Consider the following 130,767-nt stretch of genomic DNA (forward strand, 5'->3'; position numbering starts at 1 on the left):
TGTGCTCCGCAACGGGAGAGGCCACAGCAGTGAGAGGCCCGCGTACCGCAAAAAAAAGAAGAGTTACCATCCATCCTTCTCAAACTATTCCAGAAAACTGCAGAGGAAGAAACACTTCTGAACCCATTTTATAAGGCCAGTATCACCCTGATACCAAATCCAGATAAAGATATCACAAAAATAAAAATTATAGGCCAATATCACAGATGAACCGAGATGCAGAAATCCTCAAAAACTATTAGCAAATGGAATTCAACAATACATTAAAAGGATTGTACACCATGATCAAGTGGGATTTATCCCAGGGATGCAAGGATGGATCAATGTCCATAAATCAGTCAATGTGATACACCACATTAATAAACTGAGGAATAAAAATCATATGGTCATCTCAACAGATGTAGGAAAAGCTTGTGATAAATTCAACATTCATTTATGATTAAAACTCTCCAGAAAGTGGGCACAGAGGGAGCATACCTCAACATAATAAAGGCCATATATAACAAGCCCACAGCTAACATCATACTCAATGGTGAAAAACTGAAACATTTCCTCTAAGATCAGGAAGAATACAAGGATGCCCACTTTCATTCAACATAGTATCGGAAGTCCTAGCCACAATAATCAGACAAAAAAAAAGAAATAAGAGGAATTCAGATTGGAAAGGAAGAAGTAAAACTGTCAGTTTGAAGATGACATGATACTATACATAGAAAATTCTAAAGATGCCACAAAGAAACTACTAGAACTCACCAATGAATCTAGTAAAGTTGGAGTATACAAAATTAACATATAGAAATCTGTTGCATTTCTACACACTATCAATGAATTATCAGGAAAAAAATTAAGAAAACAATCCCATTTACAATCACATCAAAAAGAATGAAATACCTAGGAATAAATCTAACTAAGAAATGTAAGATCTGAAACCATAAAATTTCTAAAAGAAAACATATGGAGTATGCTCTGTGACACCAATCTTAGCAATATTTTTTTGAATATGTCTCCTCAGACAAGGGAAACAAAAGCAAAAATCAACAAATGGGACTATATCAAACTAAAAAGCTTTTGCATAGCAAAGGAAACTATCAGCAAAATGAAAAGGCTGCCTACAGAATAGGATAAGATACTTGCAAATAATATATCTGATAAGGGGTTAATATCCAAAATACACAAAGAACTCATACAATAAAAATAAAAAGATTAAAAAATGGGCAGAGAAGAAAAAAAAAAAAGGGGACTTCCCTGGTGACGCAGTGGTTAAGAATCTGCCTGCCAATGCAGGGGACATGGGTTCGAGCCCTGGTCTGGGAAGATCCCACATGCCGCAGAGCAACTAAGCCCATGCACCACAACTACTGAGCCTGCGCTTTTGAGCCCGTGAGCCACAACTACTGAGCCTGTTTGCCACAACTACTGAAGCCCCCAAGCCTAGAGCCCGTGCTCTGCAACAAGAGAAGCCACCGCAATGAGAAGCCTGTGCACCTCAATGAAGAGTAGCTCCCCACTCGCCGAAACTAGAGAAAGCCCGCGTGCAGCAACAAAGACCCAGCACAGCCAAAAAATAAACAAATTTATAAAAAAACAAAACTTACAGAGAAAGAGATCAGATTTGTGGTGGGGGGTAAGGGATGGATAAAGGCAGTCAAAAAGTGCCAACTTCCTTGGGCTTCCCTGGTGGTGCAGTGGTTGAGAGTCCGCCTGCCGATGTAGGGGACATGGGTTCGTGCCCCGGTCCGGGATTCCGCGGAGCGGCTGGGTCCGTGAGCCATGGCCGCTGAGCTTGCGCGTCCGGAGCCTGTGCTCCGCAGCGGGAGAGGCCACGACAGTGAGAGGCCCGCGTACCGCAAAAAAAAAAGTACCAACTTCCAGTTATAAGATAAATAAACACTAGGGATGTAGCGTATAGCATGATAAATATAATTAAAACTGATGAAAGTTGTTAAGAGTAAATTCTCAGAGTTCTCTTCACAAGGAAAAAAATACATTTTTTCTATTTCTTTAAGTCTGTAAACTATGAGATGATGGATGTCCACTAAACATTGTGGTAATCATTTCATGATGTTGGTAAGTCAAATCATTATGCTGTACCCCTTGTTTATATAGCGCTGTGTGTCAATCATATCTCAATAAAACTGGAACAAAAAACCAACGTATCACTATTGGCTCATCAATTGTAACAAATGCGCCACGCCAGTGCACGAAGTTAATAATAGGGAAAACTGAGGCAGGGGAAGGAATATACGAGCATTCTCTGTACTTTCTGCTCAATTATCCCGTAAACTTAAAACCGCTCTAATAAAAATCTATTTTATACATTTTTAATGGTTAAAAAAACATAGCTGTTGAATTATTTGCTGAACGGGTAGTAGGAGCAGAGTAATAGAGTAATAGGAGACAAAGGAGGGAAATGGTACTGCATTTCGTAGAATTAAACTCGTTGTGAAGCGAATGCAAACTGCTAATAATATCAGATATACAAATATATTCATGAAAATTGTAGATTATAAAATTAAATGCCCGTCTTAGTCATTGGTTACCACTATTTTGATGAACAGGTTATTCGTAGCCTATCTTTGTTCAAATGATTTGCATATATTATGCAAATAAGTAGAACTACCCACAGAAGGCATATGCTGTGTGATGCTCGCCCCTGGCCCCTTGGATTGGCCCGTCAATCCACCTTATTTGCATGACGTGATTTAATAAATGAAGGCCCGCCCCCCCGGTGCTTTCACCTCTCGCGAAGAGAAGCGTGAGTTGGGACTCTTCCCTGGTTACGTAAGCTCCGCCCTCCGGCAAAAAAAAACCCTTCCGCCCCGTCTTCCAGCTCCGTCTCCTTCGCCGAAAGCGCCACGAGCCTAGGATCGTTTCCTTCCACTTTCGGCGTCCCTACGTGTCTCCGTTCCCATCTCTCCACAAACGCACGACGCACGCTCCGCCTCTTTCTCCCCCTATTTGTCGTGCAAATTCTGCGCCCAGGCCGACCGGCGCCGCATTCCCGCCCCCTCTACACGTCTCAACGGCCGACGCCGGGGGCCTGCCACTTCAGCCAACCGGCGTCCTAGCGCCTGTAAGTCCCTCCTCTTTATGCAAATAGCCTATATCAGCTTCGCACGCTCTGCTTTTTTTAATAAGGATAGCCCTGGAAGTAAAGAGGGATAGGGTAGAAAGCTCCCCGCCCTTTATGCAAATTAAGGGGCGTGTTTATGCGCGGTGGGAGGCGGCGGGGGGGCGCTCCCGGGGGTGGCGGTTGCCCGGATGGGCCGTTAGTCGGGGCCCAGCCGCGGAGTGAGCGAGGGAGACGGGAGGAGCCGAACCCGGCGCCATCCGCCGCCATCCGCCCCCGCCCCACCGCCATCCCACCCCGGGGAGCCCCTAGGCCCCGGTCCCGGACCCCCGCGCACCCGGCCAGGTGAGTCTGGGCGAGCCGAATGCTAACGCCCTTTTCCGGCGCGGGAGCAGCGGTGGCAGCGGCAGCAGCGGCGGTGGCGGGCCGGGGGGAGGAGAAGCTGCCATTAGCCGCCGCCATTTTGTCCTCCTGCTGCCGGGCCCTGCCTGCCCCTCCCCCTCCGATACTCCCACCCTGGGACCCGCACTTCCAGCCTTTCTCTGAGTCTATGGCCTGCCCTTACCCACTCACCTTATGGCTTCATGGGGCGACCCCCCACTCCTGGGCCGTAACCCCCCCCGCCCCCCGTTGCGCTCCTGGCCTTTCACCCGTATTTGTGGTCCCCTTCCCTGCCGCCGCTCTAGGGTGGGCCGCGCCTGACTGTCCTCTTCTCCAAGAGTCTCCCTTCCTTCAGTGGACCCCTCCCATCATCCAGCGCTAAGGTTCCCCCTTCTTGACGCCCCACTTCGCGTCGAGTCACTCCCACTCTGGAGCCCTGCTTTTATCCCGCATCTGTGCTTTCTACGTTCCTCAATTTCTTTTCTGCTTTTTTCATGTTTCCTTTCTTATCTCCTTTCTATCCCAACCCCGCCCTTTCTCCTGGGTCTCTTGACGTTGCTCCCTTACTTTGGTCTACATCCTTTTCCTACCATTCCCGCTTACGTGTATTATTTCCCACCTGCTTTCGTATTAATTCTCTTTTATTTTAGTTTCTTCACTATTTTTCTGTCCCTTTTTCCTTCATAAATTTATTTTCAAAGACTGGCCTCCTTAAACACCTTAAAAGCAATCCTTATCTAACCTGTCTTAAAGTTCTTGATTTGGGTTATCATCCTGGTCCTGTCTGGATGTCTCACCAACTCCCATCTCTTTCCTTTACACCATTCTCTATAAACGAATGCCTTGTCACCCAGGAACTGACCGATGTTGGAGAGTTTGGCCGGCTTGGGGAGCAAGGGGTATTAGGGAAAGAAATGACTGCCGATGTGTGTTTTTACTGGGGGTAGGAAAATGAAGTTGGTTCCGGCCTCGGCCCCATGGTTACATGGTATGCTTGAGGTGGGTCCATAATGCTTTGTTTCTCTCACATCTACATAGGGTAAACCAGAGCCCACCAGTATTTCATCTGCAGACAAAAATTTTTCCAGGAGCTGGGATGGGGGCAAGTGTAGGAAAAGACAGGCTATCCCAAATACTTGGTTCTATAGCTTGGGAGTATGTAGAGCCCCATTTGTTCCCTCAGGAGTTCTCTTGCACCAGCCCCCAGTCTGGCTGAGCAAGCTCATAAAATCCTTAAACTCTGGCATACCTTCCTGCAAACCTCCTCGGATGGGAGTGAGGCGGCTGGGAATAGAACCTGGCACACAGGAAGCTGGTATCTAATAAGTAGGGGATCTAAAGCTCTGTTCCTTACATGATGGAGCTGTATGCGTCTTTCTGGTTTTCTCTGGAGCTTGGACTTGCCCTTTTTTATTGTAGGTCTCTGAAATGATTTTGGTGGAGAGAGATTATCACTTGTGGGCATAACGAAGAGGCTGCTACACTTTATATAGGCTGGTACAAAGGGAAGAGTGTTTGTATTAGGAAGATACTGGATTTTTATTTGGGTTTCCTTAGCAAGAGATGTCTAGGGGAAAGAGGGAACATGGCATTTGGGCTCTGTGGGGAGCTAAGTAGATAATGGTTGCTTAAAGCGACTGGGGTGTTTGAATAGGCTGGAGGAAGAGACACTAGAGGGCCACATATCTGGGCCCCTGATGAGAATAAAAGGGAGCCTACGAGTCTAAGCTTCTGGTGGAGTCTCTAAATGGAGCAGAGACTGAAACACTTGGTATCTGGCCCACAGGCTCCGGCACGTTTTGGGGGAGGTGCCTGCAGGACCCAACGTACTCAATGAGCTTCCAGCGCAATGTCCGATCGCTCGGGGCCGACTGCCAAGGGGAAGGATGGAAAAAAGTATTCCTCGCTCAACCTGTTTGATACATATAAGGGCAAGTCCTTAGAGATCCAGAAACCCGCTGGTGAGGGTCCTGCAATGATGTTCCTAATTATAGGAGGCTGGGCATGAATGGGGCACATATTTCAGAGCTCTTCGAAGGGAAACAACTATGGTACATACATCCAAAGGTTAGAGAAACACTAGAGACTTTCTAATTTTATCTTGGGTCCCATGGGGATGTTGCGCTTTGGGTGAACACCAGTACCCTCCTACAAAGGCGTGTCTGTGGTTTCCCGTCTTTGGACACGTAAGAATTGGAGGCAGAGAAATGTGGACTTGGAGAAGTCTGGGGCCAGCTTGCTCCCTGCAGGCTCAAGATCAACCATCCCACATAGAAGTATTGAATGTAAAGCATCTCAGCCTTCTTTCCTGATAGAATTTCAGAGGTTGCCTAGGGCAAAGGGAGGGAAGGTTTCTAGGAGAAGTTTGGTTTCTAAGAGAAGATATTGAGGATGTCTAAATGGGACCTAGGGTAGGATGCTGTCAGATCTCTTATATAAAGCATTTTTCACTCTCTTTCCACCTTTTCTCCAGTTGCCCCTCGCCATGGCCTGCAGAGTCTCGGGAAAGTTGCCATTGCTCGGCGTATGCCACCCCCAGCCAACCTTCCAAGCCTGAAAGCCGAGAACAAAGGCAATGACCCCAACGTCTCACTAGTGCCGAAAGACGGAACAGGATGGGCAAGCAAACAGGAGCAGTCCGACCCCAAGAGGTAGACAGAGACCTGGGGGACTTAGAGTTATGAATATTTTAACTTTGAACTTCAGGATGAATGGGGGCTTGGTCTAGCCTGGCCACATGAGAGTCAGAGACAAACAGGGAAGACCCTGTCCTGCCTATTGTAGGACTCCTGTTAGATGACTGATGAATGGTACCTTTAGCTTTCTGTCAGATGTAAAGAAAGCTTGAAGAACAAAGGACAGCCTATGCAGGGTGACGAGCTTATGGTATTTTGCCCTAATACTTTTTAAAAGTAGGGAGTAGATCTGGGTTCAGTTCCTGTCCTCCACCAGTTGGAGAAGCAGTGGAGCTGGAGCCATCTCAGACTCTAACCTTCTCATCCTACCATCCCCTCAGTTCCGATGCCTCAACCGCTCAGCCGCCGGAATCGCAGCCACTGCCGGCTTCACAGACGCCTGCCTCCAACCAACCGAAACGACCCCCAGCAGCCCCCGAGGTATCTGAAGAACTGGATGTTATTTAAGGGGCAGGGGCAAGAATGGCTTGAAGCTTCTCATCCACGTCACCATTTATTATCTCTGCTTCCCCAGAACGCTCCTTCGGTTCCAAGCGGGGTAAAGTCCTGGGCACAAGCCAGTGTCACCCATGGAGCACATGGAGATGGTGAGTGCAGGGCTGTTTGGGGAGGTCTCTTTGGGCACCATAGTAGGCAGGAGTCCTGCACTGTACCTCCACTGTACCTCCTCATTCCTCTTTGGCTAAATTTTGGATCCCATATTCAAGTTTCATGGGACACACATGAGCAAGTTTGTCTCAGAATTAACTGAAGGTGAGGAGGATGTCCCAAAACTGACCTTTTTTCTTGGGGAATGAACATGTAGTACGTAGCGGGTGAGTTTGGAGGCAGAACTGGATCTGCTACCTATCAGACCCTTCCACTCTCATGGTGCGTCCTCAGTAAATGTACTTGTGTCTCCTACTTTTGCACCTCAACACCAACAGGTGGAAGGGCATCAAGCCTACTGTCACGATTCTCTCGAGAGGAATTTCCGACCCTGCAGGCGGCTGGCGACCAGGACAAGGCTGCCAAGGAAAGGGAGTCTGCCGAACAGTCGTCTGGGCCCGGACCAAGCCTCCGCCCCCAAAGTGAGTGGCCGCCATTAGTGAGTGAATGAGTGGTTACCTTTTAGCCAGGACATTACCTTATTCCATCTCAGAGTTAGGTGCTAGCTTATTCATCTTTCTCCCCATCATTTTCAGCTATGTTCTCTCTGCCTTTTCCAAAATACAGATTCTACAACTTGGAGGGACGGAGGTGGGCGTGGCCCTGATGAGCTGGAGGGCCCGGACTCCAAACTTCATCACGGCCATGATCCCCGGGGTGGGCTGCAGCCTGCAGGCCCACCCCAGTTCCCTCCCTACCGCGGAATGATGCCGCCTTTCGTGAGTTTGGGTATCTTGTTTTGGATTGGTTGTGCTGGAAGTTAGAGAGTTAGGAATTAGGGCTTAGTCTTTGGAGGGGACACATGGAAAGCAGGGGCCTGTGACATATAGTGAGGGTGGGAGAATAATAGGTTTAGGGAGCTGGTAGGCTATTTGACTGTCCCTCTGAGCAGCTACTATTGGGCCCTTTTGCAGATGTATCCCCCATATCTCCCGTTCCCTCCGCCCTATGGACCCCAGGGGCCTTACCGATACCCCACTCCTGATGGGCCCGGGTGAGTAATCTAGGTCTGGGTTTGTGGTTGGGGACAGGGGAAGCCTATTGGGGAGGAGATGGTTTTCTAGCCAGGAGGCTCAGTCTCGTATGTGATTATACAACATGCTGTCTTTTAACCTCTTCTCCCCTTTGCTTTTTCATACATAGCCGTTTCCCCCGTGTGGCAGGCCCCCGAGGTTCAGGGCCACCAATGCGCCTCGTAGAACCTGTGGGTCGGCCTTCCATTCTTAAAGAAGATAATCTCAAAGAGTTTGATCAGTTGGACCAGGAGAATGATGATGGTTGGGCAGGTGAGTGGATACTAAGGACCAAGTATTTTTGTTTTGTTTTGGTTTTGGTTTGGGGTTTTTTTGTTTGTTTTGGTTTTTGGTTTTGTTTGGTTTTTGGCTGCACTACACAAGTTATGAGATCTTAATTCCCCTACCAGGGATTGAACCCAGGCCCTCGGCAGTGAAAGTGTGGAGTCCTAACCACTGGACCGCCAGGGAATTCCCAAGTGTTTTAGTTTTAAAAAGCAAAATCTGATGAGGAAAAAACGGGTCATACAGGACTTCTCTGGTAGTCCAGTGATTAAGACTTCACCTTCCAGTGCAGGGGGTGCAGGTTCGATCCCTGGTCGGGGAGCTAAGATCCCACATGCCTCGCGGCCAACAACCAAAACATAAAACAGAAGCAATACTGTAACAAATTCAACAAAGACTTTAAAAATGGTCCACATCAAAAAAAAAAAAAATCTTAAAAAATGGGTTGTGTGGGAGAAAAGCAGACACTGAAAGGTAGGGGAGATACGTGGAAGAAAGCCAAGTCCTGGTAGAGAACTAAGAGGAGTGAGAATGAGAGTTATGGTGGGGATCTGGATGTCAGTGGGAGGAGGGCAGTTGGCATTAGTAGTACATCCTATCACGTAGTTCCTGTGTTCCAGAAAATATGAGATTGGAGAGCAGAATGCTTGGGTTACCACTCTTCACTGTTCTCCTCAGGGGCCCACGAGGAGGTCGACTACACTGAGAAACTCAAGTTCAGCGATGAGGAAGACGGGCGAGACTCCGATGAGGAGGGAGCTGAGGGCCAGTGAGTTCGGGCCCTCTGGGGAGAGGAGGGGGCTCCGTTTCTCTCATGGTAATATACTCTTAAAGGAGTTGGGTTGCAGCTGATTTTAATTCCACTGTTGGTCTGCTCACAGCAAGGAGTCCCAGTCAGCTGCTGGTGAGGAACGGCCCCCTGAAGCAGATGGCAAAAAGGGCAACTCCCCCGGCAGCGAACCACCCCCTCCCAAGACGGCCTGGGCAGAGACCTCTCGGCCTCCAGAGACAGAGCCGGGGCCTCCTGCCCCAAAGCCTCCCCCACCCCCACCTCACCGGGGCCCCACCGGGAACTGGGGCCCCCCTGGGGACTACCCAGTGAGTGTCTACAATGAGGGGTTGAGAGGGTCAGTTGTGGGAGATTAGTTTCAGCTGAGTAATTGAAGCAGTAGTAATAAGAGGAAGCTGGAGGGAGGACCGAAAATGGGCTGCAGGAAATGCAGAGCTGTGGAGCATCTCTGGAAAGGTTTGGAAAATCGTCGGTGTTAGGCGAGTCTGGGTGAGAAGAGAAACTGGGATGCCAGTTAGGAAAAACAAGGAGACCTGGATGTTTGGGTCTCTGAAAGAGAGGAAACAAGACTAGGATCATGAGTTTGTCCCTACCCTGAGAGGCCATCAGCCCCTAGGCCTGGTCTTTGCACCTGCAGCTAGAGACAGTTGATCAGTCTGTGAAAGCGATCATAAGAAACATAATGACTGATACCTCTGGCCCTGCTGGGTCTGCCCACTGACAGGATCGCGGGGGCCCTCCCTGCAAGCCCCCAGCACCCGAAGATGAGGATGAGGCTTGGCGGCAGCGGCGAAAGCAGTCTTCATCTGAAATCTCCCTGGCTGTGGAGCGAGCCCGGCGACGGCGAGAGGAGGAGGAACGGCGCATGCAGGAGGAACGCAGGGCAGCCTGTGCCGAGAAACTCAAGCGACTCGATGAGAAGTTTGGGGCACCTGACAAGCGGCTCAAATCGGAACCTGCTGTACCACCTGCTGCCCCTCCTGCCCCCGCTCCACCACCCGCGGCCCCCAAAGAACTCCCCGCACCTCCAGCTCCTCCACCGGCACCAGTCCCGACACCTGAAAAAGAACCAGAAGAGCCGGCACAGGCCCCTCCTGCCCAGTCCACCCCCACTCCAGGTGTGGCTCCAGCTCCCACCGTGGTGAGTGGTGGTGGCAGCACCAGTAGCACCAGCAGTGGCAGCTTCGAAGCCAGCCCAGGTATGGAGATGGTGATGGATACTACCAGGTGCCAGATCTCTTATCTGCTTGGGGTTGAGGGTGCAGGTGGTAAGGATGTGAGTAAAGGAAATAGAAGGCAGTTGTTTTGGTTTATTGGACCATCGGTGGTAGGATCGAGAAGGGTCTTTTCACTTGTATGGACATCCTAGGGAGAAAGGTTTTGTTACTTGAATTCCTGAATAAGTAGTGACCTGAAACCACTTCCCGTAGGCCTAGAGTGGAGCAAGGCTGAAGAAAGTGTCTGTTACTTTTGATGGTCTCATGGGAAGTTAATGCCACCACCGTTGGCTTTTGGGAGACCATGAAGTGTTTTCATGGGTATTAAATGGGATGGTCTTAACCTTTAGTGGGGGAGCTAGAGGTGAGAGCTGAAATTATGAGGGTGTTCATGGAACCTTTAGTGGGGGAGCTAGAGGTGAGAGCTGAAATTATGGGGGTGTTCATGGAACCTTCAGTGGGGGAGCTAGAGGTGAGAGCTGAAATTATGGGGGTGTTCATGGAATATCTGTCAGGGGACTAGACCACTTTGATGAGTATCTTTTCTTTCATGCAGTGGAACCCCAACTACCCTCAAAAGAGGGTCCTGAACCACCAGAAGAGGTTCCTTCTCCTGCCACGCCCCCAGCCCCAAAGGTGGAGCCCAAGGGTGATGGTGTTGGTCCTACCCGGCAGCCCCCCAGCCAAGGCTTGGGCTACCCCAAGTATCAGAAATCATTGCCTCCTCGTTTCCAGCGGCAGCAGCAGGTGAAACGAAGTTACTTCCCCTCTTAAAGGCTGCTTTTCGTGGATTTATCCTATCCATGAGTTACTTTCTGGGACTCTCTACCATTTCTCTTTCCTTTGTGTCCCCCTAGTTTCCATCTAGTCGAGGTGTTTGTCGCACTTGCCGGTTTTTGGTTTTTGTTTTGTTCGTTTTTTTTGTTTGGGGCCTTTGATGCCTCTCTCATCCCCTTTTGTCTTTCCCCAGGAGCAGCTCTTGAAGCAGCAACAGCAGCAGTGGCAGCAGCATCAACAGGGCTCCGCCCCACCTGCCCCAGTGCCCCCATCACCACCACAGCCTGTGACCATGGGGGCTGTGCCAGCTCCGCAGGCTCCTCCACCACCCCCCAAGGCCCTGTACCCAGGTGCTCTGGGCCGGCCCCCACCCATGCCCCCTATGAACTTTGATCCCCGCTGGATGATGATTCCTCCGTATGTGGACCCCCGGCTCCTTCAGGGCCGGCCCCCTCTGGATTTCTATCCTCCTGGTGTGCATCCCTCTGGTAAGGGGCCATAGAAGAGGGAGGGGATGGTGGACCCCTTAGTCCTGGGAAGTGGGTATCAGCATCTTGCTACGGGGATGAAGGGCCACCAATTAAGAGGGGAGCCTAGCACTGCTGAGATACCTCTTTGTTGCAGAAATGAAACAGTGGTCCTTCTTTAACTGGGATTTACCTGGGTGGGGGGATTAATTGGATTCATCTCTAGGGAAGCTTAGTGGGTAACTGTGTTTCAGGAGCGTGGGCAAGGCCCAGGAGATGGAGGTGCCGACATTGACTGGGCTGACATGGAGGATTAACTGGGGAGATGCTTTTTGGGCTGGAGGGTTTGTAACATAAAAAAGGGGGGTCTTTCTCATACTATTTTGTTTCCTCAGGCCTGGTTCCCCGGGAGCGCTCAGACAGTGGAGGCTCAAGCTCAGAGCCATTTGAGCGCCACGCACCCCCACTCTTGCGGGATCGCGGCACCCCACCAGTGGATCCAAAGTTGGCCTGGGTAGGAGATGTCTTCACCACCACACCTGCTGACCCCCGCCCACTTACCTCACCACTGCGCCAGGCTGCTGACGAGGATGAGAAGGGGATGAGGTGAGTCTGAGTAGAGAAATGGGTGGGTTTCCAGTGACAATATCTAGGCTAGGAGAAAAGGTACTTTGGGTTATCAGTGAAGTGATAGGGTTAACGTGAAAGGAGTGTCTGGGTTATAATAAAGTGTTCTCTTTCCCCATCTAGTTGGTTTTCCTCGTCTTAAGATACTTAATTTCCATTCTTTTCTGTCTCCCTCTTCAGGAGCGAGACCCCTCCAGTACCTCCCCCACCACCCTATCTGGCCAGTTATCCGGGCTTTCCTGAGAATGGAGCCCCTGGGCCCCCAATCCCTCGCTTCCCTCTGGAGGAGCCAGCTCCCCCAGGGCCCCGTCCACTCCCCTGGCCCCCAGGCAATGATGAGGCAGCCAAGATACAAGCTCCACCACCCAAAAAGGAAACCTCCAAGGAGGAGACTCCACAGCTGACCGGGCCAGAAGCAGGTCGAAAGCCTGCCCGTGGAATTGGAGGCCAAGGTCCCCCGCCACCTCGCAGAGAGAGCCGCACTGAGACCCGCTGGGGCCCTCGTCCAGGCAGCAGTCGTCGTGGAATCCCTCCAGAGGAGCCAGGGGCCCCTCCCCGCCGCGCTGGGCCTATCAAGAAACCCCCCCTGCCTGCAAAAGTCGAAGATCTGCCCCCCAAGCCCCTCGAACAGGGGGATGAAACCCCCAAGCTTCCAAAGCCAGACCCGTTGAAGACGGCAAAGGGGAAGATAGGTGGCCCCAAGGAGACCCCACCCAGTGGGACTCTCTCCCCTGCCCCAAGGCTTCGGAGGGACTATTCCTATGAGAGAGTGGGTCCTACCTCTTGCCGGGGTCGGGGCCGAGGGGAGTATTTTGCCAGAGGGAGGGGTTTTCGGGGCACCTATGGGGGACGGGGGCGGGGAGCCCGAAGCCGAGAGTTCCGTAGTTACCGGGAATTCCGAGGAGATGATGGGCGTGGAGGTGGGGCAGGGGGACCAAACCATCCTCCTGCTCCCCGAGGCCGCACTGCCAGCGAGACACGGAGTGAGGGTTCAGAGTATGAAGAAATCCCCAAGCGGCGCCGGCAGCGGGGTTCAGAGACAGGCAGCGAGACCCATGAGAGTGATCTGGCCCCCTCAGACAAGGAGGCCCCGACACCCAAGGAAGGAGTACTTACGCAGGTCCCTCTTGCTCCCCCACCATCAGGAGCACCCCCTTCACCAGCCCCAGCCCGCTTTTCCACTGCCCGAGGTGGACGAGTCTTCACTCCCAGAGGGGTGCCATCACGCCGGGGTCGAGGGGGAGGGCGGCCCCCTCCCCCCATTTGCCCAGGCTGGAGCCCCCCAACCAAGTCTCTGGCTCCAAAGAAGCCTCCAACAGGTCCTTTGCCTCCAAGTAAGGAACCTTTGAAAGAGAAGCTGATCCCAGGGCCCCTGTCCCCCATGGCCCGAGGAGGCAGCAGTGGAGGCAGCAACATAGGCATGGGTGTGGAAGACGGAGAGCGGCCCAGAAGGAGGCGACATGGGAGGGCTCAGCAGCAGGACAAACCGCCTCGTTTCCGGAGATTGAAACAGGAACGGGAGAACGCTGCCAGGGGGGCTGAGGGCAAGACCTCTTCCCTTGCCCTTCCAGTCTCCACTCCTGGACCGGAGGAGGCCCTCACAACGGTAGCAGTGCCCCCGCCACCTCGCCGGGCAGCTGCTAAGTCTCCCGATCTGTCAAACCAGAACTCAGACCAAGCCAATGAGGAATGGGAGACTGCCTCAGAGAGCAGTGACTTTGCCAGTGAGCGCCGGGGTGACAAGGAGGCTCCGCCAGCAGCACTGCTAACCCCCAAAGCTGTGGGGACTCCCGGAGGCAGTGGAGGTGGAGCTGGACCAGGCATTTCAGCCATGTCCCGTGGAGAGCTGAGCCAGAGAGCAAAGGATTTGAGCAAGCGGAGCTTCTCGAGTCAGCGGCCAGGCATGGAAAGGCAGAACCGGCGCCCAGGCCCAAGCAGCAAGTCTGGCAGTGGTGGCGGTAGCAGTGGAGGTGGCGGGGGTCCTGGAGGGAGGACCGGCCCAGGGCGAGGGGACAAGAGGAGCTGGCCCTCTCCCAAGAACCGAAGGTGGGTACAGACAGGTGACTAAGTTTATTCTTAGGGTTAAAAAGTTGGGGGAGGGGAGAAAACCTGGGGGAAAGGTGTGGTTGGGTGCTGTGGACTGGAGTGTGAGATCTGAGGGCGCAGGGTAAGCTTTTAGGCACACTAGGTTATCCATGTCTAGGTAAAGTAGCTGGAAAGCAGTTGACAGCGTTGGGAACACCCATATTCCTTGCTTTCTCCTTGATCTTTACAAGTAGAATTCCTTGGAAGTGCTCAGAAATGGGGAATTCCCTGGCTGTCCAGTGGTTAGGACTCGGTGCTTTCACTGCTGGAGCCTGGGTTCGATCCCTGGCTGGGGAGCCGAGAATCCCATAAGCCGCACGGTGTGGGGGGGGTGGGGGAAAGTGCCTAGAAACACCTGGATTTTAGCGCAGAGGACTGGTTGGTTGAAGGTGGAGAGATAGAAGAGATTGGACTTGTAGGGAAGATATAACAATTCTGTGCATACTGGAACAGATGCTCTGTTTTCTTCAGCCGTCCTCCAGAGGAGCGTTCCCCAGGGCTCCCTCTGCCTCCCCCACCCCCCAGCAGTTCTGCTGTCTTCCGCCTGGACCAGGTTATCCACAGCAACCCTGCTGGCATCCAACAGGCTCTGGCCCAGCTCAGCAGCCGCCAAGGAAGTGCAGCTGCACCAGGGGGCCACCCAAGGCCCAAGCCTGGGCCTCCCCAAACCCCCCAAGGCCCTTCCCCTCGGCCCCCAACCCGGTATGACCCTCAGAGGGCCAACAACAATGACGTCAATTCGGGTAAGCTGGAGGGGCTGAGGGTGCAAATGTCTCCATCCCCAGAGAAGGCCAGGTGCTGAAGGGGGAGGAATCTGGCCTGGGAGCCCTGATGCTGGGTGTCTGCACTGAGGGTGGAAGGGTTGGGAGGTGGAGTACAGAGGGAAAAACTCGGTTCAGTGATAGAGCAAGACATGCTGACGGATTTCCCCTTTTCCCCAGACCCCCACTTGGAGGAGCCAGGGCCGATGGTCAGGGGGGTGGGCGGGACTCCCCGGGACTCTGCCGGGGTTAATCCCTTCCCCCCCAAACGGCAAGAGCGGCCTCCCAGAAAACCGGAGCTGCTGCAGGAGGTGAGGGATGGGGCTTGAGGTGATGTTTCACTGCTCTCACTTTCAAAGGTTTTCACTTACGTTTTCTTCACTCTTTTTCTTATTTCTGTCATTGTGTTTTTACCCCAAATTCTCAGCGTTAGTCGCTGTTTATCTCCCACGTCTCCCTTTTTCCCCACAACTGGGGCACTCTGTCTCAGGTGCTTACATTCCCCAGTTCCCACCTCATTCATGTTTTGCTTCTGGTCTCTCACCTTTAGGAATCTTTGCCACCTTCTCATAGCTCTGGATTCTTGGGCCCCAAACCCGAGGGCCCAGGCCCTCAGGGAGAGTCCAGAGATGCAGGAACAGAGGCCCTGACCCCTCACCTCTGGAATCGTATACATACTGGTGAGTTAAGCTGAGCAGAAGGAAAGGACTGTGTTAGAGGGCTTAGAGAGCGAGGCGCGCCGCAGAGCCATCTTCTCTCACTCCTGTTGTGTTGGTGCTCCTCCCAGCCACTAGCCGGAAGAGTTACCAGCCTGGCTCCATGGAGCCTTGGATGGAACCCCTGAGTCCTTTTGAGGATGTGGCTGGCACAGAGGTAAGTGAGGGTGGGAAGGAGTGTCTGAGCTGGGATTTTATTGAACACTGGTCATACTTCCCCACCTATGCTGGGATGAGTATGGGGCTGTTGCATCACGTAGCTGCCTACTTTGTGTAGTTTGTCTATGTGTGTACCACAGTCAGGTATTGGGGTGGTTTCTACTCTGACCTAACTCCTTCTCCACTCCTCTCAGATGAGTCAGTCTGACAGTGGGGTGGACCTGAGTGGGGATTCTCAGGTGTCATCAGGTCCCTGCAGCCAGCGAAGTTCCCCTGATGGAGGACTCAAGGGGGCAGCAGAGGGGCCCCCCAAGCGGTCTGGAGGCCCCTCCCCCCTGAATGCTGTTCCTGGTGAGGGTCCACCTGGCTCTGAACCCTCTGAACCTCCTAGGAGACGGCCACCTGCCCCCCACGATGGAGACAGAAAGGTAAACGACCAAGAAAGGATCAGAAGAATGTTTCTGGGACTTTGACTTTGGCCTTACCTTTGCCTCCCCTTTCCTCTGCCTGTGTGTGCTGATTGGGGCTTCCTTTTCCTTTCCCCAATCCTACTTCACTGTGTTGCCCTACCCAGGAGCTGCCCCGGGAGCAGCCTCTGCCCCCTGGGCCCATTGGCACAGAACGATTGCAGCGTACAGACCGAGGCCCAGAGCCTGGCTCCCTCCGGCCATCCCATCGACCTGGTCCTCCAGTCCAGTTTGGTACCAGTGACAAGGTCTGTGTAGGCTAGATCTGGGTGTCTTGGGTTGGGTGGACTAGAAGTGGGATGTGGAGGACACATGTCTGAATCATGGGACAATCTCTCCTGCCTCATGATCACAGGACTCGGACTTGTGCCTAGTGGTGGGAGACAGTTTAAAAGCAGAGAAGGAGCTAACGGTATCAGTCACTGAGGTAAGTGGGAGAGTGAGGTTTTGGGGAAAGACCTTAGACTTCTGGAGAAGGCGTCTGAGAGTGACTTGGGCATCCAGGTTGCCCAGATAGCCCCCTTGACAAGGCTTGTCCTTCCCAGGCCATTCCCATAGCCCGAGACTGGGAGCTGCTCCCCAGTGCTTCTGCCTCAGCTGAGCCACAATCCAAGAACCTGGGTTCTGGGCACTGTGGCCCAGAGACCAGCTCCTCAGGCCAACGCTTGTACCCTGAGGTCTTCTATGGCAGCCCTGGGCCTCCCAGTTCTCAGGTAGGTCCTACTTCCTATCCCAAGACCCCTTTCTGCCCCTTTCTGTAGTCTCCTAATATCAAACCTTTCCAATTTGTAGTTTTTAACACTTTTTTTTTTTTGTCATTTCATTTTTCTCCCTGCTTTTGCTGTAGTGGGTGGGGTGAGTGAGCTTTTCTTGACCAGGAAAACTGGAGCTATTCCATACTTGCTCTCCTGCAGGTTTCAGGGGGAGCCATAGACTCTCAGCTACATCCCAACAATGGAGGTTTCCGCCCTGGGACACCCTCATTGCACCCTTACAGGTAAGACTAGATCTCTGTGGATCTCAGAAGGAAATGGAACTGTGTTTCAGGGGAAGAAGGAAGGGGAATACATTTCTAGGGTACCTGGCGGCTAGTGAACTTAACAGTACTGCTCAGACTAAAGGAGTAAATGACTTTGGCTTCCTGATGCCTTTCCTCCCCCTTGCCCCAATTTCTTTTCAGATCACAGCCCCTGTACCTCCCCCCAGGCCCAGCCCCACCCTCGGCACTGCTCTCTGGGGTAGCTGTCAAGGGCCAGTTTCTGGATTTCTCCCCACTGCAAGCAGCAGAGCTGGGGAAGTTGCCAGCTGGAGGAGTTCTCTACCCTCCACCTTCCTTCCTCTACTCTCCAGCTTTCTGCCCTAGCCCTTTGCCAGACCCACCCTTGCTTCAGGTAAGAAGAGGTGGGGGTGTGCTGGGCTTAGGGAGTTAGGGGTGGGGTGAAGAATGCTTTTGGGGGAGTTGACTTATTCCTCCCTGTTCCCCAACAGGTGCGACAGGATCTGCCATCCCCTTCAGATTTTTATTCTCCTCCTCTGCAACCTGGTGGCCAAAGTGGCTTCCTCCCCTCAGGGGCCCCTGCCCAGCAGGTACCTTTTATCTTCCCAGTTCCCTTTTGTTCTGTTCTCCTCCAACTTCTAGCTTTTTTTGTTACCTGTTTGGACTCTCTCCATGGTTTTCTGACATTCCTCCCTGCCCCAACACACACTCCCATGTTTCTCGTTACAGGTGCTTCTACCCATGGTGGACTCTCAGCTGCCTGTGGTGAACTTCGGCTCCCTGCCACCAGCGCCGCCTCCTGCCCCACCCCCCCTTTCTCTGTTACCTGTGGGCCCTGCTCTGCAGCCCCCCAGCCTGGCTGTGCGGCCCCCACCTGCTCCTGCTACTCGGGTGCTGCCTTCACCTGCCAGGCCCTTCGGCCCTAGCTTGGGGCGAGCAGAGGTAAGGTACAGGAACTGAAGTGCTAGGGAACCCCAAGAGTTAGGGGTAAGGATTTAGCATCTCGAGATAAAAGCGTTGAGAAGCAGGATGCTCATGAATTTTTTGTCCTTCAGCTGCACCCAGTAGAACTAAAGCCGTTCCATGATTATCGAAAACTGAACAGCAACCTTGGGGGACCTGGGTCATCACGTACTCCTCCAGCTGGAAGGCAAGAGAAGGGAATGGGGATGCAGACTGCCTATCCATCCCCAAGGACTTACTTTCTTTGGGGACCAGGGGCAGGTCTTAAGGTTGCCTCAAATGCCATTCCTCCTTCAGGTCTTTCTCTGGCCTCAACTCCCGTCTCAAGGCCCCACCTTCCACCTACAGTGGAGTCTTCCGCACCCAGCGCATCGACCTCTACCAACAGGTGAAGGAGAAACCCCTGTGGTCTCAAGTCTTAATTTAAAAGTCACCACCTGAGTTCCTGTCCTTTCATCCCTGACCTCCCTGTTTGACTTAACTCTTCCACATGTACCTGTCCCCCAGGCCTCCCCACCAGATGCCCTGTGCTGGACGCCGAAGCCTTGGGAGCGGACGGGGGCACCTTCTCGAGAAGGGCCATCCCGAAGGGCAGAGGAGCCTGGGCCCCGAGGGGACAAGGAGCCTGGATTGCCCCCACCCCGCTGAGGGAGTGCCCTTTGCCCCCCCCCCCGGGGCTTGTATATAGATTATAAATATATAAGGGGGAAAGGGGCGGGTGGGGAGGGGTTGTGGGGCTGGGGCCTCGCTTCCCCTCCTCCCCCCTCCCCTGGTCCCCTATCCCTGGGGCCGTTTGTTAAAAAAGAATAATAAAAGGATTAAAAAAATATTTCCAAAATGATTTTGGGGATGGGTCAGTTGTTTGCAATCTCCTGTGTCATGGTTCAGTGCCACGTGATCTGTAGAGTGGTTTCAGTCAGGGAACCATTTCCCATTTACCTCAGTGATGTAACAGAACTACCTCAGAACAAACTTTTGTTGTATCTTTAAAGTTCTGTGGGCCAGGAATTAGAGCTGGGCTCCCTTGGGCAAATCTTGTGCCAGTGAGTGAGGTTGGTTGGTAACCAGTCAGTCAGCACCTGAGCTCCTTGGTCCTATAGGGCTTTTGCTCACATGTCTGGGGCCATGGTGGGACATCTGGAAGGCAGAACTCCATTGGGTTGTCAACCACTGTCTCTGCATGGCTTCTCTGGCAAGATATCCTGAGTCATAAGGCCTTTTAATGTCCCTCCCTGAGTCAGTGTTCCAAGAGGTCTGGGCAGAAGCTGCAAAGCTTACAACCTGGCCTTAGGTTTCTGCCACGTTCTATTTGCCCAGCACAAACTAGCTAAAAAGGAGAAGGGACAGCAGAGAATTTGCAGCCACATGTCCCTTTGGTCGTGTCTACAAAGAAAGGAAGTGCCTTTATAGCTGTCACGTGTGTTCAAGCACAGAGCTTGAACTTGATTGGGCTCCTTGAACTGGGTAGAACAGTTCTACCATAGTCAAACTTGGTTGAGTTACGCTGGTACCACTGCATGCTAGTCAAGACTACAGGTCTGCAGCTGCTTGGCAATTAAATGGTTTGAGAGCCCTATCCTAGCATGTACTAGGATATAGGTTTCTTTAAACCATGTAGGTTTCTTTCATCTCATTTACAGTTTTCCTTGAAAATGGCTGACCTCAAAACAAGCAGGCTTGTACACTTATTGTGCTGCACGAACAGTAAAACATCGTACTGCACATCTGCTCGTGGTGAAATGTTAAAAGCTGTCTAGTATAGGTGGGTTCCTGGGAATTAATTTATAAAACCAACTTCATAGAAGATTAAGGGGCTTAGACTACTTAACGAAGACAATTTAGAGACCAAAAGAAAGAGCCAGGAAAATCTGACTTTATTTCTTAAATACTGTGAAGGAAGAGGGGAGAAACGGTCCCCTGATGATGGAGGGCCATGGAGCAAAGAACTAGGGATCCTCAGCAAAAGCCCTGTGGGCATTAGGGAAGCGCTGGGGGCTGTAGTTAGGGTCTTCCTGCAGTCGCTTTTGTATATCAGCCCGGAGCTAGAGAGAGAGAGCAAAGCAAGTTGTAGTGGTACTGGCCCAGCCCCTAGGATCCCAGCAAGCACACAGAAGTCATCCCTCAGGAGCTAACATTTCCCCACCAGCCATGTACTGTTCAGTAGCCCAATATGGCATCACTGAGCCTTCCCAGATGCCCCTAGGGGAAAACATTTTAAAACCAAGTAGTAGCCCCAGACTGACCAGTTCATCTCTGAAGGGATCCAGGGAAGAGGGACCCTAGCCCAATCCCTCCCACTAGACCATCCCTATGCTGCTTCAAGGTGGGGGCACCTGCTGCCTGTAGCTCTCCTGAACCTCTGGTGCCTCCAGGTCCCGGCTCAGGCTCTCGGGGCTTGTCAGGGGCCGAGCTCCGGCTGCCTTAGCTGCCCGGCTCACGGCCTCTGAGAGAAGCAGCTGGGGGCCCTCACCCTGCATCGTCTGGGGGATGGGGTTGAAAGGGAAAAGAGGATCAACATCAGATCCAATGTCACCACCCAGCTCACCCTTTCCATGAGTCAACCACTGAGTCTCCATGCTAGCGGAGAGAAGGGAAACAGTCCATGTGTCATTTTGACAGCAGAAATGCCTTCCTAATTGTGTTTGGCTCTGGCCAAAAACACCATTGAATGTGCTGGACTTGGTCTTCAAAACAAGAGGGGCAGGACGGGTCAAGCCACCCAGTATTCACAGCTAGCTAGTCCACAAGAGGAAGCCCACCTTAACGACGATGGGCCCTGGTCACATGGGGATTGGGCAGCTGAGGGATGACAAGGACTGCTGACAAACAGACTAATATAAGAGTGTGGGGCAACAACCGTGAGCAAGTCTGAGCCAGAAAGTTTTCCTCATCAATTAAATCAGGGGACTAAACTAGGAAGAATTCTTTCCAGCTCTAATTAGTTTGACTCTAAGCATAGTTTGACTCTAAGCACAACAGGGGAATTCGGAGAAAGAGCGATCCTCAGGGAAGAGGCAAACCAACCTTACGTCTCTTGGCAGGCATACCACTGAGGTAGGCATCGCTCAGTGGGGGCTGCGGTTTCACCTTCCGCTGGCTGTGAATGTCCTGCTGGATAATAGGAACCCATTCCTGGGGAGGAAAAGATAAATAGTCATTCCCACAACTTTCAGCTGCCTTACTTTAGCCCACTGGACCACCTCCTGACACTCACTGGGGGGACTGCAGCTGCCCAAGGTTCTGTCTCGGCTGAAGCTCCATCCTGCTCGTCTCGGGAGCCTCCCTCAGGAGCAGGAGGCGGACCTCGGGACATGGCCTCTTCTGCTGTTGTCCCAGGGGCTGGAGAAGCATTCTCCCGCTGGCAGTCAGACAGTGGGAAGACCCAGGCTTCAGAATTCTCAGCCTCCAGCCCTTCCGGCCCCAGCCCTCCACTCCACATTATCTGGCTCCTCGACCTCTCCCTGGTACCTGAGGCTCAGGGGGAGTTCTCTCTGATCCTTGAATTTCCATTGGCTCCTCAGGAACCGTCTGTGCAAAAGGACAGAGAAGGAGACCACCACAAAAGGCCCTCTCAGATCTCTGCAGTTCCTTCGAGTCCCCTGACCCCATAGTCCATCAGGTCCCTTACCTGAGGGGGATCACCAACCCTGCGAACATATCTGAGAATGGCATCAGGGCCTACAGGCATGTGCTCCAGCACCACCTGAAGCCTCAGTCCCATCATAGTGGTGAGCCAGCTCACCAAGGACGGATTCACTCCACGAGACATGCGACGCTGGGGGGCAGAAAGCAGACTTGGAACACAAAACCCTCAAACAGCTTTCGAAAGGTACCAAACAGTAAAGGATGGCAGTTTTGAGAAAAAGAAAAAAAGAAAAGAAAACTGCAGGATACCAAAGAAAACAGAAACCTGAGGAAACAAAAGGCTGGGAATCTGGGGCTGGGTGATGCTTACAATTCGGCCATTGATGACAGCAGCAAGCTCCATCTGCTGCCCCCCCAAGCAGTGCAGGTTCAGGGCCAGGCATTCAAACAGGCCCTGGTTACACAGCTCTAGCAAACGGGCCCCAAATCCACTGTCTGTGGGTGAGAAATAAGGACGGAATGCTGGCACCCAGCAGCCCTGCACATCCAACACGCCCCATTCACCTGGGCCCAGCGAGCCCCTGACCTGTGCAGTGCATCACGTGAGCAGCAATGCTATTAAACTGCTCTTGGAGAAATTCCAGGTTTGTCCGGATGATGTCCACACCTGGCTGAACTTGCACCAAAGACTGAGAGACAAAACACACACAAGACCCCCAAATCAGAAGCCCTGAGAGACTGGGAGCCGTGGGCTATCCTGACCAGAGCCAGGAGAGGAGGGGATGGGGAAGGGTTACTCACAAAACTCTCCCGCACGTATTCTTCTAGCCCCGTGATCAATGTGTGGGTTGCCGTCTGGAGGGCGGTGTGGGGGGAAGAGAACAGCACAAGTTTAGAACCAAGTCCCACACCCCTCAAGACACTTCCCCCTCCTCCCCAACCAAGCCCAGGGCTTGAGCTGGGGCAGTCACAGCTTTAGGCAACGAACAAAGTTAGGAATAAGGAACTGAAGGTGAGAAGAGTTCTGGGCCCAAGGTCTTCATTTACCCGGATGTTACCAGGTGTGGGTTCCTGGCCACCCAGATAGTGCTGGTGGAAGAAAGATCGCAGCTGGGGCTGGAGCCGCTGCAGTGGCTGGAAATGCCCGTGGAGAAGCATCACCACATCCACCATGGAGAAGTTCTGGCACAGAAGAGAGAGCAGTGCCCCAAAAAATCCTAGGGACAGGGGCAGAAGGAAGCAGTGGCCTTTACCACCTGGCCTGCCCACCAGCCCATCAGCCTCACTCCACCTTGACAATACCCCTAACAAAGGCCATCTACCGTCCCCTGGTTGCCCCTCCCTAGAGAAGGCCAAGGCACCCCCATTTGCTCACCGAGAGCCCCATCAGCCCCAGGCTCAAAGATGTTGCTGGATCCACTGAGGCGTTGTATGAAAGCAGCGATACTTTCACTGCTGCCAGCCCGAGCCCCCAGGGAGCCCAGCAGGGAACTCAGCACACCCTGCACCACCGAGGTGAAAAACTCGAGCGGCAGGCTCTCAGGACCCAGGCCTCCAGGACTCCCTGCGCCACCAGAGGGGGACCCTGGTGGAGGCGCCGTCTGCTGTTCTGGGGCCGGAGGTGGGGGTGGGGGCGGAGGTGGCGGAGGTGGCGGAGCAGCTGTTTGTGTCGCCTGCCCCACAGAGAAGGAAGGAAGAACAGAAGACAAAGTGAGAATGGGGACAAGGGCATAAAAGGGCATCAGGAAGGCACAAATCAACAGGGGTCTGGAAGACGTGGAGCTCTATTCCAGTCTTTGCACCTTAAAGCAGAATACACACTGTAGCTTCTCCAGAGTCGAGTCAGGTTGAGCAGCTGCCTCTCTCCCTCTGATGGGGTTAGGTCAGAAAGCAGTGCCCCAAATTACTATGCTTCTCTCTCCAAGCCCTGTTTTCCTCATCTCCAAAATGGAGGGTTCAGAGTCAATAAATTCCCAAGTTTCCTTCCAAGTGGCAATATAATGGCAACAAGACTCCAGTGCCTGGCTGGGCCCAGGAATAGGAAGGGTGAAGTGAGGAGCAAGCCAGCCACTCACCTGCAAGAAGTCAGTCATGCCCTGGAGAAAGGCAGGGACACCAGGCATCGCCACAGTAATGGTGGGGGAAGCCATGCCAGGCCCTCCAGCCCCTGGCCCTGCAGGCCCCAGCAGGTTCCCCAGGAGCTGAGAGAACTGAAGATCAGAGGCGGAGGGTTGAGGAGGTGGAGGCTGGGCAGGCCCCCCGGGGGCAGGGCCAGCTGTGGTAGCTGTGTTGGTGGTGCCGGCACTGGCTGACGCAGTGGCAGGGGCTGGAGGTGGAGCCATTCCTGGGGTCCCCTGAGCTATAGGGGCCAAAAGAGGAAAGTTGAAATCTCAAGAAAATCAAGACCCCACAGCATCTCCACTCTGGTCTTCCCAGTAGGAAAGCAAGAACAAAGGAATATGGAGAGAACTGGGAAGTGCCAGTGAGGAGACCGGGAAGGGAGCATCAGCCTTCAGAGCCAGGGAAACCTCTTCAGTTTGAAGTGGGGAAGAACAAGTACTCACCCACAAGAACAGGCTGCATAAGAAGCTGCCCCACGAGGCCACTCACCATCTGGGCTAAAGAGGCGTTGGTACCCAGACCAGCGCCCGGCTGAGGGGAGAGGAGAAAGGCAGGCTTTCAGTCTTGGCCTCTCCATGCCCCACCATAGAATTTTCTCCCCACACTCATCCCCAGTGGAACTCCCCCACCCCTACTCACCAGAGCCCCCGAGACTGGGGGCCCCCCAGGATGGGAAGGCCGAGCCTGTGGAGGGGTGGGCCGGGCAATCACCACCCGGGTGGGAGCTGTCGGGAAGCCTGGCACCTGCTGTCCTGTGGGTGGCAGAGGGGAGAGACCGAAGAGGGCTGAGGGCCGGGCCCCGGCCTGCCAGTGGATGATGCCCACCACCGTGGTCCAGGCCCCACCTCCCAGGCTTCCCCTTTCAGGTCATTACCTGCGGCCGCGGAGGCAACAGCTGCCACCATGGCCTGATGTGTGATCTGGTGGGCGACGGCGTGCATGAACTCAGGGGGCAGGGAGGGCAGCTGGATGTGGGTGGAGCCTGGGGGGTGGGTCTGATGTAACCTTGAACCTGGACCCCCTTCAACCCACCCACTTGGCCCTACCCCTTCTCTACCCAGAGCTCAGCCTGCTCTGATGCCCTCACTCTTACCCAGGGTCTGGCCATGACCAGGGGGTCCTAGGGGGCCAGTGGGAGCACTCGGAACTCCACCGGGCTGTGTGCCAGAATCTGGGCAAGGAGACAGAGAGAGTGGCCCTGAGACAGGCGGGGCCAAGGCCTGACTGTATCCTCCTGAGATCGGCGCGCTTCAGGCTTCCACTCCCCCGACCACAAAGCCTGCCTTTCACTCCATCTAGCCAAGGAGAAAACACTCCCTTCACCATGCAAACAGCTCTCTGAGGACAAGTAGTTCTTCCTGTCCCTCCCCCCCCACACCAACCAGAAGAGCTTCTGCTCGATCCCCCTGCCACCGCCATCAGCCCTGGCCTCCCCTTCCCCACCCTGGCGCCCTCACACCTCAGCGCCAACCCCACCTCCCACATCGCGCTGCTCTTCTCTGCCAGCGACTGTTCCTAACTCACCTTGAATGTTCATATGCATCATAACCACGGGTTCCACACTCTGGTGGGAAATCCGGATGACCCTTGGGTGGCTGGCGGTCGGTGGGGGAGCCGGTCCTAGCGAGGGAGCCCCCTCAGCCAAAGACTCGACGGTGGTAGAAGAGGGGGCCAAGGACGAGGCCTGCCCAGGACCAGGGGGAGGTGCCTCTGCATTGGGAGTCGGGGGGGGCCGGGTCCCATTCCCCGTCATGGTCACAGTGGTCCCCACGTTGATCTGGACGATAGAGATGGATGGGGCAGAAGTGAGAAAAACACCAGAGCCTAACCCAGAGCACCCCACGACACACTGTACTTCTAAAGGCTCCTTCATCGTGCGTCACCACGTTTCCAAAGTCTGCTCCCCTTCTAACCTCTTTTGAGCCCAATAGCTATGCTGGATCGTTCCACTGACAGCCCTCCATTCTCCCTCAGGCCAGACTCCCCTGACCCACCTGGATGGGGATGGCCGCCTGCTGGAGCACCATGGGGGTGGTGTAGTGAGACATGGGCCGGACCACATGCAGGTGACGCGGCGGCGCACACGCCAGATTGCAACGCAGGTCAGACAACGCCACAAAGGTGTTGCCCAGCAGCCGCAGGCTCTCCCCCACCAAGTTGATCAAGCGCTGGTCCTCTTCACGGCCCTCTTGCTGTACTCCCCGGGGCCAAACACAGAAAGGTGGAAAACATTAGGCTAGAATCCACCTTGCTAACAAAAACAGCACCTTCTTGAAATTATCACGTTCTCACGTCCTCTACGTCTTCAAGTACGTGCTTAGAAGCTTCTGTGTAGTCCACATCTTTGCAAGTAAATTCTGTTTTATACACGTTAACAGCTTCCTGATAAAATAAGCCCTACAATGAATCAGTTACCACCTGCTAATCTCCCTTACTTTATAAACTTCCTAAATAACTCACTGAGGGGATCAAGAGGGTGCGAGGACAGTGACAGTGGCCATGATAAAGATGTCAGAGAGAAAAAGATCCTCCTTCTCTGTCACGGAGGAAAAGATCACTTCCTTCCAAATCTAAAGAGCAGCTATTCTGTCGAAGGCAGTACCTTCTGCGGGGGAAGGGGTGATCTGCATTTCTCCCTGCCCCACTGGGGAGTACTGGGCAAGGGGGTGGGCGGGCTCACATTGTTATTGTAGTCTGTAGTGGCGGCGGTGCCCAGAACCTCATAGTAGCGCTGCAGGAAAGGCTGGAGGCGGCTCTCAAGCCGCTGTAGCTCCTGAAGCACCTCGACATACTCCGCAGGGGAAGGATGGCTGTGGGCAACCCCAAGAGGCAGTGAGCCAAGGCTTCCCTCAGATTCCCAACCTCACCATATCTGCCCTACCTCTTCCTGGCCTCCCAGACCCCTGGCCCAATCCCTTCCTGAACTAGCAGAGCTTCCGTTCTTTAACCTCACCCAGGGGAAGATGAGAAGAGGAAAATAAACTGCTTCCACCCTCCCCACCATACAATCCTGTACCTACAATGGCAAAACACTAACCCTAAGAAACAGACGGGGCCTGTGTGGACTCAGGAAGCACCACTTGGATTTCCTTGCCCCAGGGAGACCAGTGCTTCTGGCTCAGCGGCCAGGCCTAACCCCATTTACCTACACTGGAGCCCCTCCCTGCCCCTCAACACTAACTCTACAGGTATAACCCCTAAGCAATCCTTCCTCTCCCATCAGACCTTCCCTGGTCCTCATACTTCACTTAGAATCCCCAACCCACTCCTACCCCAAAAGGTTCCCTCCATCTCTCACTTGGGTGCGTTTGTGTCTGGGGCAGGTGCTGGGCCTGCTGGGGCTGGGCCGGAAGGGGAGAGCTCTGGGCTCTGGGCAGGGGCGCGCTCCTCCACCTCTTCTGCCTCCATGGGCTCCCGAGGAGGCACTTCACTTTCGACCGGTTCTGATGTTGGAGAGCTCAAGGCTACTGGCTCCGAGGCCACAGCTGGCGTCTGTGGGGGCGCCTGACTCTGCTGGGCTTGGGGTCCCCCTCGGCACTGAAGGTGGGGAAGAGTCAGGACACCAAAGGCAAGATGAGACAGCAGCAGAAAATTACTCAGGTCAAAGCAGACTGAGTGGAGAATGCGCTAACTCGGCTCCCTGAAGGCAGGGCTCTGCATCTACACCTGACTCCCTAGCAACTCCCTAAGACTTACGCAAGTTAGGTGTGTGATGAATACCTATGATGCTTGCAAACAAATTACTAAAAAAAAGTATGGCCTGGGGTTTCCTAACCTCCAAGAGAAAAGAAGGAAAGGCCACCGGTTGCAAAAGCAAACTAATAAAATTAGGCCATCCCAGTATAAAATATGATAAGCGAGGAATAGAAAAGCATGGAATCCGTATTTAACTGAAAAAACATGCCATGAGAATCATCTGACAAGTCTGCAACAAACTGCCCAGATACCCGGGACTTAGAGAATTGGCAGGGATGAAACAGCCTCACAAAGATACTTTTTCTTCCCGAAAGAATGAAGACTGCAAAGAGATTAGATTAGGAGGGGAGAATCCAGTGGATGTGGCCAGTCATGCCCCCACCCCTAGGCTGAGAGAAAAGGGGTAGGGAGGATGCAGTGAGACAAACAGACCCTAGCCAGCCCTGCCCACTCACCTCCATCCGGGATAGTAAGGTTTGTATATCCCTGATCATGTGCTGAGCCATCACCAGCCGTACTCGGGGCTCACTCTACAACAGGAGAGAGAAGATCAGGACAGGTCTGAGATAAGCCACAAGCTCCACCACCTATTAAACCAGGTCCCAGCCATCTCCTCAGCCAGATCCGCCCCCACTTCATGGCCTCCTTCTCCCAGATCCCCTTCCCTGACCCTCCCAGGCCTCGTGATACCTGAATCGGGGCCTGTTCCATGTTGATGTGAACATCCACAGCAGAGCCGTCACTCTGGGGAAAGGGTAAGGGAAGTTGTTCTGGGAGAAGTCAAATACTAAGGCCCCCGCACTTCCAACTGATTCTCTGGAGCCCCACCCCCTATCTCTTCAAAGACTGAGGCCATCATCAGACCACAGAGCCCTCCAAACCCAATCTAAAGACTGAGACGCCTGTCTTATAAGCTCTTGACTGCTACCACAACCAAAACTACCCCCAGAAAAACCATCCCATGTGAAACACAAGCTTACAGGAAGATTGAAGGTTCCAACCATGACATAGCTGTTGGCATTCCGGTCATGAACAGAGGCCCCAGGCCCCCGAGTACCAGGTGGGGGTCCCCCACCATGGGTGGCTGAGGCAGACCCTGTTCCAGAAGACGCTCCAGAAGGGAGCTGAGTCTGAGGAGGAGCCCGTTCCACAAGGTGGATAACCTTTCCCCCAACATCTGCAGAAAAAAAGATTTACACCGAAACATTGTATGATCAGGTAAACCCACGGCCTCAGCTCATCCCTCTGAACAGCAGCGGCAGCTCTGAACTGCCTCCCCCACCCCCTTACTGTATTCCTGGAGCTTCTTATCATCCTGCAGAACTCGCCCCTGATAGATAAGCCGCTGTTTCTCAGAGGGGATGCTGACAGAAGCAGCAATGTGCTCCTTAAACTCCTTTACATTCATCTGTAAAGAAGACGAGACATAAATAGGAATCTGGAAATGGAAGAAAAAGGAAGGACAACAGAGGGACAACCGACTTGTGAGGGGTAAAAACCATCCCATCATAAAATCACTACCTGCCTGTCTTAACTGTGAGGTTAATTATTGTGCAAAGCCCTGAATTAAGGCAACACCTGTCAATATACATACAATAAACATGAGGAACTTCAAGTTATAAACCTAGGACAAAACTACAGGGTTGAAAAACAGAAAAGTCAACTGACATTCTCTTCTCTCCTTCTCTGCCTGGCTCCCAAAGTAATGTGTGTGTCTAAAGATACCGGTGACCCCTCCCCAAACACAGAACGATACCAACACTGTAATCTCAAAGCTAAAAGTAGTGACAAAGAAGATGGAGTAGAAAATCAGATTAAGGAAGGCAGACTCAAGCAAGAAGAAAGCAAAAGGGGCAAGCCAGAAAAACATTTTTCCTAACTAGACAACTGACTCTTAAAGAATACCAAGCTGTTTACGTACATCTAATCACACAAGCCTACATGGTCTCCTTAAATACATGTAACACCGTGTTTAAAACTATAAATTAACCACCTCAAAATTTTGTCTGTTAGAGCTCTACCTGCATTATGAGCATTACAGGATCTGATTTCTATCCTTTAAATACACAGTACAGACGTCACCAGTTTTTGTTTTTAAGACACATTTGTATTTTAGGTCTGTGTGTTCTCTTTCCTTTCCCAAAGGCAGGAGCCGTGTCTCTCCCTTTGGGCTGGGATTCATCTATGATGTTGGAATACAGATTCCTCCTTCCTTCTTTCTCTCTGCACTGAGTTTTATCCAGGTGGAGTAAGGCAAAAGAAAATCTGCCTTCCCCAACAAAAACCAAAGAGGAAACATCAGAAAATGTTCTGGCTACAATATGAACAAAGGAATCAATGAAAGAAACTGTGAAAACCAGAAAATTAGGCTCTTCTCTCAGAATAAGGAACCTATAAGAGGAAGAATTAATGGGTGTCTCCCAGAAGTACTGGGGTCTCACCTGGGCCCCCACAATAAAGGTCCGGGTCTGAGAGTCCAGGGTCTTCACCAGCACCTCCAGGCTGTCAGGTTCCTCCATAGTGGTACTGGTACTATCATTGGGCTCCATGGCCGACAGCTCTCTAAGAAAGAATGTTATGAGGGAGGTCCGCTGTCGCCCAGAGCAGATTTTTATATACCCGGAAGCCTCCCCGGCCCGAGACTCCGCCCCAATACCTAAAGAGTTTCTCTCACACAGGCACACACACTCACACCCTCCCCCATTCCCCTTCAGATTCCGGGGCACAGGGAGAGAAACACAAAGGCCAAGAGATCGACGGCACAGGGATCTGGAGGACGGCAGGTGGGAGGGCCTCCACGATGCCAATCACAATAAGGGAGGGCCAGTCGGGCTAGGAAGCAGAGAAGGAAGGAAACACAAGACCAGTGTCATCACTGGTCGCGATAAGACAAGGGCCCGAGAAGTAGGCAAACCCTGGGACAACGAGAGACCGAGGGTCGCGCCAGACTATGCGGAGAAAGTGGTTTCGCGCACGCGCGCCACGCCACGCCACGCCCATCGAACCCGCCTAAGTCGCCACAGACCCGAAATGACGGACACTCACGGTAGGCCAGCTCTGCTAGCTGACTGCCTCCCTCTTCCACCTACCCTCGGTGCTCTAGCAGAGCGACGCAACCAACACAGACCAAACACACCCCCACACACACCAAACACACACACACCCCACAACCCCGCAGCTCCGCCCCCGACTTCCCCACTGTACCGTCACTTCCGGCCTCCCCCCAACCTGCCTCCGATGGCCACTTCCGTTTCCGACAGTATTTGGGGATCGCGAGGCGGTACTTCCGGCTCCCCCCAGGTCCCCAAGCTTTACTTTTGTGGGGCACGACGAGAAAGTCCGCGGCCCCAAATAGTGAGTTCCTGGGGGCTAAACGGGCCGGGGCCGGCCTAGATGGGAGGGAGCCGAGCACCCCGAAGAGCCGCCGCCGCCGCCGCCGCCCGGGGGACCGTACTGCGCTTGCGTGCCTCGCACTACGCATGCGTACACATTTAGGCATCTCCCCACCCCCGCCGGCGCTGTCCATTTGTTACGTGCGCGCGCTTAAGCAGTAGGGGGTTGTGGTGGCCCCTATAAATGCCTGAAAAAAAATTATCAGGTGGCACTCTTCGACTGCCTCGAGAGCGGCTTTAAACAGTTATATGGATCTTGGAGTTTGGAGACTGGGGATTGTGCCTCGCTAATCTATGTTAAAATCTTGGCCGGCAGAGAATTTGAGGCGGCACTGTCCTGGCCACCTAGAATACTGTCTTCCTCTTACCGTCGTCCTCGTTGCGCCACTCCTTCGGCGCTTCCGGAAGTCACCCTTTCCATAGGCGGTTGGAGGCGGCTCTCGAGCTGATTTGCGTGCGGTGGCGTCGTTGGGTTTGACCTCAGTTTTGCCCGGTGGGCGTTTTGTGGCGCCATGTTCTTCCCCGGCGGTGTGCGGTCGAGGGGACACACCATGTTTTGGAGAAGCTAAGGATTTACTGCCTTTCAGGACTTTTGTCTAAAAAAGGACGCCTCCGAGTTTGGGAATTGGGAGCAAATAGAGTTACACTGGACCGAAACACAAGACTCTGACCCTGGGGAATTGAAAGGGCCGCCTAAGAGCTTCTGCGGGCCGGAGGTCCGGGGAGATTATCGTCCCTCTGTCCTCTTCTCGCCCAGCCCCTCGGGCAGGGGCCTGGGCCCCGCGGTGCTGCAAGTGTGCCTGCCTGTGGTGCCCACCCTTTCTGGGATTCGTAGTTTATACTTAAGTCCCAGTACTGTTTCAATTAAGAGTTCTAGTAAGCACCTGGACATGAGCCCCTAGTTTGTGCCAGCCAGTTTGCTGAGGGTTTCACGTACTGTCATATTTAAAAGGCTTTCAACATATGAGATAAGTATTACATCCACTTTACAGGTGAGTACACCTAGGCGAATGTCAGTGGCAGAACTGATAAATTCAGGCCTACCACACTCCCTTGGGTCAATCACTTCTACTTTACTGCCACAATAACTTGTATCTTAGTTTTTTTTATTAAAAATGTCAAATATTAGCCCAAAACAGTAATAATGAACCCTCATATACACATCATCCAAAGTTTATTCTTTTATTAATTAATTTATTTTTGCTGTGTTGGGTCTTCGTTTCTGTGCGAGGGCGTTCTCTAGTTGTGGCAAGCGGGGGCCACTCTTCATCGCGGTGCGCGGGCCTCTCACTATCACGGCCTCTCCAAAGTTTATTCTTTTAACTAAATTGCAAGCCCATAGCAAGCCTCACCTCTCAGAACAAACCTTTATGGCAGTCTGTGGGTTATAAACAATTTATAAAAGAAGCTCCACACCTTCCATTACATTAACTGCTCCACCCACTTGGCACTCACTACGCAATGACTGGCTCTTGACAATTCTTTCCCTACCTTCTGCTACTTGAGAACTTAATGCCCACCAGAGACTAATAAGTACTTTACAAACACTACTATTAATTATAGCGAATATTTATTTTGGACTTCTGTGCAGGCCTTTGCTATGGGCTTTATGTGCATTAGCTCTTTTAGTCCTATGAGATGGATGATTTGCTCATTTTACAGATGAAAAAACAGGCATAAAGGTTAATAAAGTTATCCAAGATCGATAAGTAGAGTTAAGGGTTTGGACCCACTCTGCCTGACACCACTGTCTGTTCTCTTTAACCACTAGATTATGTAGTCTCTTACTTATAAACATTGAGTGAATGAACTCATGTGTCAGCAAACTTTTCTGGGGGGTGTACATATAGTTTCCCCAATTAACAACTTCAGAGAGAAAGCCTCCCATCCACCATGCTCCAGCACCTGGTTCATACCTGTTCTAAAGCACTTACCAGGTTGTACTGCAATGATTTGTTTATACAGCTAGTTTTCTGTAGACTGACTTCTTCAAGGCCAGGGACTGTGTCTTATTCATTGTTATGTTCCCAGGGCTTAGCCAGTTCCTGACCAACAGCTGGAACTCAAAAACTGTTTGCTAAGTGAGCGAATGAAAGAATCAATCCACTTCTCTTCAGTGCTGCACAGCACAGCAGATATCCCAGCTCAGATATGGGTTGAAAGACCACAGGCCTACCTGGAGGGCTCAGCTCTCTTAATTCCTGGGAGACCCTGGACATGCCAGGATGTATTGTGGAGTAGTTGCATTTAGAAGATGGGGAGGAAGTCCCAAACACTGTAAGTAATCCAGGCTTGGGTTGGAAAACAAGGTTGAAGTTACTCATTAGCAGGTGAAAGGGTCAAGGGTCGAGGCAAGGGGGCTGGAAGCAGAGTGGACTGAGCAGCCAGTCCACGAGGCAAGGGGGAGAGCAGTTAAGGCACCAGCCACTCCACGCAGACCCCCAGCTCCCTCCTGCCTGAAGATGTTCCACCAAATTTGGGCAGCTCTACTCTACCTCTATGGCATTCTCCTTAACTCCATCTACCAGTGCCCTGAGCACAGTCAGCTGACAACTGAAGGACTAGATGGGAAAGAGGTATGGACTGAGAATGTGGGAAGCTTTGCCGGGTTGGGGGTTGGGGGGCCCTTGAGAAGTGGCCTAGGATGACCAAAAAGCCACACTGGGAAAGGAAGGGAGGAAGAGGGTGTGGGTGTTGTGATGATGAAAGCAAGAAGTAAAAAAAATATTAGTACTGTGGCCATCAATGTGAAGACATGTAGAATTGGGAGGTGGGGTTTACTGAGGAGGGGCAAAGAGGAAAAGTCATTTAATGACTCCTTGTCATGGATCCAACCCTCAGTTGGAAAAAGGCAGCCAACACCTTCACCCCTAAGCATTGTCATTCTGACTGATGAAGAGGTTGGATGGATTCTGTAGTGAGACCCACCTTCTTCTGCTCCCCTCGTTGTCTCTCCAGTTCCCAGAGCCCCATCTGGGCCGGTGGTACTTTATCGCAGGGGCAGCTCCCACCAAGGAGGAGTTGGCGACTTTTGACCCTGTGGACAACATTGTCTTCAACATGGCCGTGGGCTCTGCCCCCATGCAGCTCCAGCTTCGAGCTACCATCCGCACGTGAGTGGTGAGGAGGCAGAGGCAGCAGTAGGTACAGTCTCTGCCTAAAGTGTGAGCACCCACCCACAAAGAGCTGGGCTCTTTGGCATATCCATTATTCTTGGTCCACTTGAGTTCAACAGCTCTATTAGTTTCCCTCCGGAGAGATAGGGACCTAACCATCCCTTGGTAGCTTGAAACCCAAGGGGAGCCAGGCTTCAAGAGGAAGTAAGATGAAGTAAACAGAGGCTGGTACTGAGCGGTTGAGGTGTCACTCAGTCTTTCTTCCTTGTCACCACCACCTCTGCAGGAAAAATGGGCTCTGTGCGCCCCGGAAATGGATCTACCACCTGTCTGAGGGGAGCACAGATCTCAGAACCGAAGGTTGGTTCTCTCCAGCCCTCAGTCTCCTCAAGCCCCCTGGGCTTGCTTGCTTCTGTACCTCAGTCCTCACACTTGCCCCACCCACCCCGACAGGCCGCCCTGACATGAAGACCAAGCTCTTCTCCAGCGCATGCCCAGGCGGAATCATGCTGAAAGAGACAGGCCAGGGTTACCAGCGCTTCCTCCTCTACAGTGAGTGAGGGTGCCAGGCAGGAAGCGCTGGGGGGAAGCGGGAGCCGGGGGGCAAGAGAGCCCCTTTCTCTGGGCTCCGTGACATCATCTCAGGAAGGGCTGCGTGCTTCCGTGAGGGCCTCAGCAGGGGCGGTGCTGAGAAGCACGGGCTTTCACGGGCCTTGCCTTGCTCTTCCAGATCGCTCACCACACCCTCCCGAGAAGTGTGTGGAGGAATTCCAGTCCCTGACCTCCTGCCTCGACTTTAAGGCCTTCTTACTGACTCCCAGGAATCAAGGTGAGGGGGTAGAGTCCAACAGAAAACAACTAGGACTCACCAAGTCTTCTGTGAGTGCTGGATGAAAGGGACTCAAGTGATGTCACCAGAGGGCATGGCCAAAGGCCAACATCATCACATTGGCTGTGTTGACACTTCCATTTGTGTCACAGACTGCAATGGCACCACAGGGAGCCAGGATGGGCTCTGGGATACTCAAGAGAGGTTTCTAAGTTTGCAGTGGATAAAAGGGGCAGAGGGTCAGACAGGGGGCAGAGGTCTGTAGGGAAAAAAGCCCTCAGAGACCCGGTCTCTGACATGGGGGAATGAGGGAGTACATTCTTCCTCATCCCATTACCATCAACCTTGCCTCTCTCCCTGGGTCTCCTTCCTTTTCATCCTCTTTTTTTCTCCCTCCTCCCACCAGAGACCTGTGAGCTGTCCAGTAACTGACCTGTGGCTTCATCTGTGCCCCCCAGATGGATACAGTAGGAACTGAGATTGTGTGGGGGGAGAAGCTGGAGACTCTTAACTCCCTTTCAAGAATAAAGATGATTTTTCAATCCTCATCTCATTTGGGGGTTTGTCTCCCAACATCAGTCCCACTCCCCCCATTTCAGTACTCCCTCTGGACCTTCTACCACCTAAGCCCCCAGCTGGACGGCGTCAGGAAGGACACTGAGTGACAGTAACTCTCACTTTTAGTGGTGTATTTAGGATTTGGTGTGACACATTTATTGCTGAGTGAGCAAAGCCAGCCCCCCAGTGGGGTCTGCAAACTCCAGTGCTCCCCATACTGCCTATGAGCTGCCAGCCCTTCTGAGCTGGCCCTCCTGCCAACACTGCCAGCACCATCCCCACTCCCTCTGGCTGCTAGGAACACCCAGATCCCCCCTGCAGGCTCCCCATCACCTGTGGGAACCCCATCCAGACCCCCAATCCACCCACCTAGCAGTGCCACTCTTTCCCAGATAGCACAGATCCCAGGATCCACAGGATCCCTTGAGTCTCTGAACCACCCTCTCACCCCACCCAGAGGTCTGTCTGTCTTGCCTCTAGTCTCCTCCACCCCTGGAGAGTTTTGAAAGGTAGAGAAGACCCTTTAGTCTTTATTCTCCACCACCACACTTTTTTTTTTTTTTTTTTTTTGGTTTTTAAAAAGCGGAGGTGGGAAAAAAAAAAACTGGAAGTGGGAGAAATGTAAAAGCAAAAATTAACAACAGCTGGTGAATTCAAGGCCAATGCCCCCACTGTCCATAAACACACAGACACCCTAAACAGCTCTCCTGTGTGTGAAGGGGGGCGGGGCCTCTGTGCCCTCGTACTCTGGGGTTTCTGCCCCATCCCTGAGGTCCCTGTGCTTACAATGTGGATCGTGCCCCCACACTATCTTCACCCTTGCTCCCAACCCACTGAGGGTGGGACGCTGGGCCACACCCCACCCCGTGGTCACAGCCTCTTTCCTGGGTCTCCCCTCTGCTCCTCACCCTCCCTCCCCAACTTCTCGCCCTCCAAGTCAGTGGCCTCCCCATCCCCACTGGGCTCCCGGAGGCTGACAGCCAGCACCAGGGCCTGTAGAAGACCAAAGAGGCAGGCAAAGTGCAGGGGGTGAGCGGTAAGTAGGCTCAGCACGGCATGGAGCCCATGCAGGGCAGCCAGGAAGGACAGTAGCCCATGCAGCCAGAGGCCCAGCGGTCCACGCAGGCCCAACGCGTCCAAGGCTGCCCGCAAGGGCCTTGAGCACAGCCCTAGCAGGGCTGAGGCCAGGAGCTCCAGCAGGTGCAGGGTCAGGTTGGTGGAGATCTGCAGACACTCCTCTGGGTCCCCCAGGTACTGGTAGGGAGCCCCTGCTCCCCCACCTGTTTCCCCCCGCAGCCAGCCCAGCAGCTTCTGACGCTGGCCAGGCTTCTCCGCTGGGGCTTCAAGCCCAGGGGGGCTCAGTCCCTCTTCAGGGGACACACCAGGCTTCTTGGTGCCACCTGAGTCCACAGGATCCCATCCTGGTTTGAGAATGGTCTCTCCAGCCTCCAATCTCCCAGACTCTTGAGTGCCAGAGACAGTCTCATCCCACTTGAGAGAATCCATTTTTTTGCACCCCAGTTGCTCAACTTGGGACTCCCTGCTTGGTTCTGGAGCAGCCCCAGAGCTCCTCTGTGCACCTGAGTCCTTGGTCTTGGGAGGCCCCAGATCTCCCATGGTTTCTGGGGCACTGTCCCAGTCACTCCCTGAATTCTCAGAGGAGCTGTCCATCCGTCTGGGTTCTGGGGCGGGCAGGTCAGGCCTCGTTGATTTCCAGCGGCCCCAGGGGCGAGGTAGCCAGCCACCAAGCTGTCGCAGGAACATGGTTGGGGTGTGTAATGAGCCCCCAAATTCTGGGGCTGCTTCCTGGCACTGCTTAGACTCTCAGGTTTGGGGGCTGAGGGTTTCCTCAGAAGCCACAGTCTGTTCAGGCTCAGAAGAACAGGTATCTGCTGGTGAGTCCTACTCTGAATTCAGAAGTGGCTCCCCACTTCCCTGGATGGTCATGCAGCCTCAAGTGTGTCAAGCGGCTTGTTTCCTTTACAGTTTTGAGGTAAAGGAAGGCACATCCAAGTTCATTCACCACCACCACCCAGCACACAAGATTCCAAAAGTCTCAGGATCTGACAAAGCCTGGGTCACCCCCACAGTGTCCTCCCTGTTTTCCAGGTTTATTTCCCAGCAGGCAGCACCCCAAGTTTCACTCACCAAGCCTACGTCCCAAGGTGCCCCAGCAACTGGGGAGGAGGTTCTCCCAAGAAGGAAGGAAGGAAGGAAGGTGGCCCTGGGTCCTAGGTGCTCCGGAGCGGGAGAGTCCTGAACTGCTGCCCTAAGGCAGCTCAGGAAGAAGTCTCTTGTTAGGTGAGTGAGGGAAGAGGTATCCGGCAAACTCCAGCCAGCAACGTTCGTCCCTTGATTCAGAGGGCTATGAACCCTATAAAGTGGCCCCACCGGCCCCTGAGCACGCAGCTGAGACTCGGTCTCCGCGAGGTCAGGCCGGAGATGTCCTCGGAGATCCCGGTTGCCAGGCAAAGCGCGGGCCTGCCTGGGGAGCCAGGCGTCCAGGCGCTGCAGCCCCTCCCGGGCCCAGCGTCCGGGCCGCGGCCTCGCGGATCCGCCCGGAGCCGCAGAGCCCGGAAGCAGCTGCACCGGGACTAGAGGGACAGGCGGAGGCGGGGCCCGCAGCTCGCGGGGCGGACCCTGCCGATCCACCACCGCCCCGCGCCCGCGCTGCTTGTGCGCGCCATCAGTGCGCACCTGGCCGTACCGCGGGGCGCAGAGTCAAGATCACGGGGACCCAACGCCTGAATGTAAACCCAGCTTTCCCTTTTCGTCGTCTAGAGCCCCCGTGACGCCAGTGTTCCCTTAAACTCGCCCGCCCCCTTTAGTCCCCTTTTCTTGTTTATGATTTCATGAAAGGATTTTCCGGAAAAGAAAGCTGAGAGGAGGCTTGGGACTTGAGTAGCCCTTCCTTGCTCCTCCATGCACGTATTTTACCTCTTGGATTTGACGACAGTGAGCGCTTCATGTGCCTGGCACCTAGTATGAGCAGCACAAGGGAGGCGCGGGAGACGAAGTGTGGGAAGGGCAAGTGTAGACAAATAGGATGTGCTTCCTGCCCTCAGGAGTTTTCAGGTATCAAAATGAACAACCTTGGCTTAAAGTGTGTATTTGGGAGGCCAGAGTTCTGGTCCCAGTTTCAGCTAATAGCCTACAGGCTGCATAATCTTAGGCCCTCCTATCACACTGGCCTCTTCCTGCAAGACCCTACCCACTCTCATCACCTCTGAGCCTTCCCTGACCTCCTCTATCACCATGCATTGTATTTGATCACATCCTGTCTCCTCCAGCTGTGAGCAACCTGAAGACTGGGAAAGTCTCTTACTCCCTATTCTTAGCACATAGTATATGAACTTTGTTTGTGAAATCAATGATTGAATTGAGTGGGCAAGGGATGGAGTGGGCAGGGGATGCCTTCTGAGGGAAGTTAGACTTGCATAGAGATGGGCAATTCCTGGTTCAGGGATTGAAAAAATAGGTGGGGCACTCTGGGCAGCGGCTGGGACTAGGAGCGAACCAGACTGGCAGGGAGGTGACCCTATCATACCACCTAGCAGAGCTGCTGCCTCTTCTGGCTCAGGTAGAATTTCATGTGGCCCCCAGCCTGTTTGGCTTCCCTGCAACAGCTTCCAGAAAAGTGAATAAAACACCAAAGAGGGGGAAAAGCTTGATTTATTTCTCAACTCTCAGCCTCTTTTCTCCCACAGGCAGAGTCCACTGATCAAAACCTGAAGGTCTGGAACCTGGGCAGGCTCCAGGAAGTAGAAGCCCAAGTGCCTAGGTCAGGGGCCCAAGTTCAGACTTCAGCAGCAGACCAGGGTCAGAACTTGCCAAGTCAGAACTCAAGGTTCATGTATGTCCTCAGATCCCGCTCCCAGGCCCTGTCCTTCTCCTCCTGCCTTCTCTCCTCCTTCCAGTTCAGTGTGGTCACCCTAGGGGCTCTCTCCCTCCCAGCCACTGCCCGTGTATCCCGAGCTGGGAAATGTGTAACTCGGGGTTGGGGTGCTGATCTGTAGCCTAATCCTTCCTGGTCCCTCTTGAGGACAGTGGGGATGGGACTGGCACGGCCCTCGCCCCGGGGTCCCAGCCCCATTCCAGGCTCCCAGCCCCCCCTCAGCAGCAGCCTGAAGCCTGGGCTGGAGGTAGGCACCCCAAGGGGCAGGTTGCGGGGCTGGAGATCCTGGGACAATGACAGCAGGTGAGCAGTGGAGGTACGGTGGTTAGAGTCTTGGAAGTGGGCATCACAAGCCTCACAGTACTGGGGGGAGGGGGATCGGGACCTGCAGAGAAAAAAAAGAAAGGGTTAAGGGCAGCGCAAGGGTTTAGGCCTCAGAGGTGGGTGGCAGGGTGGGACAGGGTCCTTCCAGTATTTCTGCTGAGGAACAAATTGCCTTCCTCCCCACTTAGCAACGAGGGACCCAAAGGGGAATAGCTGGGAGAAGAGAAGGTTAAAAGGCCTCACAAGGCTCTTGGGTGAGGGAGGATTAATAATAATTACTATAGTTAATGTTTGTATAGTGCTTATTATGCTACAAGCATTGTTCTAGCACTTTACATATATTAACCCATTTACTACTAACAACGCTTTGAGAAAGGTGCTCTTATTGCCCCATTTCTTAGATGAGGAAACTGATGCACATGGACATTAGGTTGCTCGCCCAAGTAAGTAGTCAGGATTTAAACCCAGGGAGTGGGTAAACACGGGAATATAGCAAACATTTTATAATGACTTTAAATGGACTGTAACCTTTAAAAATTGTGAATCACTAATATTGTATAGCTGTAATTTATATAGTATTATACATGAACTATGCTTCAATAAAAAAATAAAATACAAAATTAAAAACTAAATAAATACATAAATTTTTTAAATACAAAAAAATAAACCCAGGGAGCTCATGTCCGTAACCAGACTGCCTTACTAGCCTACACTAGAGGACAGGGGAGAGAACCAACCCTCCAGCTCTGTTCTGGGGCCTCTAGTGTGGAGTAGCTAGGAAGGAAAGAACACAACGGAAGATAAGGCTTCCCCTCACCGGTTCTCTGGACTCCTCGTCTCTCTGGGGCCCTCTCTGACCATGCGGGCCACCTCAGGGAAGCCCGCTTCTTCTGCCAGCTGAGCAGCATCCCTGCCACCCAGCTCGCAGACCCCCACCCAGGCAGCCCCACGGCCCAGGAGATAGCGCACAGCTGCCCCCTGGCCTGCTCGGGCCGCACACATCAGGGGGGTCCACCAGAAAGCATCTCGAGCGTTGATATTCCCCCCAGCTCCCCCTGCCTCATGGGGATCCAACAGTCTTTTTAGTTTTGCCACATCCCCCTCCTGGGCTGCCCTCAGTATCCGGTGGGTCATCTTGTCCTCTGCCCCAAGGGATCTCCTTTGTCCATGTCCTCCTGATACTCCTGCTGCAGCTTCCTTCATCATTCTTCTTCTCTTCCTCTTTCTCTTACTGGCAGACTCAGGCTGAGCCCTCTGGGGTTCACGAGTGCTGCTCTGATCCCCAGTCAAGGCTTCGTAGAAAGCCCGGGCTGCAGCCCCATCCAGGGTGGGCTTCAGCTCTTCAGGCTGTGACTGCAATTGCCCATCTTTCCAGAGATCACTGGGGTCAGTGGCTCGGGTAAAGTTAATGAGGGTGGCCCTGGACATGGCTTTTGGGAGATCTGGGAAAATGAGACTAGGCAGGGGGAGGATGAGACGAGGAAGCCAAGCCCCTGGTGGTCCTGCAGTGACCAGAGCCACCTCCAGACACCTGCTGGGAGAAGGAAAAGTATCCTTAGCGTCAAAAATCCCCTCCTAACCCAAAAGTGACCCCACAACCTAGGACCCTGCAGGGCCTGAGGACCATAGATCATGTGGAAAAACAGGAAATCCTACAGTAACAGACCATGCCCCTTAGTAAAGGTTAACAAAGAAGTCTCCATAAGACAGCTGCCCAGAGGTCCTGCGCTCCGCCCCCACTCCCATCCTCATCAACAATAAATAATAGCCTCTCTGAGGCTACTTTACCACCACGTAAGACATACCGTTAAGAAAAACAATCAGCCTGGCTCTTTAAATCGTTCTCGATCCTATTTCGGGTAACGTCTTCTCAAACAAAAACAGACTTGACACTTCTCCGGAAGCAGGAAGCAGATTTAAGGGAGAGGTTCCAGTCTGTGTTGTTTCGTAGCTTCTGTACTGCAAAATGACACTACTCTAAGCAAAGGAATCGACAGAGTCACACGATACAAAGACGCATGCGTGGCTTGAGGGGGACGATTACTCGAGAGCGCAGGCGCGCGCAAGCGCCGGGGCTGTTTCCCGCCTTGGAATCGTTCCAGTAGCATACCGCAACGCAGCACGTGCCCAAGTAGCGCGAGGACCGAGAAAGATCCGTCGGTTGGTGTGCTGCTTTTACATAACGCCCCCACAATACCCTTCGCCTCCCTCAAGGTGGCCCCCGCTCCGAGCTCATTTTCTGTCCCTGGGAAACCATTCTCGGGCTTAAGAAAGGCCCTGAGGTGGAGAATGCCCAGAAACCGTGAAAAGAAATAACGTCTCACAGCCCCTCACCATTACTCTGACCTGGGTTCGAAGGTCACACTTAGCGCCTGCAGCAGCGCCGTTCAAGCCCTAAGAGGAAATGCAGAAGTACAAGGGAACAAGCAGCAGAATGGCTGTCGCCACCTCAGGTTAGCGCACGGGGCAGTCCTGGTTCTGTCGCCGTTCAGTTCAGCCCAGTACACCCTACCCAGGTCCGTCAGCACGGAACCCGGCCTCACCTCCCGCCTCCGGAGCCCAAACCCCGGGGTGAAGTATGGGCCCCTTCGGGGGTCTCCTTGGCGAGCTGACTCGGGCAAGGAGCCCGACAGGCGATAAGGACCAGACTGGCTGGAGCGGATGAGGTCAATGCCCTCGGAAGCGTAGCCGCGCCGGGGCCTGAGGCTCGCTGTGCGAGGGGAGCGGCAGGAAACGACACCGGCAACCGTGTTCCTCTCCCCGCCCTTCTCGACCCCACGGTTCCGGGAATCACACGACTATATTCCCCAGGCTCCCTGGCCCAGACGCGATACTGACTTTCCGCTTCCGGTTGAGCCTAGCCGCCCCTTGCTGCGCCCCGCCCCCGAGCGTCTCCCTCAGGAGCCTCGCGACACCAGGGTCGTGCGCGGGTCATCCTGGGATTCGTAGTTCGGCTTTCCCTAGTTTCGCCAGTTTCTCCCTACCGGGGACTCCATTTCCCGGCGTCCATCGCGGCTCCCAACGCTAAGCACTTGCGCGTTGCCCTCTTCCCCACCCTCCCCAATTTCCACTCCCCCCCACCCCACTTCGCCTACCGCGGTCTTGTCCGCGCCCTACGTTGCAGCGGTCCCCGCGGTTCCTTGGAAGCAGAAACTCCCCTTTCCCCCCCCGTCCCCCGGTCCCAGTCCCCGTCCAGTCGGTGAGTCTGGGGTCGTCCCCGCGCCGTGTCCCCTGTCCCTGGGCGCGGCACATGGGGTCTCCCCGCCTTGATATGGGGGTGGGGAAGGAAGTGACCTGGTCCGGCACCGAGGGAGGGAGAGGTGGCCAAAAGGGTGGAGGCGGGATGTGGGGACTCCCATGAAAGGAACCTGAGGGCCACCCCCAGGCCATGAGAAAAGGAGGGGCTCGGCTCTTGCTTGGAAAGGATAAACTTCGGAACGCTTGGGAATGGGGCCGGGAACACGCGGAGACTTGCGCGGGTAGGGAGCCTGAGCCGCGGGCCCTGCCGGAGTTGACGCGGAGGAGAGAGGGGCCTGGCCTTCGGGAGCGTCAGGGATGTGGGTAGGACTAGTGGGTCAAGACCTGTCGGTTTCTCACAAGTGGTGGGACCCCAAAGAATTTATCTAGTCTCAGAGAAAAGGGGCCGAGATGTGAATAAGAGGAGCTAGAGAGACGTGCTCCAGGTTCGGATCCTTTAAGAAAGGGTTGCCCCAAATTCTTCCATGGTTGGAGGGCAAAGTGTGGAAGGAGGGAGGATATCAGAGGCAGGGAGGGAGAGCTTACCCTTACACTCCTCTTTCTTTAGCTTACGTGAAGATGAGCAGCTCAGAGGAGGTGTCCTGGATTTCCTGGTTCTGTGGACTTCGTGGCAATGAATTCTTCTGTGAAGTGAGTTCTTCTCAAACCCCCTATCCATCTCCACATATAATCTGGCTAAATAAAAAATTCTCCCACATATTCAGCTTCCACACACTTCTTTCACAGGCTTACGTAAAAACTCTTTTTCGTCAAGGAAGAGTCCCCTTAGTAACTCCCTCACTAACTTGTGGTGAAGGGGCGAGACTGGGGCCCCAAGTCAGCCCTGACATTCTCCAGCAGTATAACGTTGGACACGTCAACCTGTGTATTTTCTTTTTTATTACCACAGTGGTACTGGTAGTGGTAGTACCTATCTTTTGTGGCTGTTAGGACTAAAATAGTTCCTACTAAAACGTTCTGTAACGTGTAAAGCTGTGTGTTAACATAAGGGATTGTAACTGCCTTCAGAATCCAAGCTGTTGAGCCTCCACCTTCCTCAGAGAGCCAGCTGGCCCTAAGGAGAGGCCAAAACTGAGATGGGAAGCAGGAATAGGAACAAGGATCATGAAAGGAATGTCTCTCTAAGACGGGGTTTGCTGTACCTGTTTATCCTTGGAAAAGAAAATCCGAAGCTTCTATGGGTGGGCGGTACATGTGAGCTGGGGAGAGAGACTCAAGTACTTCTGCTGAGTTGGGAGTGCGGAACAAAGGGAACAGAAGCAGTTGTGTTGAGGATAAGGCACCAGTTGGAGCAACTTGCCCAGGTCAAAGCTGAGGATTCTGTTGTGGGTTTCCTTTTGACTTCATGTCCCGACAGGTGGATGAAGATTATATCCAGGACAAATTCAATCTCACTGGACTCAATGAGCAGGTGCCTCACTATCGACAAGCTTTAGACATGATCTTGGACCTGGAGCCTGGTGAGACACCCTCAGGGTTGTTTTGTGTGTGTATGCTTTTTTTCCTTTTTAAATCCTGTTTATCTGCTTCTTGAATTTCTAAATTTCCTTTTGGTTCTCTGACCCCCTTAACCCAAAGTCTTCTACTTCATTTTGATTCCCTACCTCACTCTTGCTTAGTTTTGTGACTTAACACCACTCATTCCCATACTCTGATCCTGTTAACTTAGCGCTATTCCATAATGCCCATTTTTCCATGAGTCTTATTTTCTGCTGCTTTTCCCTGCCTTGCACCTTCCAGGCTAGAGTTTTGTCTTCTGTGGAGACATCTTTGCGTTTGTGTATCGAGGGAGAGAAGGGAGCAGAGGCTGAGAGGGATGGAAAGAAGGCAGAGCTGCCTTGGGTTGGTGGAAGGGTCAGAGGCCCAGGTTTCTGGGTCAAATGCCCAGGCCGTGGGTGTGGTGAGGCTCAGAGTTGGGTGCTGGGCTAACTGAGTAACCAGCAGCCCCTGGGGATGGGCAGGGCACCCAAAATAGCTGTAAGACAAGTGGTTGCATTTGGTTGGGCCATGTTTCAGATGAGGAGCTGGAAGACAACCCCAACCAGAGTGACCTGATTGAGCAGGCAGCTGAAATGCTCTATGGATTGATCCACGCCCGCTATATCCTCACCAACCGTGGCATCGCCCAGATGGTGAGGCCTCTCTACTCCCAGTTGGCTCCTTCGCAGGCAACAAGGGAAACAGTTTCCTGCAGCAAGAAGTCACTTGTTTCAACCTTGTCAAGGAATCTAGCTTAGAAGAGGGAAATAAACCCCAGAACCTAGGCTTAGGGATTAAAACCTGATTGAGGGTGTGCTGAAGGGGGTGTTTTCAGGGAGGGAGATGTGACCTTGGGCAGGAAGTTGTAGACCGCCTCTTCCTCAGAGAATAAGCAGCGAATGGCTCTGATGGTCTGCAGCCTGCCTAACTGGAGGAAGGGAAGCAGAGGAGTCTTGAGGGCCCATCTGAGCCAGAAAAGGGGCCTCTGGACAGCGAGAGACAGGAGGAGTTGGGGACAGAGTGACGTGGGTTGGGCTGAGGAGGGGGTTGTCTCTTCTCTTCATACCTATCCAGCAACCCCTTCCATTTTATTCACTGCAGTTGGAAAAGTACCAGCAGGGAGACTTTGGCTACTGTCCCCGTGTGTACTGTGAGAACCAGCCAATGCTTCCCATCGGTGAGTGTTGGAAAAGGGAAAGAAGGGCCACATAAAATGGCAGGTCCACTGGGAAGGAGTTGGGGCTCAGCAAGTTGGGGCCTGAGTCCAGGAGGGAGGTTGGGCAGGCTTGGGTTACCTGGCCTGCTGAGTCTGGCTGTCTCCCAGGCCTTTCGGACATCCCAGGTGAGGCCATGGTGAAGCTCTACTGCCCCAAGTGCATGGACGTGTACACACCCAAGTCATCGAGGCACCACCACACGGATGGCGCCTACTTCGGCACCGGTTTCCCTCACATGCTCTTCATGGTGCACCCCGAGTACCGGCCCAAGAGGCCCGCCAACCAGTTTGTGCCCAGGTGGGGAGCAGGGACAGAGTCACCAAGGGTCAAAGGAAAGGGCCGGGGTCCCCCAGAAAGAAGGGAGGACAAGGACAGGGCATGGTCTGTTCTTGACACCTACTTCTCCCAAAGCCAGGGCTTTTCCCTGCTGAGTGACCTTGGGAAAGTTGTGTGATCATCTATGCCTCAGTTCCGTTATCCATGAAGTGGGGATGGTGACATGCCTGACAGTGTGTTTTTAAATGTATGAGTCGCTTAAAGTAATGTTTGTCACTTGAAGCAACATTTAAACAGTAGCTAACCTTGTTGTCTTCTTGGGTGTTCAGCCTTCTGCCAGGAAATCCTCAGAGCCACGGTTCAAGTGTGGTTTATCTTCCTGGAGTACCATTTTTACTCTTGTGTAGAGAAGGAAAGTTCAGCTTTATATTGAAACAAGTACTGACGTGTGTGCTTGTGCGTGTGTACACACGTGTACCTCCTAGAATTTGAGTTTTAATGGATATTTAAAATAAATTTCCAAATATTCTTGAGAGAAGAAGTTTGGGAACCTCTGCCCTTCAGTACTGAGCAGGCCCATGAAGGAGCTGGGGTGGGGAGGCAGGAATGCTGGCCACAGGCAGGGCCAGGATGGGGCTCACACTGCTGCCTCTCTGACCTCTGCCCTGACCCAGGCTCTACGGTTTCAAGATCCATCCGATGGCCTACCAGCTGCAGCTCCAAGCGGCCAGCAACTTCAAGAGTCCAGTCAAGACGATTCGCTGATTCCCCACCCCACCTGTCCCCAGTCTTTGACACTTTCATTCCTTTGCTGCCACCCTTTCATGAACCCTCTATGGTTTTTAGTTTAAATTAAAGGAGTCATTATTGTGGTGGGAATATGAAATAAAGTGGAAGAAAAGGCCGTGGGCTGATTTGCTGGTGCTTGGGGTTGGGGAAGGGAGGGTAATGGTGTGCTGAACCCCAGGAGCTCTCCTGGCCCCGCCCCCCCTCCTCAGCTTGAAATCCAGCACAGATTTGTGCCCAGTGGATTTGGGTGATGTTTTTAGTAGGAAAGTGGAGTTGTAGAATTGGGTGTGGGGATGTGCAAAGATCACAAAAGACTCAAAAATCAAATTTCAAAGATTAGAGAAATATTCTTTTTGGGCCACCTGTGGTCGTCTGCTTATACTCTAGGGAGTGCAGTCAACAACACTTTGAGTTTGGGTTTTACAGGGAAAGTGGTCCCAAAATAAACAACTGTAAGGGGTGGGGAAAGGAGGGGCAAGGTCCAGAACTGCTGTTGTGTGGTGTCTGCCTGCCCCCTGCTGGGGAGCTGAGACATGCGCATCTCAGAAGGATGGGGGGCACTGGCTTCCTGGCTAAGGTTTCTCCCAGAACAATAGGGACTGACCCTATTGTGTGGGAAGGATAGCAGATGGTACCAGAGAAGGAAACATCCATGCACCCTTGAAAGGCACGCAGGACAAAGGTAGACTGCTGGATTGGGGCCCAGGTATTGCCCCTGTCTGGGCTACTGCTCCCACATTCAGGAACCAGACCTGGTGGGTGAGGACATGTCCCTCCTGCCAAGTTAATAGCTTCCTCCTCCAGTCAGGAATATAGCTCTGTACCTGCGGTAGCTCCTGCTCAGACTGCCTGTCAAAACTAGCCTGCAGTTCAGGCTTAAGGAGCATGGTCACAGGAAGGAGGGGTTTCAGAGCACCCCTGAGGGGCTTCCCCTCTCCCCAGAATTCCATGATGAAGGCCCATATGTTTGTAGGTGTGCTGGTCATGATGGGCTTCACAGTGGGAAAGGGTAAGTGGGACACGGGGGCAGGGAAGGAGGGGTGACTGAGTCCAGGGAGGGGATGGCTCTGGATGAGCGGGCTCCCTGCAGGGCAGGGAACTTGGAGTGAGCCAACACGGCCATTTCTCCTGTTTTCCACTTCCCCAGCTCTTGTTGCTGAAGTCCGGACCTGCCACCTCTGCCTCTTAGAAGATCCTACTATAGGATGCGTTTTAGGCTCAGAGAAGTGCACGATCAGCAGCTCATCCCCATGCATGGGGATCAGCATCTTTCATAGTGAGTCAAGTCCTAGGAAGGGGCTACTGGTAGGGCAGCCCATGGCTTGGTCTCCTCTTGTAGATGAAGGCTGCTTGGGGCCTGAGGTCTAAGGAGATGGAGGATCCTGGAGGGGGAGGGGTCCGGGCTTCTGTGGAGCCAGTTAAGCTAATTTTTCTGGCGCCTTCTGATGGAGTCTGGGATAGGAATTGGGTCTGGGTGAGGGATCGCGGAGTCTGTGAAAGGGGTGCCAGGTTTGGGGACTATGGGAGGCAGCAGTGGTTGTTAGCTGTCCCCTCTCTTCCAGATACCAAGGTTCGCTTCTTAATCCGGGGCTGTGGACAGCACAAGTCTTACCGGTGCCAAGAAAAACACCCCACCTACCTCCCAGAGTACTGGTACTACGCCCAGTGCTGCCAGTATGATTACTGCAACTCCTGGTACAGCCCCCAGCTCCAGAGCTCCCTCCCTGAGGCCCCTGAGGGGTCCCTGGCCCTGCCCCTGTCTGAGTCCCAGATCCAGTGGTTCTGCCAAGCCCTGAACCTCTCACTGCCCCTACCCAGCTTCCATGCTGAGAAGGAGCCTTCTGAAGGCCTGGACCCCCTGGCTGTCCTGCCCCTGAATCTGAGTTTGTCCATTGCTGACCTGCGCCGCATATACTGGTTCCTCAACAATTCAGGACTTTTGGTTCTTCCCTGGGCTAGGCTGTGACGTCTTACCCTTCCCAGATTTCACTCTGGTCCAGCGTCTCTCCCCTGACACCCCAGCATCATGTACTGCCCTCTCAGAACACTCCCACTTTCTGGTCTGTGAGTTCTCAGTCTTCCTTTCCTTTGTACTTCCATCGTCTATATGGTTTTGGTTTAGTTTCCTCCCCAAAAAGCAGCTGGCACTGCACCCAGTGCCCTTCATCCACCTAGAAAATAATCTCAAATGTGAATTCTGCCTAGGCTGACCTGGGAAAGGCACAGTGGTTTCCTCATCCCTCTCCTATCATCTGAGTGGGATCATCCCCTCCACCCCCCATCTTCCTGATCCCCTCTCAATCTGGCTATTTCCACCCCTACACTTGTCTCTAAAACCTTGTGCCAGACTGACCTTGCATCAAGACGGGTGAGAGGCGGACTTTGTGCAGATTTCCTGACTGGGCACTCTGGTGTTCCTACCTCACTGTCTCCACCACCCTCACTCCCGCCTGGTCTCCTGCTTCCTTCTCTCATCTCTTGTCCCCATCTTTGACTTCCACAGCCCCACTTCACGTCCCTGAGTCCTGACACCCACTTGCACAGAATCCCAGGGAGAGGAGAAGATCTGTCCTCTGCTCCACATTCTCCAGTTTCCCTCCACAATAAACAAACTGGGCTAAGTCTGTGTCACATTGTTTATGGGGTCAGGCTCAGGTGTGGGCAGGTGTAAACAGGTTAAAGAAAGTTAACTGGGTGTGGGGTTCAAACAGGGTTGCAGAGCCCTGCCCACTCCACTTGGCCTTTGTGGTTCCTCATGGCCTGCCGCAAAGAGCCCACATCCATCCCACCCTCTGCTCAGCTAGAGATCAAAGTATGAGGATTGTGACTCCTGCCAGCCTTAAACATACCCTACAAAACCTAGAAAGTTAAACCCGGGTGATGTCAGGTTTTTCCACATAAGAAAGGAGGAAATACTCAACCATGAAAACTCAAGAGCAAACCAGAGGGCCCAGGTCTGCATCTCAGAGTTAACCTGGAGCTGAGGCACCTGCGTTCCTGCCTATTCTCAGTTCTTTTCAGGATCCTGGGAGCCAGGACCCCCTCTGTGAGGGCCTAGGTGGAGGGGGTGGGAGAGTACAGAGAGCACACAGGTGGGGCTGCAGTGGTAGGGTCTTTCATTTTGAAAAGCCGCAAGCATGCAGAAAGCAACCTTCCCCATACATTCAATAAACACTGGACACACTGCTCTGAGCCAGGCCCAGTATTAAGCAGCAAGACTTGCAGATGAGTACAGCCAGGTGTCCACCCTTCTGAATCTCACAACCCAGTGCTGGGATTATGAAACTTTTTTCTGAAAAGTAGTGCAGCTCTGTGGCTGGGAGGCCCAATCCCAGCTCCTCTGCCACTTAAGTAAGTTGGTCTCTGTGCCGAATTTTGGTCACCTGTCAAGTAGGGATAGTGCCTCAGGATTGAGAGAATGTGTGTCAACGTGTGCACAGAGAGAGAAGTTAATGGACTCAAAAATAGACACGCCTTAGAGGCAAACATACACACAGATTTTGGTCTATTTAGTTTTAAACCTTTTTGGCCATACAGATGTTTGCGCACCATAAGGTGGGTTTTTGTAAACTACACACCTGTGTTACCACTCCCTGAGTTAGCATAAAGGCCTTTATCAACACCCAAAGCTGCCTTCATGCACCCTCCTAGACCCTCCTAAAATTCAGGGGTAGCCACTGTCCTGAATTTTGTCTGTGTGCTTGATAGAAACGACATCACAGCATACACTCTTCCTACACAACATTTTGCATGTATGTTAATAGATTTTTGTGGCCCCTTTAATGGCTTGTGCTCTGGTGGGAGAAACCATTTGTTTCTAGGTCAGGAAGCAGTTGGAGGTACAAAGAGGTACAAGCCACTGTGTCCCTCTCTTGCCGCCCCACTTTACCCCATGACCTCTGACTTCAGCATAAGTCAAGGGCCCAGGTTTACACAGCTCCAGCAAGTCAAACTGGAAGACAGCCTCAGAGGATGAGAAACCCAAGGCCCGAAACTGAGGAGTAACTTAACCATGGTCCTTGAAAAGGGAAGTTGAGCCTGGGGTCAGAGAGGCCACTAGGCCTTGCATCTCTTCACAGAGCTCCTTCCCCACCCTCTCCTCCCTGGGACTGGTTCTCTTACAGCTCCACTCCTACCAACACACCCCCATGAACCTCCCTACCAGTCCCCATCCAGCTCTGGGTCTGACAGCACTTCTAAGGATGTCCACCACCCTTCTGGTCTTCAACATAGGAGGGCTTGCAGTTCCTCTTCACCTCTTTGTGCTGAGAGCTGAATCAGAGACAGTGGGGCAGGGCAGGAGCAGAGCTCCGCAGAGCTGGGAGCCACTTACCTGCCCCTGACGGGGCACTCAGGCAGTACCACCTCCCTCAGCCTCCACATCCACCAGAAGAGAGAGACAAATCAAACAGTTTGCACACCTATTTATTTTGGAGGAACAGCCGGGGACTTTGGACAAGAGAGGACCATGGTGGGAAAAGAAGCAAAGCAGGGCAAAGGGGCATCCTTGAGGTGGGAACAGACAGGAGGAAAGATGTCAGACTGAGGCCTTGAAGGAAAACTCCAGAGAATTCTGGAGAGGGAGCCTAGGGAAGGGGCAGAGTGGGAATAGGGGTGTTGAGGGGCGTCAACCAAGAGACAGATAGGACTGGGGTCCAGTAGCTGCTGCTGAGGGCGGCAGGGAGGGCTGGTGGGTGCGGATGGACACTGTTCTGGCTGCCCCCAGGTGGAAATCAGGAGGATGGCTGAAAATTGGCCGGTTTTTTCTCCAGAGGTCTCTATGGAAGTTCTAAGGACCATATTTTATTCTGTTCTGAGGGTTATTGCAGAAATTCTGGAAGCAGCATCGAGAGAATATCTAGAAGCCCAACACTGGAGGAGTGTGGGTGTACGAGCGATCACTCTTCTGCTCCTTGCTGCGGCAGTCACTCACCACGATCTCCGAACCACTGTCTGGGGAGGGACGGCAGCAATCAGCGACACAGAGTTCCCAGGTAAAGCCCCGAACCCTCCCATCCCCTCACCCCACATGGACTTACCATCACTGCCCCCACACCCTGCCCTGGACCGCCAAAATGCAACAATTCCTGGAACTGGACAGGCCAGCAAGTGCCAGGGAGTCACCAGCCATGAACTCTGTGGAAGTTTCCCAGGGAAGGTTGGTGGGAAAGAGCCATTCGAGATACAGTGACAGCTGGAATGGGGTGAATTGGGACTTGTGGAGCAAAGTGAGGAGAACTAGCACTTCAGGCGGGACCATGTAAGAAAAAGTTGGGAGATGTATTGGAGGTCAGATTGCAGACAGGAGGTGTTTGTCGTTTATTTTATGGATCAAAAGTAAGAGAAGAGAAAAAAAAAAAGTAAGAGAAGATGAGGGACTTCCCTGGTGGCACAGTGGTTAAGAATCTGCCTGCCAATGCAGGGAACATGGGTTCGATCCCTGGTCCAGGAAGATTCCACATGCCGTGGAGCAACTAAGCCCGTGCGCTGCACCACAACTGCTGAGCCTGCGCTCTGGAGCCCACGGGCCACAACTATTGAAGCCGGAGCACCCTAGAGCCCGTGCTCCGCAACAAGAGAAGCCACTGCAACGAGAAGCCCGTGCACCGCAACGAAGAATAGCCCCCGCTCGCAGCAACTGGAGAAAGCCCTCGCGCAACAACAAAGACCCAACGCAGCCGAAAATAAATAAATAAAATATAAATAAATTTATATTTAAAAAAGTAGAAGAGGATATCTCTGTTGCTATTGTATATATGAGAGAGGGGAAATCTTTGTGCCCATGTACGGGGATGTTCACTGCTGCCCTGCTTGAGAGAGTGAAAACTTAGAAGCAACCTAAAGGTCCATCAGTAGGGGGATGGATAAATCAACTCTGACATGCCCATGCCGTGGAATACCATGCAGCAGGACAGGAAGCTGGTTACAAACTGATACGGAAACATCCCCCATAACTGTTAAGTTTGAAAAACAAGTGCAGAACAGTGCTTACAGTAGTATGGTACTGTTTGTGGAGGAAAAAAAGAGGTGAAAAGGAGTGAACAGCATATTTGTATAGGGTGGGATATGCACAAAAGGTCACAGAAAGGATAATAAAGGCAATTTAAAAAATGGTTTTCTCTTATTCGTGCCTGAGAGCTGGGTGAATTGGGCCAGGAGTGGGAGGGAGACTTTTCTTGAATACTCTGATATGGAACCACATCTATGCATCAGCTGTTTCAAAAAGTATAATGAAAGGATTTGAATGAAGGCAGCTTTGTACAGCAGTTGTCAAGAGCACCATCTCTGGAACCACCACAAACTGTGGCTCAGCCTCTAGGAGACTTATGCAAGGTACTGACCTCTCTGCACCTCTGTTTCCACGTCTGTAAAATGGGGATAACAATGCCTACCTTGGAGGGTTGTAAGTGCTTAGAACAGTGCCGGGTACAGAGTCTGTGTTATGTGTTTATTATTTATTATTGAAAAAGGTGAGGGATCAGGTGGAAGAGCAGGCTTGAGGAACTGGGAATGTAGTCAATTTCCAGCAAGTTGAAAATGAGGTGGAGATATCCAGAGGGCAATTTGACATTACAGTTTGGCCTAACGTTCAGTTTTAGAAGGATGCAGTATGTGCCTGCTGGGTGAAGCCAAGCAAGCAGATAAAATCCTCTGGGAGAGTAAAGAGGAAGAGAGCTAAGGACCAAACTTTGGGGAACGTGAACTGTTAAGGGTCAAGACTTAGCGAAGACCCAGTTAAAGGCAAGACTCAGTGAAGGAGACTGGAAAGAAGCAGTGGAAGATGTAGAAGAGTGGTGCTGGCAGGAACTACTGCTGACAGATGGGGAGAAGGCAGCTTGAAGAAAGGCCAGTAGATTTGGTGATCCCCAGGGTCCCCTACAAGGCTGGGTGCTATGAGGAGGGTTAGCCGAGAAGGGGAGGGGAGTAGAAGTGGAGATGGGGAGTGGCTCTAAAGGAAAGGAAAGAGAGAGAGTGGTGGAACAGTGTCTTAGAGTTGTGGGAACCAGTATTAGGGTGCAGCTTAGAAGGCTGGTAGGGACTCAGTTCGGGAATGGGCTGGGCCCACGACGAAAGGGAGAAGGCAGCTTACTGTTCTCTATGAGCAGAGTCATGCAGCTGCTGCCCTTTGGGGCGAGGCAGATGTCAGATCCCAGAAGGCATCCCAACTCCTTGGTCTCCAAGAGGCATCGATAGCAGCTTAGGTATTTATTTAAATGAATCTGATGAAGGGGTTCTTGATCATAACGCTCAAACTCACCTAGAATACAGAGAAGCACTGACCCCAAACCCACCTAATTCCCAGACTGGCCAATCCCACTGTTCCCTCCTACCTCCCCATCTCAGAAAACCATGAAATCACCAATTCTTTAATGAACCATCTGGCTTAATCTAACATCAGAAGCTTTCGTTCTCATTAAAAATCTCCATTCTCTGCTCTTTTACCTCCTGAAATGAGGAACTCATTCATTCACTCATTTATTCATATATTTGAGGGGCTAACGTGCCCAGCACTCTACAAGCCTCTAACTTTTAAAGGTTAGGCCAAGGCAGTCCATTACAACTTTTGGCAGCCCTGTTAGGACAGTTCTTCCTTTGTGACTTGGTTTCACTGTCCCCACCCAACCCCCAGACTCTTTTGAATACGCTTTCTTAATCTATAATGTTCAGAAGTGAAAACATCAGGGTGCATCATCACAGGACAGGAAGAATCTCAGCTTTGTGTAGACAGGAGACATCAAGCAGCGCAAGGCCACATTCTTTGTTTGGTGGTTCTCTCACTGAACAGACTCATATTAAACTTTGTCCACCAAAGCCCTCCCCAACTGCATTCCTATTCACCTCCCTCCTCCTCTGATCCCAGGCCCAGACCACATGTTGATGAGTCCCCAGACCCAGCAGAGCACTTGGTGTAAGGCAGATGCTTAGCAAACACTTTGGATCTTGTTTCTGTGTCAATGGTGCTTTGCAGCCAAGTGAGGTTATCAGGCTGGATTCAGCCTTGTTCTACACTGTGGATCCTGAGGCTGTCATCTGGCATGTTCTCCCAACCCTCCCTATTCTGTATTGTCCTCAGATTCTAAGAGGTTCCCTTTAGTATCTCCATTCAGGTCACTGCTGTTGAATGAGATAGCCCTGGGGTAATCACCAGAAATCTCCCTCAGAGTGAACATCAGTACATTATCAGTCCCCAGGCATTATCCCACCAAGCCCACCCATCCCATCTTTCTTCCTGCCTGGGTTTACCTGAATCTCCTTGGCAGATGTACCCAGACATCTATCCAGGGTTTCCCTATCCAGCAGGATAGGAGACCCGTCTGACCCCGTAGAGCCACTTACCAAACGCCAAGCTCATCAGGACCAGCATTATTAAGAGGACCATGTACAGGGCTTGGGGGGGGCCCAGATTCCGGCTACCTGCAGGGCCCGCCATAACATGCATGACTGCCCACCAGCCTCCAGTTTGGCCTTATATTGGTGGAAGAGAAGGTGGCGCAGACGAAGGGGAGAGGCAACATCCTTTGGGGGTGGAAATCAGTGCCTGAACAGCCAGAGGGACAGAGCGTCCTCACCCACGGCCATTCTGGGGTCTAACATACTGGCATGGGGACAAGGACCCAGCAACAGGGGAATGAGAGGGGAAACTTCTTTCATATTAATTCAACAGACATTCATTCAATCACTGCATCAGGTGTTGGGGATACAATATTGCACAAAGTCACTACCCCCACAGAGTACACCATCTAGTACGGGAGACAAGTCAACGGACAATGAAGGGGGAGGGGCGGGGAGCGCGGGCAGAGTGCTTCCAGGGAGAACTTGGGCAATGGAAAGTACTGACCCAAGGAGTTTCATTAGAGCAGTAACAAGATCAATTTATGTTTGTAAAAGATTTCTGAGGCCAGAAAACCACTTAGGAAGCTATTCCTGAGCCCAGTCACAAGATGGCGGCCTGGTCTAGCAGAAGAGAGGGAAGCCGCGAAGTGAACGAATCTGAGCTGCATTTAGAAGAAAGACTGGACAGATTTGGACTTAGACTGAATGTGAGGTGAGGGAAGGGGGATAGGCTTGCAAAAGGGGGTAATTGTGACACCATTTTCCAAGATGAGAAACACGTGTCAGAAACCCCAAAGCGAGGACACCTGAGTCGCTAATGACCGTACTCGGCCCAGTGCCCCCTGTGGGTTCCGGTAAGTCAGAGCCTTTCCCTACGCCCGACTTTTCCCGCCCCGCCTCAGCTCAGCTGCACGTCGGTGGATCTGATCTCCGGCGCCCACAGGCTCCGGCGCTGTGCGCTCGCTCTCCGCGCCTGGCTGCACCTCAGAGATTTTGGGAAGACGCGAAGGCGGCCCCCAGCCCAAGCTCAGCTCTTGGCCGGGCGGCTGGGGAGGGCGCGCCCGGCGTCGGGACCCAGGCATCCGGCCCTGTCAGACACCCAGAGCACTACGCGGCTTCCCCGGAACATCGCACTGTGGCGCTAACATCCCTCCCCACACCCGGATTCTGGAGACCACACAGCAAGCAATGAGCGGCCGCGAACTGGCTCCAGGCGCCCCATCCACTTCCCCCGCCGGGGGCCTGCTGGGCCCACCATGCCTGCTCCGTCGGCATCTCGCCAGGTCCGTCTCTCTGTGAGAGACACAGGGTTTTTGCTTTAAGGGTCGGTGGGCTAGGGGAAGTCCTCGGCTTCCAGGAACGGACCACCTGCTCCAACTTCCAGTCTGAAGATTTGGGGCCGGGCCCTGCCCGAGGGTTCCCTGCTGTGTTCCCAACACTATCCAAGAATCATCCGGTCTCGGGGTGCTGATGCGGAAGATGGGAAGAAACTGACGGAGACACGCCAAGAAAGGCGGACGCGAAAGAAGAAATACGAGAGGAAAACACACGCCACTGCGCGCACCCCAAGAGCCTTGGGATGATAAAAATAAGAGAATTATTTTAGAGAAAAGTCAAGAGTAATGGAGAACTGGGGAGGAGCACCTGGGACCGATATAAATGTTGGTTGAATGAGGGACAAAGTGATAGACGAAAACAATTAGACAGCGGGGGCTGCTTTTGAAGCAAAGTGGGCAAAGGAGAAGCAGAAGGGAATTTCACAGCGCCCTTTGACTCCCTCTCTCGAATATAAGCTCCTTGGAGGCTTATGGTGACGGGCTCCTTGGAGGCTTTCCTGGGGTGAAGAGGCGGGGCTTTGCAACTGTCGTCCTGGTGAAAACAGCGGCTGGAGAAATCCACGCTGAGGGCCCCTCCCCCCGGACAAGGGATACCTGAGGGTAAGCAGCCAAATTACCAAACAAAGCAGGTCGGGCCTTAGGACAGAACGCTGCAGTTAGAGGAGGAATCGGGGTGAACGAGGGGCGGAGCTATGGATGATTGGGCCGGGCGAAAGCCAGCTTCTGTTAGGGGAGTGGCCGCGACAGAGCAGTCTGGAGAGGAACTACAGAGGGGATCTTTAATCAGAATAGAAATGAATGAAAAAATGAATGACTGGGCTCCTGAGGGAGCTGGGAAGGGTTGGTGATTGGATGGATGGATGGATAGGGACCTGGCTATCCCCGACGCCGGGGCCCCCCACTCTCTGGAGCCTTTCACCCTCGGGGCCCTCATTCACTTGTGACAGTGCGAGAAACACATGCCCCTCCCGGGGACATGGAGCAAACCCTCAACCCAGACACTCAGTTCAGAGCCGAGTCCAGCACCTCACACCGGGAGCAGCGCAGGGTGGCGCCTGGGCCAATGAGACATGGTAAGAGAGGGGGTGGCCCAGCCCGGGGCCCACTTCTTCCCAGGTTTCCTGTCCAGTTGCTAGCTCTCCTTTTCCCCAGCCTCCATCCCCTCTCCCAGTTTGCCTAGCAACTCTGGGATGCCTGGGTGTCCAGGCCTCACCTGGTGCCCACTACAGCAAGAGTCAGAGCCTCAGCAGATGTGGTGTCTGCATCTCAGCTGGTCTTCTCCCGAGGCTGCTAGAACCCTGATAAATAGAGTGAGGAGTGGATATGGGGGAGCTGGTCCCACCCCGGGGGCGGGGGTGTGAGCCTTATCAGATAGGGAGTAATCTGAGGGGGTAGACTGAGACTCCTTGGTGGCGCGGTGCAGAATTCAAATTTTGAGCCTCACTTCTCCCCACCCACTTCAGGTATCCATGCGCCCCTCACGGCATCCACTGTTCTCTATAGTATGTGCAGGAAGAAGGGGGAGGGAGACGTGGTTGTAGAGGCAGGTCAACAGAGTCCCTGATGGCCATGGCCAGGAAGAGGGAGTCCTTTGTGTCTAGGGTGTGAGATGTGGGGCACCCCGTGTTTGCATTTAAGGAGGTTCCCTTAGCTGAACAAAGACTTGGGTTTCCAGAGGGCTAACTGTCCTGATGGCTCTGGAAGGCAAGGTTCAGAATCATGCAGCTGGTTCCCACAGCTTCACGCTCCATACTTCCCACCCTGTTTGCTCCCTAGGGCAGAACAGAGGAGAGGGGTGCCAGGATCAGCTCTCCGGTATTTGCTAAAGGTGGAACATTCTGGAGCTGTGGCCACCTCTTCTCTTCTAACCCCAAATAGGAAGCATCATGTCAACTGACAAGTCTCAGATCACTCCTTTCAGTGGAGACTCAGTGTATCTCCCTTTAAGGAGCTGCTGAGCTGGTTAGGGCAGACAGCCTCTGCCCCAGGCATTGCAGGGGAGCTCTGTGCTTTGAGGTTGGAGAAGACACTGAAATTAACCAGAGGATGTATCCAGGACCTCAGAATATGGTCCACCTTAAGTATCTTGTTCAAAATGGTGGACCCAGGGTGGTAAACCTAGGGGTATTTCATCTGGAAAAGAGGTTTCCAAGGGAAGAAGGTGGCCAGGGTACAAACTGATGGGTGGGAAAGGGACTCATTCTGTTCTGTGAGGTCCAAGGATTGGAAATAGAATGGAAGTTATAGGGAACCAATTTCCTCAAGTTCAAACTAAGAATATTCTAACAGCTGTCCAGAAAGGCAAAGTATGGCTCTGGGAAGACCCGAGTCCTTGGCACCTGCTCCTTGGTCCCCGGCAGGCCCTGTGTTTGTTGAATTGCAAAGAGGGTGTGAAGAGAGAGACTTGACATGGTGAGGAGGGTGTGCAGGGTTTGTTGCATCAGACATGGGAGCAGGCCGTTCCTCACTCCCCACGGAAAGAGCAAGAGCTAAGCAAGGAAAACTGGAAGGACTGATGGTGAGACCATGCAGGCTGGACCTGGAAATCTGTAGAATCGCTGAGTAGGTGAAAATCAGGAGCTAGAAAGTATTTTGTAACCAACAAAGCCCATGAGTTGTGAGCAAGAGGAGGCAACCTTGGTCTGCTGGGCTGGTCGTATGCAGGAAGGCCTAGGCAGGCACCAGGGAGGCCGCACAGTGGTGATAGTACTAGGCATGCCAGGGAAGGGTGAGGACTGGGGACCCATTGCACAAGGATAGCTCGTGCTATTGCCTGAGGTGACAGCAGAGATGGGGAGGGTTACACTGGCTGTCTGGAGTTGGGGTTTCTCAAAGCCCAGCCCTTTGGAGCTTCGACTCTCCCCACTCCCAACCCTGGCTTCCTGGACACCTGGGAAGTCACAAAATTAGCCAGCCAGTAGAAAAAATATTTTTATTAATTATTAGGAATAATCCATTCATTTAATGCAGGGAGTGTGTTGGGGAAGGTTAGGTACTGCCGGATGGATGAGGGGAAACGTGCAAGAGGAACAGTGAGAAGGGGGATGGTCTCCCCGCTTGCCACAAACTATAAACAGCAAAATAAACACAGAGGATAACAAGTAATAGGGTCCTTCCTCGTGTCTCCTCCCATCCGTTCTTCCAGAATGAGTCCCAGTGTGGCCCCTAGAGGTGCCAGGGCATCTGGAAGTTCTGGGCCGGGAGTGGGGTACAGTGTGTGGCTTCGAAGTTGTGCAGATGCTTCTGAGCCTGAGGGGAGAGGGCGGGACAGGTGGGGTACAGAACACAGACACCCTCCGAACCCACTACCCACTCTACAAAAGCTGCTACTTCCAATGCTTACAGGGTACCCCTGTCCCCAAGCCCCACACGTGCCCCCTGGCCATTCAGGCACCCTCTTCCTGCTTCCCACCCCTTAGCTCACCAGAAACAAAGCCAGCTGCCGCCTTCCTTCTGGACTCATGTCCTCCCCTGCAGAGAGGAGGTGCTCAAACACGGGCCACGCATCTGGATATTCACCCCCTTCCTGGGCTCTTCCCAACCCCTCCTCCTGCCCCAGGACTCCTTACCCACGCTCCAGGGGAATTCAGGCCCGTGTTCTGCCTGGTAGGACTGGAGGACGGACAGGCACCAGTCCTCCTCCACCTCCCATCGGCTGTAAATCGAGGCTGGTCATGGAGAGAGAGGAGTGCCCATCAGCAACCTGGTTTTTGCCAGGCCCCCAACCAAAGCCCTCACCAGATCCCCTTTCACCTTCCTCCAGCTGTGAGGAGGCCTCCAGCCACTGCCTCACCGCTTGAAGACCCTCCTCCGCCATCACACGGGGATACCTATGGAGGCAGTGCCGGGACAAGAGGTCAAGACCCAGTTCTCTTCACTCGTCATCCCCAAACCTTCTCCCCTGTCTCCCCGCGCTGGTGTCAGTACACACACATATGTGCGTATGTGCGTACACACACCCTGGCTCTCACCGATGCTGCAGGAGCTTCAGCAGGAGGTCATTGCCTCGGTTAGACATGATGTCCTCAGGAACCCTGGGGGTGAGAAGAATGTACACTGGAGGGGCTGGAGGTTGGGGAGGAAGGTTCTGGATACCTGGTTTTCTGGTGGGCAGAGGGAGGAGGGGCAACTCCCTGGCTGTCTCTGGGATCCAGGAGGGCAGAAGTTCCCAGGCACTCACGTGGTAGTGATGATCTCATCCTTGGTTCTGCGGATCAGCAGCACAGGGCCCTGGTACCTTCAGAGGACAGCATAGTGGAGAGGGAGAGCTCAGAGGGGGAGACAGGTGACAACTGGCCACCCCACCCCTGCACTGGCTGCATTCTTACCCCTGCTACAGCAGGGCCCCCTGGGCTAGCCCTTCACCCAGGGGTGAGAGTCAGAATACTTAAGAATGGGCATGGCTCAAAGTCAGGCCTTGCTGGGAGGTCCCTGCTGGGCCAGGCATGAACCGACTGGTTGCCAGATCGTGAGAAGGTCCAGGGTCCCAGGGAAGCTGGGAGGGGTCGGGCCTGCCGTGGTGGTGGCGAGGCCACTAGGAAATGTGGGGCAGTGGCTTGTACTTGTACTTGGGTACTAATTTCAGCATTTGAACACCCAGTAGCATCTCTACAGGGGGTGAGGTGGGGGAAGGGTGTTATACGCTAGACACTGGCCCGCCCTCACCTGCACAGCTGCTCTGCGTTGTTTAGATTGAGATGCTGCCTCACAGTCCTGGTCACCAGGCCCCCTAAAGTGAGAGGAATGTGAAAGGACAGCAGAGACAAAGCCCCTGCTCAACACCGAGGTCCCCACTGTTCATGGAGATAGAAAACTGAGGTCCCCAGACAGGGGAGTCCTCCTGCTTCTCAACAATGGGGTGACCTACTCCCCACCCACAGAAAGGGGAACCATCTCCAGTTAGAACATCTCCCAGTTCCAGCCCACCTCTTTCCTGAAGGGCAAGCCTGGGAGCTGCACTCACTCCAGCTGTCTGGCATGACCTTCAAGGCCAAGGGCACCAGGTCATCAAAGGAGGCATCCAGGATCACGGCACTAATGTCTGGGTAGGACATGGCTGCCCACGTAGCTGGTACCAGGACAGGGAAGAAGGGTGAGGACCAAGGGCAGGCCCACCACCCCTACCCTTGTCCCACAGATCCTATAGGCTGACCCCATCCTGCCTACTAAGTGAGCCCCAGGTCTCTCCTTAACCCCTCACTTCACTCAGCCAGGGGTCTGCCGGAGACGACGGAGAGAGAACAATGAAATGCACTGAAGACAATACCAGAGGAGACATTTACTCCCTGATGTCACCACCCCAGGACCCCAGTCCACTTCTTTTAATAATCGGGCACAAGGGTGGAAGGAAATGTGAAGTGTACGCGAAAAAGGAGAGCTTCTTCCAGACGCACTCAGAGATCCCACCCCCGTCCCACCTCTCCTCCTTGAAGCCTCCACCCCGCTCCTGGGCCACCAGTGCATTTCCCCACCTCTCCTGGGGGGACACAGAGATGGTTTGAATGTGCCTACAGTAGCGGGGGGAGGAGGGAGGCTGGTACCAGTGAAACCGCCGATGGACCAGGCATAGATGATGATGTCCTGGGGCTGGAAGCCCAGGCGGTGGATGGCAAACTGGACCACCACATCCATGGCGTTGGCCTCGTTCTGTGGGAACGGCACCCCCTGCAGGAAGAAGGGCAAAGGCAGGAATGGGTCAGCACAAAAGGCCGCTTGCCCATCGCCCCCCAACCTCCCAGCAGGGACCCTTCCTGCAGCTACGCTGCAACAGACAGCGAAGATGGAGCTGCAGCTCTGAACAGACAATTCAGAGCGCTTCTCTAATGGAAGAATAAACGCCTGTCAGTGGCATTAAAAAAAAAGAAAAAGAATAGGGCAGTGGGAGGGGCTGTTCTCTCTAGAAACCAGTCGTTTACAGCAAGATCCACCGCCTCCCCTCCTGCCAAGCCCCCAGGGTGAGAGGAGGAGGCTTGCAGCTCCCTGCCCTTGGCGCCCAGGTCACAGCTGAGTGGGAGGCCCTACAGAAACATATAACCCCTTTCCCTAACACCAGTGGCTGACCAGAGGGAGACAGACCATAACTCAGAAAAAGAAGGGATTTCAGAGAAGGTCTCACCGTGCTTCCAGCAAAGCCGGGATGATTCCAGCCCAGGACTGAATATCCAGCTGTAACACAGGGGGAAGAAGGGCTGGGACCTCATGGTCCACGCCCCCCACCACTCTCTGCCCCCAGCTCTGAGGGAAGGAGCAGAAGGACACTGGAGTTCTAAACACCCAACTCAGAGGCAAAGAACTCCAAGCCTTCCCAGAATGGGAAGATGACAAAAAGGTTCTGAGGCAGCAGAAGGGAGAGAGATGTGATTGTTGGGTCCGGGGAACAGAACAAAGAGCATAATAAGGTTAGGGACACAGCCCTAGGGGAAGGATGCAAGGTTAGCAAAGCAAGTGGGGAGCAGACTTTTCCCCAAAGGCAGGGGTCTCAAACCTCACCCAGAGAAAGTGGTTAGGCCCTGGGAGGTCATATCCATGTGGGAAGGTGGGGACATTCCATTCCAAGGGGCAGAGATAAGAGGGCTGAGCCATGGGCCTACCTTCCAGAGGTGTGGAGACGCAGCCCACTTCATAGAAGCCCGCGTTCCCCTCACAGCAGATCACCTATAGGGGAAGCAGGAAGGAGCCAAGTTGGGACCAAAAATCCCACTAGCGGCAGGGAGGGCAGCCTGTGGGAGCTTTGCAGGAAAGAGGAAAGGGCACGTTTCCTGTTCTCTCCAAGGAGAACAGAAACTTCTCATTTCACAAGTCCGTAAAGTGAGAGGCAAAGTGGATGCAAATGCTTAGCAAACTGGGCCCTCCGAGGAAGAGGAATGATCCAACTTGAAATGCTCAACCCCCCAGCAGTGTCCACTCTTCCTTGGAAGACTACCAGGTGGCCATCTCTCAGGAATGGGATTATGGATTTTTTTTTCCTTTCTAGTTTTGGGGTCCATTTTTTCTGTGACTGTTTCTTTCGTGTGGTATGCCAATCGCTTTCCCTCTCCCTCTCGGGCTCCAGAATTATGGTCAGATAAACTCTATTGGTGCCCCAAGCCAAAGCTCAGGGATGGTGGGGCTTGGGTAGACCCTCAGAGCATCTGGGCAGCGATGGGACTAGAACCCAGCACCCAGCGCTGCTGGCTTAGTGCTCCTTCCAGGGCTGCTTCATGGGCGCAGGAGATTTTAGAGCCAGGCTGCCTGGGCTCAAATCCCAGCTCTCCCACTCACTAACTGTGTGACCTGGAAAAGCTATTCTGTGCCTCTGTTTCATCATCTGTAAAATGGGCTAATATAAATGGTACCTATCTTACAGGGCTGTTGTGAGGCTCAAACATATGCCCTGCATGTGGTAAGTGCTAAGTGGTGACTATTACGATGATGACGTTTTGGTCCTTGCGTGTCAACTCCTCCATCTATTTCCGTATCACAGGGATTTCCTACATCAAGAGGTCTTTAGGGCGGAGCTGGGAGATGGGATTATCCCCACTGTGCTTCCTTAGGGCTGCTGTAGAACTGAGATCTCTAGAACCTCCACTGCCCTCCCCACACTCTACCTTTGGGCTCCCTGTGCCCTCTCACCAGCTTCTGTCCCTGGGGCTCAGCTCTCCCTCGCCGGTCCACAAACATGGTGTCAATCTCATTGCCGTCGCAGGCCTGCAGCTTTGCCCGGCGCCCGTTACACTGAGTGGGGGAGATGCAATGGCCAAGTTGGAGGGGCAGGAGGCCACATTCCTGGGTGGAGGAAGAAGGGCTGGGGGGGGGGGTCAGGGGCAAGGGAGCCTTACCTCTTCCACCAGCCGGGCCTGCCCCTGCAGCAGCACAGGCATGAGGGCCTTCTGGAGCAGGTACACAGAGCCCGGATACAGCATCCGGCGCCCCAGGGTGTGTGCCACCAGATAGCTGTGGGGAACACGGGGTTAATGAACCTCCAACACAGTGGAGCCCAGGGACCATCCCAACCCAAGCACTCAGAGACCTTTGACCTTCACAGCTTCGTTTGCCTCTTTCAGGACTTAACGAAACAATATATGCACCAATTTTTCAAACTTTTGTTTGTTTGATTTTTGGCTGTGCCACGTGGCTTGCGGGATCTTAGTTCCCCGACCAGGGATTGAACCCATGCCCTCGGCAGTGAAAGTGTGGAGTCCTAACCACGGGACCGCCAGGGAAGTCCCTCCCTTTTCAAACTTTTTTTACTGCAACCTTTTTTTTTTTTTTTTTTTTTGTGCTGTACGCGGGCCTCTCACTGTTGTGGCCTCTCCCGTTGCGGAGCACAGGCTCCGGACACGCAGACTCAGCGGCGACGGCTCACGGGCCCAGCCGCTCCGTGGCATGTGGGATCTTCCCAGACCAGGGCACGAACCCGTGTCCCCTGCATTGGCAGGCGGACTCTCAACCACTGTGCCACCAGGGAAGCCCTACTGCAACCTTTTTAAAATACTTTATATTGTGGCCTAGTACACATATATGCACATATTAACATTGAAAGTTTTATGAGATAATACTTTCTGTATACTGATATAAGTAAAAGCAAACTAATTAAAAATTATGATTCTGTTAATGTATTTATTTAGGTCCCCAAATAAATAATACTGTTCATTGCGATATGCCCGGTATCTGCCATGTAGTAGGTGCCAAGAGCCTCGCAAAGAGTACTCTGGGGCTTAATAAATATTTCTTGCACAAATACACTAATCTAGACACAAAAGATGCAGTAGGGGGCTTCCCTGGTGGCGCAGTGGTTAAGAATCCACCTGCCAATGCAGGGGACACGGGTTCGAGCCCTGGTCTGGGAAGATCCCACATGCTGTGGAGCAACTAAGCCCATGCGCCATAACTACTGAGCCTGCGCTCTAGAGCCCGCGTGCCACAACTACTGAAGCCCATGTGCCTAGAGCCCGTGCTCTGCAACAAGAGAAGCCACCGCAATGAGCAGCCCGCGCACCACAACGAAGAGTAGCCCCCGTTCTCCGCAACTAGAGAAAGCCCGCGCGCAGCAACGAAGACCCAACGCAGCCAAAATCAATAAATAAATCGAAAAAAGAGATGTGATAGGTGCTGTTCCTGAAAAAGATGGTTAACCACTTCCAGTTAATCCCGAAGTAGGATTTGTCCCCAGAACAACATTGTACAACCCCGTCCAGCATCCCCCCTCAAAACCTCAAACTTGCCTCGCCCCTCTGATCAATCAGCACACAGTCAACAACTGACCACTAAGTCCATCCACTTCCTTGGTATCCTCCAACCTGCCTCCTAGCCCCCAGCAACAGAAAACTCCCACACTGGCCGCGCCGCTGTGGTCACTGTTGTCGTTTCAGACATCACCAGCACCCACAACCACGATTTCCTTAGGTTCCACCTCATGCTCTCAGGCACCCAGGCAAGGTGGAAGCCCTTCAGAATATGTTAAATCTCACCAACTCTATGAGGCAGGTTGTTCATGGACGCAGAAGTTGGAGCTGCCTCGAAGTGGAAAAACCAAGGAGCAGCGGGACCAGGATAGGGCCGCAGCTGCCACCAGACCGTGCTGCAGCTAAGGCTGTGTGTCCCCGCCCCACCCATAACCTCACCCTTCCCTCTCAGCCTCACTGAAAGAGCTGTTGTGTCAGAACTGTGTTAATATCCCAGCTCTTCATGCACCACCTGTGAGACTATGGATCTCTCTGAACCTCTTTTTTCCACTCACAGATGTGGATAAAAACTAAATACTTTGCTACAAATAATACAATGTACATGGCACTAAGCCCAATAAATGACAGTCAGCTAACAGCGGAGCGCCCTGTCCTGGAGCCTCCGCACCCTATGTTCCCTCCACCCCAGCTGGCCTCTCTTCCCTGCTGCTTCGCACCTGGTGATCTGACAAGGCAGCTTCTTGACTCGGTTGAGGAAGGTGTCTGCAGTCCCCCGGTGCAGGGGCTCTGGGCGGAGCAGGGCCACACCCCAGCGGGAAGGCCCCCCCCGGGACTCCTTCCTGAGGAATGGAAAGATGCAGGGGAGGATGGGGTCAGGAGAGCAAGCTGCGCGTCTGAGGTCCGTAGGATGGTGGGTGCAGGAATGAGGAGATGGCGCTGGATGGCGGGCCCTAGATCCCAAGAAGGGGTGGAGGTGGGGGACAGAGCAGGCATGGAGCGAAAGAGCCGGGGCCTCACCGGCTGCTGGGCTCTTCCCAGTGGAAGTCGACTGGCCAGCTCCCGAAGTCAAAGTTGTACTTGGCGAGCTGCCTCTGTGGTGGGCGGAGAGAGATGGGGGAGGGGATGAAAAGGGGAGTCGTGGGGATGCCCGCCTACCCACCCCCAACACTCCCACCATCCAGGGGACCGGCCCCCACCCATCATGGGGAGACAAGCAGAGGTCAACACCCTCCGGTCCGCAGATGGAAAGTTCTGCCGGGGCCAGAAAAGCCAGGCTAGAGAGGATGCCCTATCAGGTATCAACTCTGGCCTGTTTGCCCGCATCCAGAAGAGGAACCTAACACTCTTCGCTTTTCTAAAATCTAAGACTGACTCACCCCCAGGAGGGGGCGCTGGAGGTGCTGGAGCTTCTGAGGGAGGAGGTGGGGAGCCTGTTGGCTGGTCACGCTCCCTTCCCCACCTAGGTTCTTTACACGATTCTATCTTGAAGGATCAAAATGTCTAGTGAGAGGGAAGGAGAGAAGTCACGCCCACGGTAGCCCCTTTGCACCTGGGCCACCACTTGAATCAAGGCCTCTCTGACTGTTCCATCCTCACGGGCACCTCCCTTCCCTCGACTCCTGCAGCCACGGGCTGCTGATGCCACCCAGACCATCTGTGCCTTCGGTTACCCCACTGAGTCAGTCCACGTGCTTTTTTTTTTTTTTTTGCTGTACACGAGCCCCTCACTGTTGTGGCCTCTCCCATTGCGGAGCACAGGCTCCGGACGCACAGGCCCAGCGGCCATGGCTCACGGGCCCAGCTGCTCCACGGCATGTGGGAACTTCCCGGACCGGGGCACGAACCCGCATTCCCTGCATCGGCAGGCAGACGCTCAACCACTGCGCCACCACGGAAGCCCAGTCCACATGCTTTTTAAGGGCAGTGAGAGCTGTGTCTTCCACTCTGCTGTATTTCTTCCCCCACCCCCAGAGCTCCCAGCACTTTGAGAATAGTTTATTTTCTGTCACAGACATTTTTTTTTTGACATTTACAAAAATAACTGGACTAAGAAAGAGCAATAGAAAAATTCTACAAAAATGTAAATGGAAAAACAAAACAAAATGAAGGGAAGCAAATTTTAGGCAAGCTCTGTTCGGACCTGGACCCAAACACAGGCTTAGTCACTTCCTTGCTCTGTGACTCTGCTTGGGTCTTGTAACCTCTTTTTGCCTCTGTTTCCTCAGACATAAAAATAAGGGTAATAATGCCACCTCATGCCATTGCTGTGAGGATTAGAAAGGGTGTATGCAAAATGCGTCAGACAGCGGCATGGTGGAACATCTTCACACAGCTCCGTAAGTGGTGGTGTGGAGCAAACAGCAATACGATGATGGTGGTCAGAGCTGTTTGATCCCAGAAACCCCTGTGTAACAGGAAAGAGCTTTATAGGGCCCCAAAGCCCCTTCTCAAAGATGATCACACTCCAGCACTGGCTGGGCTGGCACGACTCCAAGGACACCCTGCCCTAGCTTTTCTCCCTCCTGGCACCACACTGTGCTCTTGGGCACAAGGGTGGACATACCTGCCTGTCTTGTCCCATCCCTGAACAAAACTAGCACAGTGTTCAATGCACACGGCAAAAATAAACAAACATTTACAGAATGAGCTGTTGTGATAGAGAGGAGACCTCCTTCTAAGAAACACTGTGAATGTTTCCACATCTAGGCAATTCTTGCAGATGGAGGGTGGAGGATTATTCTAGTGGGATATTCCACCAGAAGTGGTAGGGAGGAAAAATTCCTCAGGGGGACAGTTCCCTTGTGGAGGGGAGAAGGGATCCAGCCATGTGCAAGCAAACGCCCAGTGTGGCGGGTGGCAAAACACATCTCCCTGCTCAGGCAGAAGCTGGGCCGGTGCTCTGCGGAGGCAGTTGAGGGTCTCACCTTGTTTTCTGCAGACCGGTTCCTGTGTGTTGCCTCCAAGATGGTGATGAACTGCCGGTACTGGGGGTTGGTCCAGCGGCCGATGCCTGGTGGAGAGAGGATAGGAAACGGTGTTAGGAAAACTGGGAAGCAAGACGAGTAAGTTTCAGGAAGAGAATCCGACATGGGCAAGAAGTGAGAGGAAAAGGAACAGAGGGCCCTGGATCTGGGGAAACAGGAGACCTGGGCCGACGCCCCTCCTCCATATCCAGTGGCCGGCAAGGGCATTCTTCCCCTCCCTAACTTCTCCAGTTTGTTTCTTCCTAGACTATAGACCTTCCACCCTCCAGAATGTTCATTCTTCCCAGTCTTAAAACACTGTCACGTGCCCTCAGGCTTCACTCTTGCTAACACTGGGTTTCTCTCCTTCTCCCTCCTCCCTTCTCCAATGCTACCTTTCCAACTCTTTTCTGCATATTCTAACTCCCTGCATCTGGCTTCACAGCTCTTGCTCTTGCCCCATATTACTTCCTCACTCACTGCATCCGAGTCCCCTTCCTGTCCTCATTCTTTCTCTCTCTCTCTCTCTTTTTTTTTTTTAGTAAATTTATTTGTTTATTTTTTGCTGAGTTGGGTCTTCCTTGCTGCGCGCAGGCTTTCTCTAGCTGCGGCGAGCGGGGGCTACTCTTCGTTGCGGTGCGCGGGCTTCTCATTGTGGTGGCTTCTCTTGCTGCGGAGCACGGGCTCTAGGCGGGCAGGCTTCAGCAGTTGTGGCACGCGGGCTCAGTAGCTGTGGCGCACGGGCTTAGTTGCTCTGCGGCATGTGGGATCTTCCCAGACCAGGGCTCAAACCCGTGTCCCCTGCCTTGGCAGGAGGATTCTTAACCACTGCGCCACCAGGGAAGTCCCCCCATTCTCTTTTAACTGTGCCACTCAGCACTCTTCCCGTCCGTCAAGATTCCTTTCTCCTGTTTCCTGGGTCCCTCTTTGCCTCCTTCCAATTCCTGGGCTGCTCCTCCCCTGCCTCCCTTCTTCTCTCTCTGAATCGAAAGTCATTCTCAACACTGAGCTCTTTTCTCTCTTTGCTTGGCCCCTCAGCGATCGCATCTGCTCTCCCTTCACTGCTGAGGAATCTCAAGCCCTGACTTCTCTGCTCCCACTGACCCGACAGGTGTCATGCGCCAGGCACTGTTCCGACATGGGAGTGACAGCAGGAAACGAGACACACAGGTCCCAGCCCTCAAAGAGCTGGCATTTTGGTTGGGGATGGGGTGGGGCTGGAGAAAGACAATAAATGAGTAAACAAGAAAATTTCAGAGGGATAAGGGCTATAAAGAAAATAAAACCAGAATGAACTAGAACGCTAGGTATCATCAAGGGTAGAGCCCCCAAACAATACTGAGAATGAAACAAGCTGCACAGTGATTTGGATAGAGTGATGTCATTTGTGCTAAAAATGTAAAATGCGTCCCCCAAAATGCTCTATTTTGTCTATACTTATCATATTGCACAGATTCTAAGGTTCATATATTTTTTTTCACATTTGAAAACTGAAATCGGTATGCATTTACAACTCTTAGCAGCTTTGATGTGATGGAATGAGGTCTCTATTTTGTAAAAATATAAAAATATGGACTAGGGAAAAATAAACACACCAGATGACAATGGTTATTTCTGGGGAAAGAGAAACACGGGGCTGAGGAAGATTCCAGTGGAAACGCCAACCCTGTAATGCTTTAGTATTTTATTGACAAAAGGTATTTGAAGCAGTAGCACAAAACATGAGCATTTTAGTTCTTTCTGATATTTTGTTTTACGGACTTTTCTGTACTTAATTTCTCCCCCAAATTAAAAATAAATAAAATGTAAAATTAAGACAAAACTGAGGAGTGGGAGTGACTTTCAGATAGGGTGGTCAGGGAGGGCCTCTCGGAGCAGGGAGCCCAGCGCCATGGGCAGAAGGTCCTCACCCCGGACTGGACCCAATGGCAGCCGTCCAGCTCCTGACCCCACCACTCCCTTCTTAGGCATCCCCCTCACCTGGTTTTCATCAAGTACACCCACCAGAGGGCACTGATTTGGTTTGTCTCTTCAGTTTTTAAATTGTGAGATAATAACATATGTCCATAAAACATACATTCAGTTTAAAGAATACAAACATTCATGTGCCGATCACCCAGGTCAAGAAAGAGCACAAAGCCACCTCCCACCAGGAGTCCTCCCGAGCCTGTTCCCGCCCCCTCCCAGGTTATCACTCTCCTGACTTTCAAGATAACCAAGACTGTGTTTTTCTTTAGTGTTTTGCCACTTATATATGCATCCCTTTTGAACTTTATGTAGATGGAAACATACTGCATAAATTATTTGGTGTTCAGCTTCTTTCATTCAACATTATATCTGTGGGGGACTTCCTGGTGGCGCAGTAGTTAAGAATCCACCTGCCAATGCAGGGGACACAGGTTCAAGCCCTGGTCCGGGAAGATCCCACATGCCGCGGAGCAACTAAGCCCATGCGCCACAACTACTGAGCCTGCATGCCGCTGCAACTACTGAAGCCCGCACGCCTAGAGCCCATGCTCCGCAACAAGAGAAGCCAGCGCAATGAGAAGCCTGCGCACCGCAACGAAGAGTAGCCCCGGCTCTCTGCAACTAGAGAAAGCCCGCGTGCAGCAACGAAGACCCAACGCAGCCAAAGAAAACCCAAAAACATTATATCTGTGAGATTCATCTGTGTAGCTGGGTGTAACTCTGGCTTGTTCATCTGCCTTGCTCTCTGGTGTTCTCTTGTAGGACTATAACCTCTAATGTATTTCTCCATCCCGCTATTAGGGGCCATGGAGTCCACTTAAGGATTAACACAAACATACACATGGATATATGTGGAACTGTTGTAGGGTATATGCATCTTTTCTAGATAATAGCAAACCTTTCTGCTAATTATCTGTTCATATTTACAACTCAACCCCTTTAAGGAAAAGATCATGTCTCGGCCATTAATTACTTCCCTTCAGGGCCCAGCACCGAACTATATTTGCAAAGGTACTTAATGAATATTTACTCAGTGATGGATAGATCCAAGCCGGTCTCCGTCTCCACCTACCTCGGAGGCAGGCCACTCCTGCCAGCAGGAGAAGCAGTGTCCCAGCATAGTGAGAAAGTGGCACCACTTTGGACAAACTCAAGTAACCTGGTGGGGGAGAGGGATTCTATGAGAAGCTTTCCCCACTGGCCCTCAGCTCCTCTTCGCAGTTCAGCCCCAGCCTCCCCCCCACACCCTCTTTTGGGGACAGCCACACCCTCAGAGGAAGAAGACACCTGATGGAAGAGGGAAGCCAAGCCATCCTCATCACAGGTCCCCTTTCCTCATTAGGGGATTGGCTCAGCTGCCAATGACCTGCCCGTTTCCTGTCCCACCACCTTTGAAACCACACTGACCTTTCCTGTATAAGTAGAAGAAGGCGAAGGGAGAGGAGTAGTAAGAGATGGACCAGAAGACTGAAGCCTGTAGCAGAAAGACAGGGACAAGCAATCAATACACACACGCACGCACACACACACACACACACACACACACACACACACACACACACACACACACCCGGTCTGCCATTTCCAGGCCTTGGCTCTGAGCAAAGTGGATAACGTGAGGGATATCATATCAAGTACCTATTCTGTGCATGACACCATGCACACAGTAGGTGCTCAATTATTTGTTGAAGGCAGTGTGTCAGAGCATAACAGAGGCTTGGAAAACTAGGTACAGCTTCTAGTTTCTTCCCCTAATCATCTCCGGACATAATTTCATCACATTTAAAGGCCAGTCTCTCTTTCTACTCAAGTTAATCAAGCCTTTTCAATCAGCCCTGCTCAGGACAGCCCCTGGCCTGGTCCCCAAGAGATGCACAAATGTCACCATCGGAACCTTGCCAGAGAGAACAGCTGTCTCTGCAGCCAAAGAGGCTAGATGCCAGGGAGGACAGGTCACTGGGGACTGCAGGACTCCGCACCTGCGGATGGTCCCAAGAGTAAACGCAGCTTCCTCATGGCTCAGGCTGCCCCAGAGACAGCAGTGCACATGCCAAAGGAGAGTACCAAGTATGTGCGCTTGAGAGCTATCTCTGTGTGTGTGCGTGTGCGTGTGCGTGTGCATGTGTGTGTGCGTGTGTGTGTGTGTGTGTTGGAGATGTCTGCTGCAGAGCCCAGAGCATCCCCCACCCCCAGGGGCACTGCCCTGTCCTAGTCTGGGGAGAAGAAAGTTCAGGAGGGCAGCTGGGTCTGAAAAGATGCAACAGTCCCAGATGCCAGGGCAGACATACCAGTGCCAGGATGCTGTCGGCATGTTTCTCGAGGGCACGGGGCTGATAGTACGTATCCTGCCAAAACAGATGGCCGAATTAAGGATGCTGCTCATTGACAAGTCCCCCACCTTCCCTTTTAGAAGCCTTGATGTGTGTCCTCTGGCTCTAGCCCCCAGAGTCATCTCTCCTAGGACATCTCTGGCTCTGTAGGAAGCTCCTTTTCCCCACCCTGACTCAGAAGCTGATTTCCTACTCCAGACCCTGAGAACAAACACAGGGCACTGGACTTGGAAGCAAAGTGAAAGCAGCATTGGACGACTTTTGCTCTTTTTCACAACCCAGTTTCAAATGGGTTGTGTGCCTATGGGGACAGAGGTAGAGAAGGAAAGACATCATGACAACTTTAAGAGGGAAAGAAGAGCATTGGAATGAGAGTCGTCTGATTAAGGAAGAGAATGTGGCTGGCGGTGGGCAGTTTGTAGAGGGCAATGAACATAATCTGAGACCACCGATAAAAAGAGAACATTTAGGAACACAGCCTACCACCACCCAGGTTTTCATAAACGCAGTGATCCTGGGGTCTCCAAGGTAGGCTGCGGGTGGGGTGGGGGAGAGCGGACGTATGATATGTTGAAGAAGTCATTTTGAAATTCAAGGCCAGGGAAGATAAACGGAACCGGGTGAGGCACTGAGTAAGGGGAAATCGAGAGTTTGATGGCAAAATCATCCAGCTCCTGAATCCGCGCACGGTCTCTTCCAGGACTTAAGAGTCAATTGGGACCGGCATGAAGCAAGACGGGCAGGGTTGAGGGGTCGCGAGAGGAAAAAAGCAAGGAGTGGCAGTCGGAATGAGAAAGCACTGGACAACAGCGATACAGCAGGCGGCCAGTCCACAGGCGTGACTTTAACCCAGGAAGCACAAAGAGAGCAGACTTTGCGGACAACTAGCTTGACAAGCAGGCTCCCCCGATTTCCAATAATGGGCGCTTCTGGAGAGCAAAGGCCGCAAAGGGGTTTGGGCCATACTATGTTTTTAACCAGGGGAGAGCTCGACTCACCCAGGAGCTGGAAGGGGGGTTAGTGACTGAAGTTGGAGTCCCAGGGACGCTGGACGGGGCCCTTTCAGAGTCCCTTTCCCGGTAGATCTTGTAGAGCCGGGGGCCTAGGACGCAGCTCAGCAGCTTCGCCATGGCCCCGGCCCGGGGCGCTGCTCTTTCAGCAGCAGGTCCCCCTGCTGGCCCCGCCCTCCCCCGGACCCTAAGGTGTTGCGTGCCCTTGACGTCAGCACGTACCGGCTCCGCCTTGCGCGGAGTTGAGATATTTTCAGCGCCCTTTCAGCATGGATTCTTGTAGTTGGAGCTACGGGAACTGCAATAGTCAGAAATTAGTTGGAGGCGTTTGGACCGCGGAGAGTTAGAATATTATCAGACATAGTTAAGCCACTTCTTTCTACCCCTTAATACTGGCAGACTCTCGAGCGACAGTGTGAAAGAGGGGTTAAGGAGCGTTTGACAAGAGCAACAAAAAAGGTATCTAGGAACACGTCTAATGAAAGAAATGCAAGATTTTACGAAGGAAATTACAAAAATTACTGAAAGAGGTAAACAAAGGCTTGAGTAAATGGAGAGCTACGCCATGGTCATGGATAGGAAGACTCAGTATTGTTAAGATGTGTGAAATACTGGTTTAAAAAAAAAAAAAAGGATGGGGCTTCCCTGGTGGCGCAGTGGTTGAGAGTCCGCCTGCTCATGCAGGGGACACGGGTTCGTGCCCCGGTCCGGGAAGATCCCACATGCCGCGGAGCGGCTGGACCCGTGAGCCATGGCCGCTGAGCCTGCGCGTCCGGAGCCTGTGCTCCGCAACGGGAGAAGCCACAACAGTGAGAGGCCCGCGTACCGCAAAAAAAAAAAAAAAAAAGGATGAATTATTGCACTTAAGCGTGAACAATTTTCAAAACCATAATGTTGAGTGGAGAAAAGAAAGCCACAGAAGATTACATACAACATGACACCATAGTGCAAAATTCAAAAACACTTAAAATTTAATGATCAAGTATGTGAAAGATAAAGAGCAAATTTATAATACTGTTACACAGCATAGAGGATCTTTGGCTGAAAGGGTAATATTCTGTTTCTCGATAGATATAGAGGTTTGTTTTATTTTTTTTAGTACCTTACACCTACATAATATATAAACTCTTTAGCTTTTCATTGCAGTAAACACATATAGAGAAAAATGCACCAATTGAATATGTCCATGTAGTCATCACCCAGATCAGGAATCTGATAACATCATTACATCATTACTGCATCTAGAAGACCCTCTCCAGATCACTACCAGTTGCTACCACCCCACCAAGAGTAACCATTACTTTTTCTTTCTGTTTAGATCTGAATTTATTTTTAAAATTTATTTTATTCAAATATAGTTGATTTACAATGTTGTGTTAATTTCTGCTTTAAGCAAAGTGATACATTCTTTTTCATATTCTTTTCCATTATGGTTTATCACAGGATATTGAATGTAGTTCCCTGTGCTACACAGTAGGACCTTGTTGTTTATCCATCCTATATATAATAGTTTGCATCTGCTAATCCCAAACTCCCAATCCATCCCTCTCCCACCACCCCACCCCACCCCACCCCACCCCCCAACCACAAATCTGTTCTCTATGTCTGTCAGTAGGTTTCGCAGATAAATTCATTTGTGTCCTATAAGTGATATCATATGGTATTTGTCTTTTTCTTTATTTTTGGCTGCATTGGGTCTTCATTGCTGTGTGCGGGCTTTCTCTAGTTGCGGTGAGCGGGGGCTACTCTCGTTGTGGTGCTTGGGCTTCTCGTTGCGGTGGCTTCTCTTGTTGTGTAGCACGGGATCTAGGTGCATGGGCTTCAGTAGTTGTGGCTCACAGGCTCTAGAGCACAGGCTCAGTAGTTGTGGCACACGGGCTTAGTTGCTCCAAGGCATGTGGGATCATCCCCGACCAGGGCTCGAACCCATGTCCCCTGCACTGGCAGGCAGATTCTTGACCACTGTGCCACCAGGGAAGACCTCTTTTTTGTTTGTTTGTTTGTTTGTTTATTTATTTATTTTGGCCGCGCTGGGTCTTCATTGCAGCATGCGGGATCTTTAGTTGCAGCATGAGGACTCTTAGTTGCGGCATGCAGACTCTTAGTTGAAGCATGCAAACTCTTAGTTGTGGCATGCATGTGGGATCTAGTTTCCCGACCAGGGATCAAACCCAGGCCCCCTGCACCAGGAGTGCAGAGTTTTAACCACTGGACCACCAGGGAAGTCCCTGTTTTTCTCTTTCTGACTTACTTCCCTTAATATGATAACCTCTAGATCCATCCATGGGTAACCACTCTTTTAATCTCTAACCTCATAGATTACTTTTGTGTGTTTTTGCACTTTATGTAAATGAAGCATACAGTACGTGCCCTTTGTTTCTGGCTTCTTTACTCTCATCATGTTTGTGGGATTCAACCTTGTTGCATGTCATTGTGGTTTGTTCATTCTAATTGCTATCGAGTGTTCCGTTATGTGAATATACCACAGTTTATTTAGCCAATATACAGTTGTACATTAGATATAGTCTTTGGTATGCATGAAATAGTTCATCAAAAACAATTTTTAAAAAATAGCCTTTAAAGATAAATAACACATTGGGACTTCCCTGGTGGCACAGTGGTTAAGAATCCGCCTGCCAACGCAGGGGACACAGGTTTGATCCCTCGTCTGGGAAGATCCCACATGCCGCGGAGCAACTAAGCCCGTGCGCCACAACTACTGAAGCCCGCGCACCTAGATCCCGTGCTCCGCAAGAAGAGAAGCCACTGCAATGAGAAGCCTGCGCACTGCAACGAAGAGTAGCCCCCGCTTGCCGCAACTAGAGAAAGCCCGCACTTAGCAACGAAGACCCAGAGCAGCCAAAAATAAAAATTAATTAATTTAAAAAATAAAGAAATGCTTTACCAGGAGTCTTTTTTTTATTTATTTATTTTTTTTTTTTAAATTTTTTTTTTAGGAGTCTTTTTTTTAAAATAAATAAATAACACATTCAAAACTATTAGAGCAATATGAAGAGCTGCCTTAAGAGAGTCCTTCCTGAGGCAAAGGGATGAATCAGTGAATTCTCCAGGCCCCTGCTATCCTTCTCCTTGAGTAATAACTTAATATACTCATCAGGGGCTCAGAAGAAGTCTGTGATGTGCCAGGCAGCCACAGAGAAAGTCATTCTAAGTCCTTTAGGGAGTACTGACTGGATGTGCAGTCTTGCGCTGGGTTCCCTGGAAACCAATATGAAGACTCAGCTTCTTCCCTCATGGCTGGTGTCTCTTGGGCTGGAGGAGAGAACACGGAATGTACTTCCAGACTGATGGGAGGTGGACAGCCGTGACCCCTTCTGCACAGGCTTCTTCTTAGCGCATAGAGTCTTTGTTCTGAGTCCTTCAGCTGGTGTGGAGTCTGAAGGGTGAAGAGGTCATCTTTGGAGTGGCCTGAACTTGGTCTTCTCCCTCTTGGCACAGAAAGGTGGTTGTCACTTTTTCCCCCATTAGACATGCAGCTGGGCTTTATCTCCCCAGCATTCCCATCCCCTTCAAAGGCCCATGTCACTCCAGACTAGGGAGTATGGGCCTTTATCTGGGCTCTGTTTCCTCCCTGGGGATAGCAGGTCCCAGGCAAGAGAACTTGGTAAGCTCTCCCCATGGCTGACTTATTCCTCCTCCTTCTGTGCCTACATGGGCTCCCCCAGGCCGCTGCAGGTAAGGAGCAGGAGTTGAGGGGTCCTTCACCTATTCACAGGGTTGGGAGGGACTGCTGCTGTTTCTCCTTAGCGGCCTGGGGAAGGCATCTGTCTCAAGAAGATAGATTTACCCCAGTTGACCTCCCCCTGCCTCTAATACTGGGAAAGATCCAGAGTCAGCGAGGGTCCAGGTCAGGTACAGTTTCCTTTAGAAAATAAGAACGGACAAGTGAATGCTCATCCAGAAGAGGAGAAACAAAAGGGAGGGGGATGGGCATTTGTCAACGATTCCAGCCTTTTCCCTCTTGCCCTCAGATTCCCTCACTTGCCAGGAGAGGTGGGGAAAGCCCCGCCCTCTTCTCTCCACCTTACTTTTTTGTTGCTGTCACTCGAGAAAAGTGCTCACAGTCAGGCCCAGTGCTGGGGGGGACCCCAGAAGGGGAAGAAGCCAGGGGTAGGAGGTTGACGGGTGGGGTTGTTGACCTGATGGAGGTCTCTGGTCTCACACAGCCCCCTCCCCACAGACAACATCCAGGCCATCTATGTGGCATTGGGGGAGGCAATGGAGCTGCCATGTCCTTCACCACCCACCCTGGATGGAGACGAATTCCTGTCCTGGTTCCGCAGTCCTGCAACAGGCTCCTCCACTGCTTTAGTGGCCCACGTCCAAGTAGCCAGGCCAGCCCCAGACCCTGGGAAGACTGGAAGGGAATCCAGGCTCAAACTCCTGGGAAACAACTCTCTGTGGCTGGAAGGGTCCAAGGAGGGAGACGCTGGGCGGTACTGGTGCGCCGTGCTGGGTCACCGCCACAAGTACCAGAACTGGAGGGTGTATGATGTCTCCGTGCTCAGAGGTGAGTGGGGAGCATGCAGACCAGGGGCCACTGGGAAGCAGGGAAGCCCAGACAAAGAACTGAGGAGTCCCTCTCTCCCTCCAGGATCCCAGTTCTCTGCGAGGGCTGCAGATGGATCCCCCTGCTCTATCCTCCTGTGCTCTGTGGTCCCCACCAGACGCCTGGACTCTGTGACCTGGCTGGAGGGGAAGGGTCCTGTGAGGGGGCGTGTGCAGTCCTTCTGGGGTGATGGAGCTGCCCTGCTCTTGGTGTGTCCTGGGGAGGGGCTTCCTGAGCCCAGGGGACGTAGACCAAGAAACATCCGCTGCCTCATGCCTCAGAACAAAGGGGTCAGCTTTAGCCTGGCAGGTAAACTGATGGACACTAAGGGAAGGGATGTTGCCTCCGACACATCCCGCACTGCTAGCTAGGGGAGGGGGCGAATCTGTTATTGGCTGTTTTTATCCTCCGCTGCCTGGAGGAGGAGGGCTTTTTTCTCACTGACTGAATCTGTAACAGAGAAGGGGGCTGGTTAAGCCAGCTTTCTGATGGAATAGACCATCAGTCAAGAGGGAGAAGAGGAATTCTGGTGGAATATACCTTTGTTTAGAAATAGGATAATCTATGACCTTTGTGGAATATCCCTTAGCAGTGAGGAAGAAGGTAAGAATTATTGCTGGGGCGGTTGTCTTTTGAAGAAAGGATATATGCACTGATGTTATAATGGCCCATTGATGGTGGAGGCAGAAGGAGAAAAAATATATAATTGTTTTACAATAAGAAGTCCATTATACAGAGAAGGAATGCTATTGGATGTAGAACAACCCATTTACAAGGCATGAGGGAGGAGCAAATGACCATTATTTTTGTAAGCAGAGGCCAACTAACAGGCAGTGACTGGGTTCTATTTCCCTCTACATCCTCATACCTAGTCTGGGGTCTGGCATGTGGTGGGCACTCAGCAAATACCTGTGGAGTGGATGAATGGAAGAATGAATAAACACAAGGCATTTTCTTTTTTTCTTAAAAGGGTGGATTACTGTGAAGGGCTTGAGGAAAAAATCCCAGTTACGGCTGGTGGTCCACCCTGGAGTTAGCCATCCATGTGTAGCCAGGGGGGCAACACCACTCTCTGTCAATGTTGGTTTATGGGATCAGGGTGAGAGGCCTGGAAACAGGCAAAATGGGGCGGTGGATATTGGGGGCAAGGAAGCCTTCTTTTGGAAGAGCCCAGCAGACTATGGGGGAAAGCCTTTCTTTGGGGCACGAGGGACAGACCCCCCTCCCTGCCTCCCTCCTCATCCCTCTCGTCTTGCCCTTACCGCAGCCTCCATGGATGCCTTCCCAGCCCTCTGTGCCCCTTCCACAGAGTGGGGTGCACCCTGGATCCTGATGCTGCTGCTCACAGTGGGCCAGGGGTTCACCATCGTGGTCCTCAGCGTCATGCTCTGGAGGCGGAGGGTCCAGGGGACTAAGCACAGAAGTGAGTCCCTCCTTCCCAGAGGGGTGGGCTCATATCTTGCCTCTATACCCTGTCTTCTCTAGGGGAGGAGGGGGGTAAGGAATATAGCTCTGAGTTATCTGTGACTTCTCTGCCACACCTCATATGGCTCTTTCTCCCCAGATGCCTCGTTTCCTCAGTTCAAACCCGAGATCCAGGTCTATGAGAACATCCATTTGGCCCATCTCAGGTGAGGAACAACTAGGGGGCAGAGGCTTAAATCCCAGAGGAGACTGAGGTTGGGGTGGGGATGGGATGCTGGTTCCTGAGGACGTGGAGAATAGAAGTATCCTTAATGTCTTTCCACTTTGCAAAACCCACAGGCCACCTGCCCCTAAGACCAGGTGATCTCAACGACATCTGCTGGGAAGTGTGACCTGCTGTCTCCCTGGCCATCTGGCACCTGAAAGATTCCTGAAAACCTTGGCAAGGGGGCAGGGGCTGGGAGTGCTACTTCACAGTCCAGCTGGTCTCCAGCAGCCAAGCTTTCTGTGTGTGTGTGTGTGTGTGTGTGTGTGTGTGTGAAGGGGCTGGGGGCTGAAGGAAAGGAGAAGCATTATTCTGTGATGTCACCTATGAAAAGTGTGGTTTCCTGTCTCACAGAAGCCAGTGGAGGGGTGGCCCTGAGCCTGCAGTACCATGGGGTTGAGGGGAGCTTGGGGTAGCTGGAAGGGGTTGAGGAGGAGTGGGGATGAAGAAAAGAGACAGAGGAATCCAGAGACTTGAGCAGTGGTGGAGAATCAGTTATGGGGGAACCAAAGGACAAATGGGGGAAACTGAAGAAGAGAGAAGGGAAGAGGCCCAAGTCAGGGTAAAGGGAAAGAGATGGAGAGAGAGAGAGAACAAATAGAAGTACAAAGTGGGAGGACTGAGGGACAGAGAGAATGGAAAGAAGACTCAACTTGCCTCTAAATTAAGCCAGATCCCCACCCCTGTCTCATCCTCGCAAAGAAAAGAAATTGAGAGAGAAGCACCTCTAATCAGACCCCAGACTTCCTCAGATGGAAGTGGAGGGAACTGAGTCAGGATGGGGGTACCTGTGCCCCCCCTTATCCTAGGCGCTCCACTGTGGCATCCGGAGCAGGGAGCAGCTTACCACCCTGACATCCTGGGGGCCCCTGGGCAGGAGTGTCCACCGTGCTGGGTGGGCGAATTCCCTGGTGGGGTGAGTAATTGGGCCCTGCGTGCTTGGCTGTCAGTGAACCAGGACAAGTCTGGGCTGGTGAAGCGGGGGAGGGCACCGGTGCTCCCAGCGCCTAGCCTCACACAGAAATGAGCTGGTCTCCCGGCCATACCCTCACCACTCCACGAGGGGCCCCTCTGTGTGTCTACTCAAGCTTAGGCTTCGCTGGAGAAAAGCTTTCTCAGAAGTCTTACCTAAAGCCTTCACGCTGCAGTGGCTTAAGCTAAGTTAACGGCAAGAAGGAGGATATCAATGACAGATGGAGGGTGATGTGAAAGTTGTGGTTCACGTGCCAGCACCCCAGCCCAACCCACCAAGCAGCTATAGTTTGCTGTTAGAGCACATGTGTGTGCACATGCACACACACACACACACACACACACACACACACACACACACACACACACACACACACACACACACAGACATGGAGCAGTGTTACTGAACTCCCAGATAGTACTTTTTTTTTTTTTTTCGATACGCGGGCCTCTCACTGTTGTGGCCTTTCCTGTTGCGGAGAACAGGCTCTAGACGCGCAGGCTCAGCGGCCATGGCTCACGGGCCCAGCCGCTCCGCGGCACGTGGGATCTTCCCAGACCGGGGCACGAACCCGTGTCCCCTGCATCGGCAGGCGGACTCTCAACCACTGCCTCACCAGGGAACCAGAGTCCAGCAGGCGGACTCTCAACCACTGCGCCACCAGGGAACCAGAGTCCAGCAGGCGGACTCTCAACCACTGCTCCCCAGATAGCACTTTTATTATATTTACTCTTCATAGTTCCCCAAGCTCTCCTTCCTGACCTACGAAATTAATCTCTCCTAGCAGGACCCTCATCCTCATCACACCTGGTGCCCCTTCGATCCCCTTGCCTGGGACCCACAGCTCTGTCAAACGCCTGCCTTGCCAGAGAGCTGGGGCTGAGAGACTGCATCAGCCACAGACATTTAGAAAAGACCAGAGATTTAGAACAGGTGTTCTTTATGAGGCTGGGCTCCGGGTAGGTGCCTCTGGGCAGGAAGAGGCTAGAGCAGTGCCTGTAGGAATCGGGTTTGGGGAGGGGTCCGTGAAGGTGCTGGGCCCAAGGGGTGTGAGGTCTCTGTACAAGATCAGGTTCTTGGGCAGATCTCAGAAGTGTCTGTGCAGGTGTTTCCAGGGCCATGGCGATAGTGGAAGAGCCTTGGGCTGCAGGCTGGTGGAGGAGGTGGGCTCCCCAGGTGAGGCTGGCCACGAGGATGAGCGGGGTGATAAGGAGGAGCCTGGGGAGCCGATGCGGCATGGTGGCTGCATCGCACAGGTCCTGCTCGCAGCAGTGGTGCCGAGGAGTGTAGGAGAGTGACCGGTAGGTGGCATGGCCCTGCAGAGAGCGTCGGGTCCTTGGGAGGCAGGCTTTCCGCTCGATGACCTCACTGTTCTATGGGACAAAGAGGGAATGCTGAGGCAGGGCAGGAAGGAGGCAAGGGCCAGGAGGCCACAGGAAAGGCAGGACGGATGGCGGTGGGGAAGGCCTAGGGAGTCCTCCCTGAGGTACCAATACTGATGCCACAAACTTCATCATCCTGACGCTCGGTAGGAACAGGGTAGCAGGGTTTGGCGAAGTTGCAGGTGTAACAGTGGAGCCGTCTCCGGGCAGGGGAAGTGGCGAGACCTGTGGGGTCGGTGGAGATCAGGCAGGGAGGAGAGGCAAACAGGACAGGTGAGAGGCTGAGCCCAGATTTGAGAACGGGATGCACAGACAGAGGTGATACACAAAGTGGGGAGAGAGGAGCAGTGAAGTGGAGGGAAAAATAGACAGAAATAGAAAAAGAGACACAGAGAAGGGAGGGGGGATAATACAGGAAAAGGAAACGACGCAGAGGCACGAGGGATACAGGGAGTGTGAGAGACACACAGACATGAACAGAAGCCAAGAGAATCAGAGATGAGCACAGAGAATGACACAAAAAACCAGGCCGGGACGGGGAGGGGTTGCCAGTGAAGAAGTTAAGCAGATGGTGCTAAGTCAGATGAGAAAATAGGAATTAACATTGACCAAGGGGCCCAGCAAAGAAACAGGAGGTGAGATAAGGGTCAGGGGAGACAGAGGCTTGTCAAAGATGCCACAGGAAAGAGACAGTTATTCTCAAATGCCTTTGAAAGGAAATTTTTCTTGTTCCACCTCATCAGGCTGTCCTGAGACCATTCCCAGTAGCTTTTCTTTCCAAAACCCCTACAACTCCCTCCTTGGCATTTCTCAGCACCCTCTCCGCCACCCCCCACCCCCAGACCTCAGGCTCCTCCACAAGCCCCTGCCAGCACCACCACCCCACCCTGCACCCAGCCCCCAAGGATTCCCCAGCCCACCCTTATCCAGTGCCCCACCGAGGAACAGAATGCAGAGGAAGATGCTGGAGGTGCCCATGGCTGGACCCGGGGCTCAGGAGTCTGGGAGAATGTGACCTGCACCCAGAGATCCTAGAGTTGGAGAGATGGAGCATCTGAGTGAGACAGGGAGGGAGCAGTAAACAAACACACCTAGGGAGTGAATCTGAGGGTGGGGGACCAGATTTGGCAGACTGACAGAGCAGGGACCCTGTTCTCACAATTCTCACATCCTCCCTGTCTCCTACTAGAGCCTGCTCTTGCCTTAAGGGTGTTCTCCATTCCCGCAGCGTTGGTCTGTTACTCTTAGCTGCGTCTGTCGCTCCTGAACCGCTGTCTGTCAGCGTCTGTCACTTCCCCTCCTACCCCTTTCCCTCCCTCCCCTTGTCTCAAGCTGTTCTTTGCTCTCTCATCTCCTTGTTTTTGTTTCTCTGTCTTTTGTCCTTCTGTGCATTTAAGTCTGTCAAGGTCACTCTCCTTGACCTTGAGCCCCGGCCCAGAGTTGGCGAGCGGTGTTTGAGTGTGGGCTCAACAATCCCCCACCCACCGGCCCACACACAGAGCCCAGCTGCAGCTGCATAAGGGAGGACGCCGCCCAGCTTCCCATTCCTTTGATCCCCCCAAGCCTCAACATTCTTACCCCGTAATTATCTCTCCCAGCCTTACTGCATTAGAGGAAAGAATCATGGGTGCGGCCAGAGGGACTGATGTGTTTCCACCGGTGCAGGGATGAGGGTCAGAAAGACCAGGAAGGAAGGCAACGATAAGATTTGGGGAGTACGGGTGGTAGAGTCTGGAAGACGGGGGCTTAAGAGATTGGGGAGAAGAGCTGCACCTGGGGAATCAGGGCAGAACGTACTGGGAGTAAGAGGCAGACAGGGTGGGGGAGATGTGAGGTGGAGGTGAGGCAGAGGAGAGACAGGTATCCACTGAGCAGCAGTTTTCAAAACATTTGTCTCAGGACCTCTTTACACGCAAAAATTACTGAACACCCCAAAGAGCTTTTCTAATGTAAGTTATATCAATATTTGCTATATGAGAAATAGAAACAGAATATTTTAATAGGTTCATTTAAAAATAAAAAAACAATAAACTATTACGTGTTAACAAAGCATAGTTTTGCGAAAAATAATTCTTTTCCCAACAGTACAGTGGGAAGAGTGGCACGGCTTTACCCTTTGGGGAATCTATTTAATGTTGGGCTTAATAGAAGAACTAGAAGATGGCTGGGTTTTCACGTCTGCTTCTGCATTCAACCTGTTGGGATTTGTTGTTTTGATTGAAGTATCTGAAGAAAATCTGACAGATATGTAGTTGGAAGAGGAAGACGGTGGAGGACCCTCTAAAAGGGCCTTAGGGACCCGCAGGAGGTCTGGGGCCACCGTCTTAGAATTGTTCCTGAGATGGAAGAGTTTGGGGATGCCAGAGGATGCTGAGAGCTCTTTCTCCTGTGGGGGCCCCTCCCTGTCCCCACTGGGGCCCCGGTGGCTGCTGGAGGAGTCTCTTTCCTCCCTTTTTATTGCCCTATAAAGCCCAAGGCAAGCACAACTGGAGAAATCCCGCGCGCAGCAACGAAGACCCAATGCAGCCAAAAATAAATAAATAAAAAATTTTTTAAAAAAAGCCCAAGGCAAGGGGGATAAAAGGCTGGCAGAGTGGGGCCAGGGAGGCGGGTGGGCGGGAGGGAGAGGCGCTACAGACACAGGCAGACACAATGAACCCCCTGTTTGCTGGGATCCCGCTCAGCGCCCTGCTGTGGGCTGCCTTGGGTAAGGAGGCAGCCAAGGCGCCTGTCACAAAGGCCCGTCGCCCTGTGCCAGCCGCCCCCCACCCCCGCCCAGTTCCAGCACCTCTTCTCTCCTGCCAGGAAACCGCAAGCGGTGCTATGACTGCGGTGGAGGCCCCAGCGGCTCCTGCAAAGAGACCGTGACCACTTGCGGCCAGGGCAAACGCTGCGGCTTCCTGGAGGGCAAACCCCAACCAGACCTGAGACAGACCAAGCCATCTGGAAACCGTGAGTCCTCCGTTTGTCCCCCTGCCTCCAGCCCCTACTACTTCAGTCCTTCTGGCTTCCAGAACCTTCCAGGCTCAGTCTGGCTCTGGGCAGATGGTGCCGCTGTCAGAGTGGAGCGGTCTGTAGCCCCTTCTGGCTCCTGGCACTGAGCCCCTGGAAGCCCGCTGTCTGTGTGGCCCCACCCCCTCCTCTTTACCCTCCAGAAAGAGTCTCAGAGGCCCATTCACTCACAAATGGGTGAAAAGCTCCCTTGAAGGCAGGGACCAAAACATTCAGCCAAACTTCAACTTGCAGGCATCAGCTAGGGACCAGGGAGGTATGTGTGTGTGTGTATTCTAATTTTTTTTGTTTCTAAATAATTTTAGGTTGACAGAAAAGTTAATTTTATTAGAAAAATAGTACAGATCAGTACTGTATAGCCTCACCCAGTTTCCTCTAATGTTAATGTCTTATATAACCATAGTACAATTAGCAAAATCAGAAAATAACACCGGTTATTATTATTAAGGTCTGTACTAACCTACAGACCTTACTCAATTTAGCCAGTCGTCCCACTGATGTCCTTTCTCTGATCCAGGACCCACACCAGGATCCTACATTGCCTTTAGCTCTCCTGTCTTCTTAGTTGTCCCCACTCTGGGACAGTTCTGAGTCTTCCTTTGATTCCATGATCTTGACATTTTTGAAGAGTCCTGATGAGTTATTTTATAGAACGTCCCGCAATTTGGATTACCTGATATGTTCTCATGATTAGACTGAGGTCGTGAGTTTTTGGCAAGAAGTGATGTTGGTCCCTTTCAGTGCATCCCATCAGGGATTCACTTGGTTTCAGGGAGGTTTTTTTTTTTTTTTTTTTTTTTGCGGTACATGGGCCTCTCACTGCCGTGGTCTTTCCTGTTGCGGAGCACAGGCTCCGGACGTGCAGGCTCAGCGGCCGTGGCTCATGGGCCCAGCCGCTCTGCGGCATGTGGGATCTTCCCGGACCGGGGCACGAACCCACGTCCCCTGCATCGGCAGGCAGACTCTCAACCACTGCGCCACCAGGGAAGCCCGACAGGGAGGTGTTTTTTGAGGGGGCAGAGGATCCCTTTGGGCTCCTTGGAATCACATCTGCTCTGCCCCAGAAGGCAAGTCCTTAAGCCAGGAGTCCAACAGCCCAATCTCCTTCTCTCTCTCAGCCTCAGTGACCTTGATTCATCACCATGCAGCCTGCGTGGCGGCCCATCATTGCAGTCGAGTGGAAACAGAGGTGGTGGGAGACGTGACTTATATGACCCACAGGGACTGCTGCGTCTGCGACCTGTGCAACAGTGCTGTGGCGAGCACTGCAGCCCCCGCGTGCATCGTGGCTGCAGGGGTCACCGCCCTAGCCTGGCTCTTGCCAGGACTGTGGAGAGGGTAGTGGGAGTAGGGGAAGACAAGGGAGCAAGGGAGCAAGGGAACAAAGGGGATCTGAGGTGAGAAGATAAACACTCCTCTGTGAGCCATTAAAATCTACCGACCACTCTAGAGCTGACTGGAAAATTCCATCTTTTGTTGATGGGAGGGCTGATGGAGTAATGTGGGGGCAACCAGGCTCTAGTGTAGGGGTTATCAAGGATCAGTGGACTTAGTTGCAATGGTGCACTGCTTAACCAACTAAACCCCAAAGGACAATGGAGAATCTGCCCTATGTGACTCCTGCACCCTGTTGCTAGGGAGAATCTTCCTTAGCAACGAGGATCACTGAGGGGAGCAGGCTCTGGGCTGAGTGGGGGCCACCAGGAATCAATGAGCCTTGTTGTCTGGGCTTGTTCCCCTTCCCCGCATTTGCAACTTGGCTCCCAATATGACTACTTGGAATTGAGAAAGGAAATGTAAGCGCTGTGATAGGAGGGTGGCTTGGTGCCCCACATACTGGGCCAGGTGAGGCCTCTGGATCTAACCTGAGGGACTGAGGCCTGGAAGAGGGTCCCAGGTCCCATCCCCATGCAACTCTCCTACCCTTTCTGAGGAGCCCTCAAGCCACACTGCACCTCTTTCTTGGCAGTACGTCAGAGGTGTGGCCTAAATTTAAGGTAAATATTGCTTCTCCAAACACTGGGCCCTGTACGCCACCCCCCAGACACTGGAAGAGAGGATGGAAGCCTGCAAAACCTGTTTTTCCGTCTGCCCCAGCCCAGCGTCTGAGAGAAACTCCCTGAAGGGTTCTTGGGTGAGTGGTGAGTGTGAGGGCTGAGAGTGTTATTTCCTGGGAGGGCGCCTCTGACAATAGATCTTCTGATACACAATTGATCATATACAGACATTTATTACTCAAAATGGAAAGGGGTGAGCAAGGGGATGAGGTACGTATGGGAGCCAGGGTTTGGAGAATCAGCTCATACAGTGAGGTCATCAGGTCCTTCCTGGGAGCCTTCACTGGGGACAGGACAGAAACCCCATTTCAGGCCCAGATTCCAATCCCTCCTCACATAGGGCACAGGGGAGTTCAGGAGGCAAAGTGCGGAGCCCTTCTAGGAGACGATGGAGGATCTGGAGTGGTGTCAAGGGAAATGGAAAGAGACTCCAGAGAAGCAGAGTGGAGGGTGTGGGATGGAAGGATGGATCGGGGGACCACCGTCTAATTAAAGAAATGTGAAGGGTCTGGAGAAATGCTTTTCTGAGCAAAAGGAAGCAGAGGATACGAAGACACAAGAAGAGAGGCTAAGGCAGGTGGGAGGAGGGGCAGCCATGGAGCGAGTCTCAGTGCAACAGCCAGAGGCTAAGGCCAGCCAAGGAGGTAAGGAGGACAAGGGCCAGGGCCGGGGTGGGCCGAGGGGCTGGGTTATTGCAGTTGTCCTTGTTGCAGCAGGTGGTGTTATAGGTCAGGCCTAGCTTGTGGTTGGTTTGGTTGAAGGCCTCCCGACAGGGCTCTTCTGGTGTGCCACAGCGTAGGTTGGAGAAAACCCACATCTTCCCTGGGGTTAGGAGGGGGCAGTGGGGACAGTTAAGATGGGCACCTGGCATGCCTGTGTCCACCTCCCCACCCGTGCACCCCACCCAGGCTTCCTTCCTTCCCAACTCTGCCCTTGGCCTTCCCCTTCTGGATCTCTTCTCAGTCTAACCTTTCTCCTGCACTTCCTTACCCTGCCCCTCACCCCAATCCTGGTCCTATCACTTGCTGCCCATGAGGCTTTGGACCTGTTACTGTCTCTTTTTGAGGCTGTTTTCTCAGTATAATAATAGCACCCACACTTCATAGGGCTGTCATGAGCATTAATTGAAACAATCCTTGTAAAGACGTAGGATGGTGCCTGGCACGTAATAATCCTTGGTCAAATATTATCATTGCTGTAATTCTCTGTTCCACCTCAGCCCCAGCCATAGAGTCTCCCACTGGGCCCCTCTCCCCACTGAAGAAAGGAATGTTACCGAGGTACACATTTGTTGTCAGGCATTGCTGTCCTGGTTCCAGGTGGCAGAACTGCCGGTCCACACAGCCCAGCAAAGGGACCTTGTAGCAGGAGTGACAGCGAATGTCAGCTGGGAAGACACAAGTCGGGCTGAAGTGACGGAATGTCTGACTCACCTGGGGATGAGCCCAGCTGGTGGGCACGGTGGAGAAGAGCCAATCAAGTAGGTATTCTGACCTGTTTGTTCTGGTAGGGACAGAGAGGGTGAGTGATGCAGAAAAAATGCAAGTTGGGTGAGGGTGGAGTTGCTCTGTGAATGGCCCACACCCTAAATATCTTCCTTCACTCCACCCCATCTGGAGATGAGTCTAGAGATGCAGAGTTACCAACAATGGGGCTGGGGACAGATGAAATGTGAGAATACCACAGGGAAGGAATGGAGGTGGCGAGGGAGGAGATGAAGGAATTCAGAAGAGGTCACAGATGGAGTCTTGAAATAGGAAGAAACCTTAAAAGTAAAAATCATGGTGGTTACAACACTTGCAGAAATGGCTTGGAACTTGAGGCTGGCAAGAAAGCCACCTGGGGCCAGATTAGCAATGTATTCTTCACCTCCTGGGGCCGCCAAGAGCATGGGAAGAGGAACCAGACTTGAACTGAATCCTCCCACCCCGGTAGCTCTCTGACAGAAAGGAGAAGTATCTGGGAGACAGAGCATCAGAATCCATCCGAGCACTTTGCCAAAATGGAGAGGATGGGTGCAGAAAGGCAGAAGCTGGCACCCCGAACGTTTCTGCCGCATCCGATTCAAGGTTTGAGGGACGGAAGGGTTCAGTCAGTGGGTGGAGGAGCCTGGTGACTGCACCTCAGTGAAACCCACCTCACCCTGGGGGTGAGCAACCTTGGCGTTCCCTCCCTAGAAGGCCGGGAAATCTCCCTGGTTCCCTGGGAGGTTCTGAGAGGTCACTGGAGCCCTCCAGAAAGCTTGTGTTCCTGGAGGTACGCACCTCAGGGAGGAGCAGGGGGGCGATCTAGGAAAGGCCACTGCTCGAGGGACTGAGCACAAAGTCCCTGATGGAGTAGATGGGAGGAGGGGTCGCAAAAGAAGCCCCAGACTGGTTGCCTAGATTTCTGGGAGGACGCCCTGGCTGAGTGCAGGTGGTGAGAGGAGAAAGCAGGTAAGCTGGATCCTGGAGAGTTCTGTATCAGAGTGGGGCTGGCAGGGGAACTGGATATCAGGGTTTCCAAGGAGTGGGGAACAGGGGACCTGGAACCCTGGGCAGGTTAGAAGAGTGCGTCTTGGAGGTGGGGAAGAGTCGGAAGATGGAGACACGGGTCCTTGAGAAACAGAGCAAGGACCCTGTCACAGCGGGGCACAGGAGAGCTGAGCCAGTTGGGTCTGGGGACGCTTGGGATCTTGAGTAGCGGGTAGTGTAAGGCAGTGCCTGGGGCAGGGTGTAAAAGTCCTAACCAGGTGAACCAGGTCCTTGGGGCCCCCAGGTGCTCACCTGAGACCCAGCAGAGCAGAAAGGACAAGGTGATCAGCAGAAGGCCTTTCATGGTGAGGGTCCTGAGAACGGTAGCAACAGCAGCAGCTGACAGAGTAGAATTCCAGGGATCCTGCTCTGGGAGTTGAGTGGCCTTTTTGGAATTTATAGGCACAACAGTCCCGCCCTACCTGGCCTCTGGTGGCCCCTCCTTCCCCATTTAGGGACGGGCTAAGCGGGACCCAGCGGGGCAGTAGGGGTGGGGATGGCAGAGAGAGGTGGGGAGGGTAGGCAGGTGCACTAGTGGCCAACTCCATTTTGGTTCTTGGTTTCAGTCCAAGACACACCCTCCTGGCCCCCAGGAGTAACATCCCTATCTGCCCAGTCCTCTGAAGAAGTATCACCAAAGGCCTCTGTGATGTTACAGTGGCTGTGGTGGTGGCAGTGTCTTCTGGTTCCTGGGAAATGGACAATGGGGTGTGGCCCAAGCTGACTGCAAAATTTTGCTCCCTGGGGGGCATTGGTAGGGGTATGTGGGCAGAAATTGAGCACCAAATTAATCTCAGTCCACTTAGTTTTCCCAACCCCTCCTCAGCCACAGGATGGAGGAGTACGATTTGTGATGTGACCAAGAGCTTCTGTGATGTCAAAGCAGCAGAGGCATGGGCTGGAGCTGCCTGTTAGGGAGGGGCTGCCTCAGGCCCCCTGAAGGTTCTCAGGACCTCATCCTGGCTCCACCTGGGCTTGGCCTGGCCTTGGTTGCTCCAGTGCAGTGAGGGCTGATGAAGTCCTGGGTGTGGGGCTGTGCACCTGCTCCAAAGCACCTCCCCAATCAAAACCTGCCAATTTGGGCGGGCCACCTTGGGCCGGGAGGGATGAAGTGGGCACAGAGGGGTGAGGTAGCAGCTAAAATAAGAATAGAAATAGTAATAATGGCAAGCATATAGTACTCCTATGCCTTTGCCATTGTTCTAGGCATTTACTGGGTATGACTTTATTTAGTTCTCACAATACTCTGCGAGGTAGGTGCTTTTATTCCCATTTTACGGATGAGCAAGCAGGCCCAGAAAGGTTAAGCGACTTGCGCACATCACGCAGCTAGAAGGTGAAGTCGAGATTTGAATTCAGACAGCCAAGATCCAGAAACTGTGGTGTTCCCGGCAACTGCTATGCTTCAAGAGTTAAAGTCAAGGGCTTCCCTGGCGGCGCAGTGGTTGAGAGTCCGCCTGCCGATGCAGGGGACACGGGTTCGTGCCCCGGTCCGGGAAGATCCCACATGCCGCGGAGCAGCTGGGCCCATGAGCCATGGCCGCTGAGCCTGCGCGTCCGGAGCCTGTGCTCCGCAACAGGAGAGGTCACAACAGTGAGAGGCCCGCGTACCGCAAAAAAAAAAAAAAAAAAAAAAAAAAAAGGTCAAGGTCTTCCCTGGTGGCGCAGTGGTTGAGAATCTGCCTGCTAATGCAGGGGACACGGGTTCGAGCCCTGGTCTGGGAAGGTCCCACATGACGCAGAGCAACTACGCCCGTGAGCCACAACTGCTGAGCCTGCGCATCTGGAGCCTGTGCTCCGCAACAAGAGAGGCCGCGATAGTGAGAGGCCCGCGCACCGCGATGAAGAGTGGCCCCCGCTCGGTGCAACTAGAGAAAGCCCTCGCACAGAAACAAAGACCCAACACAGCCAAAAAAAAAAAAAAAAAAAAGAGTTAAAGTCTGCTAAAGTGCTTGTGTAAAGGGTCCCAGCATGAATTCTAAGTGAGCATTGGTTGAGGGCTGTGAACCTGCCTGCAAGGATTCCCAGAGGGATGTGGGCAGCTGGTGGCCCCTCCCCCACCCCTTATCGGAGCCCCCAGACCTGCGGTCTCCCCCTCCACCCCCCTCTGATTTCCCTCCGGTCTCCTTCGCTGATTCACTGGCCTCCTCTTCCCACCACATCGCAGCCATGGCCTTGGTTCTGCAGCTGCTGCCGCTGCTGCTGTCGAGGGCCCAGGGGAACCCCGGGGGTAAGCCATCCCAGGAAAGTCGGGAATGGGCGAGGAAAGACTGAGGCAGGAGGAGGAGGAGACCTGGTGCGGGTAGTGGGGGGGATGAGATGTGTATGGGAAGATCCAGGCTGGCGGGAGGGTAGAGGAGAGGGAAAAGGCGTAAGGGGGAGGGGCGTCTTGCTCTGTGGACTTGCCTTGACCACCGTCACCCGCAACACCCCCCCCCCCCGCCTCCCCTAGCCTCACTGGACGGCCACCCCGGGGACCGGGTGAATCTCTCCTGCGTAGGGGTCTCGCAACCCACCCGCTGGGTCTGGGCACCTAGATTCCCGGCTTGCAAAGGCCTGTCCAAAGGACGCCGCGCTATCTTGTTGGCCTCACCGAACGGGACCCCCACCGTGTCTCCCGTCCAGCCCTTTGCTGGCCGCCTACGTGCCCTGGACCTTGATATCCGGCGGCTGGAGCTACTCCTGAGCGCGGGGGACTCGGGCACCTTTATCTGCAAGGGCCGCCAAGAGAACGAGAGCCGTACGGAGCTTCACGTGCTGGGGGACCGGGCCTATTGCAGAGCTCCGGGGCCTACCCACGGTAGGTCCAGGCCTTCACACAAAGGGGACCTAACTCAGACACACGCCCCCGTCAGGGAGGAAGCCTGGTCTGGGGGTTCCTGAGTGGCGGAGCTAGCTCTCTGTCCCCGCACCCTGACCTCGGCATCCACCGCTACCCCGCTTCCAACGTTCCCGCAGGGTCCGTGTATCCCCAGACTCTAATCCCGCTGCTGGGCGCTGGGCTGGTGCTGGGACTCGGAGTACTGGGCTGGGCCTGTTGGCTGCGCAGGTGAGCTCTAGGGGCGGGGCCTGGTTGAAAGGCTCTCGACCACAGGCGGGAGGGGCAGGCCCAGAACTTTCGCGGGCCAAAACTACATCGGGAGCCCTCGGGTGTGGTTCGGAGACGAATGGGGGAGGTCGGAACTTGCGGGCGAGGCCATGCGCTGGTGGGTGGAGCCCTAGCTAAGGAAGCCAAGCTAGAGGCCGAGCTGGCTCCAAGCGTGGGCGGAACTATCTGTGCGGGTGGGAACCTAGGTTGTTTTGCTGGTCAGAGCCGGCCTGTTGCTGGGTTGTTGTTGGCGCGTCCTGGGGCCCAGAACAAGCGAGACAAGATTAGTGGTTCTTAGAGACTCTTATCCATCCCCTACAGGCGCTCGCCCCCTCACCCGCCTCGACCACCCCCCAGATTTGGTGAGACTAACTCCACCCCATTTGCCTTCCCCGCACATTCCCCACCCAATTCCTGAGTCTGAGCCCTTGCTGGGAGCAGACAAGTTGGTCACCTTCTCTCAATCCTTCAGCTCTGTCCCCCCCCACATAGTTCCATTCGTGAAAGCGGAGCCCCAGAGGCCAGTAGAGGAGGAAGAGCCCAAGATTGCAGGGGACCTGGACCAGGAGCCGGTAAAGGTTTGGGGGTGGGATGGGGGCTGGCCAGAATCCGTGAGTAAAGTGGACCAAGAAAGACAGAGGCTTGGATCCCCAAGGGAGTCAGACATCTGAGACCCTCCTACCTTCCTCCCCACCTTTCAGAGCCTGCTCTACGCAGACCTGGATCATACGGCCCTCAGAAGATCCTGCCGACTGTCCCCAGTGGTCCCTGCTGATGCCTCCACCACCTATGCGGTTGTAGTTCGAAAGGAAGCCCTTACTACCTCACAAGCTGGGGGCTCCCAGCTCTCCATAACACCCCTCCCCTTCTTGGCCCTTCACCTGGAAAAGGAAGGCACCATGGGATAGAAATGAGCACTAGACTGGGAGTCAGGAGATGGAGGATCCAGGCTATCTCTGCTGCTGATTTTGGTCCCCATCTCTCACACAGCTTCCAGGTCTCCTTCACCACTGATGTCCTTAAACCTGATCAAGCCCTGTCTCCCTATCTTAAGACATCAACAGCTCCTAGATTTTTGCCCTATCTCTTCCCTTCTCTCCACAGTCAAGCTCTTTGAACCAAGGGCCTACACCTGTCTCTTCCATTTTTCTCTTCACTCCACTCCCACTGCTCACGTGCTCGCCATGAGATTGCCAGTGATGTCCTAATAACCACACCCACTAGACATTTATTAGCATTCATCTGGCTTGGCCTTTGATCGCTCTTATTTAAGCTGTTTTTCTTTAATGCTGTTGTCTTCCTTCTGGACTCCTCATCCTTGCTCCCTACCCCTGCAGTATTCTCCACCATTCCAGGTTTGTCTTTTTCTTTATCTGCCTTCTCCCTCTCCTGGGATGCTGTCATCCACAGCCAGTCCTCAGCCTTTTTCTGTGCAAGCAACATCCATAACTCTCTCCAGTTCAGATCTCTGATACGAGATTTCCAAACTGTCCCTCAGACATCCCTGCCTGGCTGGCCCTAGGCATTCTGCACACAGCAGGTCCAAAAGCCAACTCACTGTCATCTCCCAAGCCACTTACTTAATCCTTCCTCCTCTGCATTCTCTCTTGATCAACCCCATTGCCCAAGCCAGAAATGGAGAGTCATGTAGACCTCCTTCCTCTCACTCCCACACGATAAACCAAGTCCTGTCTTTCTATTTTAATGTCACTGTCAAATCCACACCCTTTTCACACCCAGCACTGCCACCTGAATGTACTCTTTATTTCCTCCCTGGATTACCCATAGCCCCACCTCATCCTCCTGCCCTTGTTCTCCTCCCTGAAACTAGAGGTATTCTCCCCAAATGCCAACCTGCTCCTGACAGCCTATATTTCAGCAGTATTTCAGCTCTGGGCCCTTGGGCCTCAGCTTTGGGTTCAAGGTGCTACAGTACTCTACTTACTCTCCAGGCTCATCTCTGTCACTCAGTGCCTAGAACAGGACAGCCTTAGAGAAATTCTCCCCAGCCCCCAAATGCGCCTTTGCCCAGTGCAATTCCTTCTTCCTGGATTAGCCTTTGCCTCCTCCCCACTATCTGCCTGGCTAATTCTTATTTATCCTCAGGACTCAGTTCAAGTGTAGCCTTTGCTGGGAAGCTATTTCTGACCCACTTTGCCCACCCCTGCATACACTCTGATGCCCTAGGGAGCCCCCTTATTTCTCTCATAGCAACAGCCTCCTGTGAATTGTTCCATTACAACCTGTATTTCAATTTATAAGAAATTTTCACGTGAGTCCCCTGATATCAGGAGACTGACCCTTTTTATATCACCGCTAAGCCTCAGTAAATGAGTGAAAATGAATATCCCTGGAAGTGTCATTTCCTCCTATCAACTAGGGATGGGCTGTTGATCCTCCAGTCTCTGAATCATCTGACATTTAGATAAATTCAGTGAGTGATTCACCCATATTTTTTCTCTGCCCTGTCCGTCTTGTGCCCAAGCAGCTATGACAGGGCTGGACAATGAGTCAGTGAGCACTGAATGATGAATGAAGGAGGCCTGATGAATGAAGGAGGTTTGATGAATGAAGGAGGCCTCCTTCCCAGCACTGACCCCAACCTCAGGTTTCAGCCCTGCCCTTGACCCCCTGCCCCAGTAAGACACCAGTCGCAGCCCAGTCGCAGCCCAGTCTAAAAGGTCAGTTCTGTTTTATTAGTTCTTGAGGAGAGGATTCACCCAGTGACCTCCATCCTTTTTCTCACTCTATGCCCTCCCCCTACCTTGGGGCCATCTCCCCACTACTACCTATTCACTGTCCTTTATCTAACCTTCCTTCCCCTTCTACTCCTATGCCACCCTGCCCCTGGTCAGCCAGGACCCCAAGGCCAGGCTCTCAGCTGTGGGGGCGTGTGCTGAGCACCAGGCAGAGGGAGCTGAGCCCAGCGCCTGCCTTCTCCAGTTCCGAGCAGGACACAGGTACCAGGGTGACGTCAGAGAGCTTCTGCAGTGCCTGCAGGGAGGACAGTGTGTGGGGAGAAGGGAGTAAGACCCCAAGGCCCACAGCCAGGGCCCCATTTCAGCCAGCTAGAGTGGCCCCACCCTGGCTTCTAGAAAAGGTACCCCTTCTTCCTCCCACTAGGGAGGCCTGAGCCCCATTTCTCTGGTTGTTGTTGGTGGTGGAGCTCCTGCCTTCTCTCACCTCCTGGCTGTTGGGCAGGTCCCCGCCTCCACGGTGCAGGAGGAAAGGGGGCATACCAGGCAGCCCAGGACGCAGAAAGAGACAGTCAGCCGCTGCATCATCTGGGAGGGTCAGGGAGGCATAGGGGTGATCCGTCAACACTGCCATTGCCTGGGGGAGAGGAGAGAGGAAGCATGCAAGGCTCAGAGCCTCTCCAAAACTGAGTCCGGCTGCCCTACCACCGCTAAGGGCTGGGGACAGAGTTACATTATTGTGGAATAATAATGATAGCAATCACATAGCACTTACTATGTGTCAGGCACTAAACGCTTTAATTAACTTGTCTAATTTCCAGCTCGGACTCACACGCAGTTCTTTCCACCTGCTACCCACTTCTCCCCTACTTCCGATCCCACGGGTCGGTCCTGTCCATCCTTCAAGACACAGCTTGGGTGCCCTTTAAGGAGTTTCTTGAAACTCGGGAAAACGGTGTTAATTGCCCCTGTTCCTCCGTGTTGCAGCTGTCTGTCCCGTTTATAATAACTTCTTGTTTTCACACGTGTTTTCACATAGATGGACAGCTCCATGAGGGTAGGGGTTGGAGTTAATTCTCAGAGCCTCCCAACTCCCCGCCTCCCAGGCCCGGAGCCACGCCCACTTTTGTTGGCCGCGCCCCAACCTGCCCCACCCCAGCCCCAACCCCTTCTCACCCTGACAGCTTTTTGGGCAGCCTCGCTGCTACCTGCCACCACAGTGCGGGGTCCCCCCATGCCGCAGAGGCCACGCAGGTGGGAGGGGCTCGAGACCGGCACCGTGGAGACGGCGAAGTCCTAAGGGGAACAAGGGAAAGTATTCAGGGACGCGGGAAGGGTGAGAGGATACCCTCAAACACAGGCTGCTCTCAGCTTCTTCCTCCTCAGCGCGGCCCGCCCCGCGCCCCCGCCCAGGTCCCTCAGACCCCCATCCGCTCCCTGCTCCCCGCATCCAAGGCTGGTCCCGCTCCTCACCCGGAACGTGTCCGCCACGATCTCAGCTCCTCGGTGATTAGTCCACCTGGAGAGGCCTACGAAAAACTCCCGGCCTGAGCCCAGGGAGGCCGTCGAGGTATGAGGCGGGAGTGGGTTGGAAACAAGGCCCGAGATGGCCCAGTCTCCCAAAGTCTGCTTCCCTGTGCCAAGCCCCAGGGTGCAGGCACCCCAGCCTCACCGGTGAAGAGAACATCAGTGCCATCCAGCGTCGCGTTCTCGTCCCCCATCTCCACAATTCGGAGCCCCAGGTCCTGGAGGGCTTTGCGGACGCCATCGACCTTAGGGCAGGAAAAGAGGGCGCGAAGCGGAGACATTCCCACCCCCATTCTTCCCTTAAGCCCCAGACGTCCAGATCCTCCCGTCCCCCTACCCCACCCGTGCCTAGGCGCTCACCTCCGGCCTGCGGGCGGGGCTCCAGGGCCGCGTAATTAGGGCCGTATCCCCTTGGATCACAGCGGTGTCACCAAGCAGCGGTCCCAGCGGCAGCGACTCTTCAGGAGGCAGTTCTAATAGCTGCAGCCCCAATCGCTGCCTCAGTTTACCCCCCAGCACCCCATGCTCCCTCTGAGCTTTGGCTAGGTCCAGAGCCGGAAGGCCAGCCCCCGCACCCTCCCCCGACGCCAGGCTCTCCGGGACCCCCCGGATCAGGGCATGGGAACAGCGGCCCAGCCCCTCCCCTGGCGTCCCCATCCCATCCACACAGACGCCCCCTCCGGCTGCGCTGATTTCTCAGTTGTCTCTTTTTAACTTCACCTGTCTGGGAGAAGAAACAGAACGGGGGTAGGCAGAGAGAGACATGCAAAGAAGGGCATAGGGGGATGGTTAAAAGCGCCCGGGTCTTCCTCCTGCCATCTCCGGGCGCCCCTCCCACTCCGCCCCACCCCCTCCAGACCTTCCTCTCCTGCCGACCCCACTCCACCCCGCATCCTCGCGGGTCTGCTGCTTTAGGGGAAGTCCGAGGAACGAGATCGGGATCGCTAGTCTCCAAAACACCTGTTGCCCCTGCTCGGGGTCTTCGAGAGGTCCCTGCCGGGCGCCCCTCTTGGCAGCCGCTAGGATGCGCTCACTCCCAAAAAATGCAGCGGCCCCGCCCCCTTAACCCTCTGCTGCTCGCTGCCTTAGGGACCCGAAGTGCGGCGAGGAGCCCACAAGGGTTATGGGACAGGAGGAGACAGCTGGGGAGAGAGTCAGGACCTGGGGGATGAAAGTCCTGGGTGTCCGAACGAGAACGGGAGAGAGGGACAAGGAGGGAGGAATTAGAGCCTAAGGAGTTAAACATCCTCTCTACCCTGGCCGGTCACTCCGTTCCTAGCGCGACCCAGTGTAAACCAGACTGAGTCCCGGAGGACTGGGAGAGGTCTAAAACGAAATCCGAGGGGCGGGGAAACGGGGGGGCGTGGTTCTGGGGAGCAGGCACCGCTCCGGGCGCCAGGACCGGGTGCCCCAGTCTCCCGATCCATCTTTCCCAAAGTCCACCCCGACTCAGCTCCGCACCCAAATGTCGACCCTCTGCACTGTCCGGCGCAGGCACGGGCCCAGCACCCCCAAACTCCCCCCACACACACGGTCCGAGGAGCACCTCCCACCAGACTCACCTCCTGCGGCCACCCCCACTCTTGCAGCTCTGTGCTCTTGGCTGGGGCCCCACCCCCTGAGGACAGAGTTGGTGAAGAAGAGAGTCGTAGTCTTCAAGCCTAGGGGATTGGAGCTTTGGCTTTGAGGGGTCCCCGGGTAGGCGCGCTCAAGTACTACAGTGGGTCGGGGGCGCGACGGTCTGGCGGCTCCGGGGCATTGTCTAAGCGGGACGGGGCGGGGCTCCTCGATGCCACGCCCATTCCGCCCTGCTTTGCCGCGCCCACTCCACCCCGACTGCGCCCCCCCTTCTCGGAATTCGGCCCCGCCCCACGAGCTCTGCCCAGACCCACCCAGATCTGGTCGGCTCTGGCGGCTGGGCTGCGAGTGCTACATGGAGCACAAAACAGCGCTACGGTGGACCCGCACTAAAAATGGCAGCCCCGTCACAAGCACCCCTCTTGTAAATTCCCGGTTTCTGCCAGGAGTTCGAGGTCATTGACCCACTCTTCATTCCGTGTTGCTCACACTTCAAGTCCCCTTTGTGTAAAAACACTAGATTTTCTTTTTTCCTTTAAAATTATTTATTTATGTTTGGCTGCGTTGGGTCTTCATTGCTATGCGCGGGCTTTCTCTAGTTGCGGAGCAGGGGCTGCTATTCTTTGTTGCGGTGCGCGGGCTTCTCATTGCAGTGGCTTCTCTTGTTGCGAGAGCACCGGCTCTAGGCGCGCAGGCTTCAGTAGTTTTTGCACCCGGGCTCACAGGCTCTGGAGCACAGGCTCGGTAGTTGTGGCGCACAGGCTTAGCTGCTCCGTGGCATGTGGGATTTTCCCGGACCAAGGCTCGAGCCCATGTTCCCTGCATTGCCAGGTGGATTCTTAACCACTGTACCACCAGGGAAGTCCCAAAGCACTAGATTTTCATTCTGTACTTTATTACTGAAATACGTTGTCCTACCAACCCCATAGTAAAAATCTCACCCAGATCCCCCCTCCTTTCTCCTCATCCCCCTCAGCAAGCCCTGCACAGGTGCTCCAGGATTCTATGCCCACTGGCCATTTTGGAGTGTGTCCATTGGGTAACCATGTGGAAACCACCCAGGGCCTTTGTGGAGAAAATGGAGGGGGGCGAGGGAGCTCCAGGAGGGGCTTATTTGAGGGCCTTGGCCACTTGCTCATAGGCCAGCTCGATCTCCTCATCATCTGGACAGGTGGAGGCAAACTCTTCCCGAGCATAGGCATTGCGCAGGTACCTATGCACTCCCCGAAACACATCCGGAATGGAGAATCCTCGGTACTTCTTACATACCACCTAGGGGTGGGGAGAGGAGAACCAGTAGGTTTAGCTTCAGGAAAGTGACATTGGCTGCCATGCTCTTGGTCTTTCCCTTATCCCAAGGCTTCATGATAAAATCCAGGCATTCAAGTAGGTCCACTATCTGGTTTCTCTTCCGATGATTCTTATCTCCCATATAAATCATCTTCAATCATCTTTCTTAACTCCTCACTGTCTTGTAAGGCCTTCACCCATCCTCTCCGCTTACTGAAATCCTGGCCATTTATAACCAGCCCCTTTTCAGGCCACCCCAGTCCATGGTGCTAGTTTTCCCCTCTTGATTTTGAAATATGATTCACAAACCATAAAACTCTCCTCTTGAATTTCCACAGCAACTTTTTTCTACTTTTCATTTGGCTTTTAATCATGTATTATTAATCATGTGAATGTTTTATCTTCTCAGCTAGATTTCAGATCCTTTGAGGGCAAGGACCAATCACCACATATCTTGTCTCTCCGTGCCTAGTACAGAGATTTTCAGTACACAGTTCTGCAGCAGACTGACACTGGGCCCACATTTCAGAAACTAAACCGTAGCTTTGAACTATGACAAAAACACGGGAACCAGCAGTTTTCATCTTCCACAAGAGGAAGTGGAGACTGAAGCTATAGACTTAAAACTTTGATTTTAGGAAAAGCCTGCTCTCTGATCTGGGGATCTGGCAATGACAGAGACAGGAAGAGCATTCTTGAAAGTAACACTGGGATGTGTTACCCTAGGCCAGTCTGTTTGCACCCACACCTTGCATCGTGGAATGTAATTCTCTCAAGTAGTGGTCTTGCCAGCAAAGACAACAGAGAAGGAATGGGGTGGTGTCTGCTATTGAAAACCACCCTAAGAAAGAAAGCACCTTTGGAGTGATTGTCATGGGAAGCCTGCGTGGGAGACCCTTAAAGAGCCATCCCAGCGACCACCCTCTCCTCCCACAGTGACCACTCACCTGTACTATGTGGAGCTTTGGCAACAGGTTGCAGTCAGCCAGAGTGAGCTCATTGCCGTCCAGAAACTTCCTCTGAGAGATGCCCTCATCCTCAGCGCTGGTCTCATCTACTTCATCTGGGAGAGGGGATGTCAAGTAATTGTCTAAAACTTTCAGGGCTTTCAGGAGTCCCTTCTCCAGGTCTGTGCAAGAGAAGGGAGTTGGTAAGAACATCAGAAGACTGACATAGTCCAAGAAGGCCCATGAGGGGGTGAACACTAATGGTGAGGCCAGTCCAAAATAATAATAGCTAACACTAATGTGTTCATTTTCTCTGTGTTATTCTAAGCAATTTACACACAAAAACTCATTTAATTCTCACATCAACCCATGAAGTAGGTACTGTTATCCTCATTTTATAGATCTGGAAATGGATGTACAGAGAAGTTCAATGAATTCCCCAAAGTCACACAGCTACTAGAATTTGTACTCAGGTCATCTGGATCTAGAGTCTCTCTCTCTCTCTCTCTCTCTCTCTCTCTCTCACTGACTCTCTCTTTTTTTTTTTTAATTGAAGTAAGATTTGCCAACATTCAGGGTATCTGAATGTCCAGGTGCCCCTAATCACTGGATCTTTCCTATTCCTCCTAGGACCCAGGCCTCGAACCCACAAGACTCACTATCATTGAGAGCTGGGTTTGAATTCTTGATGTAGGCAGAGAATTTGGCAAATATGTCCAGCCCAGCTGTGTTGGATTCAGGGTTCAGAGCTGCCAGCTTGGGGTACCTGGAAGCCAATGGGACAAACAGGATAAGATATCTTCTGAGGAGGAACCTCAGCTCCCCTGCCACAGCCCCACCACCATCTCTGTTTTTCATTTCTTCAACCTCTCTCTCCCAGAGTCTCCCAGCTCCCCTACTCCCCTTTCCAAGTTCCTCTATACCTGGGAGGGCACAGCACCGCCTCCAGAAATTCCTCAATCTTGTTGGTGTCTGTGTGCACTTCAGTGCCATACAGCAGGAATGGGAGCTGCCCTCCTGGGCACAGCTTCTGCACCGTCTCAGTCCGCCTGGAGGAGAGACCAGGCATTAAGACAGGAAAAGGGAGTTAGGGAGACCCAGAAAGGAGAGATGGAGACACGTGGCAAAGAGACTCCGGATAGAGGGGAAAACAGTGCAGGATGGAAGGACTCAGGTGGGTGAGTGTGTAAGTGTGCATGTGTGTGTGCACAAGGGAGTTTAGAGGAACAGAAGTGCACCTACCTTTTGGTGTCAACAGTGGTGACATTGAAGGTGACTCCCTTGAGCCAGAGCACCATGAACAGTCTCTGGGAGAAGGGGCAGTTCCCGATCTTGGCCCCATCACTGCCAGCCTGGAAAGCAACCCCCAGCCCAAGGTTAGGCCTGGTGCACCCCACTCATCCCCAGGCCATTCTCTGCATCTCCTACTCCCAGACCTAGCTGGTTTCTGCCTAGTCATGACACATACTCAGTCTCACCGCTAAAAGCACCCCTCCAGAACTGGGCTCTCTACCCTGGGGTCTGGGTCAAACCTAAGATGGGTCAGTGAGAATATCTTCTGCAAAGGTAGGCTTCTGGTTCCCCAGAGAGTTGAGGACGGATGGAGGTAGGCAGAGGGAATGGGCTTTGGAGAACTTGGAGGATTTGGACCCTAGAGAGGGAACACTAATGGTGGTGTAGTTAGTTTTCTCTGTACTATCCTAAGCACTTCACATACAAAAACTCATTTAATTCTCACATCCACCCATGAAATAACGCCTAGAGAGGGACTTTGGTGAGGCTAGAGTTGTGGGCTAGAGGCCTGGATTCCTGAATGGAGTAGAGCCTGAGAACAGGAGAGGTGGGGCAGGGTTTGGCAGGAGTTCTGGTTCCCTATACCTCTACCCAAGCAGCTGGGTGGGGAGTCAAGGGGCTCAGAGCCTCGTCCTAGAGATGTGGAGGGCCTTGCAGAGGGGGGCTGCCCTCTAATCTGCAAGTAGTGACCTCATCCCCCAAAGGACACCTCCCCGTTAGCTGAGGGTGATTCATCTCACTGTGTCTCCGGTCTCAGCAGCTTCCTTCCTGGCAAGCAGTGGGGGCAGGGACCTGTGAGGCTGAGGCCTGGGCAGTGAAGGCCACCTCCCTCTTCCCTGGGCACAGCTGGGGTTTCCCAGGACAAGTCCCCTGGCTCCGGATAATCTTCCTCACACAGGACCCAGGGCTGGAATCTCTAGAGCGCAGACTCACCCAGGAGTAAAAATAAAAATAGCCCCCGAGGCAAGTGTGAGAGTGAGGTGGGGACCACACCTAAGGGGGTCGACCCAGGCATGGCTGAGGGAGAGGGAATGGCTACCGGAGAAGCCCTAGCATAAAGGAGTGGGAGAAACGGGCTGGAACACACAAAGGCTAGATGAACAAAAGCGGGGAAGTGGAGAGAAAGGAGGCAGGAAAGCGAAGGGTGGGGAGAATGTGTGAACCGGGAGTTACCGACGGAGGGGGAGGTCGCTAAAGGGAGGGAGGGGCACAAAGAAGAGATCCAGAGAGGGGAGAGAATGCAGTGCTAGTGGGGAAGGGAGCGGGGAGGAAACGGCAGCCTGCGGTTTCGATATGCAAATGCCTTGGGACCACCTCTCCTCATCCACACCCGCAGAGAGCACAGAGCTGGGGCGACTCTTTTTCTTCTGTTTTTGTAACCCCCAAACCCTAAACGCCCTAACTCAGCTCTCCTCCTTCTGCTCTCTCCCCATCTACCCTCGCGGTAGCCACAACTCAACTCTCATCTCCTCGCCACCAGCCTTTCTCTCGCTTCTCCAAGTCCTCAGAACACTCATTCTCGACCCCATCACCTCTCTGAGCCAGCTTCTGGAACTCTACTCCCCCTCTCCCGTCTCTTTGCACCCCACCAATTCTTCCCAGTTCACCTGGTCCCACTCCCAGGCCTCCGGACCACACCCTCTTCCTTGAAACCTCCCCCGCCCCGACACCCCCCCATCCAAGTCTCCCCCACTATGCTCCTCACCCTCTGATCTTCTTGTAGGGCCCTCGTCCGGATGTTTCCCTCTGTCCCACCCAAAGCCTGTAGGTCTGCTGCCCCCTTCTCTCTCGGTCCTCCTATCAGCTGTCCCCCCACACCCACTCCCGTCAATCTTCTCAGCTCCTGGGAACCCTCCCTTTTCTCTACTTTCCTGTCCTTTAGGCTGCTGGAAACTTGCAGTTCTACAAACTTTTCAGGGTTGAGCCTAGATTTCTCATTACCCACGCACACATCAATTGTCTTCCCCTCCCAAACCCCGGCCACCACCACCCCAGGCCCCTGCCACACACGCCCTAAAGACTGCACGTGGGCTTGGGGGTGGGGATCAAAGAGAAAAGGGATTAGGGAGTTAAGGCTAGAGCTGGGGAAAAGTGCAAGTTGCCTTCCAGTAACTCGGAGGGGGGCCTAGGAGGGAGAAGGTGTTCTTACCTTCACGAACAATTCGACCTGCGGTTGTTCTTCGGCCATGGTTGCGACGGGGACCAGGAAGCGGCCGTCTCTGGGGGAACTGGGAGGGGGCGGGGCCAGGGAGAAGGCGGTCTCACAGAAAAGATTCTCTCCCCCAGACCTGGGACTACTCGCCCTGCAGCGCCGCAAGAGCCCGATCAGACCCGCTCACTCCAGACGCGGCCTTTCGACCAGTCCAGCGTACTCCACACCCAGCGGATCTAGCTCTACCCCCTCCTGGGCTGGATCTGGGAGCTGACTCACGGACCGCCCCGCCCTGAACCTGCGGAGGGGACAGGCGCGGGGGCGGAACACGATGACCTAGGGAGTGGGCCCGGAGGGGTGAGCCTCAGGTCTCCCAGATGATGGGGAAGGGGGTGTTGAGGAGAGGGAATCCTGGGAAACTTCTTGTGTCCCTGCCAGTCTCCTTGAACAAGGGACTTTTTTCTGCCTCAGTTTCCCTGCTTCATTAATCAGATTACACTCCCACTCAACCCTCGCACAAGAAATCTGACACCGACTGCTTGAGCACGTTTCTGAGGGCCCAGAAAGGGAATGAATTATAGAAGGGAAAGGTGGTCCTTTATTACTTTCTCCAAGTTCCCTCGGAACTCCAGTCCAAATTCTGGGTTGCTAGGACTGTGGCCCAGGAGAGGGACTTGCAAGTGGAAGCCTGGGTTGGAGGAAGAGAGCGGTGAGAGGTAGGGCAGGGGTGGGGAAAGGAGATAACCAGGCCTTGTGCTGGGGAAACCGGAAGCTGAGCCAAGGGGCTTCATCACTGGCGGAGGTACTCTCCCGCTCCGTAGCCTGGTCAGCTTTAATGCTTCTACTTCTGCCCCCCGCCACCCCGGTCTGGGGCTCTTTCCTGTGCCCCTTGCCCTTTTATCACTGACGGGTTGCCTTGGAGTTAGGGTGGAAGCATGGGGTTATTACGGCCCCAGAGTAGAGCTGCACCGATGCTAGGGGCTGGTGGTAGTTGGTCCTATCATGGGGGAAAAAAGTGAAGATCAGACAGAATAGTGTGAGTGGAGTCCTCAGAAGGACTAAGGACTCCGCAACAAGAGAAGCCACCGCAATGAGAAGACCGCACGCACAAATGAAGACCCAATGCAGCCAAAAATAAATAAATACATACATACAGAAAGAAAGAAGTAGGGAGGACAGAGGAAGAAGAGCTCTCTCCCTCCCTCCCCAATAACCTTGATTTTGGAGGTTCTATCAAACCCTTTATGATCTGCTGAAAAATAGCCCAAAAATATGTCCTCCAGACTGGACATATGCCAGCCTCCACATTTGAATCTCTCTCCTATCCAGCCATCCCCTTCTTCCTCACCACCCTCTGTCTAACAGGACACCTACAGTTCCAGAAAATCATGGTGGAATGCAAGGACATAGGAGCAAAACAGGGCTTGAAACTTAAAGAAAGCGAGAGAGTTGGGGGAGGAGGGGGTGGAGTGAAGAGAGGTGCTGGAACCAGCAGTTAGCGGTTTCCTCTCATGCTTCCTCTTCTGTGGGTTTTCTCCTCCATGGAGGAAGGCCTTTCTCTGTCCTCCTCAGAGAGGGGATATATTTGGTGTTTGCTCCCTTGAATTGTAACATCCGATAAGGATGTAGAATGATTCAACGAGTATGTGTTTGTTGGTGGGGAATCTCCTCCAGGGTGACCCTCAAAATCTGCACACATGACCCCTTCCATCTGAGGAAGGGAGGTCAGAGCAGCGCTACTTCTCCAGCTGGTCCAGCTGGTCCATGTCCACCAGAGAATCTGCCCCACAAAAGTCTCCCTTCTGGGAGAAGCCTCAGGCAAATGGGGCCAGACAGGTTTGACAGCTTCTCCCCTGCCTCTCTTTCCCTACAGCTTTTATAGCTAGAGCTGCCTTGATCAATATTGACTTTGGCTAGCTGGCATGGCTACCCACAAAGTATTTTTCCTTAACTTCTCAGGTAACAACAGGTAATGCTGCCCTCTCCTGGTACCATCCATCAGTGCCGCATGGGTCTGAAGCCAGGGGCTATACCCCCAAATCCTGCATCAAAGAAGTTTCCCTCCCATCTCAATCTCCTTGCCCCTGCTTTTCTCCTATCTCAGTATCTCCCCTTTTCTTCCCCAGCCTTTCTTTCCACTCCCTCCCCTTCCTCAGGTTGGTAAACCGGTCCCTAATCTCTTCCCACCCCAGATTGGAACGTGTGTCCCTCCCCAACACTCCTTAGAGCTGTCACCTGGCCTCCTCCAGGTTTCCATAGCCCCATTGCTAAACAATTTGCCAGGGGTAACCATTAACCTAGCCGTTAACTCACTCCCCCACCTTTCTCACTAGAAGGGATTTTCCAATCATTGGTTAGCAGAGCCAGGTTACCATCTTTCCTAAGCTCTTGGGTGGGATCTCCGCATCTCAGAGTACCCAGAACAAAGCTGGGGGTGAAGATGTATTTTAAGAGGTGTTTTTAAAAGTATATGATTGTTTATTTCGTTCTCCTTCACTATCTCCTTGCTTCTCCTCCCCTCAGACACACACACTCAAAAATTAGGCTCATGGAGTAGGGATTTAATTACGTTCCCTGTTTTGAGTCCACCACCTGGCCCGGAATGAATGAATGACACCCTTCTGTCCTTAGGGTGTGTGTGTGTGTGTGTGTGTGTGTGTGTGTGTGTGTGTGTGTGTGTGTCGAATGCTTCCAACTTCTCTTGGGGCGCTGAAATTATTAATTAGGCCCTGTGGTGTCCCTATGGGAGTGATCATACTCTGCACCCAGGAAACAGGCAAAGGTGGGCTGAGATAGGAGTCTCGCTTCTTATTTCCGCTTATTTATTTAAAACACTCACGTAGTTCTTACTATGTTTGCCAGGCACTGTTCTAAGCTCATTATAAATATTAAGTTAGAATTGTTGGCATAGGTTGAATTCATGTTGCTTATCTCCACTCTCCAGAAAAAACAAAAACAAAAACAAAAACCGCCCCAAAACGTGTCTCTGTTCCTTTAAGGTCGGCCTCCTCTCCAGATTACCCAACGCCCCTAGACCCGTTCCGGGGGCTCTGACTCCAGCTCTGCTAAGGACCTTCTCACAGGCTCCACCCCGTGTCAATCAAGGGCCAGAGGCCCGGTTGCTAGGCAATAGCAGAGGGCGGGAAGTTTGAACGTTCTGGCACCGCCCCATATGCGAATAGGCCAGTCATCGTCCAGCCTTCTCTGCGGTCCCCTCCTCCCTCTCGCTCTGTTGGATCTCTAGGCAGGATCCGGGTGTCTTCGACCAATAGCGGCTAAGAAGGCGGGGCGTGTGCGCGCGCACCCCGCCCTCGCGTCGGCGCACCCTCCCGCAGGCCCGCGGCGTTTAGTGACGCGGTCTCGCGCACGTCGCGACCCAGGTGACTGAAAAGGCGGGAAAACGCCGCGAGCTGTCCGCAACTGGGTGGGGAAGTCAAGAGCGTGAGGCTGTGATCTTGGGGGCTTGGTTGGCAGGGGCGGAGAGAGGAGGCGTGCAAAACTTGTCCCACAGGACCCTCAGACTGTCTCCAAATACAACCTCCGCGTGACAGGAATAAGGGTGGGGCGAGTGGTGTTTTCCACAGTCTGTACTTTAGTTAAATACCCGAGAAGTCGCCCCTCCAGATGCCCTGCACCTGTGACCACAGCGCTCGAAGGCCCTAGCAGCCCTGCCCCTCAGCCCTCTCCCATTAGTTCTCAGTGGAGTTGCATTTCTGTGCGCCCCGCTACCCCCGCCTCCTCGCGGGTGAGATCTCGCTCCTGAACCGCCTTCATTTTCTTCATCCACAGAGCCTCCAAGGCCATGGCCTCCGTAGGAGCGACCCCAGGCAGGACGCCGCAGGGACCGGGACCCAGGGAGGCCTCGGCCAGCTTCCCCAGCCCGGCCCCAGTGCCGGAGCCCCGGGAGGCCGAGGAGGAGGACGAGGAGGAGCCCGCGGAGGTCTGGGGGCGGGGTGGAGAGGCGATGTCTGAGGGGCCAGAGCTCGAATCTGGAGAGCAGGGAGCTGATTGGAACGTCTGATTGTTAGCCTGTAACGGGGGCTGGGAACAAGAGAGGGGCCAGTCACTTCCCTCCGCTGAATGTCGCTTTCACATTGACTGAGTGGGGGTGACGATGCCTATCTCAGAGAGTTGATAAAATAATTAAAATTAAATAAGGCATGCCTCAACCCTGCACTTAACGAGTGGTTGGTTCAAATATTTGTTTCCTTTCTTCCTTGCCGGACAGATTCATCTGTGTGTTCTGTGGAGCTCAGGGTACCTGGGCATTGCCTACTATGACACTAGTGACTCCACCATCTACTTTATGCCAGATGCCCCAGACCACGAGAGCCTCCAGCTGCTCCAGAGAGGTGAGGACGGAGCTAGGAATTCCTCTACCCTGGGATTAGAAGCGTATTTCACTCGTAGGTCCTTACCTGACTCAATCTATTTTTATTAGTTGACTCCTAGAGGCCCCCTTTGTTGTTTGTAAGAATTCATCTCATTATTCACAAGTGTACCAGGAGCTGGAGATACAGTCCTGGGCAAATCAGTCATGTCTGTCCTTTAAGGGTCTACAGTCTAGTGATAATCTCCTGGGCACCCCTCTTCCCTCCCACCACCCCATCAGTCTTACTACTCCTTCCTTTTCTAATCTCATGTCTGACTCCGACTTATGCTCCCAATGTGGGCGGCACTCCCTACTCTTAGAGGGAGGAAATAAGTTTCTGAGGGGTGAAGGGAGATAGCAAGGGGAGGGCTACGGGTTCCCTCTTAGTCAAAAGATAAAGATCCTTGAATTCATTTGGTCTCCATTCTCATTCCGAGTTCTGGATGAAATCGATCCCCAGTCTGTTGTCACGAGCGCCAAACAGGATGAGAATATGACTCGGTTTCTGGGGAAGCTTGGTAAGGACTGGGTAAGGGAGAGAGGGAAAATGGGGAAGGACTAAATTATGGAATGTTCCAGGACACTAAAGGGTCTTGGGGGGAGCTACAGCCAGGAGACCAGAATTGGGTGAGAGGGAAGGTGGGACAGCGGCAGAAGGACTGAGATGTACAGACTGATGGCCCTTTCTTTGCCTCTCTCACAGCCTCCCAAGAGCACAGAGAGCCTAAGAGACCTGAAATCATACTTTTGCCAAGTGTGGATTTTGGTATCTCCTCCCTTTTGCTTTGCCCAATCCCCCATCCCGGTTTTCTGACCCTTTCTCCTAACTCCACCTTCATCATCAGAGGTCTCCCCTCAGCCCTATCTCATTCTAAACCTTTGTGTTCTTCAAGCCCCATGACCAGTCTCCCCACGATCTCTCCTAATCCCTAGCCTTTAATAACCTGCAGCTTAGGCTTGTCTAGGGATGAGTGCCTTCCGTGAGAAGAGGGAGTAGTAACACTTTTTGGTCAGCTTTGATTGTTGGCATTTTCCCCTTTAAGCCAAAGCCATTTACCCCTTAAAAAAAAAAAAAAAAGGCACTGCCTCAGTGACCTCGTTCATCTAGAACACACTTCCATAACCTTCCCGGATTTTGCAAAAAGGACAGGGAATGTTCTATCCTAAATTAGATGTTAGGGCATTCATGTTATTAGTTCCTCTGTTAATATGATTTTTTTGACCCCAAGTCCCCAATTCCAGACAGATACCTTACTCTCCTGAGCCATTTATCTTTCTCAGTTTATGTTCCCAGCCAACCCTTTTTAAAGTGTATGTAGAATAAAGAGTCTGAAAATTTGGCTCTTGTCTCAGCTTTCCATTAGCTGCCTGTGTGAATTTGGCAAGCCACATCATCTCTCTTGCTTCTGTTTTCTCATTCTTAAAATAAGGTGAAGAATCGGGCTATAAGATCTTTCCCTCCCTTCTTCCCTCAAAATAGGCCTGGAGATAAGCAAACAGCGCCTCCTTTCTGGAAACTACTCCTTCATACCAGACTCCATGACCGCCACCGAGAAAATCCTCTTCCTCTCCTCCATCATCCCCTTTGACTGCCTCCTCACGGTGAGATGGGTCCCGCAAGGTAAGGGCTGGGTTGCAGCAGGTTAGAGAAAGGCACAAGCACCTGGAGACTAGGTTTGAGTCCTGGGAGATACTAGCCCAGCCCTGGAAAATAATAGTTTTCCCTGGTGTCGTCCAGCCTCCAAGACGTTGGGATTTACCCCACCTCCATTACTGATCCCCTCCTAGGTTCGAGCACTTGGAGGGCTGCTGAAGTTCTTGGGTCGAAGAAGAATCGGGGTTGAACTGGAAGACTATAACGTCAGCATCCCCATCCTAGGCTTTAAGAAATTTGCGTTGTAGGTCATTTACCCTAACCTCAACCAAAGTAAAGTGGGATTGGGAGGCCTGGAAAGTAAGACGGGATGGGGGGCGTTGGCAGTGACCCATCTGGTAAAGTGCTCTAGGACACACAGGAACTCCTGAGGGTGTGGAGCTCTGGGGAGAAAACTGAGACAGTACTCTTGAAGGAGAGCTAAGCGGGTATAACTTAAGAATGAACTCACACCTCACATACCCCAGCCACCTTCCTTTCTGCTTGTTTTCTGTCCTCAGGACACATCTGGTGAGCATAGATCAAGACACTTACAGGTAAGGAGATGGAGGCAGGCTGTCATCTTTGGGGAGGGAGAAGGATTAAGCTTAATGCTCTAATAATCCTTAACGGGGCTCCAATTTCTTTAATCCTGGGGCTATTAAGAGCTCTCTCCCTGAAGGAAAGAGAAGGGGGGTGAGGGGAGAGAAGAAGAAAAGCACAAAGTGTCACCCTCCTTTTCTAAAGGGAGAAACTGAGGCAGAGAGCAGTGAGGGACAAACCTTACATCAAGACTTCATCTCAGGAGGTGTTCCCAATCCCCATTCCATTTTCTCAATTGTCTTTTAAAATACAAATTACCCTAATTTCTCCCTGATAGTGTTCTGCAGATATTTAAGAGTGAGCCTCACCCCTCAGTGTACAAAGTGGCCAGTGGACTCAAGGAGGGGCTCAGCCTCTTTGGTAGGTTTGCCCCCTCCCTCATCCCACACTACACAGGCCTGCCAGAAAAACAGCTGCCTCCAAAGATGTATCCCAGTCCCTCTCTTTCCACTTCACCCCATTGCCAGCTGTCTCTTCTGCTCCAATCCAGCTTCTTTTTTTTTTTTCTTAATTTTTTTAATTTTTGGCTGCCTTGGGTCTTCGTTGCTGCACTCAGGCTTTCTCTAGTTGCAGCAAACGGGGGCTGCTCTTCACTGCAGTGCGCAGGCTTCTCATTGTGGTGGCTTCTCTTGTTGCGGAGCACGGGCTTTAGGCGCGGGGGCTTCAGTATTTGCCACGCGTGGGCTCAGTAGTTGTGGCTCGTGGGTTCTATAGCGCAGGCTCAGTAGTTGTGGTGCACGGGCTTAGTTGCTCTGCGGCATGTGGGATCTTTCCAGATCAGAGCTCGAACCCATGTCCCCTGCATTGGCAGGTGGATTCTTAACCACTGCGCTACCAAGGAAGTCCCAATCCAGCTTTATTATCCTCTTTGTACCCTCCCTCAGTTTGGGCATCTTCCTGAAACCTTGTCCAGTATAGTTGTCCAGTGTCATTTGCGTATCATTTCTTACTCTACCAATTCCATGTTTATTCCTTGGGTTTGTATGAATATTTCTACTAGTGGTGTACCTGTCTAGGGACTTTGGGAGGCCCTATGTATAGAGGAGAGTTATATAACTGCATAACTCCCATGTTTGCTTTGCATAGAGTCTTTATCTCTTATAGTTTCAGGCTTTAGGGTGTATTGGGGACATCACCCCAAGTAACCACATGGTTTCACCGTGCATCTCAGTGGGTTGTGTCTAATGTTTACGTGTATGTGTTGGGCTTTTTGTGAGTCTAATTATGCCTGCTCTGCATATTTTTCTGGCTGAGTGTTCCTGTGAGTGCCCATTCCTCCCCCAAGCCCATGTAAGGTAATCCCGGCTCAGACTTGTGGCCACACTCTGGCTTTGGCTGCCTTTGTGTCCTGTATCTGGGGAACGCTCCCCAGGCCAGCCAGCTGAACACCCAAACCTCTGACCCTGATGCCTCAGCTTAGACATCCATACATTCCTTTCCCTGACCCTGCTTATAACAGGCTCACTCCATACCCCAACTCCCAACAGGAATCCTCAACAGATGCCGCTGTAAGTGGGGAGAGAAACTGCTCAGGTGAGTAAGAGTCACACACGTGCTACAGGTTAATGCAGGCAATCTGTAGACTCAAACACACCACCCTTAGTAGTAATGAAAACAACTGCCCTTTCCTGAATGCTGGCTAAATGCATTTAATCCTTACAACGACCCCATGTGGTAGCTAGTGTTATTCTCATTTTACGTTGTCAGCACAGGTGCACATGTACCCACTGATGATACACGGACTTTCACACATACACGCAGCAGAAGCAGAATCACAAGACAGCAATGTACACATGGTAATATCTTTTTTTTTTTTTTTTTTTTGCGGTACGCGGGCCCCTCACTGCCGCAGCCTCTCCCGCCGCAGAGCACAGGCTCCAGATGCGCAGGCCCAGTGGCCACGGCCCATGGGCCCAGCCGCTCCGCGGCACGTGGGATCCTCCCGGACCGGGGCACGAACCCGTGTCCCCTGCATGGCAGGCGGACTCCCAACCACTGCGCCACCAGGGAAGCCCCGGTAATATCTTTAATTATTAAAAACACACTTCAAATTTGAGCTGTTCTCTGAGGACTCTCAAATTTGTATCTCTAGTTCCGAGCTCCATATGTGGAATGCTCTGCACATCATCGCCACCTGCAATTTCCACAGGCAGCTCAAACTCAGAGCATCCAAACTGACACCCACTGGCCCTGTTCCTCTTCCTGCATTCCCTTTTCTGGTTAATGGCATTGCTGGCAATATAGCTTCTCAAGCTCTGAACCTTGGATTGATGCTTCTCCCTCACCCCCCATATTCAATTATTCACTGAGACCTATTGATTCTATCCAGAAATGTCTCTCAGCCATCCCCTTCTCCCTCTTTCCTCTGCTCTAATTCTGGCTATCTTCATTTCTAACCTGGAGCATTGCATTCACCTTCAAATTGGTCTCTCTGCCTCTAAACGCTTCTTTTTCCAATCTGTTCTTCATTCCAAAATAGAGGTCTGAGCATGTCACTCCCCCACCCCCTTTTTTTTAAGCTTAAGTAGAAACAAAACATAAACCTCAGGAGGTTTCCGCATTACCTGCATAATTAAGGGTCGCATCTTTAGCAGTATGGCATTCAGGGCCCCTCAATTTTAATTTCCAGGCTTACCTCCTCATACCCATGTTTTGTTTTGTTTTGTTTTCTCGGCCGTGCGGCTTATGGGATCTTAGTTCCCCACCGAGGGATTAAACCCAGGCCCTCAGCAGTGAAGGTGCGGAGTACTAACCACTGGACCGCCAGGGAATCCCCCCTCAAGCCCTGTTAATGCTGTTCCCTCTGGAAAGTCTTTCCCCTGCTCTCCACCTGTCAAAATCTTACATCCTCTTGCAACCCAACTATCACCTTTCTGGTGAAGCTTTCACAGGCACCTCTGAGGAGACTGACGTGCACTTTGCTGTGTGGTCACATGGTGCTTGTTTATATTTTCTAGTTGCACTATCACAGCAGGTTGGAATTAGTTGGTGAATCTACTTGCCCTCATAGCTGTGAGTGAACTCTATGCAGTGGCCCATTCCTGTTAGCTCAGCACATGGCCTTGTATGCAGTAGAATGCAAACACACTGGTTACATCATCTCTAAAAACTCAGGAAACCTTTGCTAGCCTGCAGGTGTACAATCTTTTCCCCTTGCCACCTGCCCTGCAATGTATGTCTTTTGGAGGTTAATTTAGCATTATCTCTGAGGCCATCTCCAGGTAATTGGCGGGGTGATTTAATTACCTCGAAGTTCTCTAGTGCTTCAGGTGCAGATCTCTAGTCTCAACCAGGGATGAAAGGGAAAGAATTCTCAAAGGAGAAGAGAACTGAGTTAAAGGTGAGGGAGGGGTGCAGATTCCTTAGATAGGATCCTGCAGGGCATAGAATCACAATCTGATGATCAGACAGGGCACCTGGAAGGTGACTAAATGTCACAGTATGCTCTAAAGAGCACTGTCCTAGCAGTCTGGAGACCTGAGTTTGAGATCCAGTTGTACTTCTTACTAGCTGCATGACTTTGGACAATTTGCTTACCTTCTAAGGGCCTCATCCCCTCAGCTGACTTGAGTCTGGCTCGACTAAGACCTCCAGGCACTCGAAGTACATGAGTCAGAGCTACCCAGGTGTTTTATAAGAAAGTCTGATGAGGCTCGTGCTCTCCAGGTGGGGAGGGTATTCACAGACTGGCCCACACTGCCTCAGACACCTCTGCTCCTTTGTGGCCAAGGGGCAGAGGTGCCTAAAACCCACCTCGAATCCACATGAGTCTTCCACTTCATTCTAACCTGGGGTGTTCTAACCCAGGGTAACTGGCCGTAGACTACAGTGTGAGATACACATCCTTAGGCCCCAGTGTCTCCACAGGTTGGCTCTTACACAAAATGATATGCCTAATGGCTTGCTCTAATGTGGGAAAGAATCCATGGGCTCCCAGGTCCTTGCAGAATCTCACACTCTTCATAGCCATAGGGAGATAGGGATACCCAGAATTAGACCAACACAGATGAGACATTTATTTCTGTATAATAATTTAATTTATTAGGAAATAACCTCAGACACAGAAAAGATAATAATATAAACCTCTGTGTTTCCACTAGCCAATTTAAAAATAAGACAATGTTATTGAAGCCCTTTAAGTATCTCTACCCAATACTTTCTTCTCTGCAGGGATGAACATTATCACGAATTGAGGACTTACTCTACATGGAACAGTTATATACTTTCACAGGAAGAACATGAAAAGACATGAATGTCTGTGCTGTTTCACAGCTAAATACGGATATACAAACTCTTTCTGACTCACTCCTACTCAGCTGCAGAGAGAGCTAGAGTGTTGGCATTCAAATGCCTCAACACACTGCTCTCCCTCTAAAATATTGACAAACTCCATCACATAGCCACATGGAATGACACATGGTCATATCCATCAAAACCGAGATACACACAGTTGTGCTCACATCCAGAGATTTTCAGTAGATGCAAGTAAACACACCTGCATAGATAGGACACTGTACTTACCAGTGCAGATACATATCGCCACAATCCCCAGGGACCTCCAAATGCACATTTTTCACAAATTGAGATCAAGACAGTGATGAGAACAGAGGTAATTTCTGGTCTCCTCACTCCAACCCTCACTTCCAGGCTATGGTTCACACGTCCAACCCAGGACCTGGAGGAACTAAATTCCCGTCTGGATGTCATTCAGTTTTTCCTGTTACCCCAGAATCTGGACATGGCTCAGATGCTGCATCGATTGCTGGGTCACATCAAGAACGTGCCTGTGAGCTCGGGGTTGGGGGCAGGGAGGTGGGGAAGGAGGTGAGGGATGCTGGGCATCTTGAGGGGCATTAGGGTGGGAGAAGGAAAACAGCGGCTGTCTCCTTGTTTGACTCTAGCTGATTCTTAAACGCATGAAGTTGTCCCACACCAAGGTCAGTGACTGGCAGGTTCTCTACAAGGTAAGACCTCCCTTCTTGAATCTAGAAGTCCAGGTTAAGACCCCCAGCATGTGTTCCAAATCCTCTTTACTCTCGTCACCCGGTCCAACTTTATCCCAACACCTTTAAAAAAACTTTGCACTGTGGAAATTGTCAAAAAAAATTTAGAGAGAATAATACAAAGAACTCCCATGTACCCACCATGTAGCTTTAACACTTTGACTCATACAAATGTTGTTTCATGTATATCTTCTCTCACTTTCCTTTTCCTGTATTTTGAAGCAATTCCCAGCCATCATATCATTTCACCCATAAATATTTCAATATGCTTTCTAAAAGAAAATTATTTTTAAAAAAGAATAACAATGCCATTGTCTTATCTAAAAATTAATGTAATTCTTTAATATTAATTATCTCATGTTTAAATTTCTATTCATCTCGTAAATGTAATGATTTTTTAAAATTACAGTTTGTTTAATTAGGATCAAAATATGTTCATATAGCGATGGGATGATGTCTTTTTGAATCTCCTTTATGGGTTCCTTCTCCAGTTCACCATTCTCTCTCTCTCTCTCTCTCTCTCTCTCTCTCTCTCTCTCTCTCTCTCTCTCTCTCTCTCCTCCTCCTCCTCCTCCTCCTCCTCTCTTCCCCTCTCCCCGCCTCTCCATATATATATCTTTTCCCCCTTGCAACATATTTGTTGCAGAAGCTGGATTATTTGTCCTACAGAGTTTTCCTTAGCCTGAATTTCACTGATTACATTCCCTGTTTTGTTTTGTTGTTGTTTTTTTGCAGTACGCGGGCCCCTTGCTGTTGTGGCCTCTCCCGTTGCAGAGCGCAGGCTCAGCGGCCATGGCTCACGGGCCCAGCCGCTCCGCGGCATGTGGGATCTTCCCGGACCGGGGCACGAACCCGTGTCCCCTGCATTGGCAGGCGGACTCTCAACCACTGCGTCACCAGGGAAGCCCACATTCCCTGTTTTTGACATGTTTCTCTCTCTTCTAGAATTTCTGTAAATTAATAGTTGAATCTAGAAGCTTGCTCAGGTTCAAGTTTAATTTTTTTCAATAGTGTTTCATAAATGGAGGAACATAATGTCAGTATGTCTGACTCTCATTTTGTGATGATAGCAGTCTTTGATGTTTAATAATTAAGTCCATTAGTTCTTTAGAGATTGCAAAGTAGTGTTATTCTAATTCTGTCATTCTTTCTTCATTTATTAGAATGTTTCTGGAAGGAAGACTTCCTCTCATCTACTCTTTGGTTACCTAGTGATATCACAGAACATTGCTTGATTTTTTCCCCCGATTTTATCTGTCCAGCTATCAGCAAATACGAAATTAGTTCCATAATCCTCCAAGGCAACCAATGAGTTTTTTTGGTTGCTGTTGTTGTTTTAGTATCATTACAAACTTACAGATTTCTTTGTGCTTCAGGCCACTGCATTTTTAATCTTTACACATGTTCGAGATATTCCATCTTTGGCCAATGGGAGCCTCTTCATGTTGGCTTCTGAGTCCTTTAACATGACACTAGTAGACTTGGATAACTTCCCCACTCTCTGGTTTGACAAGATGTACCAGATATAGCACTTACATGTACCAGTTCTGACCTGGAACCAGACATTTCTCTGAGGAGCCCTGGTTCCTTTTAGTGAGAAATGGTATTTCTGTATACCACGGTGAGTGCTAGAGGGTACTCGGCATGTTTGGATTATTGCTTGTAGGCCTTTTCTGTGGACAGATCTAGAAACTTGAAAAAAAATAAAATACATGATAAATTAGTACTGACATCACCTATTTATTTTATTTTAGTTTTTTAGATATCCAGAGATCACTATATCTATATTCTTTTTTTAATTAATTTTTTTTGAGTATAGTCGATTTACAATATTGTGTTAGTTTCTGCTGTATAGCAAGGTGAATCAGTTATACATAAATATATATCCACTCTTTTTTAGATTCTTTACCCATTTAGGTCATTACAGAGTATTGAGTAGAGTTCCCTGTGCTATACAGTAGGTTCTTATTAGTTATCTATTTTATATATAGTAGTGTGTATATGTCAATCCCAATCTCCCAATTTATCCCTCCCCCACCGTTTCCCCCTTGGTAACCATTAGTTTGTTTTCTACATCTGTGACATCACCTATTTAAATTCAGCACCACAGGGTTCTTACCTTGTATATTCCATTTTTATCCTCTTCAATATTTCCTTCTTCCATACTGGAGATTCTGTGTCTCAATAACACTAGGAATGAGAAAATCGAAGTATCACTTATTTGCTTTTTCCTACATTACATCCACAACAATCTTAGAATAGTAATATCACCATTACTACCAAAACTATATGATTATTGAACACTATTTAACATTTTTTGGGGGGAAGGAGGGATAGTTCTTTCTCTTCTCCCTAGGGATATACAGTCAAATTGCTGTGTTTTAGTCACTACTTCAAGTGGTTATGTCACTATCTGGGTATACATTATGTTCATTTGTTTCATTCTTTTTTTGATTTTTAATAATTGCTTCTTAAAATTTAATCTTATAATTATGTAGAATATTTACACAGTTCCAAAGTCAAATCTCCCAAACAAGGTATAGTCAATTAATTGTAACTTCTATCCCTTTTCCCTCTCTCCACCTATAGATAACCTTTAAAAAAAACTTTTTTTGGCTTAAATAAGTTTATCTTTTATAGAAAAGGATAAAAATAAGCAGTCCGTGACTGTTGGGTGGTTTCATAAAGTCCTCAGCGACCCAGTCTCCTGTCTTCCTGTTCTGCCATCCTCAGCATGTGGCTTCTACCACTAGCTCAAGATAGCAATGTGAATTCCAGCTGTAACATCTGCTTTCCAGCTACTACTCCTCCACCGCTATTCGAAGTTTCCAGTGACTCTCTGAAGTTTCTCTGTGCATGGTTTCAGTTTCCAGCTTTTTTGCTGCAGCAGCTGCTATAGTTCTATTCCCAGTGAATTTGAGGTTCTTGATGTCTCATTGCAGAAAGAATTCAGTGAGAAACAAAGGTATAGTTAAGAAGTGGATTTATTTAGAGAGAAACACACTCCACAGACAGAGTGTGGGCCATCTCAAGGCGAGAGAACCTAAAAAAATTTTTTTAAATTTAAGTTTATTTATTTATTTTTGGCTGCATTGGCTCTTCGTTGCTGCGCATGGGCTTCCTCTAGTTGCGGCGAACGGGGGCTACTCTTCGTTGCGGTGCACGGGCTTCTCATTGCGGTGGCTTCTCTTGTTGCAGAGCACGGGCTCTGGGCGCACAGGCTTCAGTAGTTGTGGCATGCAGGCTCAGTAGTTGTGGCTCATGGGCTGTTGCGCGCAGGCTCAGTAGTTGTGGCGCACGTGCTTAGTTGTTCCATGGCATGTGGGATCTTCCCCGACCAGGGCTCGAACCCGTGTCCCCTGCATTGACAGGAGGATTCTTAACCACTGCGCCACCAGGGAAGCCCTCTACAGTATATTTACCTAACATGTAAAGTAGTTTCAGTTTTATTTTACGTGAGCAGATGTGTGTGACTATTTGTATATTCCCTCCCACTACTTAACATTTATCCTTGGCTTCAGCCAGGCCAGGCTCCGCATTCAAGCACTCTGCCTGGGAGACCCACCATATTCCTGCTCAGGATAGCATGGTGGTTAAAAGCCAGACACCTGGGCTCAATTCCCAGCTCATCTGTTTACTCTCTGTGAGACCTTGAGCAAATTGTGTTACTTCTTTGTGCTTCAGGTTGCTCACCTGTAAAATGGAGTCATGCTAGTCCCCATCTCCTAGGATTATTTTGAGAATTGAATGAAATTAACACATGTAAAAAGTTGAGAATATTGCCTGGCGGGTAGTAAACATTCAATAAGTGTTAGTTCTTATTCCTACCTCTATTCATTTGCCCATGCTCTTGCCCCCACCCAGAATACCCTCCTCCCTTTGGAATTGCCTTATTCAAGACCAAGCTTATTTCTTTTTCTCTGCAAAGATATCCCAACTATTTTAGCCCATATTAGTCTTATTCTCTGAACTTCCTTAGTAATTTTAGTCAGTTTCACAACTTGGTCAATCTTTTTTGTGGGTAGTCATTGTTTTTGTTGTTTGTTTCCATCATGGCTAGATTATAAACTCTTTGGTTTATACACTTTATATATCCTCTGTCACAGAGTGAGGCTCAGTCAGTGTCCTTTGGATTGGGTTTATCCACTCAGTCTAATCCCTGTTTAGAGCAGCCACCTCAGGTCACTGACTTGCACGCTGGAGAATTAATTCTCAGTGACTCTCACCCATCCCCTCTTCCTGCTGTCTCTTACCCAAATGCTGTCATTGCCCCTTCTGCTCATTTACTTCTTCTCTGCCTTTCATATCCCTATTTCTCTTTCTCCTTCCTCTGTACAAACTTCTCTCTTGGGATATTGTACAAATCTCTTTCAAAGCAACTACCACTTTATTTTTAAATCTTCTGGGTGTATTTGTCTTCCTTACTAGACCACGAGCCCATCTGGGACAAGGGACCCAGTTGTCTTTGTTGTCTTTGGAGCCTCAGTGTTTAGTGTGGTGCCTGGTGAAGAGTTCTGCAGATACCATTTTCTCTCTCACTGTTTCTTTTTTGCATTTGAGATCTTCTCTCTGTCTCTGTTATTGTGTTTTTCCCTATTGGTCTTTGTTCTTCTCAGTCCATCCCTGTCCCCTCGCCTAAGCCCGGCCTGGGTATGGGCCACCCTCCTCTGTCCATTTCTCCTACAGACAGTGTACAGTGCCCTGGGCCTGAGGGATGCTTGCCGCTCCCTGCCCCAGTCCATTCAGCTCTTTCGGGACATTGCCCAAGAGTTCTCTGATGACCTACACCACATTGCCAGCCTCATTGGGAAAGTGGTGAGTGGAAGGAAAGAGGCAGAGCTCCTGGGAAACTAGGGGAGGGATGGGTTTGGGTAATAGAGAACGACGGGGCTCTGGGGAATGTGGTGTGGAAGATGGGGATGCATGGGAGACACTGAGGTCAGCTGGATGACCAAGGGATGGGATGGTGAGAGGAGATGGCAAAATATCAGGGATCTGCTTGGGGGCTTGGAGGGTTAGGGTTGAAGCAGGGACTGAAGGGGCCCAAGTAGAGGTGAGGAACAGGACGAGATGGTGCTGGATGTAAAGAACCTGGACTTCTTGTCTCCTCAGGTGGACTTTGAGGGCAGTCTTGCTGAAAATCGCTTCACAGTCCTCCCCAACATAGATCCTGAAATTGATGAGAGTGAGTGTTAGGTGTACGGATGGGCCTATGAGCCCTGAAACATGAGCCTGCCCAGTGATGGGGTACCATTCTCAGTAGGCGGCCACTGCATCTGGGGATAATCATCGCAACCAGAGCAGGAACCTTACTTTTGATATCCACGTGTCTTTCACCCTCCTAGAAAAACGAAGGCTGACAGGACTTCCCAGTTTCCTCACTGAGGTGGCTCGGAAGGAGCTGGAAAATCTGGACCCCCGTATTCCTTCATGCAGTGTCATCTACATCCCTCTGGTGAGGGCAGGAGGGTGGGTGTGCTCCCCAGGGGTTTTTTAGGGGGACATTAGGCCTATGAAGTACACATTAGTAGATAAGAAAACCCTGGAGAAATCTGAAGAACATGAATACTTTTTGGTGGCTTTAGCCCCCTGAGGGAAGCATTGGGGGATATAGGGGACTCTGGCTTCCTCTAAGGAAAGAAAGTGCCCAGTACATCACTCTCTGCTTTATCTCTTTTCTACTCTCCGCAGATTGGCTTCCTTCTTTGTATTCCCCGCCTGCCTTCCATGGTGGAGACCAGTGACTTCGAGATTGAGGGTCTGGACTTCATGGTGAGACCCTTGACCTCTGTAGGGGTTGATAAGGAAAGTGAATGAGCAGCTGAGAGGAGGGCCTTACCCCATCAGCACTGCCGAATGTGGGATCCCTCTTCTGTTGTTTTACTCTGATCTTTACCAGCTCTGAGACAAAGGAGAAAGAAATCAAGGTCAGGGCTGGAGCCGGGGTTAGATAGGATGAGGATCGAGAGAAGCAAAGCCCATAGCTTTGAACCCTTGTATCCAGTTCCTCTCAGAGGAGAAGCTTCACTATCGTAGTGCTCGAACCAAGGAGCTGGATGCATTGCTGGGGGACCTGCACTGCGACATCCGGGGTGAGGAGAAGCGAGTGGCTGGAGCGGAGCGGGCAGCATGGAGATGATTCTGATAGGCTCCTTTCCTTCCTGCCATTGCTCTCTCTTTCTCTCTCTGACTCTGTCTTTTCTGAATGTCTCTGGGTATTTCAGATGGTATCTGCAAGCCTGTTTCTGGGTCCCTCTGCTGGCCTCTTTGTCTCTCCTTCACTTTCCCCTGGAGCTGACCCCCAGCTCCCTCCCTTACCTGCCCCCAGACCAGGAAACCCTGCTGATGTACCAGCTGCAGTGTCAGGTGCTGGCACGGGCAGCTGTCTTGACCCAGGTGTTGGACCTCGCCTCCCGCCTGGACGTCCTCTTGGCTCTTGCCAGTGCCGCCCGGGACTATGGCTACTCAAGGCCCCGTTACTCCCCACGGCTCCTTGGGGTACGAATCCAGAATGGCAGGTGAGAACAGAAAAGGGTGGAGGCATAGACAAGAGGGGCCCAAAGGCCCCATCTTCTGCATCCACAGGCCATGTGCAAGGTACCTCTCCACCCACTCCACTGCAGGCATCCTCTGATGGAGCTCTGTGCCCGAACCTTCGTGCCCAACTCCGCAGAATGCGGGGGGTACAAAGGGAGGGTCAAAGTCATCACTGGACCCAACTCCTCAGGGAAGAGCATATACCTCAAACAGGTAGAGGAATCCCTACAAACTGGGCCTCTGGAATGTTCTCCATTGTCTCCATCCCCCACCTGCCAGTCAACCCAGGTCCCTACAGCTCTTCTCCCTGTGTTCTGACCCCAGCTGTCATGAAAAGACTGTAGCCCACACCCGCTGCTCCTCTTCCTCCCAAGTTCTCATTCTCTACCTGAGGGAGAGCCATGCTCTAATGATCGTTCCATGGCCTGAATTCTCCTCCCCCACCTCTGAATTAAAGTGTGCCTTTGCTCACTCCCTGCCCTTTACTGATTCTAAAGCGAGCAGAGGGGCTGTGATCTTCTATTAAACTGTGTCCATCTCTCTTGATCTATTGTTCTCCCCTCAGTTTAGCCTCACCTTCACCTCAGCCACACGAGGCACCGGGCCCTGTCTCCTCCCCTATTCAGGTAGGCTTGATCACATTCATGGCCCTGGTGGGCAGCTTTGTGCCAGCAGAGGAAGCCGAAATCGGGGCAGTAGACGCCATCTTCACCCGAATCCATAGCTGTGAATCCATCTCCCTTGGCCTCTCTACCTTCATGATCGACCTCAACCAGGTCAAAAGGAGGATGGGTTGGGGGAGGGGGATAATGGGGAAGGAACCCTACCCGTGAAAAATGTCAGGAAAAACGTTCCTTCTGCCTGCTCTCTAAACTAGGGGCAGGGAGCACCCAGTTCAGAGACCAGGAGAATCAATACCGCGAACCTTTATCTATCCCCGGCTTTGTGTGAGGCACTGTTGGCAATGAAAGGATGAACAAAACATGTGTCTCGCCGTTAAAGAACTTGCAGTCCTGTTGGGTGGACACATACACAAGCAGCTTTACTGCCAGGCAGACTGTGGTCAGTGCATTACAGGCCTCGAATGTTTCTGAAACTATCCCTTGTCCACCTGGTACCCAGCAGGTGGCGAAAGCAGTGAACAATGCCACCGAGCGGTCGCTGGTCCTTATTGATGAATTCGGAAAGGGAACCAACACGGTAAGGGGAGAAGCTGTTGAGGATCTAAGGAGGGGAAAATGAAGGAGGGCTAAGGAACAAGAGGGTGCGGCTGCGCCTCTGGAAAAGAATAGGGGTGTGTGGGTAGAAAAGAAACAGTGTGAGGCGGGAGAGGCCTGGCAGGAGGAGAGGGGTGCACGGGGCACCTGTGGTTCCACAGCCTCACCGCTGCCCTCTGCACAGGTGGATGGTCTTGCGCTTCTAGCGGCCGTGATCCGACACTGGCTGGCGCTTGGGCCCACGTGCCCCCACATCTTCGTGGCCACCAACTTTCTGAGCCTCATTCAGCTACAGCTGCTGCCACAGGGGCCCCTCGTGCAGTATTTGGTGAGGAACCAATCCAGCTCCTTAGGGGCCCCTAGGCCGAGCATTTCCCAGAGCTGGGAACTGGCTTCTCCGTCAGAACAGGGGCTGCCTGAGCACAGGGACCACGTCCCTTCCTGTTTCTCACTCTCCACAGCAACTGACCAAGGGACTGGGGCAGGAAGCAGAATGACTGATAACATCCCCCTTTTATTCTCTTTTAAGACCATGGAGACCTGTGAAGATGGGAATGACCTTGTCTTCTTCTATCAGGTTTGCGAAGGTGTTGCCAATGCCAGCCATGCCTCCCACACAGCTGCCCAGGCTGGGCTTCCTGAGAAGCTCGTTGCTCGTGGCAAGGAGGTGAGGTCCAAACAGCAGCCACCTCCGCCAGGGCTCCCTTCCACCGTCCCTGCTTCTCCGAGGGGCCTGGATTCTGACCCTACAACACCCACTCCCACCCCTGCCCCTTCCTGCTTCTCCGAGGGGCCTGGATTCTGACCCTACTCTCTCCTCTTACCCAACACCCACTCCCACCCCTGCCCCTTCCTGCTTCTCCGAGGGGCCTGGATTCTGACCCTACAACACCCACTCCCACCCCTGCCCCTTCCTGCTTCTCCGAGGGGCCTGGATTCTGACCCTACTCTCTCCTCTTACCCAACACCCACTCCCACCCCTGCCCCTACCTGCTTCTCTGAGGGACCTGGATTCTGACCCTACAACACCCACTCCCACCCCTGCCCCTTCCTGCTTCTCCGAGGGGCCTGGATTCTGACCCTACTCTCTTCTCTTACCCAACACCCACTCCCACCCCTGCCCCTTCCTGCTTCTCCGAGGGGCCTGGATTCTGACCCTACTCTCTCCTCTTACCCAACACCCACTCCCACCCCTGCCCCTACCTGCTTCTCTGAGGGACCTGGATTCTGACCCTACAACACCCACTCCCACCCCTGCCCCTTCCTGCTTCTCCGAGGGGCCTGGATTCTGACCCTACTCTCTTCTCTTACCCAACACCCACTCCCACCCCTGCCCCTTCCTGCTTCTCCGAAGGGCCTGGATTCTGACCCTACTCTCTCCTCTTACCCAACACCCACTCCCACCCCTGCCCCTTCCTGCTTCTCTGAGGGACCTGGATTCTGACCCTACTCTCTCCTCTTACCCAACACCCACTCCCACCCCTGCCCCTTCCTGCTTCTCCGAGGGGCCTGGATTCTGACCCTACAACACCCACTCCCACCCCTGCCCCTTCCTGCTTCTCCGAGGGACCTGGATTCTGACCCTACTCTCTCCTCTTACCCAACACCCACTCCCACCCCTGCCCCTTCCTACTTCTCTGAGGGACCTGGATTCTGACCCTACTCTCTCCTCTTACCCAACACCCACTCCCACCCCTGCCCCTTCCTGCTTCTCTGAGGGACCTGGATTCTGACCCTACACCCACTCCCACCCCTGCCCCTTCCTGCTTCTCTGAGGGACCTGGATTCTGACCCTACTCTCTCCTCTTACCCAACACCCACTCCCACCCCTGCCCCTTCCTACTTCTCTGAGGGACCTGGATTCTGACCCTACTCTCTCCTCTTACCCAACACCCACTCCTACCCCTGCCCCTTCCTGCTTCTCTGAGGGACCTGGATTCTGACCCTACGCTCTCCTCTTACCCAACACCCACTCCCACCCCTGCCCCTTCCTGCTTCTCTGAGGGACCTGGATTCTGACCCTACACCCACTCCCACCCCTGCCCCTTCCTGCTTCTCCGAGGGACCTGGATTCTGACCCTACTCTCTTCTCTTACCCAACACCCACTCCCACCCCTGCCCCTTCCTCCTTGTCCTAGGTCTCAGACTTGATCTGCAGTGGAAAGCCCATCAAGCCTGTCAAGGAGCTGCTAAAGGAGAAACAAATGGAAAAGTGAGTGCAGGCCCAGGGTCCTTGTTCTCTCTAGCATGTTCTGCAGCTCTTCTACCCCTTTCAGGGATTCAGACAGTCTCTTGCCCTTTAAAGATTCAAAATTTCTTCCTGCAATTTCTAAATTCTCAAGGTCTCGGGTTTCCTGTGCTGCATCCTCTTCCCTCTGCTCAGGGATTCTGTTATCCATGCTTCCATAAATCTCACTGTTCTCTCTCCCCTCAGTTGCCAGATGTTAGTAGACAAGTTTCTGAAACTGGATTTGGAAGATCCCAGTCTGGACCTGGACATTTTCATGAGACAGGAAGTGCTGCCTGCTGCCGCCACCGTCCTCTGAGAGTCTTCCCTGGGCTCTCCTCCACATCCCAAACCCCGGGAGGCTGCCAGGCCCTCTTTGTTTCCTTACCTCCTTCACACCCAGAGTTCTCAGTTTCCCTGGAAATTTTGTTTCATGTTAGTAATAAAGTTTATTTTGGAGAAAGTTATTGTTTCCTTAGACGGGCCAAAACAAAACAAGAGAGTAGGAAAGAGATGAAAGAGGAAGCAGCAGGCCACAGAGGGACCTGCCCTGCCTCATTAAAAATAAAGTATCACTGCTGGAGGGAGGCCCTCGGGTTCTACCCAGGGGGACTTTATGAGAACCAAGCACTTCAACAGACCCTACAAAAACAGATGAGAGAGAAGACAGGAGCCCAAGGGAGATGTTCTTTCCCCTCAAAGTAGGAACACCTCAGCCTGAGACAGACCCAGCAGGAAGGGCTCTGGGAGGCTGAAAGACTAGGCAGGACCGGTGCAAGGCTGGGGGAAAGGGAGGGACCAGCCCTGCACCAGTGGGTGTGGCTCCACCCTTCCCACCTCAGAGCCATGGGGAGCCGGGGTCCTGGTGGGCTGCCCCTGGTGCAGGCCCCCTACACGGTTCTGCTGCTGCCACTGGAGACAAGCCGCCAAGACCCAGGGGCCCAGCGCTTCTTCCTCTGGGTGAGTATCAGTCCCGCAAGAGGTCCCGGGAAAGCCCCTCTCCCTAGATCAGTCTCCTGCAATTCCACTCAATTTTGAGGACTCGTAAGTTCAGCCCCTTGCTTTCCCTTGCCCTCCAGGTCCTCAGTGGCCAGTCTGGGTTCACACTCAGTGACCAGATAGTGAACTGAACCACGGGTTAAGAGTAAGGGCCATGCATGGCCCAGAACCCTGCTGTGGAGTGAGTCAGCCTCTGCTTCTTGCCTTTTTCAGCTGCAGAGGATGCAGGCTCTGGAGCGGGAACAGGATGCCCTGTGGCAGGGGCTGGAGCTGCTGGAGCATAGCCAGGCCTGGTATGAGGGCCGTCTGAGGGAGGCCCAGCAACAGCAGCTATATCTGGGGGCCCTTGGTGAGGTATGGGGCTGACCCATGGTATGTGGGGGCAGGGGTAGCAGGACGTGTGGACACAGCCTGACACCATCCTGGAAAGGCAAGAGTTAATGGACAGGGATCATCAATTGGAAGCAGCATTGTAATGACAGGATGCCACCAAGTGTTAGGTCGGTTCATTGTTGGGCCTAGAGGAGGCTGGTCTGCATTCCATTCAGAGGGACACAATTTGGCTCACTCCATGGAGATGGGGGAGTGGTCTGGATTGTTCCAGTGAGTCAGGGATGGACAGGAGGGAGGATCCAAAGAATAGAGAAAGCGGGTACTATGCTATTTGAGGGGGTTGGAGGAACTGGACTACTAAAGAGATGGAGTGGAGAGTACTGGAATTTCCCACCTGCCTGGCAGGGAACTGGGATGAGGGGATCCAGATGGAGGAGAGGAATGACCTGTGGTGATAGGAGAAGAGTGGCAGATGGTACTCGAGTTTTCACCACGTTGTCTGCCTCTAACTCCTCCTTTTAGAATTTTCCAACAGATTTACACTCAGAGCCTGGTGGCCCCCAGTTAGTCCAGATTCAAAAGGTGAACATCTGTTTGCAGAATCTGATTCAGGGGAAGGTGAGTTTATTGTTTTTCGTTTACTCTTGGGAAGTGGGGGTAAAGAGGGGACTTGGGGTCAGCACTGGTCTAACAAAACAACGAATTCCCCCCCCAACAGTTCTCCCCACATCCCCTGAACAAAGATAGTTCCTGCGCCACCCAGGACTGGAAGGGAAGGCCAAGGAAGCAGAACGTGTGGCAGCAACACGTAAGCAGTAGAGGAGTGGGGGGAGGGCGGAAGCCCTGGCCCTCAGTGGGAGGGAGGGCACAGACACCCAGACTGTCTCCCTCCTCTTCTCCAGGTAGTGTCAAGGCAGCAGAAAGGAGTCACTAAGCCAAAGGGGGAAATGGCTCAGCCAGGCTGCCCCAATGGACGGAGGGGCCCTACCCGTGTCTAATGTCTCCTCTGGTTCCCCTCAGTTGTGCTGGCAAGGCTGAGTGAGAACCCCCAGCCTCCTTATTCTGCTTCTTGACTCAATAGCTAAATGGCTCCAGGTGGCGGGGCAACTGAAATCCTGACATCTTGCTGTGAAATTTCTTCTCCACTCCTGAAAACTTCCATTTCGTCTTTTTGGTATCTTACGCTCTCACTCTTCCCTATATGATGTGCATAAGTGATCTTTCTTTGAAATCTCTCTGGGGAAAAGACATGTTTATTGGCACTGTCCTTTAACTTTAAATACAAAAATAAAATATAAGCATCTCCAGAATTTCAAAAATAAAATAGAAGCGTCTCCAGAATTTCAATAAAAGCAATTCTATAAATAACACTTTTCAGTAGGAGGTGGGGTACCCTCCTCCCCACTTCCAATCTTAGTCACTGCCCCATGTATCTTCCCCTCTACCTGAGCTTGGGAGAGCATGAATAAGTAGTGGAATAAAGATGCTACAGAGGGCTTCCCTGGTGGTGCAGTGGTTAAGAATCCACCTGCCAATGCAGGTGACACGGGTTCGAGCCCTGGTCCGGGAAGATCCCACATGCCACGGAGCAACTAAGCCCGTGTGCCACAACTACTGAGCCTGTGCTCTAGAGCCCGCAAGCCACAACTACTGAAGCCCGCGTGCGTAGAGCCCGTGCTCTGCAACAAGAGAAGCCACCGCAATGAGAAGCCTATGCACCACAACAAAGAGTAGCCCCAGCTCGCCGCAACTAGAGAAAGCCCGTGCTCAGCAACAAAGACCCAATGCAGCCAAAAAAAAAAAAAAGATGCTACAGAGAAATAGAAAGCAACTTTCTCCAAAAATGAGTCTGGTTTGTTTCCCACAAGGGTTAGGGAAAGTGCATTGTGGGAAAATCCATTGCCTTCTATCCCAATCTTGGAAGGGCCAAGTGCATGAGAAGGAAACCCTCCAACCCACCTGGGAGAGGTAGGGTCCGGAGGCCCATGTTACCTTCTTACCAATGGGGCAAGATGGCAAACGGTGCCGGAGACCCATCCCTCTAGGGGCTGTTGCGTCACCAGGAGGCCAGGCCTAGCAGGAGCAGCACCGCTCCAACTGTGCCCCACCAGGGGTTGCCCACCAGCCCTCCCCCAGCCCTGCCCGGAGTCACCAAGGTGGAAAGATGAAAGGCAGGGCTGGTGGTTGTGAGGACAGGGTCAGTCGAGTGGACGGGGGCAGGGAGCTGGTCCTGGGGAGAAGAGGGAGAGGCTGTCAGGGTGGCTGCACCCAAATAAGTCTGCAGCGCCCTCCCCTCCCCTTGCCTATCCTGCAATGGAAAGTGGGGGCACCTCACCTGCGGGGTGGGGCCCCGCACCAGGAGCCGGAGGAAGGTATGGGTGGGGGGTACTGTGCTGGCTTCTCGATCCATCGCGGTCACAGTCACCATCACCACGGAGTCTGAGGCGGCTGTGTCTGGTACCTTCAGCCACAGGCACCCCCAAGCGGACTCGTTCTGTTCCAGGCGAACCCTGGGGAGTGGATGCCAAAGTCCGGCTGAAGCCGCAGGCTCTGAATAGCCGAAAGCCAAGGGGTGGAGCCAAGCGCAGTCTGGGAGGGGAGCGAGGAATCTGAGCGCCAATTCGAAAGAGCCAGAGGAGCGAGTACCAGATCCCATGCCCTGGGAATAGAAAGATGGGACAAGAAGGGAGCAGGAGGTTTCAGGGGCTTCACCTGGAGAGGTTGGAGGTGAGAGCGAAGCTGGGGTTGACGGATGTCCTAAGATCGAGATCCTGAGGGCCCGAGAAGCTGGCAATGCGGAGGCTGAGCGGGGCCTCGGTGCCCGGCGCCAGGAAACCCGGGGGACCACTGAGCTGCAGAGGAGGGCTGGTCAAGGGAGGAGCAGCAGGCCCTGTTCTCTCCAGCCGCAGCCGCACCTTCCGCTGGCATCTCACCTCCAGAAGGACAGGAACTACAGCACAGGGCTGGGGGGCCACCCGGTGCAGGCCCTGCCCCACTCCGTCCTGGCCAATCAGCTCCAGAGAGAAGGGTCCCGCGGTGGACAGAAGCGTGGGCGGTAGCGAGGCAGCGAGGAGACCTCGCTCCCGGGGTCCCATGGGCTCCAAAGGCACCCGGCCCAGCTCGGCACCGTGCGGGACCCCTCGAAGGACGACGTGGGAGAAATGCGGCAGAGGATCTCCAGGGTTTCCTCTGGAGCCCAGCCCTGTCACTTCTACCAGCAGCTGGGTCTGGAGACCTGGGACAGGGGAGGGGAGGAAAGAACAGTGGCTGCAGGAGGTTTGGAGACAAGGAGAAAAGCATGAACAGCTTTGAATA

The 130,767-nt window shown here is 52.6% G+C and overlaps 18 protein-coding genes across 52 annotated transcripts in view; 8 read left to right on the plus strand and 10 right to left on the minus strand.

The window, feature by feature from the left end:
- The first annotated feature begins 3,204 nt into the window (after positions 1 to 3,204).
- On the plus strand, positions 3,205 to 19,022 carry PRRC2A (proline rich coiled-coil 2A). The gene is made up of 31 exons (XM_079933719.1): positions 3,205 to 3,415; positions 5,238 to 5,412; positions 5,925 to 6,102; positions 6,468 to 6,567; positions 6,662 to 6,734; positions 7,074 to 7,217; positions 7,363 to 7,514; positions 7,710 to 7,789; positions 7,939 to 8,081; positions 8,772 to 8,862; positions 8,975 to 9,191; positions 9,608 to 10,082; positions 10,657 to 10,847; positions 11,071 to 11,365; positions 11,740 to 11,950; positions 12,152 to 14,017; positions 14,528 to 14,799; positions 14,998 to 15,128; positions 15,368 to 15,497; positions 15,605 to 15,690; positions 15,887 to 16,120; positions 16,267 to 16,407; positions 16,515 to 16,586; positions 16,705 to 16,872; positions 17,074 to 17,156; positions 17,340 to 17,550; positions 17,648 to 17,746; positions 17,886 to 18,098; positions 18,212 to 18,306; positions 18,417 to 18,507; positions 18,627 to 19,022. The coding sequence occupies exons 2-31, from the start codon at positions 5,301 to 5,303 to the stop codon at positions 18,765 to 18,767; spliced, it is 6,495 nt and encodes a 2,164-aa protein (XP_079789845.1). The 5' UTR covers positions 3,205 to 3,415; positions 5,238 to 5,300; the 3' UTR covers positions 18,768 to 19,022.
- Positions 19,023 to 19,956: 934 nt separating this feature from the next.
- BAG6 (BAG cochaperone 6) lies at positions 19,957 to 31,146 on the minus strand. 11 transcript variants are annotated; one of them, XM_079934142.1, is made up of 26 exons: positions 30,754 to 31,146; positions 29,963 to 30,083; positions 28,812 to 28,929; positions 28,502 to 28,698; positions 28,212 to 28,265; positions 27,977 to 28,051; positions 27,124 to 27,362; positions 26,506 to 26,635; positions 25,820 to 26,017; positions 25,350 to 25,602; positions 24,919 to 24,996; positions 24,700 to 24,807; positions 24,465 to 24,577; positions 24,269 to 24,356; positions 23,780 to 24,063; positions 23,080 to 23,377; positions 22,752 to 22,921; positions 22,506 to 22,559; positions 22,291 to 22,393; positions 22,075 to 22,199; positions 21,748 to 21,894; positions 21,588 to 21,647; positions 21,334 to 21,477; positions 21,144 to 21,251; positions 20,453 to 20,599; positions 19,958 to 20,161 (listed from the first exon to the last, which is right to left on the minus strand). In XM_079934142.1, exons 2-26 carry the CDS (start codon positions 30,068 to 30,070, stop codon positions 20,066 to 20,068), a joined length of 3,495 nt encoding a protein of 1,164 aa, XP_079790268.1. In that variant the 5' UTR covers positions 30,071 to 30,083; positions 30,754 to 31,146; the 3' UTR covers positions 19,958 to 20,065. The 11 variants fall into 11 exon arrangements, with proteins under 11 accessions (XP_079790273.1, XP_079790268.1, XP_079790266.1 ...); XM_079934140.1 differs by having other exon boundaries at positions 30,726 to 31,146; XM_079934137.1 differs by lacking the exon at positions 30,754 to 31,146 and adding an exon at positions 30,567 to 30,691.
- Positions 31,147 to 31,309: 163 nt separating this feature from the next.
- Positions 31,310 to 38,147, plus strand: APOM (apolipoprotein M). 4 transcript variants are annotated; one of them, XM_079934149.1, is made up of 7 exons: positions 31,310 to 31,905; positions 32,945 to 33,489; positions 33,872 to 34,026; positions 34,316 to 34,389; positions 34,483 to 34,581; positions 34,760 to 34,858; positions 37,526 to 38,147. In XM_079934149.1, exons 2-7 carry the CDS (start codon positions 33,376 to 33,378, stop codon positions 37,687 to 37,689), a joined length of 705 nt encoding a protein of 234 aa, XP_079790275.1. In that variant the 5' UTR covers positions 31,310 to 31,905; positions 32,945 to 33,375; the 3' UTR covers positions 37,690 to 38,147. The 4 variants fall into 4 exon arrangements, with proteins under 4 accessions (XP_079790275.1, XP_079790277.1, XP_079790278.1 ...); XM_079934151.1 differs by having other exon boundaries at positions 32,945 to 33,190; positions 33,912 to 34,026; XM_079934152.1 differs by lacking the exon at positions 37,526 to 38,147 and adding an exon at positions 35,265 to 35,397.
- On the minus strand, positions 35,548 to 37,644 carry LOC307192823 (uncharacterized protein C6orf47). The gene has a single exon (XM_079934148.1). The coding sequence runs from the start codon at positions 37,178 to 37,180 to the stop codon at positions 36,287 to 36,289; it is 894 nt and encodes a 297-aa protein (XP_079790274.1). The 5' UTR covers positions 37,181 to 37,644; the 3' UTR covers positions 35,548 to 36,286.
- Positions 38,148 to 38,366: 219 nt separating the features above from the next.
- GPANK1 (G-patch domain and ankyrin repeats 1) lies at positions 38,367 to 42,465 on the minus strand. 8 transcript variants are annotated; one of them, XM_079935541.1, is made up of 5 exons: positions 42,179 to 42,465; positions 41,982 to 42,029; positions 41,441 to 41,589; positions 40,453 to 41,166; positions 38,368 to 39,696 (listed from the first exon to the last, which is right to left on the minus strand). In XM_079935541.1, exons 4-5 carry the CDS (start codon positions 41,061 to 41,063, stop codon positions 39,252 to 39,254), a joined length of 1,056 nt encoding a protein of 351 aa, XP_079791667.1. In that variant the 5' UTR covers positions 41,064 to 41,166; positions 41,441 to 41,589; positions 41,982 to 42,029; positions 42,179 to 42,465; the 3' UTR covers positions 38,368 to 39,251. The 8 variants fall into 8 exon arrangements, with proteins under 8 accessions (XP_079791669.1, XP_079791667.1, XP_079791670.1 ...); XM_079935543.1 differs by having other exon boundaries at positions 38,367 to 39,696; positions 40,453 to 41,169; positions 41,982 to 42,465; XM_079935544.1 differs by lacking the exon at positions 41,982 to 42,029.
- A 252-nt stretch (positions 42,466 to 42,717) lies between these two features.
- On the plus strand, positions 42,718 to 46,769 carry CSNK2B (casein kinase 2 beta). 2 transcript variants are annotated; one of them, XM_079935546.1, is made up of 7 exons: positions 42,718 to 42,834; positions 43,441 to 43,523; positions 44,251 to 44,353; positions 44,910 to 45,025; positions 45,474 to 45,549; positions 45,697 to 45,886; positions 46,540 to 46,769. In XM_079935546.1, the coding sequence occupies exons 2-7, from the start codon at positions 43,452 to 43,454 to the stop codon at positions 46,628 to 46,630; spliced, it is 648 nt and encodes a 215-aa protein (XP_079791672.1). In that variant the 5' UTR covers positions 42,718 to 42,834; positions 43,441 to 43,451; the 3' UTR covers positions 46,631 to 46,769. The 2 variants fall into 2 exon arrangements, with proteins under 2 accessions (XP_079791672.1, XP_079791673.1); XM_079935547.1 differs by lacking the exon at positions 45,697 to 45,886.
- Positions 46,770 to 47,590: 821 nt separating this feature from the next.
- On the plus strand, positions 47,591 to 48,620 carry LY6G5B (lymphocyte antigen 6 family member G5B; the record flags this gene model as incomplete). Its single annotated transcript, XM_079934374.1, has 3 exons — positions 47,591 to 47,663; positions 47,802 to 47,930; positions 48,217 to 48,620. The coding sequence occupies exons 1-3, from the start codon at positions 47,603 to 47,605 to the stop codon at positions 48,618 to 48,620; spliced, it is 594 nt and encodes a 197-aa protein (XP_079790500.1). The 5' UTR covers positions 47,591 to 47,602.
- Positions 48,621 to 51,065: 2,445 nt separating this feature from the next.
- On the minus strand, positions 51,066 to 56,070 carry LY6G5C (lymphocyte antigen 6 family member G5C; the record flags this gene model as incomplete). The annotated part of the gene is given in 5 exon segments (XM_079933216.1): positions 51,066 to 51,512; positions 51,516 to 51,607; positions 53,745 to 53,912; positions 54,992 to 55,069; positions 55,902 to 56,070. Coding segments are annotated over 5 exon segments (576 nt in total). The 3' UTR covers positions 51,066 to 51,443.
- Positions 56,071 to 59,349: 3,279 nt separating this feature from the next.
- Positions 59,350 to 73,935, minus strand: ABHD16A (abhydrolase domain containing 16A, phospholipase). The gene is made up of 20 exons (XM_079934832.1): positions 73,749 to 73,935; positions 72,709 to 72,765; positions 71,828 to 71,894; positions 71,493 to 71,579; positions 68,414 to 68,499; positions 66,507 to 66,580; positions 66,206 to 66,328; positions 64,143 to 64,257; positions 63,937 to 64,038; positions 62,916 to 62,979; positions 62,441 to 62,490; positions 61,866 to 61,989; positions 61,289 to 61,393; positions 60,991 to 61,054; positions 60,506 to 60,562; positions 60,297 to 60,359; positions 60,079 to 60,155; positions 59,895 to 59,993; positions 59,750 to 59,796; positions 59,350 to 59,574 (listed from the first exon to the last, which is right to left on the minus strand). Exons 1-20 carry the CDS (start codon positions 73,878 to 73,880, stop codon positions 59,491 to 59,493), a joined length of 1,677 nt encoding a protein of 558 aa, XP_079790958.1. The 5' UTR covers positions 73,881 to 73,935; the 3' UTR covers positions 59,350 to 59,490.
- Positions 73,936 to 77,398: 3,463 nt separating this feature from the next.
- On the plus strand, positions 77,399 to 80,189 carry LOC307193411 (lymphocyte antigen 6 complex locus protein G6f-like; the record flags this gene model as incomplete). Its single annotated transcript, XM_079935323.1, has 6 exons — positions 77,399 to 77,456; positions 77,962 to 78,291; positions 78,376 to 78,639; positions 79,598 to 79,753; positions 79,895 to 79,961; positions 80,095 to 80,189. The coding sequence occupies 6 exons, from the start codon at positions 77,399 to 77,401 to the stop codon at positions 80,117 to 80,119; spliced, it is 900 nt and encodes a 299-aa protein (XP_079791449.1). The 3' UTR covers positions 80,120 to 80,189.
- Positions 80,190 to 81,977: 1,788 nt separating this feature from the next.
- On the minus strand, positions 81,978 to 83,353 carry LOC307192393 (lymphocyte antigen 6G6e-like; the record flags this gene model as incomplete). The annotated part of the gene is made up of 4 exons (XM_079933217.1): positions 81,978 to 81,989; positions 82,184 to 82,366; positions 82,467 to 82,656; positions 83,262 to 83,353. The coding sequence occupies 4 exons, from the start codon at positions 83,351 to 83,353 to the stop codon at positions 81,978 to 81,980; spliced, it is 477 nt and encodes a 158-aa protein (XP_079789343.1).
- Positions 83,354 to 87,603: 4,250 nt separating this feature from the next.
- On the minus strand, positions 87,604 to 90,323 carry LY6G6C (lymphocyte antigen 6 family member G6C). Its single transcript, XM_079933997.1, has 3 exons — positions 90,210 to 90,323; positions 88,721 to 88,831; positions 87,604 to 88,266 (listed from the first exon to the last, which is right to left on the minus strand). Exons 1-3 carry the CDS (start codon positions 90,259 to 90,261, stop codon positions 88,052 to 88,054), a joined length of 378 nt encoding a protein of 125 aa, XP_079790123.1. The 5' UTR covers positions 90,262 to 90,323; the 3' UTR covers positions 87,604 to 88,051.
- A 1,259-nt stretch (positions 90,324 to 91,582) lies between these two features.
- MPIG6B (megakaryocyte and platelet inhibitory receptor G6b) lies at positions 91,583 to 93,953 on the plus strand (the record flags this gene model as incomplete). Of its 2 annotated transcripts, XM_079933995.1 has the most annotated exons (6): positions 91,583 to 92,187; positions 92,410 to 92,757; positions 92,916 to 93,006; positions 93,367 to 93,407; positions 93,538 to 93,617; positions 93,747 to 93,953. In XM_079933995.1, the coding sequence occupies exons 1-6, from the start codon at positions 92,127 to 92,129 to the stop codon at positions 93,951 to 93,953; spliced, it is 828 nt and encodes a 275-aa protein (XP_079790121.1). In that variant the 5' UTR covers positions 91,583 to 92,126. The 2 variants fall into 2 exon arrangements, with proteins under 2 accessions (XP_079790121.1, XP_079790122.1); XM_079933996.1 differs by lacking the exons at positions 93,538 to 93,617; positions 93,747 to 93,953 and adding an exon at positions 93,518 to 93,537.
- Positions 93,954 to 95,569: 1,616 nt separating this feature from the next.
- DDAH2 (DDAH family member 2, ADMA-independent) lies at positions 95,570 to 99,031 on the minus strand. 2 transcript variants are annotated; one of them, XM_079934376.1, is made up of 7 exons: positions 98,128 to 98,708; positions 97,629 to 97,992; positions 97,414 to 97,513; positions 97,215 to 97,288; positions 96,918 to 97,037; positions 96,229 to 96,378; positions 95,570 to 96,039 (listed from the first exon to the last, which is right to left on the minus strand). In XM_079934376.1, exons 2-7 carry the CDS (start codon positions 97,923 to 97,925, stop codon positions 95,923 to 95,925), a joined length of 858 nt encoding a protein of 285 aa, XP_079790502.1. In that variant the 5' UTR covers positions 97,926 to 97,992; positions 98,128 to 98,708; the 3' UTR covers positions 95,570 to 95,922. The 2 variants fall into 2 exon arrangements, with proteins under 2 accessions (XP_079790502.1, XP_079790501.1); XM_079934375.1 differs by lacking the exon at positions 98,128 to 98,708 and adding an exon at positions 98,831 to 99,031 and having other exon boundaries at positions 95,571 to 96,039.
- Positions 99,032 to 99,385: 354 nt separating this feature from the next.
- Positions 99,386 to 104,765, minus strand: CLIC1 (chloride intracellular channel 1). Its single transcript, XM_079934574.1, has 6 exons — positions 104,526 to 104,765; positions 102,326 to 102,435; positions 102,007 to 102,132; positions 101,743 to 101,849; positions 101,084 to 101,265; positions 99,386 to 100,118 (listed from the first exon to the last, which is right to left on the minus strand). The coding sequence occupies exons 1-6, from the start codon at positions 104,562 to 104,564 to the stop codon at positions 99,957 to 99,959; spliced, it is 726 nt and encodes a 241-aa protein (XP_079790700.1). The 5' UTR covers positions 104,565 to 104,765; the 3' UTR covers positions 99,386 to 99,956.
- A 3,085-nt stretch (positions 104,766 to 107,850) lies between these two features.
- On the plus strand, positions 107,851 to 126,467 carry MSH5 (mutS homolog 5). Of its 8 annotated transcripts, none has more exons than XM_079935128.1 (26): positions 107,851 to 107,908; positions 108,318 to 108,468; positions 108,757 to 108,880; positions 109,338 to 109,418; positions 109,604 to 109,666; positions 110,381 to 110,502; positions 110,689 to 110,798; positions 111,055 to 111,090; positions 111,414 to 111,496; positions 112,624 to 112,669; positions 112,989 to 113,153; positions 115,784 to 115,922; positions 116,038 to 116,100; positions 120,826 to 120,954; positions 121,252 to 121,324; positions 121,485 to 121,594; positions 121,831 to 121,911; positions 122,144 to 122,231; positions 122,468 to 122,657; positions 122,763 to 122,889; positions 123,303 to 123,452; positions 123,802 to 123,876; positions 124,078 to 124,221; positions 124,423 to 124,560; positions 126,032 to 126,105; positions 126,328 to 126,467. In XM_079935128.1, the coding sequence occupies exons 2-26, from the start codon at positions 108,331 to 108,333 to the stop codon at positions 126,437 to 126,439; spliced, it is 2,661 nt and encodes an 886-aa protein (XP_079791254.1). In that variant the 5' UTR covers positions 107,851 to 107,908; positions 108,318 to 108,330; the 3' UTR covers positions 126,440 to 126,467. The 8 variants fall into 8 exon arrangements, with proteins under 8 accessions (XP_079791254.1, XP_079791257.1, XP_079791260.1 ...); XM_079935131.1 differs by having other exon boundaries at positions 124,471 to 124,560; XM_079935130.1 differs by lacking the exon at positions 107,851 to 107,908 and adding an exon at positions 107,928 to 107,952.
- A 476-nt stretch (positions 126,468 to 126,943) lies between these two features.
- SAPCD1 (suppressor APC domain containing 1) lies at positions 126,944 to 128,526 on the plus strand. 4 transcript variants are annotated; one of them, XM_079935139.1, is made up of 5 exons: positions 126,944 to 127,080; positions 127,333 to 127,473; positions 127,975 to 128,070; positions 128,171 to 128,260; positions 128,355 to 128,526. In XM_079935139.1, exons 1-5 carry the CDS (start codon positions 126,967 to 126,969, stop codon positions 128,448 to 128,450), a joined length of 537 nt encoding a protein of 178 aa, XP_079791265.1. In that variant the 5' UTR covers positions 126,944 to 126,966; the 3' UTR covers positions 128,451 to 128,526. The 4 variants fall into 4 exon arrangements, 3 of the variants coding, with proteins under 3 accessions (XP_079791265.1, XP_079791264.1, XP_079791266.1); XR_013830297.1 differs by having other exon boundaries at positions 127,333 to 127,468; positions 127,975 to 128,260; XM_079935138.1 differs by having other exon boundaries at positions 128,171 to 128,526.
- Positions 128,527 to 128,669: 143 nt separating this feature from the next.
- The window catches only part of VWA7 (von Willebrand factor A domain containing 7), a gene marked incomplete at its 5' end in the record, with an annotated part of 9,522 nt that continues 7,424 nt past the window's right edge, over positions 128,670 to 130,767 (minus strand). For both annotated transcript variants that reach the window (XM_079935137.1, XM_079935136.1), the window contains 4 exons: positions 128,670 to 129,682; positions 129,788 to 129,962; positions 130,165 to 130,304; positions 130,386 to 130,687. In XM_079935137.1, coding sequence (XP_079791263.1) covers positions 129,509 to 129,682; positions 129,788 to 129,962; positions 130,165 to 130,304; positions 130,386 to 130,687 — 791 coding nt within the window. In that variant the 3' untranslated portion in view covers positions 128,670 to 129,508. The remainder of the gene's footprint in view (positions 129,683 to 129,787; positions 129,963 to 130,164; positions 130,305 to 130,385; positions 130,688 to 130,767) is intronic.

This window comes from Stenella coeruleoalba, assembly GCF_951394435.1.
Source record: "Stenella coeruleoalba genome assembly, chromosome: 10".
Classification (NCBI taxonomy): domain Eukaryota; kingdom Metazoa; phylum Chordata; class Mammalia; order Artiodactyla; family Delphinidae; genus Stenella; species Stenella coeruleoalba.

Coding starts and splice junctions, on each gene's coding strand:
- LOC307192823 (XM_079934148.1), bottom strand. CDS start 37,180: ATGTTCCTGCGACAGCTTGGTGGCTGGCTACCTCGCCCCTGGGGCCGC.
- ABHD16A (XM_079934832.1), bottom strand. CDS start 73,880: ATGGCGAAGCTGCTGAGCTGCGTCCTAGGCCCCCGGCTCTACAAGATC. Junction 62,980..63,936: donor AGCCCCAGGGACAGAAGCTG/GTGAGAGGGCAC, acceptor CTTCCCCTATAG/GTGATCTGCTGTGAGGGGAA. Junction 59,575..59,749: donor GGCAGCTGGCTTTGTTTCTG/GTGAGCTAAGGG, acceptor CTCTCCCCTCAG/GCTCAGAAGCATCTGCACAA.
- CLIC1 (XM_079934574.1), bottom strand. CDS start 104,564: ATGGCCGAAGAACAACCGCAGGTCGAATTGTTCGTGAAG. Junction 102,436..104,525: donor AGGTCGAATTGTTCGTGAAG/GTAAGAACACCT, acceptor GTTGCTTTCCAG/GCTGGCAGTGATGGGGCCAA. Junction 101,850..102,006: donor GCGGTGCTGTGCCCTCCCAG/GTATAGAGGAAC, acceptor ATTGGCTTCCAG/GTACCCCAAGCTGGCAGCTC.
- BAG6 (XM_079934142.1), bottom strand. CDS start 30,070: ATGGAGCCCAATGATAGTACCAGTACCACTATGGAGGAACCTGACAGC. Junction 28,699..28,811: donor TAAGAAGCTCCAGGAATACA/GTAAGGGGGTGG, acceptor TTTTTTCTGCAG/ATGTTGGGGGAAAGGTTATC. Junction 21,895..22,074: donor CTGTCATCAATGGCCGAATT/GTAAGCATCACC, acceptor TCTGCCCCCCAG/CGTCGCATGTCTCGTGGAGT.
- CSNK2B (XM_079935546.1), top strand. CDS start 43,452: ATGAGCAGCTCAGAGGAGGTGTCCTGGATTTCCTGGTTCTGTGGACTT. Junction 45,026..45,473: donor ACCGTGGCATCGCCCAGATG/GTGAGGCCTCTC, acceptor TATTCACTGCAG/TTGGAAAAGTACCAGCAGGG. Junction 45,550..45,696: donor CCAGCCAATGCTTCCCATCG/GTGAGTGTTGGA, acceptor GCTGTCTCCCAG/GCCTTTCGGACATCCCAGGT.
- PRRC2A (XM_079933719.1), top strand. CDS start 5,301: ATGTCCGATCGCTCGGGGCCGACTGCCAAGGGGAAGGATGGAAAAAAG. Junction 17,551..17,647: donor CAGACCCACCCTTGCTTCAG/GTAAGAAGAGGT, acceptor GTTCCCCAACAG/GTGCGACAGGATCTGCCATC. Junction 17,747..17,885: donor CAGGGGCCCCTGCCCAGCAG/GTACCTTTTATC, acceptor TTCTCGTTACAG/GTGCTTCTACCCATGGTGGA.
- DDAH2 (XM_079934376.1), bottom strand. CDS start 97,925: ATGGGGACGCCAGGGGAGGGGCTGGGCCGCTGTTCCCATGCCCTGATC. Junction 97,514..97,628: donor GCCCCGCCCGCAGGCCGGAG/GTGAGCGCCTAG, acceptor TCCTGCCCTAAG/GTCGATGGCGTCCGCAAAGC. Junction 97,289..97,413: donor CACTGATGTTCTCTTCACCG/GTGAGGCTGGGG, acceptor CCCTGGGCTCAG/GCCGGGAGTTTTTCGTAGGC.
- LY6G6C (XM_079933997.1), bottom strand. CDS start 90,261: ATGAAAGGCCTTCTGCTGATCACCTTGTCCTTTCTGCTCTGCTGGGTC. Junction 88,832..90,209: donor TCTGCTCTGCTGGGTCTCAG/GTGAGCACCTGG, acceptor GTGTCTTCCCAG/CTGACATTCGCTGTCACTCC. Junction 88,267..88,720: donor GACAACAAATGTGTACCTCG/GTAACATTCCTT, acceptor TCCTAACCCCAG/GGAAGATGTGGGTTTTCTCC.
- SAPCD1 (XM_079935138.1), top strand. CDS start 126,967: ATGGGGAGCCGGGGTCCTGGTGGGCTGCCCCTGGTGCAGGCCCCCTAC. Junction 127,474..127,974: donor ATCTGGGGGCCCTTGGTGAG/GTATGGGGCTGA, acceptor TCCTCCTTTTAG/AATTTTCCAACAGATTTACA. Junction 128,071..128,170: donor AGAATCTGATTCAGGGGAAG/GTGAGTTTATTG, acceptor CCCCCCCAACAG/TTCTCCCCACATCCCCTGAA.
- GPANK1 (XM_079935543.1), bottom strand. CDS start 41,063: ATGTCCAGGGCCACCCTCATTAACTTTACCCGAGCCACTGACCCCAGT. Junction 39,697..40,452: donor ACGAGGAGTCCAGAGAACCG/GTGAGGGGAAGC, acceptor TTTTCTCTGCAG/GTCCCGATCCCCCTCCCCCC.
- MSH5 (XM_079935128.1), top strand. CDS start 108,331: ATGGCCTCCGTAGGAGCGACCCCAGGCAGGACGCCGCAGGGACCGGGA. Junction 108,881..109,337: donor CCTCCAGCTGCTCCAGAGAG/GTGAGGACGGAG, acceptor TCTCATTCCGAG/TTCTGGATGAAATCGATCCC. Junction 115,923..116,037: donor GTCACATCAAGAACGTGCCT/GTGAGCTCGGGG, acceptor GTTTGACTCTAG/CTGATTCTTAAACGCATGAA.
- APOM (XM_079934149.1), top strand. CDS start 33,376: ATGTTCCACCAAATTTGGGCAGCTCTACTCTACCTCTATGGCATTCTC. Junction 33,490..33,871: donor AAGGACTAGATGGGAAAGAG/GTATGGACTGAG, acceptor TTGTCTCTCCAG/TTCCCAGAGCCCCATCTGGG. Junction 34,390..34,482: donor CACAGATCTCAGAACCGAAG/GTTGGTTCTCTC, acceptor CCACCCCGACAG/GCCGCCCTGACATGAAGACC.